Below are 142,344 nucleotides of genomic sequence, written 5' to 3'. Positions count from 1 at the left end.
TGCACACAACAATGAAATATGATGTATAGATTAACTCCCACTGTTTCCTGCACTGTGTCAGGCTTTGTCACTATGGAGTCTATCCCTGTTGCTATGCCGACCCAGTGTTTACCCAATCACAGAGTGCCATGTCAGGAGGCCCCGATTGCTGGTAGCGTGGAACTGGGCTGAAAGCCTTATGCTTTGATATGCAAAGGATAGTGAGGGAGACGCAAAACTGGGCGGAACAGGCCAGCTGCGGCTTGTTATGGCTTGACAATGGACGAGGAACGTTAGCGGGAAGGAATGCAATGCGAGCACCCGCATTGGCTGGGTGTTTAGCAGGTGCTGGTGAAGTCTGCCAGCCAGGAGGAGGTACTGGCATTTTTTAAAGGCGCAGGGTGTGACTCTTCCTGAACAAGCACACAAGGCCCAGCTTCTCAAAAGCCATTACCTTGTCAGAATAATTGTTCATTTCTCCCGAGGCCATTTTAATCTCATAGGCCTGAGAAACCTCATCCTGCTTCCCTGGCAGACGAGCCTCACGTCTGAATGAAATGCTCTTCTCAGGGGACAATTAGGACGGGAAGCTGAGTTTCACAGGTTTTCATGGAGAATGACGACAAGCACAGATTTGTGACTCGCCCTCAGGGTACCACTAGAGATCGCGAGCTCCATGAAAGCGTATCATGTTAGACCCCAACCCAGACCAATTCAGCTATGTCCTAGATTTTTTTAGGTCCTCTGTCACTCAGGATCTTTGGACCACCCCCCCCCCCCCCACCCCCATTGATGATGCTGCTGCTCATCCTTACAAAGTCTGTGCAGTGAGATGCTGGGAATATTGGCACCAGGTTCTACAAGTTATATTCTCCTTGGGCTACTCCACAGGCCCCCCCCCCCCCCCCCCCCCCCCACCGACAGTGTCTCGCCCCCATCCCTGTGCACTTAACCCTTTCTTAATGACGGATTACTCAAGTCCCTATTTAAAATTTATAATTCCTCCAGTTCCATTGCAGCCACCCCTGTGTGAATCCTCGCACCCTCATCCCTCCAACTCCAACCCCCCTCCCCCCGCCTCCATTTCTGTCGTATCTCTGCCAAAACGTTAAAGCGGTGTTTCTTTTTGGTTCTGAGGTACAGTTCACAAAGATATGCTGCACTCCATTTTACCTCAGAGTTGGGCCTGGCATCACACACTCGTTAACCATGTTCCAGTATAACAAGTCAGAAAGCCGTTTAGCAATACCAGCTCTAGCTAGGTTCACTGTTAGCCATTGTTAGCAATACCAGTTGATAAGAACACAATACCCAGTATTTTGCTAATACAAACACCGTAGCAGCATATCCACCAATAGATGTTGGACAGCACTGTGTGTACGACTGATTTAATGAGAGAGATTTCGCTTCTGTTGATGAAGGGTGCAGCTATGTTGAATTCTGAGGTTGGGGTTGCAGTGGTTCCTCCAAATCTCCGAGTTGGAAGCCTGACTTTAGGCGGCATTCTAGTTGAAATTCTCGACTCGGCACTCAGGAATGCCGACTTTGGAGTCGACTTTGGAAACCGTGTCAATACTTGTGCTTTTTTGACACAGAAAGCTCAGTAATACATTTTAACACCATGTAAATTGTTCCGTCTGTGCGCTTAGCAAAAGCATTTAGTGTCTGTGTGTGCATGCGAGACGTATGTTCACATGTCTGCCTTTTTCTCTGCCGTTCTCTCCCTGTCGTGGTGGGGGGCAGGCGGAAATCTCGGGACTCGCCGGGCCAGAGCCGGAGATGCGGGACCCTCCCAGAGCCCTCGACGAGGGGCAGTCCTGAGTGCCTCTCCGTGTTCCAGCCCAGACAGCTGAAGCCTTGTTACAGGATAACAGAAATGACACATGAAGCTCCATCTGGGACTTAAAGCTCCTGTTTTCTCCCTGACATGCTCCTTGCCTAACTTACCTTGACATCCTACCTTGAGCCAATCGTAGTATCATTATTGCTGTTGTCCTCGTCATTGTTGCTTAGCAAACGTCATCATGTAGGGCTGTCAGCCATCTTAACCGCACGCTAAACTCGGTCACATGACGGTGCTGCATTCCAGGCACCCAGAGGTAGTCTGCTGCCGGTTGCAATGGATTTATTTAGGAACAGGGGCGGGCAAACAACCTTGATGTGGATCCTCTTCTAGTTTTCCCTGGTGCTTGTATGGTTTTACATATTTTCGCACACTTTCAATTTCCGATTTTCAGTGTGAATCACAAATTCTCTGCCTGCTTCTCTTTTCAAACCAATAATATAAAAAGACTTTAGGATATTTAATTTCTTATTTCTCATTCGTTTGCTTCGTTTTTGTTTAACAAAACAATGCCTTAAGTCAAACGAAAGTTATGTTTCCATTTGCTGATTGAGCTCTGAACGTAAACGAACTTCGTAGCGATTCGTAGCCACAATCCGTTGAGAGTGTTAATAAAAAGTCTCCATAAACTCGACACCTGCAATGGATTATGGGTAACAATCCCCTCAGCTGTGACACTAAAGGTCTAAAGGTGGGTGGAGAAGTCATTATTTTTTATGCTTGTTTTGTGGAGAAAAGTCACAAAAGAGGGTTTGAAAGAGCAGATGGCAAGTTGTGATCAGAGATCTGGGATAAGCCACTTAAAAGCAAGGTTACGGCCTTCCTGTCTTTACTTGCGTCACCAATATTTTCTGCAGGTTTTACCACATGAAACTGTAGTAGCTCCAGAGGCAATTAAAAAGAATAGAAGCTCTTTATTGCTATTGTACAGGTACAGCTGCAATGAAATTTAATCTTGGCAATCCCATCCTGCTCTTCTGTGGGAGACACGAATATTTAGGTGAGAGAGAGAGTGAAGTCTGGGGTTAGAGCACAGAGTTAGATGTGTTTCCAACACCTCTGGGGCAGTTTTGGGGTTAACATTCACCCTGCTGTTTATGGGATTCGAACCGGAGGTCCACTAGTGCGGACTCCCGACACTCATGCGGTCACAGTTTCTATTCTTATTTATCTGGATGTTGCAAAACTAAACCACTTGAGACACAAAAGGTACATTTTAAGTAATTTGGGACACAGTTTTATTAACTTTGAGGGTGAGCATCATTCGTGGTCTTGCATTTACATCTCTTCTAAACGAGAAAATCTGAGTGCGGAGAAACTTTACGTTAAAGAATTTCCACGCACTGCCGTGTATAACTAGGCAAGATAATTAAAGGAAACCTTTTTAAAACTTGTGCATGTTTATTATTAGGATGTTAACTTCTGACATTCAAATAAACCTTGGAATTGAATCATCTTCTTCCTCTAATGTCGTCTTTCATGACAAGCCCAGGGTAGTGTTGTGGGGTTGGTGGATCTAGCTAACACTCTGTGGGAAATTTAGAGACACCAGCCCACTTAAATGCTTGTCCTTGAGCTATGGAAGGAAACGCAAATACTCAGACGAACGCACCAGCTCCACACACCCAGAATGGGGCAGGATTCTCCCACCCTCTTGCTGTGAGCGCTCCCTGCCCAATATCCAGTCTTCATGACATACTTCTCACCAGTAGGGGCCGATAGTGAGGCCTTGAGTGACGATACAGAAATTCTGTAGCCTTGATTCAGCTCTATTCCACTGTTCGCACGCTATATGTGTAATATTTCACATATTCTGAACAAAACCTGTGAACAATGCAGTAACACGCACGAAGCTTGTTTTAAGTTCTGTTTTCATTGTTATCTGTCTTGTTGATATTATTAGTAGTAATAACAATACAATCCATAGTATTATGGATTGTAAAAGAGCTGTGCTCAGAACTATGGAACCAAATGACACTAGCCTGAGAGAACTAGCACCTGTATATAGGAAATACAGATTTCCAGTTTATTTGTCAAGTTAGAAACGTGTGTTTGTACGGAGCCAGTGTGCTAATTATATCTGCGTCCTCTCGAGACCTGTCACACAGGGTTGTCAACAGCAGCTGATAGCCGGGAGGGTTGGTGTCCCTTGGAGATGAATATCAGAGGAGGAGCCGCGCCATTGCGCTCGGTGAGAAAGGGAAACTTTACGGTCACTGGAATTTAATCAGATTTTGGAAAAAGTTAAATGTCAGAGCTGTTTATTTTTATTTATTTATTTTTTTTACATGAAAATATACATTCAATAAAATATGAAAAACCGAAAGTGGTAGCATGGGGTATTTAACGTAACCTATGCGCAGGATAATGGTAATTCAAATAAATTTATTGATAAGCGTCATCTAGTGCTCATCTAGTAACCCTGAAGTCACTGGAGCTAGAGGTTTGACTCTAGTTCTCCGGGTGGGGTGTTTGATCTCCCGCTCTACTCTCCGTCCCCTACAGGATCTCTACCCACATTGCGGTAAGTTGGTCTCACTTTGAGATTTGTGTGACTTGGGGACACAGTGATCCCAGTCACCATGCGGACATCGTCTCCTTAAATAGATGTGTGGCTTACAAAATATATGGATGGAATAATACAAAAGAAAAAAAGTTTTATGCTTTAGAGAGCAGAAAATCGGAAGGGGATGACTTCTTAATATGTTGCCTATATCTGTTGGAGGTTTTTCTGATGGATGATTCTGTGAATACTGAATACTCGGCTTTTTCTTTTTTAGTATCTTGCAAGTGCAGATGCAAAATGCAGCTGTAATCAGACGGCATTAAGACCCGGCGCTGGTCAGAGGCCGACATTCCGGCACATTGTAAAGAAGCCCGTGTCGTCGGAGCACAGCCTCGGACACCTTTCATAAACGCTTTTCATAAGTCGGGGAGTGGCGAGCAGCGTCAGCCGGGCTTTGCGCTCAGGTGCGCCCGAGCGAAGGTGGGAACCGCACCCGGCGAAGAAGCCCTAAGCTCCTGCGCCCCCCAGCGCGCTCAGCCGCGAATCGGGGGAATGAGTTTCATCGGTGGTTGGAGAGTCAGCCTCAGGAAAAATGACGGTAAAAGGTGATTTATCCGCACCCCTACGATAACCTTCTCCTTTGCTTAATGGCTGTACTGCGTATTTGCACTTTTTACTTTAAAAATCAACTTAATTGTTTATATCTCCCCAGTAGGAGGTGATTTACTTCATTTTATTAAGTAAAACTCTAATAAAATTGCGCGATCTTTTCAGTATTGCCGGGGCAAAAGCGAAAAACATAAACTTATTATTAACTAATCGTCAGCGATTACATAATTAAAAAAAATGTTTCGTGTACTGAAAGCGATGGGATGTTAGTTTTATTTCCAAGTAAGTGAAAAGCAGTGATTTGACAGTGAGGCACAGTGAGGAAATTTTGGATGTATATTTATGTGAGTTTATAACGCGTTCTGGATTTTGTGCTGTGTGTTTTGTTGTATGTGTTGCCTCTACTGCGCCTCGGTCCCAATCTCATTTTTGGAAGCCGTATTACAACGAAATTTACGCTGTAATATGGATACAGTTCAGAGACACGTGACAGATGCTACAATCGTAGTTTTTCAGCATGAATAAATCGCTGTGAACCAGGAGTTTTACCTGAGACTGAATCCTATATTTTAGTTTAGAGTGACACCAGTAACCCGAGAGAGTCCCAAACCAATGGCTGTGTCCCAGGAGGTGTACTGTGATGAGGTATGTTTGCAGGGAAATGTAGTGGTGAAGAGCAGTTCCTGCATCCAGGAAGCCCTTTAGGGCAATTTAAACATCTGTGCTCCCCATCCAACATGCACATCCATCTGAAAAGCCCGTTTGCAGTACATGGATCGATATGGAAGTGTGCTGTGTAGTGCAGGTCTCAGACCCTGGGGAATGTGGAGGGATTATCTGCCTTTTTTCACTACATTCACGCACTTGGTTGATGTGTCTGTGAAGCTCCCTGTTTACGGGAGACACACCTAGCCCATCCTCTCTTATGTGTCCAGGAGTGATTTTTTTTGTGTGTGGCGATACTCTCTAACCAGATTAGGAGTCAGCTGGAATCTCAGAGGTCCAGGAACTGCCAGAAGCTTCCTGAATTGGTTTATGTTGATGGTTTTGGGGGGAGTCTTCATGCATGTGAGTGAGGAGGCCATCGTTTATTGGTGCAAGGCTGTACGGAAATATGGGAAGAGGCTGCAGCCAGACCGGTGGCAAGAACCCACAGGACTTTTCAGAGACAGGCTGTTGCTAGAAGCTCCCAGGTTTGGGTGCCGCTTTTCGTATTTGTCACAAAACATCACGGGAAATGTGCATTTTCTGTATTAGGGTTCATTTTCCTATAAACAAAGCTTAGAGAAACGCTGCGTTTGCAGGACCTTGTGCTGGAGCAGCCGGTCACTGAACGTGGCGTGGGTGCCCGTGAGGTTCGGAGCATGTCTGGGGGGGGGGGGGGGGGGGGGGGCACACTCCCATCCACTTATCTGATGGGTAAACAAGTGGAGGAGGTAAAATGCCTTGGTCCCCCCTCCCTGTGTGTCAAATCTGAGTCATACCTCTCTCTCTCACTGTCTATCTGTCTCTGTATCTGTCTGTCTGTCTCTGTATCTGTCTGTCTGTCTCTATCTGTCTCTGTCTGTCTGTCTCTATTTGTCTGTCTGTCTCTGTATCGGTGTGTCTCTATCTGTCTTTCTGTCTTTCTCTGTATTGGTCTGTATATCTCTGTATCTGTCTGTCTGTCTCTGTATCTGTCTGTCTGTCTCTGTCTGTCTGTCTCTATCTGTCTTTCTGTCTGTCTCTGTATCTGTCTGTCTGTCTCTGTCTGTCTGTCTCTATCTGTCTTTCTGTCTGTCTCTGTATCTGTCTGTCTGTCTCTGTATCTGTCTGTCTCTATGTCTGTTTGCCTGTCTCTGTATCTGTCTGTCTGTCTCTGTATCTGTCTGTCTCTATGTCTGTTTGCCTGTCTCTGTATCTGTCTGTCTCTATGTCTGTTTGCATGTCTCTGTATCTGTCTGTCTCTGACTGTCTGTCTGTCTCTGTATCTGTCTGTCTCTGTATCTGTCTGTCTCTGTCTGTCTGTCTCTATTTGTCTGTCTGTCTCTGTATCGGTGTGTCTCTATCTGTCTTTCTGTCTGTCTCTGTATTGGTCTGTATATCTCTGTATCTGTCTGTCTGTCTCTGTATCTGTCTGTCTGTCTCTGTCTGTCTGTCTGTCTCTATCTGTCTTTCTGTCTGTCTCTGTATCTGTCTGTCTCTCCCTCCTGTCTTGCTCTTCCTCTCTCTGACCCAGTTTCCCTGTGTCTGTCTCACTCTCTCTCGCTCTCCCCGACTTGGTTTTTCTCGGCCTCTCACCTTGTTTCCCTGTGTGTGTTATGCCCCCCCCCCCCCCCCCTCCCCACAGTCACACCTCTCTCTCTTCTTCTTTCAGGAGTCCGGTGCCAGCTGGTAAACCCACCGGCAGTCCCACCCCGCCAGCCAGGTACTCCATCCTTATAGATTTATGTGATTTCCTGCCGCACATTGCCAATGCACTTCCATTTTTGCCTGTGGGAGGTGCTGACTAGTGTGTGAGGAGCACAATGGTCAAGATAAGAGGAAGCAGATATCAAGAGATCTGTGTTTTAGCTGTGATGCCCCCAGCCTGAAATCTCACTGGAGGGGAAGAGGGGGGGTGTCTTCTCATCACAGCACAATCTCACATCCCCATCATCAATTATCAGCCCCCAGATTATCTTCCCCCTCAGCAGGAAGGAAGGAATCCCATGAAATGACATTTTAGTAACGATGGTGCCACCCATTAGATCTGTAGCTTCATAATGGGCTCCATCGCTAACGAGCGACTTACTTTTGGTTTTCAGGTTGTCCGTCATAAACTGCAAAGAACTCGACCCGGTCATACCTGATGTCAAGTAAGCGCCTTTTCTGATGGGGCGAGTTTCCCAGAGGGGCTGGTGTCCCTTGTTTTCCACCTCAGTCCTGCTTTCTCCCCCCTTAATGATGTTAGGAAAGAAAAGGCTTCATTCTGGGTACATGTGGTGTGTTTTTCCAAAACGGGGACCCACTTCAGTCCTGTGTGCCAGTTAACGCGGCCTTGTGCTCCTCCCCCTGCTCTAGGCTCCCATTTGCGGACGGCGGTGATGTTCCCGGCGTCACATCTCCAGCTGAAGGGTAAGTCTGGCTCTGTCAGTTTGTGGTCTTTCCCAGAATTGGAGCCCAGAGAACTGACTCATGGCTAAACCGTTAGCTTTGTAGCTAAATCGGGAACGACCACTTTGGACAGGTGTGTTTGCAAACAGGCCTCAGTCTGGGTTGTTAGAACCTCTGTCTCCCCTCTCATTCAGCCCTTGTGAGTGTGAGGTCCATCTGCAGCGTGTCTTTCCCAACCCAATCGGGTTAATGGGCGACGTGTAAAATCATACACTGAATAATACTGCCTTCATTAAGAATATGTCATCAGCCGTAGCAGAGGGGGGCTAATGAGGATGAACCAGTTGGGGGCTGTTTCTGCTAACCTGGATCCTGGCGTTAAGGGCATAAATAATTCAGACTGGAGTCTAAGTCCATTTCATAGAGTGACGGTGATGTGAGGGGTCTTTGGATGTGGATGTGATCTGTTTTATCACAGTCATCGTGAAATGCAATGAGGGAGGGAACAGCAAGGGAGAACAGTTCACTACTACTCCTCAGAGTTACAGAGGTTTCTCTCCAGAGCGAGGTTGGGGGTTGGTAAATTTCACCCATCGGGGGGTGGGGGGGGGGTCCCTGGTAGATTTCGTAGATCAAGGGGGAGTCTCCTTTGGTAGGGAGGAGGGGAGGGGAGGATTCCTCTATAAATATGAAGCAAATTTCAAGGGCAGTTTAAAATAATTATTTTACTATTTGGCTATATGCCTGATTAGCAACAAAAAAATTTGTCAGAAGGGTTCAAACCCGATTCTGCATTATGTTGCTTTGTGCTTGGCCTGACATCATAATTTTAGATTATCTTCTTAGCTCTTGCTAATCATTTTGCTTTTCTTCACAGTGCTGCTCCGTTAAGTTCATTCATTACGTGTAACATGATATTTTCTGTGGGCATTAATGACAACATGTCACAAGCTTTAGCCTCAGATCCTGCTGGGGGGATGAAGCTAATTAGAGAGGCAGAATATGTAACCTTTCATAATCAAGGTGGTTTAGAGCGAATGTTTGCAGAAAGTGCAGGGAAAGAGCCCCCCCCACTGCCCTCAGCCTGTCCCCCCCCCCACGGGCCCAGAGCGAAGATGGCACCTGCTTTTTCTGGAATTCGCTCAAATCGAGACCAAAAGAACATTTTAAAAACCTCAATAATAGTTTGGTGCAGATGAGAAGCCAAACAGAATCATGATGAAGTCATCATGCTCTTTTATGGTTGGTCACAAGGGCAGTAAACACTAATCAACTGATGGCAGGACTTCTAACTGGTGACAGCGCGGGTTAATGTGTCAGCATGGGTGAGCGGTTTGAGCATCAGCCCGCCTGGGGGAGCCGAGTAACGGGGGGGGGGGGGGGGGGGGGGGGGGCTCGCTTTCAGCCAATGTGCCGTAAAAAGCGGCAGGGGTTTTCTGCCATATGGCTTGATGGTCGTACAGCCCCGTGGGTTCCAGAGCCGCTCGGACGAATAAATAAAAAAAAGGAAATGGAATGAATTGAAATGGCACTTCAATCTCTTCCCTGACTTTCCGGAACATTGTGCCACATTGTATGAACGTCCCAGCAGTCTGGGGAGATATTGATCTATTCATCTCCTGGCTGTCAGGGATGCCATACAAATACATACAAGACTGTAGCCGCTGGGTGAAATGATAACAGTGTAGAAAAAAAGATTCATTCTCTCACAGCTGTGGGGGAAATAAAGACTGTTTATCAGCAGACGTTTGGAGTCGCGCGGTGGGTGAGAGAAGCAGCCTCAGGCCCGGTAACAAAGTCCGGGGTCTCATTTTGCAACATCGCGCTCTGGGTCTGACACAAATCAGGCCTTGAATGGAAGCGTGGGCGATGGGGGTGTCGTAAGGGTGGTGTGTCGTGGAGTCTGTCATTTAGTGGGAGTGCTTCAGGTGTACTGCGGGGGGTGGCTGGGGGGGGTGCCTCAAGTGTCCAGTAGGGGGAGGAGGATCCTGGTGTTTATTATTTAATCATGTATTATATTGTCGTTGACAATTACAAGAATTCAGTTCTGACTTTATGTGTATATATGTTGAGATGTGTATTAGGTAGTGAATTACAGTACATTACTCATCCCGATGTAGAGAATGGTATATGTCTTTTATATCTTGCAATATGATTTTTTTGTTTCATATTACTGGGGAGGTTAATTAGGAAAAGTGGCCGAGCAGAAATGAACTTCACTTTCAAAGGACCTCAATCTGGCAACCCGACAATGCTCACGCAGAACTGTGTTTTGAATTCCAGGAACAGGGGATGGAACTGGGACCTAAGCGATGCATGGTGATATTTTGGAGCAGACTTGAGTAGGCGATTCATGAGTCGTACAGAGGACATTTTAGGATCAGTAGTGTGTGTCAGCTGTTTGAGTCTCTAGGGTCAGCAGATGAAGGCGCCAACATCTGGCAACCCAGCTGGCTGGGGCTGTGCAGAGGAAGTTAGATTTAGTGCAAAAAACACACGTCGTTAGAGCAAGGAGCCAGGTGCTTCTCTTTTTTTAACGAACTACCTTTGTTCCCCTGAGCTCTGGAGACGCAGTCATGACTTTGGAGGTGTGATAGATGTCCCAGGGACTTGAGGTCTTTGGGAGTTTGGGGACAGTTTGGAAGAGGGAGGCTGAAAGGGAGTAGGGGTGGGGCATTGGGAGGCAGACTGCATGTATGTATGATGGATAGAAAGAGGCATTCACACACACACACACACACACGCACACACACACACACACACACACACACACACACACACACACACACACACACACACACACACACACACACACACGCACGCACACACCACATGCGCAGACACAGGGCATGTGCAGTGTGAGTGAGTGAGATCATAGACCTCTGGGTCTCGTTAGCCCCCCCCCCCCCCCCCCCCCCCCACACACACACACACACACACAGCATGTACAGGGAACAGAGAGACATGCTGCACTGGCAGGGCTCAGCCTAAAGGGGGAGCTGCTGCAAAAGCATGAGATGGGAGTCACAGACACACAGAGCTGGAGATCTCCGAGACCCCAGAGATCCCAGTCTCCTTTCTGTTGTGTGATACTGGAGGCACGAGGCTTGCGTGTGGTTTGACTCCATTATTTGCCGATTCGTTTGGCCTGCAAATGTACGCTAATCGTCGTTTCTGGGCCCTGTCTCGAGAAATTGACATACAATCTTCAAAAAGCTAAAAACCTCCTTACCCTAACCCCCCACACTTACCCGCCAGTCAAGCACTCTCCTCCGTTACCTCCAGCCAGACTGCAGTAGGGTGCCTTAAAAGGTTCAGTTGGGGCTTTTCTGGAACGTTCCGAAGAGCGGGCTGTGGCTGAACTTCACCGGTACAAGTCTGGAACTTGGCCAGAAAATCATTACCGGGCACAGGAATGATTGATTTGTACCTTAAAGGTTGTTCCCAAAAGGTTCTCTTGTATGGGGGAAAACGGTAATGAGAGATATCTGTGGAAACATCTCTTGTGTGAAATCGTTACTGATCGCAATAGCAGTCCACTTAATTTAAGTGACTGTAGATGCATATGAACTCTGGAGATAAATATAAAAACTAATTATGCAAAACACAATGATCATCATCCCATGTGAGACGTTTGTCGGGTGTCGGGCTTCAGTGAGCTTCATGATGGCCACTTCTGCTCGCCTTGGTGCCAGTACAAATTGCCTGACTGTGTGTATGACCCGTAACTGCTCTGTATGAGACAGGGGTATTCGTTTTGGCCCAGTACTTTGCCCCGACTTCCTGGTGCGCCGTTCCCTGGCAGTGGACTATGGATGTGACCCCGGTGGCCCGTTGACTTGGGAGATGATGGATCTGCCCCCGAGCAGCTGTGAGGCTCCTATGCCTCTTCAAACTGTTTGGAGGTTACTAGTCTTGCGATCCACCCCACAAGCAGCTGCCCCTTTTGAAGTATTCATGGGTGTCTGATTGGCCCACTGTGGTCACATGACACAGGTTAACATCGTAATGTGATGTTCTTTAGCTTGTGCTGGTCGATGGCAAGGTTTCCGTGTCGAGGTCCATTTGTGTGACATAATTCATTCATACATTCATATCTTAGTCTTTTTAGTGACTTACTGGGCACACAAGTAGACAGTTATGGCTCAGTAATCTAGGTTGTTTAAAAACAAAAACAGGAACTGAAAAATATATATATATATATGGTTCAAGGTGACAGATCTATAAATGTGTCCTGTGGGTACAGATTAACTTTTATATTTCAGTTGGCCGTGTGACTATGAGAAAATCCATGAAACATGTCACATGCAGACGACACAAAGAACAGAACTGAAGCATGCTTACTTTAGCACTGACTGAATCTAAATTATAATACAGAGGTTTACCAAATTGAATAGTTTTAGCTGTGAGTCTGCTGTATCTACTGTAATAACCCCCCCCTTTCGTCACCCCACCCCAGGTTACAGCAGTCAGACCTGTCCGTGGACCTGGGCGACTGCATGGCTGCTCTGGATCTCTTCCTGCAGAACCAGTTTGAGGAAGCTCTTTCCAGGCTGCAGAGCAGGTGAGACACCACAGTCTGTGGTTTCTTGTCAGCTCTGTCTGGGTATTATGTTATTCTAAAGGCCTCGACGCAGTTTGGATCACTGTACAGTGCTGCTAAGTGGCTGACAGCTTGAGCTAACATCTCGATGACAAACATGGACAGCGTCTTTGTGTCCTTTATTGTATTATCGCCCCTTTTGGAGCCTTTGTGTTACACAGCTTCCGATGACCATCGGAAATGTCACTAATTCATTATAATTCATTATTTAATAATTTACTACAGCATTTTTACTCTGTCATAGAAAAAAACATGGATAGCTTTGTGATTTTAATTATTTCTTTTATAGATCATCAGAAAATCAGTTGAAAATTCTGCTGCTTTTGCATTAGTACTGCATCATTTTCACCGCTGCCGTTTTAATCACTTCTTTGTGGGAAATTACTGAGCTCTTTATAAATACCCCCGATATTTATTACAACCAAATCACATAGATAGGACAGTATATTAAACAAAAAAACTTTTAAAATTTCTTTTCATGCCATCCTGATAATTTCGTAGTACTTGTTCTTTCAACCAGATAATTTTTCATTCATTTTTTAACTTTATCGTTGTTTTCTGACGTCGCAACTGTTTTCAAGGCAGCGTTTGTATTGTGTTTCAGCGCCAGGCTATTTGCATATCCAATCCACAAAGAAAGTGTTTCAAATCCCACCCAAGTAACGGGTTGGTTTTGCACTTTTGGTCCTGTAAGTTTGGGTACTGGTACTCAGCTGGAAGTCAGTGGAAAAGGAAAAGTACCAGAAGTACTGTACCAGAAGTACTGTACTAGAAGTACTGTACCAGAAATACTGTACCAGAAGTACGGTACTTGGTGTGGTGGAAAAGCACCCTTAGTGTCTGATCTTTTCAATAACTAGAAACACTTTTGCTGTACAGCCATCGGTAAGATGGTCACCCCAACATGACACTGGCAGCCTTAAGCACTGTGGCTTAGCCGTGAGCTGCTGCTGTCTCCACGATGTGCAAAAGTGGAGGTTTGCATCGCCCCGGGAGAAGCACAGTGAGAAGCTCCATCTTTTGTGTGATCATGTGACCATTACCTCATTTTCTACTCCATATAGCTGAATCTCCACAATGATGAGCTGGCCGCAGGGTCACCTACTCTCACTTTGGCTTAGGAGTCAGGGCAGAAGGTGTGTCAGGTGACTGACCCTGCAGGTGGGAAGAGGATAGCCGGTCGGTTCCCACAAGACCGAAACACCTTACATACCTGCTATTTTCCCATCACATAACTTCCCTCGCAGAATTTTAGATCCCCCACTCCTCCAGGGGTTAGACAGGGGCCTTACTTCTGTCAAGTCTGCTAATGGGTGTCCAGTTCAGGAATGCGAACCCATGAGCTCCTCCCCTAAGAGTTCAGAGAGATCGCCCTCAGGTGGCGGGAGGTGTACACTGCATGACGTACAGAATGCTGTTGTTTTAAGGGTGGGGACCTGGCTGCTAAGTCCCCCAAGCTCCATTGAAGTTCGTGCCCTCAGACAGAGATGGCAAAGAAAACATGGCAATCTCTCATTAATTCATTGGTGTTTTAATGACTGCAGCAGACTGTAAGAGAACATATTCAGGCATAACCAGCTGCAAGAAAAGACTCCTTTAAGCTTGACCTGCCATCTGACATGACCTAGCAAATTTCCATATGGGGCTGAGAGCCCAGAATTGCAGACAGACGAGCTACAACCTTAGCATCTGACACAGTTTGTGTGTCGTGTTTGTTTGTTTTTGTCAACAATGGTAGATGTTGCCTCATTCCAGTCAGTGCTGAGCTGACGTGCGGGTGCGTGATGGCAGTCTGGGAGGGCGGGGCTCCGTCTCAACGCGTGAATGAGGTTCACGAGAGCGTGTCTAGCGTGCGTCTCCTCACCTGCCATGAATAACTCGAGTAGCACGTCAGGAGCTCTTGAGCCTGCCTGAGAAATGTGAAAGGACAGGAGTCGCTGAACTCCAGATGCACGTGGAAGGAAACGGCGCTACATGTGTAAAACTACTCGCCAATTTTAAAGGAACATAATTAGTGTTTTAGGTGTGATGCCATAAGGTACTGCTACATTTACAGAATTAATGATTCAGGAGATTTAAGACACCAAGCCTTTATGTTTGTTGTACTTTCGCTGTGGGACTGTAGAGGGCGTTACTGTGGCTGTCTGAGAAACACTGCCACAAAGCTTGTGCGACACCTTTAGATGTCGTTAGCCGTAGAAATGACTGGCATGTTTTCAGTACAGCTGGAATGTTAATCATGCTGATGATGGGACAGAATGAGCTGCCCTTTCTCTGGTGGAGCTGGCTGAGGACAAACAGAAGGTCACATTCGGTCACGCCGCGTAGGAACGAGATTGGTTGCCTACGAAGGGCAGGACCGTGTTGCTTCAGAGTTACGGTTTATTCTTCTTGAAGTTTCTTCTTTGAATGTGTGAACGATTTCTTACTGCCACCTTTCCCCACGTTTAAACAAGAGTGGTGTGATGTCGGTGTCCCTGTACTGAGTTATGGCGACTTGATTATGGTAAAAATCATAATCATAGTTATTTTGGTCAATATTGAGAATGTGATTATTTAACATGATTACTCATGCATCTATTGAATATCGTGCATTTATTGAACTTTAAAAAAACTTGTCTTTTTAACGGTGGATTTCCTTGAAATATTGTTTAACAGAAATAAAAATGGGCTGGGAAAAGGGTGCACTGAGGTTATAACACAAGATAAAACGGGAGAATCATTGTGAGATGAAATGCGGCCCCATTATTGTTTTATCTCGATTATTTTGTTTTGATAATCGTTGGAAGCCAAAATCTTAACACATACAGATTTTATCAATTGCCCAGCCCAATCCTGAATGCGATTTTTGTGTTGTTTAGGATCAAGGACAGCATGTATCACGCCCTCACCCATGCCACCATCCTGGAGATGCAGGCCATGATGACCTTCAGCCCGGAAGACATACTGGAAGCTGGCAATACCATGAAGGATGCCCAGGCAGTTTGCCAGAGGTGGGATTTCCATTCCTCTTTTAGCCTGGTGTCCCATTTAACTCCTTCACATGGGTTTCTGTTATGCCTGTGTTGGTGTCACAGTTCCTTACCAGAAGGTCCCAGAGGTCGAGTCTGGATCTATGTTTTTTTTTTTTTTTTTGGTCTTGCTAAGTGATTGGTTAGACGAATCTCACAATGCCGGTGTTCCAAGCTTTCACCCAACATTTGTTAGATATGACTCAGTTAGTCCTACTCGTTGAATCGATGGAGTTCGATGGATGGACCCTCTTGAGAACAAAAGCCACAGTGAAAGTCCTGCAAACTCAGACCGCGAATCCCGAGTGACGTATGGGAACGACCTGGATGTGACTTCAGTTGTTCTCTTTTAATTGATAACATTGCAATGGGATTTCACAGCCTGGCACTGCCTCATCACTGGTACCTTGGGGATGCCCCTTGTTCCCATATTACACCCTCAGATAACCGGAATGGTTTTACCTTGCTGGAGGTCCAGCTCATTGACGTTACTGATAGTGCGGCTGCATCACATGCAAGGTGTTTCACACTGTGCTTCTTATAGCTTCTGTACTTTCATATTTCAGAGGTACAGACAGGCGGTAACTGTGCACATGATGTCATTCATCTGCTCTCTGTCTGGTTCATTGCAGAACCTCTCTCACAGAATTTGTTTCCCCACTCCACCCAGAATTAGACAGGCTTATTTCTGTCAAGTCTGCCAATGGGTGTCCAGTTCAGAACTCCCATAAAGGAGTTTAGAGAGATCGCCCTCAGGTGGCAGGAGGAGTAAATTACATGACTTCGGCTATTTAAGGATGCAGACTTGTATTTAGGCATGACCAGCTGCAATATTTTGATTTCCATTGATCTGACTTTTCGGAAAAGCATAGTAAAAATGGTGTGTATTTTGCTAAACAGTGATTTCCATGTTCTTATTTAGGTACCGCAGAAAGTCGTCCTTCAATAGTTTGGGGGGCAAAAACTTCACAGAAGGTAGGTGCTAAGTTTGTGTGATGTAGTTACTGGGAGGGTGATATTTATGACACAAAAATAGGGCATTTACAGGCTCATACGAGTGTCTGGTAATAATGCACAACTTCTCACCTCAGATGAACTGCATGCTGAGTTGTGCTATGCAGAGTGTCTCCTGCAGAGGGCAGCCCTAACCTTTCTTCAGGTAGTACAACCATGGTTGTATCTGGTGATAAAGATGCGTAAAATCTATACAAATTATATATGACATCATATTTACACCTGTACTTTGATTGGTTCATTTTTACAGGATGAAAACATGATTAGTTTCATTAAAGGGGGGATCAAGGTCAGAAACAGCTACCAGACTTACAAGTGAGTCCCGCCTCTTAAAATATATGCCTTGTTTTAGGGATCCGTAAGTGCAGCAGTTACCGTAATTTTTACGTTTTGCACAAATTTACATTGGCTCCCCCATGACGTCAATATATTGGCTTTTACTGAGGTCTTATCCCTAAAACTCATCAAGGAATGGGTTCTTTCTTTTAAAAGAAATCATTCAATAACAATTTTATGTCTTTGCTTATAGTGCAGTGCAACAGTCTTACCACTAGATGCCGCTGTAGCATTAATCCAGCTGTCTGAGTAGTTTTGACACTAATACTCTGTCCTTTGGAAACAGGTGTTCTCTTTGCTACAGAATTAGTTTATTTGTTCATTTTTCTACTTATTTGCTTGTTTTTCATATGTAAAGAAAACGTGGTCACAGTTTTTCGTCAGATTTAACAGAATTCTTTATCAATTCAAGAAATGACTCTGCCGATGTCAGAACTACAGTATTCTATTGTCCATCCATCCATCCATTATCTTCTGCTGAATCCGAGGTCGGGTCGCGAGGGCAGCAGTCTCAGCAGGGAAACCCAGACTTCCCTCTCCCCGGCCACTACATCCAGCTCCTCCAGGAGAATTCAGAGGCGTTCCCAGGCCAGCCAAGAAACATAGTCCCTCCAGCGTGTCCTGGGTCTTCCCCGGGGCCTTCTCCCAGTGGGACATGCCCGGAACACCTCACCAGGGAGGCGTCCAGAAGGCATCCTAAGCAGATGCCCAAGCCACCTCATCTGGCTCCTCTCAATGCGGAGGAGCAGCGGCTCTACTCTGAGTCCCTCCCGAATGACTGAGCTCCTCACCCTATCTCTAAGGGAGAGCCCAGCCACCCTGCAGAGGAAACTCATTTCGGCCGCTTGCACCTCGTTCTTTCGGTCACTACCCATAGCTCATGACCATAGGTGAGGGTAGGAACGTAGATCGACTGGTAAATCAAGAGCTTTGCCTTTTGGCTAAGCTCCTTCTTGACCATGACAGACCGATGCAGCGCCCGCATGACTGCCGACGCCGCACCGATCCGCCTGTCGACCTTCCGCTCCATCCTTCCCTCACTCATGAAGAAGACCGCGAGATATTTAAACTCCTCCACTTGGGGAAGGACCCTCTCCCCGACCTGGAGAGAGCACTCCACCCTTTTCAGGCTGAGGACCATGGTCTCGGATTTGGAGGTGCTGATTTTCATCCCGGCTGCTTCACACTTGGCTGTCGAAGGTCACGGTCCGATGAGGCCAACAGAACCACATCATCTGCAAAAAGCATCTGTAAAAAGCACATAATCCTGAGGTCACCAAACCGGACACCCTCAACGCCCTGGCTGTGCAATAAAAGTTACGAATAGAATCGGTGACAAAGGGCAGCCCTGGCGGAGTCCAACCCTCACCGGGAACGAGTCCGACTTACTGCCGACAATGCGGACCAAGCTCTGGCACCAGTCGTACAGGGACCGAACCGCCCTTATAATGCAGCCCAGTACCCCATACTCCCGGTGCATTCCCCACAGGACTCCCCAAGGGACGCGGTCGAATACCTTCTCCAAGTCCACAAAACACATGTAGACTGGTTGGGCAAACTCCCATGCACCCTCCAGGACCCTGCCGAGAGTATAGAGCTGGTCCACTGTTCCACGGCCAAGGCGAAAACCACGCTCCTCCTGAAACTTTCCGATGGACCTTCCTCTCTAGCACCCCCGAATAAACCTTACCAGGGAGGCTGAGGAGTGTGATCCCCCTATAGTTCTTGAAGAGGGGGACCACCACCCCGGTCTGCCAGTCCAGAGGCACTGCCCCCGATGTCCACGCAATGCTGCAGATGCGTATCAACCAAGACAGCCCCGCAACATCCAGAGCCTTGAGGAACTCCGGCCGAATCTCATCCACCCCCGGGGCCCGGCTACTGAGGAGCTTTTTAACCATCTCAGCAACCTCTGCTCCAGAGATAGGGGAGTCCACCCCCAAGTCCTCAGACTCTTCCTCATTGGAAGGGGATTGCCGTCGCACCGGCCACCTTACAGCCACAGCTCTGGTCAGCCACCTCAACAATGGAAGCACGGAACATGGCCCATTCGGACTCAATGTCCCCCACCTTCCCCGGGACATGGGCGAAGTTCTGCCGGAGGTTGGAGTTGAAGCTCCTCCTGACAGGGGATTCCGGCAGGTGTTCCCAACAGACCCTCACTATATGGTCAGGGCCCGTCCCCCCACCTGAAGGCGAAGGGAGGGTACCCTTTCGTCTACCAAAATCAAATTCAAATTCAAATTTTATTTGTCACATACACAGTCATACACAGTACGATATGTAGTGAAATGCTTACACGACCGCCAGTGACCTTAAAAGAGAATTAAGCTTCTCGTAAGAAATAAATATGAATAAAATACGATAGAAAAATTAAAACTTAACTAGAATAAAAATAGAAATAAAAATATAAATAGAAGTATACTGTACATAAAATAGAAATAAAAATATAAATAGAAGTATACTGTACATAAAATAGAAGTAAAAGTAGAAATAGAAGTATACTGTACATAAAATAGAAATAAAAATAGAAATATACTGTACAATAGAAATTTTCTTTTAAATTGAAATTAGGTGGAGGAAGTATGGTGTGCAAGTATGCATGGAAAAAGTGTCTTAAGATGCCTTATTAAAGTGTCTTTGTGCAAAGGTCCAGAATGTAAACATAACCATGTGAGTTCAGATGTGAGTGTAGATGTGCATGAGAGTGTCCATAGTGTCCATAGTGTCCATTGACGTTAACAGGTTGTATTAGTTCTGTGTTTGTGTGTTGTTGAGAGACCTTATCGCCTGCGGGTAGAAGCTCCTCCTCAGTCTCTCTGTGTTGGCCTTCAGGGAGCGGAAGCGCTTCCCTGACCGCAACAGAGAGATAAACCCTATAAACCATGATAAACCCTAATGTACAGGCGCCCAGCCAAGGGGCAATAAGTATGCCCACACCTGCTCGGCGCCTCTCCCTGCGAGCAACTCCAGAGTGGAAGAGGGTCCAACCCCCTTCGAGGAGACTGGTTCCAGAGCTCAAGCCATGTGTTGAGGAGAGCCCGACTATATCTAATCGGAACCTCACAGCCTTGCACACCAGCTCAGCCTCCTTCCCCACCAGAGAGATCACATTCCATGTCCCTAGAGCTAGCTTCTGTAGCCGAGGATCAGACCGCCAAGGTCCCCACCTTCGGCCACTGCCAAACTCACACTGCACCTGACCCCTTTTGCCCCTCCTACCTGTGGTGAGCCCATTGGAGGGGGGACCCATGTGCCTTCTTCGGGCTGTGCCCGACCAGGCCCCATGGGTGTAGGCCTGGCCACCAGGCACTCGCCATCGAGCCCCACCCCCAGGCCTGGCTCTAGGAGGGGGCCCCGGTGACCCGCGTCCGGGCGAGGGAAAACGTGTGCCCCTGTTTTTCTTCATCATAAGGGGTCTTTTGAGCCGCACTTCGTCTGGTTCCTCACCCAGGACCTGTTTGCCTTGGGTGACCCTACCAGGGGCATAAAGCCCCAGGCAACTTAGCTCCTGGGATCACTGGAACACGCAAACCCCTCCACTACGATAAGGTCTCGGCTCCAGGAGGGGTGTATTCTATTGTGATATTTTTAATAAATAATTTAATATTAGTTTTCTGATTATTGCAAAAGCCAAAAGGCACTGGGAAGTGGGACGCAGTGTGAATTCGCAGCTCAGGCTGGGCTCTCGTGTTGTTTTGCAGGGAGCTTGACGCAGTGCTGCAGTCCCCTGGATACATGCAGGGCAACAGCCACACTCACTTTGAAGCTGGGGTCAAGCTTGGCATGGGATCCTTCAACCTGGTAATGATCCCTTTGTCTTTACTGCCCCACTGGCAGAGTGAGGCAGTCCGTTTTTAATTGCTAGAGCACATTCCCAACATGACACCAAACTCAGCTGCAATTAAGGTGTTGACTGGAAGCAAACTCGGTTTAGATGAGAGGGGGGTCCTTATGGTTAGAACTGGGACCATACTGTCTTAAAGGGGAGGTCTACACCGTCAGAAAAAAGGGTACAACCCTCGTACAGGTCTGTTCCCTAAGATACAAATAACAATAACATAACCCCTGTAGTACAAAATGTTCCTCAGCATCCATTTCTGTACCTTAAACTATACTAAAAGGTACATTTACCTGCGGCTACATCCATCCATTTTCCAAACCGCTTATCCTACTGGGTTGCAGGGGGTCCGGGAAGCAATGGGCACGAGGCAGGGAACAATGGACCAGCCCATCCCAGGGCACACTCATACACCAGTCACTCATACATGCAGACCTATGGGCAATTTAGCAAGTCCAATTAGCCTCAGCATGTTTTTGGACTGTGGGGGGAAACCGGAGTACCCGGAGGAAACCCCACGACGACATGGGGAGAACATGCAGACCCCACACACATGTGACCTAGGCGGAGACTTGAATCCGGGTCCCAGAGGTGTAAGGCAACAGTGCTAACCACTGCACCACCATGCCACCTCCTGAAATTAAGGATATATTACTTGTTTTTTGAAGGAGGTAGGTGTGTTGATATTAATCATTTATAAATGTGTGATTAAATCCTACTTGTGTGTATTCATTTGCAGAGTTTTCTAGAATCTGTTGTATTTAGGGCTAGAAGCTCAAGTTGCCATCAGAGATTACTAGTGGTGACCCCCTCACGGCCTCAGAGCTTCCAGTGTTTCACCTCCTATTTTTCCTCTCCCCACCCCTCTTCTCTTCTCCTACCCTCCCCTCGCCTCTCATCCCCTCTTTTCCTCTCCTTACCCTGTTCCTCCCCTGCCCTTTCCTTTCCTTGCTGCCATTTTCCTCCTATCTCCTCCCCTCTTCTTTTCTCCCTGCACCTCACCTCTCCTCCCTTCTCCTCTTCTCCTCTCCTCACCCCCTCCTCTTTTCTTCTGCACTGCCCTCCTCTCCTCCCCCACTCCTCTCCTCTCTTTTCCTTTCTTCCCTTCTCCTCCTTTTCTCCCCTCACTTCTCCTCTCTTCCTGTCCCCTCCACTCACCACCCTTCTCCTCTCCTCTCCTCTCCTCTCCTCTCTCAGATGCTCTCCCTGCTGCCCAGCAGGATCCTTCGGCTGCTGGAGTTTGTGGGGTTTTCCGGCAACAAGGTTGGTGCATCTGTCTCATCCGCCGCAAAGGATTCTGGGATACATTGGCAGTCCTGTCTGTTTAGACCACATGGGTTTGGTCTTGTTGCAGGAGCTGGGCTTGCAGCAGCTAGAAGAGGGGGCCTCAACAGACACCTTCCGGGCCTTTCTATGTAACATGCTTCTGCTCTGCTACCACACCTTCATGAGCTTCATCTTGGGTGAGACTATGGAGACGTCATGTGCCACCAACACCACGGCAACGACGTGTCATGCACTCGACATTGCAGCAGAACTCCAGGCAAACATTAACATTCGCTGAAACTTTACCAAGTGCACAGTTTCACTAGAGTAGGACTTAGTCCTATAGCCAGGGCTGTAGAGTGAAAGCTAGGGCTGTCTGTGGAGGAGCGAGGAGACCCTTAACAGGAGCCGGGTTTTAACCCCACTTGTCCCCTCAGGAACGGGAGAGGGTGACATGAACGACGCAGAGAGACTGCTGCAGCATTACCTGAATCGCTATCCTAAGGTGAGGCCCCACCCACCATGCCAGGTAGCTTCGAGTCAAAGGCCTCAGGCTCACCACCTGTGCTGTCTTCTCTCCCCAGGGAGCCATTTTCCTGTTTTTCGCTGGTCGAATTGAGGTCATTAAGGGAAACTTAGATGCTGTGAGTATTATGCAAAATACCTGCACATGTTTGAAGAGTAATCCTTTATCCGGTATGAAAGGTAACTGGAGCTGAATCAGTATACAGTAAATAAAATTATTCTGTTAGTTTGAGCACATTACATACATCAGGAGGTATTTGCTAATGATATTTATATTATTTATGTAATATTATTTACTATTATATTTATATATTTGCAGTTTTTATGCTGGACATTCCTGCTTTAAAGCAACGTATATTTTTAGCTACAATGCTGAATTAACGTGCTTTAGCATTATTATCGTGTGTTAGCATGGTTAGCATATATTAGCACGTTAGTATGTACTGCTGCCGGTTAACGTGGCTCGTCGTTCCAGGCCATCAGCCGCTTCCAGGAGTGCTGCGAGGTCCAGCAGCAATGGAAGCATTTTCACCACATGTGCTACTGGGAGCTGATGTGGTGCTTCACCTACAAGCGGCACTGGAAGATGGCCTACTTGTACGCCGACCTCCTGAGCAAGGAGAACAAGTGGTCCAAGGCGAGAAGCCGTCCCTGCATGATGCTGTATTGGCGGCCCATGTTTCGCACTGACCATATGGTGCCGTTTTGCTTTTCACTCAGGCCACGTACGCCTACATGAAGGCTTCCTACCTCAGCATGCTCAGCCAGGAAGAGAGGGCACCGTTTGGGGAGAAGGAGGAGGACCTCTTCAGGTATGACGCTTCACCAGAATCATCTCGTTTCCTGGTCCCTTGTTGTTTCTTAGCCAGTGGCTTCCTCGTTCCAGGCAGGTGCCCCGACTGAAGCAGAAGATTGCCGGGAAATCTCTGCCCACGGAGAAGTTCGCCAGCCGGAAAACCCAGCGGTACCAGGCCGAAAGGCCTCCCCCCCTTCCAGCGCCCCCACTGGTAGGCTCCGTCCCTTCAAAATGGGGGGGTCACCAAAACCCGGGGAGAACAATCGAGGAGCCTCACGTCTTGTTCTCCTGTGTGCACTGCTGGCGTCCTGGGCGGCTGCAGGAGATGATGTACATCTGGAACGGCTACACGGTGATCGGGAAAAGCAGGGATCTGACGGAAGGGATGCTGGACACCCTGAACGAGGCCCAGAGAAGACTGGAAGAGAACCCAAGTAAGATTTAAGTAGAAGGCATGGCAGTATTGCCCCCAGGCTGAAGTCACGGCCTTGTGTCATGTGTTATTATGTGTAAGTTAAGGGGAGAGCAAAGCAAACAGTATCAGCTGCTTAAGTGTTTGTGTGTTCACCCAGTGACTGAATACACCTCCTTTGGGGTATGGCTGCTTCTTCCTGTCCCTAACCACGCTGAGACATCTTCTCACTTGTGTCCGGTATGCTGTTAGCCATATGACCGGCCGTCGACCTTTGACCCCATCCCTCTCTCCCGCAGGGACAGAGTACTCTATAGACGACCAGTGCGTAGTGAGCCTGCTGAAGGGCCTGTGTCTGCGACACCTGGGCCTGCTAGAAGAAGCTGAGCATCACTTCAACCTGGTGCTCTGCAAGTGAGTTCACAGGAATAGAAGGGCCGGGGGGTTGTGGGTTTGCATCCTCATCGTGCCACCATGAAATCCTAAACTGTTTTTTTTTTTTGATAGTGAAAACCAAATCAAATTCGACCATTACTTGGTTCCAACTGTGCTCCTGGAACACGCCCTCCTGTGCATGGAGCAGGGGCGCAAGGAGGAGGCTGTGAAGCTTCTGGAGGCTGCAAAGTAAGACCCTGCGGGGGCCGCTGTTAGCCAGAGGGGAGACGTTTCCCCCACTATCAGACAGTAGAACTTTCCTATGAAACTTTCGGAGGCTAAAATAGCATAAATCAAAGACATCATAGAGTGCATTTAAAAAACCTAGAGGGTACAGCCTGAAAAATGATAAAAAGACAGTTTCGTAAATGCGTAAACCAGTAAGATGTTATTTATTGTCATTATGAAATTGCACATGCTGTACTATACCACTGGCAATGCAGTAGCTATGTTTATAACACCACCACCACAAATACGTGAGTAGTGCTTTGCACTATGACTTCAAGTCACTAGGCAATAGGAATTTATCAGACCTGTTATAATCTTATGGGACCAAACGTCATTATGTGCCCCATGATCATATATCTACAATTTGCTTGCGCATTAACAAAATGCTAAATACTATTTTTGCTTTTCTCTTTTTTTCATAAAAGCAAAAATCCTCTTCAGAATTCTTTCGCTTAGCAGAAGCAGGTGCTAATGTAGGTCTTCCGTAAAAACGAAGTGGCATAAAGCGAACGTTCGTACAGCGGGAAATGCCTGTAAATATATGCTTAAATACATTGGCTGATTAACATTTAGTGCATTTTAGTTCCTTGTGAAGTCTGTAATCCAGTGAAGGATGTGGTTCAGTCACACTTCGAATGCGTGTCAGTGAAGGTGTCAGCTGGCTGTCTGTGCTGGGGGAGCCATCGGATCACTGACTCACCTGCTGTCATGTGTTCTCGCTTTCAGACAGAACTATAAGAATTACTCCATGGAATCTCGGACTCTCTTCCGAATCCAGGCCGCGCTGCAGAAAGCTCGGGCCTCGCAGGAAAACGGACTTCCCTGAACCCTGTCTGTCCTGAGGGGCGGGGCTGCTCACAGGAAGTCAGGAGCCTGGACGCCCACGGCCAGAATCACACCCTGATTGGCTATTAGGAATCCAGCAAGACTCGCATCCTCTTATGTCTAATTTTAGATTTATAACTGTGATTTCATTGCTTTTTATATCAACTCAAAAGAAATGACAAGATTGATGCTTAGAAACAAAACCACACCTCGTCACATAGATACCCCGCGAATGACACTGAGGAAAGTTCTGGAAATGCCATTAATATACACATCCAGTCATTAGTGTTTGGTGACGGCAAGACAAGAGGGTCACCAGCACTTTACTTGCCACTGGGAAACCAGTAAACTGAATATGATGACAGCTTCTCAGGGGCTCGGTCTCATGGACAGTTGGGCCCTGTGTTTGGTTGTGACACTCTCCTTACTTAAAGTTATAAACCAGTCGTATCACATAGTAGCAGTGTAATTTTCTTCCAGGGTCAACTGGAATGCTTATTTTTTGCATACCTCTTTTAAATAGCAAGAAGTATTAATTAAATTACGCTAACCCAAGAGAGATGTTAAATTAGTTAGCACAATTACTTGAAAACTTAAATGCATTTTTTGCGATCTATTTAAAAAATTTTTTTATGGATTTCAAATTACAACAGAGGTACAACGGTTGTTATCATCATTGCTAAGATTTAGCCTGTAGATGGGAGTTCAGCCTGTAGATCAGCGTTAAACGCCCTAACTCGGAAATGCGCAGTTATTAGAAGATTTATGAACATGCGCAATTATTAGAAGACTTGTGTGTAATTGGCGATTGAGTGAGCTGTGTGTGCTGGGGCCAGTGCAGTCACTGTAAATTCTGTGCGGTTTATGTAGGTTTTTAAGTTATGTGGTTTAATTACGGAGATAAGAGAATATGGAGTAATCTGACTCATGTCTGTTATGTGTTTTAAGGGGTTAAGAAATAGTTGTAATTTATTTTGGGTTTTGGATTACACTGTAGAAAGAACTGATTAAAATGTAATTAAAATACAGGTTATATACATGCGTGGTCTCTACTTGCTGTGCATGAGGCTGGTAATGTAATTTAAATGTTACATTTTTAAATAAAGACGGTACTATTACTATTATTATTACTATTGTACCTTTGTCTCCCCGGATACGTAACAAACCCAGGTGCATTTAACCCAGAACGTCTTAAATGATGTAACTTTATGTTTATAAGTCTAGAAGACATTTATTAATTCTACTGTGAACTTTATCCCACTTATCGGTTTATTGTTAATGTGTCATTGCTCTAGTTTTTCCAAACATTCTGAAAACAGACTAAATCGCACCAGTCAAACTGTTTAGCGCAGCGTTGTTGATGTTCGCAAAATAAAACGTGCTTCCGATGCGCATTTTATTAAGGACAGGCGTTTTGAATATAAAGACAACACTTCACCCCTCGTACCTCTTTGTCTTACTTTTTCAAAATGTGGTTGAAAGCATCATTACAAAGTCTTACAGAGATTAAATTTGGGGAGACTCCAAGCCACCTTGATTCCTTCTTGCTCCCACCCTGGAGACCCCTCTCCCGCGATGTTCCCCGGTACTGGACGCGTCCTCTCCTGACGTAGAGCCTTAGTCCCCGGTCGGCTCGGAGGTGGATTGCGCCAGCAATCGGAGCAGCTACATCGGAGCTGTGTCCTTTCATGCATATATACATACAGGCACACACCTGTAACATGTCAAGTTAAGGCAGTTCACCGTGCGCTTATGCAGAGCAGACATGGCCGGCCAGCCTGCGAGGCACATTCCCTGAGCTGGGAATTTGTTTGTTGCTGTTGTTGTTCGTTGAATGAACCGGCAGTCTGTGTTGCAACGAGGCTTATTAGTCACTTTCAGTGGAAGGAGAGCTACATTTAGGGGAAGGCATCCGGATTGTGGGTGGATGAGAGGGGGTAGTTATAAAAACCAGAAAGCCAAGAGGCTAGCTAGACGGGAGTCGGAAAATGGGGAACTGCCTGAAATCCCCAACTTCGGATGATATCACCCTGCTGGCCGAATCCCAGGCGGACAGAGACGGACATGCAGGTGACACGGAGCAGGACCGGGAGCCACTTCCGCCATACCAGGTAACGGCGTCGGATCTGGGATGCGTGAACTAAGTGACAGTCAGACGCTGTCATCCCCATGCATTGGGCAGAGCCATCTGTGCTTTTTGGGATGCAATTGTTGTTTAGTTTGTACGCACTAAAAGTTTGCGGTTATCGATCTGCTTTTCGCGTCCCTGAAAAATCTCGTTGATATCTCTTTTCATTTTCTTTGTCTTACTTGAAAGCTCAAGAAAACCACTTACGATACACAGCCTACATATATAATACCTATATAATTTAATTATATATGCGTTTAGAGTGTATTATAAGAAAACATGCTAGCTAAAACAGAAACCTGAGTACGTGACAGTAGGAAGATTTGTTTTTGAGGAAAAAAAATCCACTTGCTGTCATTTTTTTATTTTAACACGCACAATGATCATGGTAAATCATTACCTACATACAGAGTTTCTATTTTAGATTAGTTTGTAATATTAAGATAAAAATGGAGGAGTCGTCCGGTTTTTAAAGAGATCATTTTTTTTCTGGATTCTTCCGCCATTACTTTAGTATTTTGACGCCTTTAATATGAAGTTTGCTGTAAATCGGCAGAAGGATCCGTTTCATTAGTTGATTTTACAGAATCAGTTGAGTATGCGAATCATTTCCAGAAGATTTTTATTCCTTGTTATTTTTAGCCCTTGTTTTTATCCCTTATAATTTCTCTTTTTTTCTATTCCAATGAAACCTCTAAATGAAGCCGCTACGATCAGTTTTCTCCATGCAATATGCGTCTTTCGTGTCTGTTTTAAGGTAATAACGTGTCAGATAATCTGCATTTCAAATTCTTGTTTTTTTTATAATTTTTTTTTGCTAAATGAAATATTTCATTAAAACTGATGGATAATTAATTTCACTTAATAAATATTCATAATCAATAAAATCATGCACATTCATGGAGCCTGGAAACTCTTTTGTAAAACATGCAACATCAGTAAGTGCGACAGGAAGAGTAAAATAACAAAATAATAAGCAAAATCAAAGTTCAATTATAACTTTTATTAAAGTTTCGGCATAGATGTCCGTAAGTAATTCCCGTGTTTCATTACATTGGTTGGTGCCGTCCTTTGTCTGGTGAGTCATACACGACTCTAGAAACTCTATAATAGAACTATAATAGAAACTGTATTTATATATTTTTCTCATTGGAAAACAGGAAAACTAGTCTTTTTGTTACGATTTTCCGTAAATCGCTGGAACAGTTGTGTGCTTGGGTTTCATAATGTCCATTGTGGCCTTTTGCAAGTGATTCGTGGACTTTGCAACAGGAACAGCTGAACGCATTAAACGGGATGAATACCACTGTCAAGAGTCCTTTTATAATTAATACAACAATGCTGCTACCAGTGTTACGGGTTAGTTGCTTGGAATGACGCTACTTTCTGATGTTTATGAGGATTGTTAAAACTGATGGATAATTAATTTCACTTAATAAATATTCATAATCAATAAAATCATGCACATTCATGGAGCCTGGAAACTCTTTTGTAAAACATGCAAACTCCAGCCACACCATCGATCTGGATGTCCATGATGAAGATGAAGATGATGATGAGATGCTATGTGACAGCAGAAAGATAGACATGTCTCTTGAAAAGTTTTTTTCTGTGTGCTCATTATTGGTGGTATTTTATGATGGGTCGTAACAACCTCATAATTTTTATTTCAAATGGATTATGTATTTTGATTTTGGAGTCACGAATTAATTATCCAGAATGGCTCGTTGAGAAGGGTCAGCTGGTGACTCATCCCAAAGCCCGGGAAGAGACCAGTGCCGTCTCACTGCTAAGAACAGACTAGCGACCAGCCCCCGATCTGTTGCTTTGGAGATCACAGATGGCCCTCTTCTAACGGGGGGTCTTTCCGGCATTTAGCGTTCAGCTGGCGTGGGCAGATGGATGACGGGATGTCGGTACGCATGGTGATCCAGGTACCACTCACAGCGCTGGAATCTGATACGTTTTGCACTTTTTTAAAGCCCCTATTCCGTAGTTCTTGGGCGGCTGTGATCCCCTTTTATTTTCTGCGAGTTTCCTCATGGTTCAGTTGTTTCCAGCTTCGGTGTCTTAGCTGGTCAGCTGGTCGACTGTGTACCTGCTTCAATCTGGGGAGCGTCACCATTTTCCGAACTCCTCCCGATTCCCAGACGGCATCCTACTGCCTCCCAATCTGTGCTGGGAAAGCTTATGTCCAAGGCACTATGGGTGAGCGATCCTGTGTGTGTGTATGTGTGTGTGGTCACAGCACTGAGGCTTGGCCTGGCCTGACAGGATGCCTTCCTGTGTGTAGTGGTGTAAGCCTCTCTGTGTGGGTATCTATGGCTAGCTGGTACAAATGAATATGGATCAGCCAGCTTTCATACAGTGCTGGCAGCCATGATCCCTCCTGTGTGCTACAGGTGTAACAGTCCATACAAAATGGCTACACAGAGCATCCCCAAGATGGGGTGCCTTCTTCCACGGAGTACAGAATGGGTGAATCTTAATACCAAGAATGCAAAGACCATACTTGTGGTCTTGGCAGGACTGGGCTTGTTAACTTGTTTCCAAGAATTTGGAGCACAATGAATCATGGGATTGATCTCATTTGGCGAGGATGCAACCAATATATCCTAGATATTTGTGGCGGAGCAATGGGGATTTTTACCCTCCTCTGTACTGTATGCGGTTAAGTTCGCATACGAAGCTTCACCCAATGTCTGCTGCTTTTAGTTTACCTTTCAGTTAGAGATCAGAGTATTAGGTAAACTAATAAAACCCAAGTAATTAGGAACTGAGCTAGTACATAATACACGCTTGTAAAACTCAAGGGGGTTGTGACCCGCTGTGATTGGCTGAGAATATCGTGAAATAATCGATGAAATTCCCCGCCTAAGCTGCCGGCGTCAGGTGTAAAGGTGCCAATGCTTCTCCCCCAGGTGCCTGTGTTCTACCCCATGACTGGCCAGACGCTGCTGGCCAGCCAGCTGACGGAGGACGAGCAGGTGCGGATCGCCAAGTGGATCGGCCTCCTCCAGCACCTGCCCCGGGGGGTGTACAACGTCTCCGGGGACAGCTCCCAGAGGATCAGAGAGTGAGTGCAGCCTGTTAACGCCGGGAAGATGGGGATTTTGCCACTTGGTGGCACATCCTCTCTTAATTTGTTCCTGTCATACCCTGGGTTTGCTAATCGATGACACCACTCCCCCCCCCCATCTGGCTGTGCAGGTGTGTGATCTGCATGATAGACTTTACTTATGGAGACCCGATCCGCTTGCTGCCCTGCATGCACATCTACCACGTGGACTGCATCGACGACTGGCTGACACGCTCCTTCACCTGTCCGTCCTGCATGGAGCCTGTGGACGTGGCGCTGCTCACCTCCTATGAGAACAGCTGACACCCTCCCTCGCTCTTGTGTAACCATGCCCCCCCCGAGGAATACCCAATCCCCCATGTCCTAAGGAGGCGGTTTCAAATGTAGCTTTCGGAATCCTCCAAGACCCCGCCTTCCTGGAGAGAAGCGGGGCTTTGTGATGTCACTCTCCCACAGACCTGCTGCTCAGGATGTCCTGCTAGGAAGGGGAGGAGCCAGTGTCCATGACTGACAGATGCAGCCACAATTAGTAGCACTACTGATGATCTCTGAATAAGGGGGAGTGTCGGCGCTTCTTAGCTTCTCGCTTGGTCTGGCTGTGTCCAGTGTTGGGGGGGATGTTCGATTAGCTTCCCAGCACAGCTGACTTCTCCAGAGGGTCTGTTGTGAAAAAGGGCTCGAATTGTTTACAAACTAAATATGCATCTGTGTCTCAGACGATGAGTATTAGCACATTCATTTGTATTATATAGAGAAACATGCACTTTTGTCTGGACACTAAAGCCACATTTGTATTAAGAAGATTTGTTTGTAAAACGAATACTTGTCACATTGTGGTATGAGGGTTTTAATGGTGCTTATCACTGTGTTACCTAAAATTGTTGTTGGACTGGTGTGTGTGTGTGTGTGTGTCTGTGTGGGGGGGGTGTGGACAGAGTCCTTTTCACTGTAATCTTTGACTACCCGTCACACCGCAATAGCAATAATGTCTGAATTTACTTCAAATGCATTTAGTGACGTACGACAGGGGATGGGAGAGCAGGGTCAGGGTTAGGGTTAGGGTTAGGGTTAGCCAGTCCCTGAACCGGATGTGATATTACTCCTGCCAGCTACAGAATTCAAACCAACAGCCTTCTGGGATTGGGCACCAATCCCTCTCTACACGAGCTACAGGCCACCCTTCACTTGTGAACATTTAAAAAATTTTTTTTTTTTCAATTTCATATTTCAAGTACAATTATTGTTGAAATCCAGAACTGTCATGCACCATTTGCACAAAATTTACATTTTAAAAAGAAAATAATTTTTCTGTTGGCCTCGTGACCTTCAGCTCTCACTGGAGCAGTTCGTAGCCGAGTGTGAAGCGGCTGGGATGAGAATCAACACCTCCAAACCCGAGACCATGGTTCTCAGCCGGAAAAGGGTAGAATGCTCTCTCGGGGTTTGGGATGGGGTCCTCCCCCGAAGTGGAGGAGTTTAAGTATCTCGGGATCTTGTTCACGAGTGGGGGAACGATGGAGCGGGAGGTCGACAGGCGGATCGGTGCGGCGTCAGCAGTCATGCGGGCGCTGCATCGGTCTGTCATGGTGAAGAGAGAGCTGAGCCAAAAGGCAAAGCTCTCGATTTACCAGTCGATCTACGTTCCTACCCTCACCTATGGTCATGAGCTATGGGTAGTGACCGAAAGAACGAGATCGCGGGTACAAGCGGCCGAAATGAGTTTCCTCCGCAGGGTGGCTGGGCTCTCCCTTAGAGATAGGGTGAGGAGCTCAGTCATTCGGGAGGGACTCAGAGTAGAGCCGCTGCTCCTCCGCATCGAGAGGAGCCAGATGAGGTGGCTCGGGCATCTGATCAGGATGCCTCCGGGACGCCTCCCTGGTGAGGTGTTCCGGGCATGTCCCACTGGGAGGAGACCCCGGGGAAGACCCAGGACACGCTGGAGAGACTATGTCTCCCGGCTGACCTGGGAACGCCTCGGGATCCCCCCAGAGGAGCTGGATGAAGTGGCCGGGGAGAGGGAAGTCTGGGCTTCCCTCCTGAGACTGCTGCCCCCACGACCCGACCCCGGATTAAGCGGAAGATGATGGATGGATGGATGGATGGATAATTTTTCTGAGAATAAAATGATTCACCCTTTTTATAATTTAGCAACGAATATATATTAATTGGACCAAATACAACCAGAGAAGACCTTCTCTTGCTTATTTTTGTCTAAATTTGACAATGTCCTATACATGTCCTGTTAGGAAATGTCCACCTTTCATCGTTATGTATTTATATACATGCCGTACCATATGAAAAAGTGAAACAAATATTCGTCATTTTATCGTGATATAAGCGCATTTTCTCGGTTAGTCCCTTTCATGCTCTCTCTACTCGTATATAGATATGAATTTCTTATCAGCATTGGTTAGACAAATGTATTGCAGCTGGTTATGGTACCACCATAAAGGAAAGAGCACTTTGTTCATTGTCGATGAATGAAAGTCCTTCTATATGTCCAGGTTTTCTGTCCCTTTTGGACACGTTTTCAGTCGCAGGAGATCTCTGTTGGCCTTGTTTATCAAGCTTAGGGATTTTTTATGGAGTACTGGAACAACAGCAGGCTGATGGTAGCCCCACCCAAGATATGCAGTCCATCCATCCATTTTCCAAACCGCTTCTCCTACTGGGTCGCGGGGGGTCCGGAGCCTATCCCGGAAGCAATGGGCACGAGGCAGGGAACATCCCAGGATGGGGGGCCAGCCCATCGCAGGGCACACTCACACATCATCCACTCACACATGCACACTTAGCAAGTCCAAATAGCCTCAGCATGTCTTTGGACTGTGGGGGGAAACCGGAGTACCCGGAGGAAACCCCACGACGACATGGGGAGAACATGCAAACTCCACACACATGTGACCCAGGCGGAGACTCGAACCCGGGTCCCAGAGGTGTAAGGCAACAGTGCTAACCACTGCACCACCATGCCACCTCCTGAAATTAAGGATATATTACTTGTTTTTTGAAGGAGGTAGGTGTGTTGATATTAATCATTTATAAATGTGTGATTAAATCCTACTTGTGTGTATTCATTTGCAGAGTTTTCTAGAATCTGTTGTATTTAGGGCTAGAAGCTCAAGTTGCCATCAGAGATTACTAGTGGTGACCCCCTCACGGCCTCAGACCTTCCAGTGTTTCACCTCCTATTTTTCCTCTCCCCACCCCTCCTCTTCTCCTACCCTCCCCTCGCCTCTCATCCCCTCTTTTCCTCTCCTTACCCTGCTCCATCCATCCCTCCGCGCCCCCCCAAGATAAAATCTTGTATCAAACACGTAACTCGCCCGATTATTTTCTTTGTAGAAGTAATATATAAATAAGATTGGTGAGCTGTTGTATAAATCATAATTTATATTCAAAAATCACTTTCAAACAAGCCAGTCTATTAAAAACCAGGCAGCTCAGCAATCCATCATTAGAATTTAAGGCCAATGCTCATTTAACAAATTTCCCAGGTTTACAAAGTTACTGTTTCCTTTATTATTTTGTGCCAGATAGATTTTGTGATGCTGATCATAGGAATAGCTTCAAAATTTTCACAAAAGTTTTTTGTGAAATGGCCAATTCGGTTATAATTATTGTAAAATGTGTGAAACACGGTATTTCGCATAACACTGGTCAGCAAAAACTATAAAACAGTATAAAACAACTAAGGGTTGCCTGTTATGAACTTTTAAATTCTGATTTAAGAAATGCACTCAGAATACTGCTCTCTCCCATATTTGTTTAGGCTGCATTGACAGTACATAAGGGGATATGTACAGTACACGGTTGTGCAGTGGTTAGTGCTATAGCCTCACACCCGAGTTTGTTTACTCTCCCCATGTCGTCGTGGGGATTCCCTCCAGGTGCTCCTGTTGGTGCCCCATCCTGGGTTGTTCCTTGTATTGTGCCCATAGGCTCCAAACCGTCATAACCCTGCATAAGATAAGCAGTTTTAGAGAATGGATGGTTGGATGATAGTATATAATTCCTTATCCATCCATCCATCCATCCATTTTCCAAACCGCTTATCCTATTGGGTCGCGGGGGGTCCGGAGCCTATCCCGGAATCAATGGGCACGAGGCAGGGAACAACCCAGGATGGGGGGCCAGCCCATCGCAGGGCACACTCACACACCATTCACTCACACATGCACACCTACGGGCAATTCAGCAACTCCAATTAGCCTCAGCATGTTTTTGGACTGTGGGGGGAAACCGGAGTACCCGGAGGAAACCCCACGACGACACGGGGAGAACATGCAAACTCCACACACATGTGACCCAGGCGGAGACTCGAACCCGGGTCCCAGAGGTGTGAGGCGACAGTGCTAACCACTGCACCACCATGCCGCCCCCTAATTCCTTATAAAGACTGTATATTTCAGAATCTTTAAGGAAACTTTTGAATTTCATTTCTGAACATTTTTAGGACTTTCAAGAATGGCGCAAAGTATTATAGTGTGTATTTGCCGGAGTGTATAGGCTGAACCATAATTCAACAAGGTCATGCTATCTCTCTGATATGGAAAAATAATATCAATGCAAGTGGACTCCCAGTATGCTGGCTGCCTTCTGCTGGACACGTAGGAGGCATGCTCCTGAGGCCAAGTACAGCAGAAAATCATACACATCTACCTTTTACATGAATCACTGCAACATGCACATATACTGTAATTATATGGGTAGCATAAAGTTTAATTGTGTGTCACTCAAAATCTTTACACGACGGGTAAATTCTGTTCAGATATTTGAATTCAGCACAAACAATACCTATTTTGATTTGTGAAACAAAAAGTATGAATATAACTTGTATAAAGTTTAAAGTATAAATTGTTGACCAGTGTTTTCACTCTTGCAATTGGGAGTATATTTCAAAGAAATTCTAAATTAAAATACAAATACAATGCAATACCAAAACCATTTTAAACCATTTTATTCCATTTTAAACCTAAAATTAGCTACATCAAAAGCACTGGGCTAGTTTATAAACCCTACAGACTATTTACAAGGTAATAAAACTATTACATACATGTATATGCGTGTGCAGTCTCTACTCCAATTGAATATCCGACTCCAGCCAACTGACCAGAGTTGGCAACCCTGATGTTTCCTGTCATTTAGTTTTATTACTGAGCATAAAATGTGCGTGCGCCTACTAAATCTACAGAACCAGTTAGGTTTAAAATGTGTCACGTCAGTTTTAACTACCCCTTTCAGGTGTCAATGCCTTTAGTCACTTGTTTGCAAACAAAACAATCCAACATTCAAGTCATCAACATTTTTTTCAGAGCTGCACTAAGGACAGATCAGCATGAAAAAGTTAACATAAACCTCAAAAGCAACACGGATGTCAAAAAATATACACCTTTCTTTCGTGCTAAAGTACAACCATATCACGAAACTTTGCATCTTAATAATAGTTTTTAGAGTGCTAATTTAATAGTGTTGCTTTTCATTGTAAGCCGGTATCCCCACTGCCGTAAGTAGTCGCTGCAAAGCTCTGTCGTAACGACATGCCGTAAAGCGGCCATGAACCTGCTGGGAACACAAATAAAAAAAGTGTCGGTTCATCGGGGACTGTGACCCGCACGAACCCAAGCCGGGTGGCTGGCTATCAAAGTGCGCGAGTACCCTCGCTTTATGCACTGACTCTAACAGCATTTTCCAGTCAAGCTTTCCCCGGTTATTATTTATTTATTTATTTTGTAGATTTTCGTCGATTTATAGTTATAATTTGATGTGAAGCCGAGCCCCTCTTTGCTTCATAGCTGTTCCCCAGCCATTGCGATGGCCTCCGATAACGGTAACACGGACAGAGAGATCATCCTGGCTGACTTTCAGGTGTGTCCAATCGGTTTATCTCTTCGGATCATTTTCTGTGTGTATATAATCCTACATTTTTCAATGCAGTGTGGGCGGAGGTCGGGGTGCTGGTCGCTTTCTGGACTGAGACATCAAAACGGATCGGCAATAAAGTGGACGCAACCGCTGGATAGAGAGCCGTTAACCGCGTGGGGGCAAAAAAGTTACGAGGAAAAAGTGCTGGATTCATAAAAAAAAAACAAAAAAGTAAATTAGGATAGGATTTGTTTTCAGGGATGTAAAACGAATGAAATCCACTCATCCTAATTAATGTGGTTAATGTGATAATAATGATAATAATTGTATTGGCACTTATGAATGTAGCAACGCACCCACGTGTATATTTACATAGTATACAGCGTGACAGCGTAGAAAACCTCATTTAACTGACATGAGTCATTGCATAATTTCTAATACAAGGTTGTTGAGAGAAAAGAGATCAGAAACATCGCCAATAATGACTGTTTTAGATTTGACACTTTGCTTTACCACCTGTCACTTTACTACCATTTGCACATTATGTATGTTACTTACGATTGTCTATGTTTAATATTTTTCCTCTTTTGTACTTATGGTCATATTAACAGTATTGGAGCCAAGCATTTCACTACACATTGTACCTAGGATAAATTTACATGTAATAAATCAAACTTTGATTTCCGTGATCATTTGCAAGTACTGTGGTGATAATGTATACATTACGGTAATTTATGTTAATTCCTTAAAACCTTGCTGTATATTACAGACAGGTACTTCTGTCTTGAAGAATTACGCAATCGAGCACTAGCAAAGATTGGCTGAACGCAGATGCACATGATTCACCGTTGTCAGGACGGTAACTGGATATATTGTGGAAGAGCAACGTGTGTTTACTTGCACGGGTACCCGGTTTGATGTAATACGCAGGTCTTTCCAACAGGCGGCAGTAGCGTGTTTTTTGCCTGAGATTTTAATTGCTATCTCTGTGCTGTCATAAAAACGGTGACATAAATTAAGTAAATCGTCAAGAGACAATGAAGTGCTTATTTTATGTGTTGAATGAAAGCTAAAACCTTAATACCATTCACAGTGTGGCTGTCAGTGAAGAGATGGACTTGCTTGCTCTATGACTGATACATATTTAAGTGATACGACGACTGGGTACTTTTTTGTTTTATTTATTCCCTGTGTTTTTTATTCCTGGGACTAAATTCCATGTGGCTTGTCCCATCTTTTTCACAGGCTTGCACCGGCATAGACAACATTGCAGAAGCAATTGCTCTCCTTGAACTGAATAACTGGGATTTGGTGGTGAGTTTTGGGCGGATATAAAATCATACAGAAAATTTTAATAAAAAAAAAATGTACATTACTGAGTTGCAACTTTGGAGTCTGATTGCCGGTAAATATCTCTCTTCCCGCAGGCAGCAATCAATGTTGTGATTCCACAGGAAAACGGTATTTTGCAGAGGTGAGCGGCATGGGGCCAAAATGGGCTGTCGGTGTGAATGTCATCTCAAAATGAGCCGAGTGTCAGTGACAGAACAGAAAGAGTATCAGTGTGACCCAGATGTCCCTGAGCGAAATGGATGTCAGTGTAACTACGATGTCTCTAAGCAACCCAGCTGTCCGTGCCGTGTCGTGTGACCAAGACCTCCCTAAACAATACGGCCGTCACGGTGACCGAGACGTCTCTGAACAATACGGCCGTTGGTGTGACTGACACGTCACTGACTGATATGGGTATCAGTGTGACCTGACATCTCTGAACGATATGGCTGTCAGTGTGACCAAGATGTCACTGAATGATATGGGTATCAGTGTGACCGATACTAGAACAATTCTGCTGTTTGTGTGACCGATGCGTCTCTGAATGATACGGGTATCAGTGTAACTGAGACGTCTCTGAATGATACGGGTATCAGTGTAACTGAGACGTCTCTGAATGATACGGGTATCAGTGTAACTGAGACGTCTCTGAATGATACGGGTATCAGTGTGTCCGAGATGTCTCTGAACAGTTTGGCTGTTTCTGTGACCGATGCGTCTCTGAATGATACGGGTATCAGTGTAACTGAGACGTCTCTGAATGATACGGGTATCAGTGTAACTGAGACGTCTCTGAACAATATGGCTGTTTATGTGACTGATGCGTCTCTGAATGATACGGGTATCAGTGTGTCCGAGATGTCTCTGAACAGTTTGGCTGTTTCTGTGACCGAGACGTCTCTGAATGATATGGGTATCAGTGTGACCGATACTAGAACAATTCTGCTGTTTGTGTGACCGATGCGTCTCTGAATGATATGGGTATCAGTGTAACTGAGATGTCTCTGAACAATATGGCTGTTTATGTGACTGATGCATCTCTGAATGATACGGGTATCAGTGTGTCTGAGATGTCTCTGAACAATTTGGCCATTTCTGTGACCGATGCGTCTCTGAATGATACGGGTATCAGTGTGACCGAGACGTCCCTGAATGATACGGGTATCAGTGTGACCGAGAAGTCCCTGAATGATACGGGTATCAGTGTGACCGAGAAGTCCCTGAATGATACGGGTATCGGTTTGGCAGAGATGAGTGTCAGCTGTCACAGGAGGACTTTGAACGGCTTTGAAAGGTAAATGTAAAGCATTATTTTTGTACCTGTTAATTGAGTATTTACTGAGTTCTCTTGTTCTCCCCCTCACAGTAATTTACCAAGCGAGGCCAGCGAGTCGGGGTCTCTATTCCGCCCATTAGAGCCCATGCCGCCCTCTGTGTCCACCTCCACATCACCGCCGTCGCCCTCCTGCCCTGTCCGGGCCGCCCGGCATGCACCGGAACACCCTCACGAGCCACGCATGCTCAGCTTCCGCGTGGAGTACCGGCAGCGCTCAGTTGAGGTGGTGCTGGATGAAGCGAGCACAGTAGGTAAGGTGATCTTTAAGGCCTGTTATCGGTTTGACGTCACCAGAGGAAGGTTAACACTGTTTTGTGTACACTGGTTCATTTTAATAAGCAAGCAGAAATATACTGTGGTTGCCTCACTTTAGGCTGATCGTGAAACTTTTCAGTGAACGAAAATTCATGATTTGTAACATTTTTTTACTTATATGTGATAAACTTTGCAGTGGAAATCATTTTTTTTCTTGTGTGCATCTGTGGCTTTGATGTGAACTGTGCTTCCACCTGCTGGTGAAACCGTGAATTACACCTCTCCCCGTCGCTGGCGCGCTCCCGTCCTCAGGTGAAATCAAGCAGGTTTTGGAGACGGAGCTGCAGATCCCCGCATCACAGCTGCAGTTGAGGGGCTGGAAGATGGGAGACGTGTCTGATTCTGTAGGTTTGTGTGTTGGAGAAGCTCAAGAAAGCCGATTTACTGACGGCTGTGATCTATACAAGCCTCTCTCATCTTAAATAAAACCCACTAAAGTAAATCTGGACTTGAGTAAAAAAAAAAAATGTATACATAGTTTATGGAAGTACTAACACATAAAGGTGTCATATGTCTGTAATTTGCACTTAATTTTATATGTCCTGTACAGTTCATATTGGTACTGAATTTTTGGTTTGTGGCTTTAATATAAGGTGTATTAAATGGTTACAGGAAGGTGAATTTGTGTAAAATCTGACTTGCAAGTGGGTTTGTGAGCTGGAACTGCCTGTATATCATTTACTGTCTGTTTCACTATCATTACTTTCTCTCTCTCGCTCTCTTCATGGGCAGACTGTTCTGTCTAGTCTTCACTTACCTAAAAATAACAGCCTGTACGTCCTGACCCCCGATGTCGCCCAGCCCGCCTCCACCAGCGAGGCCCGGTGAGTCTGTAATCCTTGGGATCTATATCGGAAAGCTTGGAAAACAAGCCTCAGTCTTCTATAAGTCACAACGTTAGCCTGCATCATATACGGCTGTTTTGTTCTGATACGCCTCCCCTCCAGAGCTTCAGAAGAGGCATTAAGTCAGAACTTTGTGCTAGTCGTGAATCACCAGGAGACTGGGAGGGACTACAGCCTTAACTTTCCTGGAGACAGGACCATCCAGGAGGTGAGGATGAGAACCGTCCTGGGTCGGTCCTCACCTGGAGTTTGGTGGGAATGTGGCCTGCTCCCTGCCCTGAAGCCGTCCCGTTGATGTCAGGGAGGTGTAGATAGCCATGCAGTGTTTGGTTCTTGGTTAATTGCTTTTAAGGGCTGTTTCCTCACCAGGTAAAGAGGAATATCTCTGACGTCACCAACATCCCAGTGAGGCACCAGCGGTGGGAGGGCTGGCCTGTCACTGCCACTGATGACCAGGTGAGGAATGGAGAGGGACGCGCTCACACAGAGGCCGAAAGACACCAACAGGCATAAAAACTGAGGCCAACCACGCAAGCTTGGGATTTGAATGCTGCTGCTGTCATTTTCACTTTCATTTGAGATTGTTTACTGAAACTGACATTTCACTGTGCAGCTTCACCACCACCATGGGCTTCCCTGGACAAAATTTCACTCCGTGATCTTGCTCTAACTTCCCAGGGTCAAAGTTAAACTCTGAAGCCTAGATCTCATGAGTGTTAAACATCCTGCACTTCTTTGCCAGATCTAACGTGATGTTTCCGTATCACTCAGGTGACGCTAGCATCGTCGGGGATCAGCTACCCCTGCCACCGTCTGCGTGTTCGCCGGAGGTCCCCCACGCCCACCACTGCGCAGGCCGAGCAGGTACAACATTTGTGGGAAGTCCCCACACGTGCTGTTCAGTGTTGCCGCTAACGAGGCCTGCCTGACGCCAGTGCAGATGGGCTGAGCCGTGTGTTTGGGAGCAGGTCTCTGACGTCCACATGGCGAGCGACAGCGAGGGCGACGACTTCGAGGATGCATCGGAGTTCGGCGTGGACGAGTCGGAGATCTTCGGGATGGGAATCTCGGGGAGCCGGAAATCTCCGATGAGTGAGTTTTGGAGGAGCTCGATTGGAAGGCTGCTCGATAGGTGCCAAGCTGTCCGTCCATCACGAACTGTTGCTGTTTCCCCGCAGTGCCAGATGACGCCGAGAACGAAGAAGAGGCCCTGCTGCACTTCACATCCGAGTTTAGGAGCAGGTGTGTGTGTGGCACAGGGACCATGTGTGAACTGGTTTATCCATCTTCCCAGCATTTGATTGGGTATCATGTTGACTCCGCCCACTTCTTCCTCCCCCTCTTCCCATGAAAGATATGGAGACCTCCAACCTGTTTTTTTTATTGGCTCTTTGGAGTCTGCGCTACAGGATGCTTTCTACGGCAAGGCCCGAGACGTAAGTCTACTATGTTTGTTTGACTATTTAATTTGTTTTATTCAAAGCAATGTACATTTGAGAAACAGGGTAAGATAGTCCCTGGAGCAACTGGAGTAAAGGGCCTTGCTCAAGGACCCAATAGTGAAAATACTTTGCTAGCCCTGGGACCTGAACCAGTAACCTTCTGGTTATAAGCATACAAACAGTACCCCAAAAACGCACCCAGATGTGGCTGGACATGAACTTCCCAAAATTCCTCACCTACCATTCAGTGAAAAACCTTGCTGTCACGTCTGTGCCGCAGAGGAAGCTGCTGTCCATCTACCTGCACCACGACGAGAGCGTGCTCGCCAACGTCTTCTGCTCCCAGATGCTGTGCGCCGAGTCCGTGGTCTCCTACCTCAGCCAGAACTTCGTCACCTGGGCCTGGGACGTCACCAAAGAGGCAAACAAGTCCAGGTGACGCCAAGAAATGGAGATCTGAACCTCACCCCCAGCGGGTCATTTCCGTTAGATGTAATGTTTGTGCAAGACCTTTATGTAGATGGAGCTATTTGTGCTCATAATGGGAGGCTGAAGTTTTAGTTAGTTTCTGTAAATTTAGCAGTTATCCTTGACTTAAATCCGGTATTTCTGAACATCTCTCTCTCTGTCTCTCAGACTCCTCACCATGTGCACCAGGCACTTTGGCAGCACCGTGACACAGGCCATCCGGACCCACAAGACGGACAACTTCCCGCTCTTCCTGATCGTCATGGGAAAGCGGGCGTCCAATGAAGTTCTGAACGTCATTCAAGGTGAGGAAGGACCCCCGTAAGGAGCTGGGCCACCCTTTGCCTTCAGAAGAGCTGCAGTGGCTTTTTGATCAGTCCTGGACTGTGCGGTACACTGGAAAAGCCTCCAGTTATTTATGGTTATCTATCTCGCACTCTCTGCTTCAGAAACGTGCAGTGATGTTTAGGTCTGGAGTTTGGGGAACCCATGGGAGATATGTGATTTAATTCTGGTGTTCATGAAACTGCTCTTGAATTGTTTAGAGGCGTGTGGATGTGCTTTATTGTCTAGGAATATGGAAGCCTCCTGAGGATGGCCCCCGGTCCTGTAACGTGGTCAGATATTCATTAATCATCATAGCACTGTGCAGGGGAGTCACTGGACCCAGTTTCCTTCTTGTGTTTTTCTATCTCCTGTCCTTCTGATTCTGCAGGTGTTTTATTTGCATGGAACTACACGGTAGATGAGCTGCATGTGGGTCGGTTGCTAGGCAATGCGACAGTAGGTAAGCTGCGCGTGTGTTTGTCGCTAGGCAACACAACGGTGGATGAGCTGATGATGAGGCTGATGGGCGCCATGGAGATTTTCACAGCCCAGCAGCAAGAGGACATCAAGGACGAGGTCAGGCAGGGAAAATGACACGGCGGAGGCTGTTGTCATGGAAACAGCTGACACCTCCGGCTGTGTCTTTACATTTATATGGATTTTCAGATAGTTCTAGCAGTCTTGAGGTATTGGTTACTGCTAGTAACAAGGCTTTTAACAACCGTGCCCCATCTTATCTTTCTGAACTGCTTCTCCCCTACCAGCCTCCTCGCCTCTTAGATCCTCCCCTTCCAGCTCTCTCCTCCCCCCATCCAAACTCCATGGCTATGCTGACTGTGCATTTTCCTGTTTAGCTCCCCCACTTTGGAACTCCCTCCTCAGTGACGTTCGTCTGTCGGTCTCAGTCTCAGATTTCAAAACCAAGCTAAAAACCATTTTGTTTGCTCAAGCCTATGATTTTCCTGATCCATAATATGTTTTGTCATTTTCTTATCGGTTTACTTTAATTCTATGTAAGCGTCTTTGTGAACTTGAAAAGAACTATATGAATAAAATGTGTGTTAAATGTAAGATGATGGCAGAATGTCCAGTTTGGTCAGTTAATCTCTCTGTGTTGGATAAAGCCTGTGTTTATGGTGGCCTCCTCTCCATGTTAGGCTGAGCGTGAAGCTCGCGAGATGGTTAAGAGGGAACAGGACGAAGCGTACCGCGTGTCTCTGGAAGCCGACCGCAGAAAGGTTTGCATCTTCACCGGAAACCTTTAACCGCTTATCTCGTTAACGAGTCTTCCTGACGGCCTGGGGGTGCACACCCCCCCCTAATGTCGTTACAGAGGAAGGCTCAGGAGAAGGAGGAGGCAGAGCTGAGTCGCCTGGAGCAAATGCGGAGGGAGCAGGAGCAGGAACGCGAGGTGAGGCTGTCGTTTGCAAACCCTCAGGCTTCCACGGCCGCAGCCTTAAACCAGAGCTACTCTCACTAACAGTCTGTTTACCGAGACCCCTGGAGAGCCCGGTGCTCACCTTTAGCATTGCCCTAGTCCTGCCAGTCAGTGTGATGGCTTGGCTACAGTCAGTAGGTTTATGTTGCCACGCAGGCAGAGGTTAGTCGGGGTGGGTCACTTTCAGGATGTCGTGTGCCGGGTGTAGTTCCGTCTTGCTGCTGGGTTTGTAGCGTTTCATAACGGTCATTGAAAGTGTTCTAGAAGAAATGTGCAAAGGTTTTTAAGGAGTATTGCACTTTGTTTAATAGTTATTTGAAGGCGCAATGTTTAATGGAGTCTGATGTGTTCGTCAGCAGATCATTTTAACCCTCGACGAGTCGACGGCATCTTTCTCGTGTATTTTGGTTCATAAGTCGCCGAAATCTTATTGTAGGAATATGAAAAAAGCGCTGAATAAATCCATAGTCTGTCTTCTTTTCAAAACGTCAATTGTCAGAAGTATTCAAGTTTTTAAAATTAGGTTAAATGGGCAACTGAATGTTGCAACTACACCATTTAAACATCTTCATGTAGCCAAGACGTTGGTGATCAGATGTCTGGGATCAAAACAAACTGCCACCATTGCTTACTATGTACTTTTATTATGTTTCTGCAAGTGAAACTGCATTTTGCAATGTCTATAATTTGATGTCAAATTACAAACCTCACATAAATCTGACATTAACAAAGTACACTAAGATTAAGATTAGTTTAATGCCAAAACACATATATAACAAATAATTTATTTTCCAAGAATTAAGAATGTGACCATGCCCCAGTCAGTGAAAGCCTGTTCCCTACCCCTAGACCCCGGAGGGTTAAATTCTCCTGTGGACTTGTGTAAATGAGCGGGAAGGGTGGAGGTGTTGCCAAATGCCACTCTGATGTGTGACCCCCCTCCCCCCGCTGCCTTATTGGTACGGTCTGCCTGCTGAATTGCAGTTTTTAGCACTCAATGTTTATAGAGGAGGTGTGCAAAGACCCCCCTACATTGCGAAAAAGGAAAAACAATGATTATTGGTCCTTGTCCCCGGCCTGCAGGGGAATTCTGGGTGAACATCCATCTCTTGTACTCCAGCTGCCCCTTTTGGCATCCCAACCCCTCTTGTCACAGGCGGTTGGTGATGGGGGGCCTGAGGTTTGTATTAATGAGCCGGTTTTCACTGCCCCCCCCCCCCCCTAAGGCCATACGCCTGTCGCTGGAGCATGCTCTCCCGCCCGAGCCCGAGGAGGAGGACGACCAGCCAATCAGCAAGCTGCGCATCCGCACGCCCAGCGGAGACTTCCTGGAGCGCCGCTTCCTGGCCAGCTGCCGGCTGCAGGCGCTCTTCGACTTCGTGGCCTCCAAGGGCTACCCGTGCGATGAGTTCAAGGTTATCACCACCTACCCCCGCAGAAACGTGAGTGTGCCACCCCCCATCCCCCCCCCACCTGGGGCACAATCTGTGGGTTTAAGAGCCCGTAGCTGTTCTCATTATCGCTGTCCTTCCCGGGTTTGTCTCAGATCACAGATTTGGATCCTTCCTGGACCCTGCTGGACGCGAAGCTCTTTCCTCAGGAGACATTATTCTTGGAGGCCAAGGAGTAGGACGTATGTGGGGACAGAGGGCTGGGGGCATGTCGTCAGATAGCGCCGCCCTGCTGGCGTGCGCATGGCACTCATACGGGGCAGGGACCGCAACCTCTGAGGCTCGTGAAGAGATGTCCTCGCCATCAATAAAAATAAATGAATAAAGAGTTTGCTATGGCAAGGGTGCTGAAAGATGTGTTTTATGTGCTTAAAAAAAACAAAAGAAACAAAAAGTATATTTCCCGATGAAGGCTAGATTCTGGACTCGCCCAGCCCCCCAGGTGAGCTAACAGTGTCCTCCAGGGGCTTCTCACCTTCCTGTCTGAGATGGCCTGACTGCACGCACCCAGGCTGCCTCTGTACGTTAGTGTGTGCTGCAGAACACGTTCTGTTATTGCTTTGGAAAATCATTTTCTGATTTATGCGTCAGCATGCTGAATCTTCCTGGAATTTAGCGTGAAATCCCAAACCAGCTCTGTGATGTTCATGCTTGCGATGTTATTCCTTTTGTTGCAGTATTATTATACATTTGCAAACATATTTATTATGATTTTTGATCCCCTAACCCTAGAATTTTCATTTACTGATGATGAGGTGAATGATTCTGTTTCCTGTTTTATACTTTATAGGTGTGTGTGTCTGTGAGAGAGAGAGCGCCTTCATATTCAGCTTGTTCTTTGCCTTTTGTACTTGTTAGGTTACCTGTAGGGGGCGCACTTCGGCCTTGCTGCAGCCGTTAAACTCAACTCAGGGGTCTCAGGTGCTGGGCCTCGGTGGGTGGGCAGAGGCCCAGGTTGACATTGTCAGTTTGCTGACACGGCAGGCTGTAGGCTGGGTGGGAATTCCATTAACCAGAAGGGACGGTGAATTTGGTTTGTTTTAAGCCAGTTCAGTTCTTGGGCCAATTCTGTCATGACTGACCCAAACTTTTTTTTGTTCTTTGCAGTCCTTAATGTCATTCACATCTATGCTACCCAAGGTAACTCAGAGAGGCTGTTGTATTTATTATTGCCGTGCTCCACATGCACTGTTTTGGTCCTTAAGGAAGCAGCCTGACTTTTCTTTTCATCCTCTGTCTTGGTTTTGAGGGGATCTCCTGTTGCTCTGTTCCCTGTCTTCCTGAGAGCGGATAGGAGATTCCAAGCTGAGTTTCATGCTAGACATACCTTCGTAAACAAAGCCCACTAGGGGCATCATGCGTAATTCAAATAAACCAATAAAAGCAAACACCCGTCATGCCTGATTTAATTAAACCCTCCCCAGTATGTCATAAGTGATTTAAATAAACCACAGAGTCTCCTACCATTATGAGGACTGTACAGGTTGGGTTTATTTAATGTATTTTTTTTTTGCTGTTCAAAAATGACCTTTTACGTTTTCACTAATTTACTTTTTTTTTTAACAATTTGTGTTCAGTCCAGTGAAGAGGGAGTCCAGCTATAAAGTAAACATATACACGGCTTTATGGGAAATGGGCCTGGTGAAACACACAAGTAAATCACAAATATACACCCACTGGCCACTTTATTAGGTACACCTTGTTAGTATTGGGTTGGACCCCCTTTTGCCTTCAGAACTGCCTTAATTCTTTGTAGCATAGATTCGACAAGGTGCCTGAGAAGTTCCTCAAAGACTCTGGTACACGTTGACATGACAGAGTCACGCAGCTGCTGCAGATTCATCAGCTGCACCTTCATGATTCAATGTTTATAGCTGTTCAATAGGGGGGCAGCGTGTGCCTGTAATCACAAGGTCGCCAGTTCATACCCTTAACCCCCAGGCACCCCCAACAGGTGGCTGCCCTTCACAGACAGCTTGAGGGAGGCGTAAAGAAGAATTTCCCCATGGGGACAATGAAGGATTGATGATTATTATTATGATGCGAATCCCGTTCCACCACATTCCATAGCTGCTCTGTTGGATTGAGATCTGGTGACTGTGGAGGCCATTTGACTACATTGAACTCATTATCATGTTCAAGAAACCACTTTGAGCTTTGTGACCTGGCACTTTATCCCACTGGAAGTATCCGTTAAAAGCTGTATACACTGAGGTCATAAAGGGATGGACATGATCAGTAATAATACTCAGGTAGGCTGCGGCATTTAAACGATGCTCGATTGGTACGAAGGGGAACAGAGTGCGCCAAGAAAATATCCCCAACACCATTACCACCAGCAGCCAGAACTGCTGATACAAGGCAGGATGGATCCATACTTTCAAATGGTTTGAACCAAATTCTGACCCTACCAACTGAATGTCGCAGCAGAAATCGAGACTCATCTGACCGGCCAACATTTTTTCCCGTCTTCCTTTGTCCGATTTTGGTGAGCCCATGCACACTGTAGCCTCACTTTCCTGTTTTTAACTAACAGGAGTAGCACTCGATCAGAGTCGCTCTGCGTACTTTGGTTGTAAAAGTGGTTATTTGACTTACTGTGGCCTCTCCATCAGCTTGAACCAGTCCGGTCATTTTTCTCTGACCTCTGCCATCAGCAAGGCATTTTCAGCCCATTTGCTGTAAACCCTAAATATGGCTATGTGTGAAAATCCCAATAGGTCAGCAGTTTCTGAAATACTCATACCAGCCTGTCTGACACCAACAACCATGTCAAAGTCACATAAATCACCTTTCTTCCCCATTCTGGTGTTTTATGTGTACATTAAAAGAAGCTCCTGACCTATATCATCATAATTCTATACATCATGCAGCTGACATATGATTGCCTGATTAGATATTTGCTTCAAGAAGCATTTTAACAGGTATACCCAATAATTTGGGTAGTTCTAGTACATGGACATAGGCTCCAGTAGAGGGCACTGTCAGTGGATTAACATTTAAGGAAGAATCAGCTGTCAATTTATCGTACTGTATTGCTCGCTGTTAATGTTGAATGGCTGGGGTTGAGTTCCTTCTGGGGGCCCCAAGACCATCTGGACCCACTTAGGACACCGCAGTCGGCCCGTAGTAATAATTATTGTTAATTGACTGATTATTCTTTATTTCTGGAGACCCTCGAATGTATGGAGAAGATTATCCCCGTTTATTAGTCCGTCAGTTTCTTATTTTCCTGTCATTCGTTGTTATTGAGAAGCAAACCCAACAGCCTAGAATCGATGTATGCATAATTATTTTGCTTTTAAAATCACATTCTATTGTATTTAATTAACAACATCATGCCGTTAAAAAGCCACCAACCAATTACACTACTGAACAGATATTCCGAACAAGGTACATTAGTTAGGCCTATAAACATGGTAATTTTTTTAAATTACAGTCGTCGTGAAGGGATTTATTTACCCTGTAACTGTTTACAGCAGACTGTCTAATTGATTTAGGCCACTACATTCCCTTAGTATTCCATAGTGCCTTACTGGATTCATTTTAAGCCTAATTATTTTGCGGAATTGCATATATTTATTTCTGCTTATGATGTATCTGGCAGATTTTTTTTCTGTGAGCTCTAAAATATGATGCAACCGCACACTGAGTAAAACAGTAAACTAACCGTAAACGTAAACAGTTTAAAAACATTAATTGTGACAGTAGAACTGTGATGAACGTGTTTGTAATGGAGCCATCGATATGTGTAGGAGTTACGATTTATCCAGACCATGAATATAATTAATTCTGAAGTGAAAAGCAACCCAGCAATTAATGATGCCCTTAAAGTTAAAGGTGGTCCTAGTGACTTTTTGGTCTTGTGTATAATTATATAAAAACCACATGAAATGATGGTGGGTATGATGTATTGGCACTGTTTAATACACTGCACCAGTAGGTAGCGATATTTTATCGACGTTAGCGGTCTTGGGTATGACATTAAACTGCATCCTGGCCTTGCAAGCGATCCAGGGAAACCATTTCTTTGGGGGTTGGTGGTGGGATTGGCACTGCAGCCACCATAAAACAACTCACAACTGCTCGATTCAAACAAATACGATACTCTTCTGCTCTGGACTGGAGTAGCTCTGCTGCAGCTGCCTGCAGGAAGGCTGCACGCACCATGAAGGGGATGGGGGAAAACCTTCAGGAGCCTCATCCCCGGACGAGTTGAAACCGTCAGAGAGCTAACAGGGTAAGGCCTGTTGGCGATCGGGGCTGGTGTGGTGCTGAGGTGTTGCCTGCTGCATGGCAGCACTTGGGTCTGTGTGTGCTCCGACCACGGTGAGTGATCTCTCATTGAGGGAGACATTTTACTCACAACTTCGCTCGGTGGTTGAAGGGTCCCCACAAGGTGACACTATTCTGGTTATGGGTAACTTCAGTGCAACCACTGGCACTGATAGGGTTGGCTAATAGGGTTGTATCATTCTGCATAGGTCTGGAGACTGGGGTAAAAAAAAAAAAACATAAGAACTATACAAACGAGAGGAGGCCATTCGGCCCATCAAGCTCGCTTGGGGAGAACTAAACTAATAGCTCAGAGTCGTTAAAATCTTATCTAGCTCTGATTTAAAGGAACCCAAGGATTCAGCTTGCACTACATTATCAGGAAGGCTATTCCATACTCTGACTACGCGCTGTGTAAAGAAGTGCTTCCTTAAATCCAGCTTGAAATGTTTTCCCGCTAATTTCCACCTATGGCCACGAGTTCGTGTATTTAAACTAATGCTGAAGTAACTATTTGGTTGAACAGCATCCAAACCTGTTAGAATCTTATATACCTGGATCATGTCCCCCCTCAGTCTCCTTTGCTTGAGACTGAACAGATTTAGCTCAAGTAACCGTTCCTCGTATGACATTCCTCTAAGACCAGGAATGATTTTTGTGGCCCTACGCTGCACCTTTTCTAAGGCCACAATGTCCTTTTTAAGATATGGTGACCAAACCTGCACACAATATTCTAGGTGAGGTCTCACCAAGGAATTGTATAATCTTAGCATTTCCTCCCTTGACTTAAACTCCACACACCTGGAGATATACCCCAACATCCTATTGGCCTTTTTTATTGCTTCCCCACACTGGCAAGAATGGGACATGGAAGCATCAACATACACACCAAGGTCTTTCTCGTGATCAGCTACCTTTATTTCAGTGACACCCGTGAAATACCTGTACTTTATATTTCTGCTCCCTAGATGGAGTACCTTACATTTATCGACGTTAAATTTCATCTGCCAGGTATCGGCCCAGTCACTAATTAAATCAAAATCCCGCTGTAGTTGCTGAGCCGCTAATTCAGTATCTGCTACACCACCCACCTTGGTGTCATCTGCAAATTTCACCAGTTTACTGTATATATTGGTATCCATATCATTTATGTAAACTAGGAACAATAGTGGTCCTAAAATCGAACCCTGCGGTACCCCACTATGAACGCAAGCCCACTGTGACATTGTGCCTCTTATAACTACTCGCTGTTTCCTATCTGTTAACCAGTTATCAATCCAGGTCGCTACGGTACCTAAAATACCTGTCGCTTTGAGTTTAAGCAGGAGCCTCTTGTGGGGGACAACATCAAAAGCCTTTTGGAAATCTAAGTAGATGACATCATAGGCCTTCTTATCATCAACTTCCTGAGTAGCTTCCTCAAAAAACTCCAACAGATTTGTTAAACAGGATCTACCCTTCAGGTAATGGAAAGACCTTCAGGTAAAAGGTCAGAGGCTGCAGGTTGCTGAATCCTGGTTCCAAAGCCCTGAGCCACATCGTTGGCCTTGTTACTCTAATACTGGAGATCGATCACATCCTCGTGGGCAGACGCTGGAGGCTCCTGCAGAACTGCAGGGTCTACAGAAGTGCCCAGTTTGTGAATTCTGATCACAGACTTGTTGCTACTCTGAAGATTCAGCTTAGATCCAGTAGGTTACACCTACTAGGACTATGAGGGTGGATTTAGCTAGACTCCAAGATCAGACTGTTGAGTTTATGCGCAGTTTGTGTGAGGAACCTGCAGACCAGGTGCGACTGCTGACTCTAATGTGATGTGGCAGACGTGATAAGACTCTGAAGGTTGCCAGGGGTTGTGTTGGTGTTGCAATCTCATAGGACACCTTGGATATGATCGAGATGAGTTGCAGCGCACTACTTGGTGGCAACTCCAGTCTGTCCAGGGAACTGAGAAGGATGGCTGTGATGGCTCTGAGGACAGACAAGGAGGCGTTTGTTAGACGAATCTGTGAGCAAGTGACATACCATCTGTGGTCTAGTGACCCACGTCCTGCTTACGGAGGAATCAAAGCATTACGCGCATCTGAATCTGTTCCTCAGAGACTTGCAATCAGGGCGAGTGATGGAACGGTCTATATGGATGGCATTGTAGTTGTGATCCGCTGGGACAGCTACTTTGAGAAGTAGTTTAAAGCTGACCGTCCAGGGATGTTGGACATGTCTGGGTCCACGCTTCTCAAAGCTGATCCTCCGATCAGCTGTGAACCACCCAATCTCACTGAGATTGCATGAGTGGTGAATCAGCAGGGGAGGCCACAGGGATCTGTGGCATTCAGGGTGAACTTCTCCAGGCTGGTGGTCAGGCTGTCCTCCTGCCATTGCAGGCAATCTTTACTTCCATTTGGGAGTCAGGTGTCATCCCAACTGACTGGAAAACAGGACTTGTAGTCCCTATCTGGAAAGGGAAGGGTGATCGCCTGGATAGCGGTAACACTGCTTTCAGTGCTGAGCAAGGTCCTTGCTAGGATCATCCTTAACAGGATCCGTGATCACTTGCTTGTCTGTCAGCGACCGGCGCAGTCTGGTTTTATGCCTTAGAAGTCTACTATTGACCGTATCCTTGCACTGAGGGTTCTCATTGAGCGCAAGCGCGAATATTGGCATAGGTTCTTTGCAGCCTTTGTCGATTTTCTTAAAGCATTTGACACAGTTGATGAAGTTGCCCTGTGGGACATCCTGAGACTTTGTGGTATCTCCCCGGCACATTACCTGCATTGTAAGGGAGCGTCAATTACAGCACTAAGGCCATGTGGCGCGTTTCCCTGAGGGTGATCCATCTCACAGGATCCTCATTTCTGTGGTCCCAAGTGGCTGGACCAGGCCAAGGGGACACCCACGTAACACCTGGCTGCGGCAGATGGATGGCCATTTCCAGAGGGTGGGACTGGACTGTGTATCTGCCTGGGGGATCGCCAACTGGGAGACCAAGTAGTTTCACCGTGTGGTGGCAATGCACTGCATCATCTTCCCCAACCTGACCTGACCTGACATGTTAGCAGTGAATACCGTCTGCTTCAAGAAAATAAACGAGTTTGATAATGCCTCTGCCAATAATGTATATTTGCTAGACCTGGTTTCAGGTGACTGCAAATGCAATAATTTGACCCCCGTATTGGAGAAGGTGAAGCAATCCTGCACAATGTCCAGCTTTTGGCTACAGAAACAGGCGTGGATCCTGTTCCAGTGATGTGTTTGCTGATCATTGTATATTTTTGTATTGACAGTTGTGTGATACCTGGGCATCTGGTATACAGGTTATAATTTCCCACGTCTGTCACATGTGCTCAGGGTGAACCTGCTCTCATCTGTGAAAAGCACAGGGTGCCAGTGGCGGACCTGCCGATTCTGGTATTCTATGGCAAATGCCAATCGAGCTCCATGGTGCTGGGCAGTGAGCACAGGGCCTATTAGAGGACGTCAGGCCCTCAGGTCACCCTCATGAAGTCTGTTTCTGATTGTTCTGTCACAGACATTCACACCAGTGGCCTGCTGGAGGTCATGTTGTAGGGCTCTGGCAGTGCTCATCCTGCTCCTCCTTGCACAACGGAGCAGATACCGGTCCTGCTGATGGGTTAAGGACCTTCTACGGCCCTGTCCAGCTCTCCTTGAGTATCTGCACTGGTCTCCTGCAATCTCCTCCATGCCCTTGACTGGTAACACTGTGCTGGGAGACACAGCAAACCTTCTGGCAAAGGCACGTATTGATGCGCCATCCTGGAGGAGTTGGACTACCTGTGCAACCTCTGTAGGGTCCAGGTATCGCCTCATGCTAACAGTAGTGACACTGACCGTTGCCAAATGCAAAACTAGTGAAAAACAATCAGAAAAAATGAGGGGAGAATGTCAGTGGCCTCCACCTGTTAAACCATTCCTGTTTTGGGGGTCGTCTCATTGTTGCCCCTCTAGTGAACCTGTTGTTCATTTCATTAACACCAAAGCAGCTGAAACTGATTAACAACCCCCTCTCCTACTTAACTGACCAGATCAATATCCCAGAAGTTTAATAGACTTGATGCTGTACTCTGATTTAAAAATGTTCCTTTAATATTTTTGAGCACTTTATATACTGGAATTGGACAATGAAATTGAAACACCTGGTCAATAGTATTTTAGCTTTCACACCTATATATGCCAGTATTTCACACCTGGTGGACAATCTTCACTTATTGCACATTCCATCAGTAAGACCAGAGTGTGAATATTGAATTAGCAGAGCAATAGCACAGCTGTACATAAAACATTGTAATCCATAATGGGAGACATATCAGAGTTCAAAAAAGGGCAGGTTGTTGGTGCGTGTCTCAATGGCACATCTGTGACCAGGACAGCAAGTCTTTGTGGTGTCAAGAATGACGGTATCCAGGGTGATGTCAGCATACCGCCACAAAGGAAGGACCACATCCACCAGGAGTAACTGTGGATGATAGTGGAAGCTGTCTGAAAGGAATGTCCAGGTACTAACCAGGATTGTATCCAAAAACATAAAACCACAGCTGCCCACCTCACTGCGGAATTAAATGTGCATCTCAACTTTCCCGTTTCCACCAAAACTGTTCGTCAGGAGCTCCACAGGGTCAATATTCTTGATCAGGCTGCTATAGCCAAACCTTTGGTCACTCGTCCCAATGACAAATGTTGGCATCAATGGTGTCAGTAGTGCAAGTCTTGGACTGTGGACTATGTGAAACGTGTATTGTTCTCTGATGAGTCCACCTTTTCTGACTTTACCACATCCAGGAGATTTACGGTGTGGAGAAACCCCAAAGAGGCTTTACCACTAAGACTGCTGCGTACCCAGAGTGCAGCAGCGGGTGGATCAGTCATGGTTTGGGCTGCAATATCATGGCATTCATTAGGCCCACTACTTGATCCAGATGGGTATATCATTGCCAAGGACTACCAAACCACTCTGGAGGACCATGTTTACCCAGTGGTTCAAGCATTGTATTCTAAAGGTGGTACCACATATCAGGACGATAACACATTAATACAAACAGCAAGACTGGTAACAGTGGTTTGATGAACATGCAAGTGAAGTTTAACATATCCCCATGGCCTGCACAATCACCAGATCTAAACATTACTGAGCCACTTTCGGGTGCTTTGGAGGAGAAAATCAGGAAACATTTCCCTCCACCAGCATCACGTAGCGTCCTGGCCGCTGTTCTGCAAGAGGAATGTGTCAAAATCCCTCTGGCCACTGTGCAGGACTTGTATCTGTCATTCCCAAGATGACCTGATGCTATATTGACTGCAAAAGGAGGCCCTACAGGTACACCATGCTAATAAGTTATTGTGGTGTAAAACCAGGTGTTTAGGTTTCCTTTTCCAACCCCTCAGTGTGTGTGTGTGTGTGTGTGTGTGTGTGCAGGTATGTATGTGGATATAAGCATTTATATCAAAATGGTTATTTTTTCAAAACTAATGTCTAATGATTTCTAAAGCATGTTGTAGGAAAATTGTGCTACATACAAACAATGGAAGGAGCAACTTCTCCAAGCTGACCTCACGCCCTTTGGCTCTGGGCATTGCTGGAGACTTGCCTGTCATGTGTGGTAAATATACGTCATCGGCACCTGGCACCGGGTCACTCGTGTTTATGGCCTGATAAGCATATTGATGAATAATATAGAAACTATTGCAGTAATACGCATTGTAGTCGTAACGAGGTAAACACGTGGTAAATCCCTAAATAAGGAAATCAAGGCTTAACAGTATCAGATACATTGGCCTAACATTTGGTCCTTCAATATGTTTATAACTTGGGGGGGGGCAGATCTAGGAATAGGCAAACTAGACAGCGGCCTAGGGCCCCATTGGAGAGATCTACAGATGGGAACCCCCCTTCGTGACCCCTCACCGAAATCTACTGAGGGGGCTTCAGGCACGCCTCGGGCCCCTGATCATCAGATTCCCATGATAAGTAAGTAATCATCAGCCTCATTTAGGTTAATTAATGTTTTTTCTATATAACTGCCCTGAATGACGTTGTGAAGCAGGTTTGTAGTTTTAACTAGTGTGTTTGTTTTGCTGTGTTGGGGGCTGGAGGATTAGCATGCTGTGTAAATCGTTGCTGTGTAAATAGTCTTAATCTGGCTTTTATTTAATTAGATTTTTATTTTTTTAAATTGTCACAAATTTTCAGCTGCTCTGTGTTCGTTTATTGTTTAATTGCATTTATTGCTTGCTCTGCTCCCCACATTTAATTTCTACCTAATTAAAAGCTGGTTATAAATCCCCCTTAACTTATCATGTTGAACTTTTCATCTTTGGGATGAATGAGAATTTGAGTGAGCTGATGCCTAGACAGGGCAGAGATTTTCCATTAGCATGATGCTGAAGAATTAGTAATATGTAGCCAAGCATCTTTAGGTTGTGAGTCGTGCAGAAATCATTTTTTAACATGGTCAGAGATCCCTCTACAATTTGCAATAATGTAGTTTTAGAGTTTAAGTAGGAGTCCCTCATGATTAAATTTGGTGAGCGGGGGGGCCCTGGGCAGCCCCTTCCTTCAATGCCCCCTGCTGCCCTGGGGGGCTGTCCATGTCACCCATAAGAAAGGCTGGCTGAGGCCCCATTTTGCAGAGATCCCTAGACTTCAGCCCGGGTGACCCCATACATTAAAGCACCCCTTACCCAATACGACATGTTAGTCCTACAGAGAAAGCTTTTAATTTGGGGGCAGTACCTGAATTTATGGTGTTAGTTTGGTCAGCCAACAGACCATTCCTCATGGTTTCGGTGCATCTTTATTTTGAGTGCGTACAGGATAAGATACTTAGTTTTACTAAAACTAGTTTTACTTAAAACTAAGATATGGTTTAGTTTTGTGCAGGTTATTTTTTTGAGCCAAATCTATGTGATGTACCACCACGGAATTATATGAAGTAATATTCTGAGCAGAACATGTTCCAGCAAGCAGCATGATGAAGCCAAATGATGCTCTGGAGGCATTCAGTGATCCAAAAGATCATCCATGCAGTGATTTGGTTCAAGGGTGGAGGCCCGGTCACCTACAGCAGAAGGCTTCAGCTTTCTGCTGATTTTTAACTTTAGACTCTTTCCCCTGGAAATTACAGGGAGAATACTTAAATACAGAGCCCTCCCCGTAATGCAGAAGGGTTTCCGAGGGTCTTCCTTAAAGGGCTGTCGTTTGGATTCCTGCGGCTTTTCAGTGTGTCTGTTTGTGCTGATAAGGGGAGGCTGGCCGAGTTGTCAGCATGTTCTGAATGCCACTCTGGGAGTCTGCTAAAGGGAAAGGCCTCTGAGGTCCTAACCTTGGATCATCTTGTCTACTGATCATTTATTAGGCCAGTTAAAGGTTGTTTCCACGGATCAGCTCCTGTAGCCCCCCCCTTCTCTTACATCTTCCTATTTCAGTTTTATTTGCACGTTGATGTAATTTCATTGCAATTTCCTAGAAAATACTGCCAGTTTCTTTTTCTGTCTGTATGTAATAAATGTTAGTGAAACCTGGATTCATCAAGCAAGCAAAATAAGCTTGTAATGATATAATTTACCATATCTAGCTTCAGACCACTTCTGCTGATGAGAGTTAAGGTGCAATTTAACATATAAATTACAAGTTATATCAGTATTAACATGTGCAAGGAAAAGCACTTTAGTAGCCAGCACACCTGCTTAAACGCTCAATAACACACAGGCAGGTTTCTGTAAGGACCCACTGTAAGTAACTGAGCACTGCTTTTGCACTGGCAACATTTATGTGCAGTAAGACAGAAGGAACAAGATTGTATTATGACGACTGGCAGTTTTCCCCAATAATTCCTTTATTTATAGGTTGTGAATAGTACTTTAAATGCAAACAGAAACAGGCAATGGTAATAAGGAAAACACCTGCAGTGATCAGCTTTTAATGAGAAACTCTCATTTTAGTTTTTTGATTCTAGTTTAATTTATTACAGAAATAGAAGCTTCATTTAGTTTGGTTAAATCTATAAGGATAGTGCTGTTTAAGGCAACATCTCTTTCCATCATAAAATAATTTACATATAAAACACTCTGGAGACTGATTTTTAAAATGTCTTGACACCAGCTGTATATGATTTACATTTTAGGCTTTAAACACATCGACAACTTGGCCCAAGTCGTCCTTTTCAGTGCCAACACTCCTGCATTACAGACACACCACACGCCAGCCCAAATTATTATATAAGCCCGAATGACATCATTACAGTCCTCAAAACCCAGAGATGTGTTTTGTGAAAATTTCACAAGATGCTTGCCGTCTCTGCTGAATGAGTCCACAATGAAGAGAAGCCCACCACTTTGAAAGTATCTATTGATATGGCTGCATGATACCCCCTGGTGGCCATTAACCAGTATTGTACCTTCAGCCCTAAATAATTACCAAAGTGGGAACAACTTGGAAGCTTATCTAAGTATCAGTTACGTAAAGGCGGTGAAGTAATGAGGCACCTGGCATTCCCAGCTCATGCCAAGTACAGCAGCAACTCAGTCCATGGATTCAGTATGAGACAAATTATCTGTGTGGTTTAAATCACGATTTATAGAAGGATATTGATATTGTGTTATTTGCAAAGGTAAGGCTTGCAGAGTTGCCCAGGTGACCTTGATGTGCCATTCCATAGTCATCTCCATCTCCTTCCTGCTTCTGAATTGTCCTGCTCTCCTGTGTGGCTCCACAAAGCTCACAGCAGTAATTATTGACTGAGAAGGGCAAGATGTGGAAGGTTATAAAGCCCTGTGTTACTGAGACCTTTGACAGCGTGGCATATGGAGCTGTTTGTTGAATTAATAATATTATGGAATGCCAGTTTTCAAATGGGATGGAAGGATGCCAATGACAGATAATGTCAATGCAGAAGAGTCTTATCCTACACCTAACACTTCTCAAAATGGCATGTATTGTCCATCAACACTGCTCTGGAAGTGAGGCGTCTGGGCGTCCAGTTCACTCAGGCACCTGTTATCCAGGGAAAGAGACAGGAATATTAATGTCAATAATGTTTTTAGACACAGCTTATGACTGATATGCTTTCGTTTCCCTGGTTCCAGTAAAATGAAGCCTTTTTACAAAAAAAGACAGTATAAAAAATGAAACAGGTTCGTGAGCTGCTCCAGAGGGAGTGCACCCCAGAAAAAAGCATTACTAAGCACTGAATCAGCCTGCTGGCGCCCGAACATAATGACGAGCCAAGAGAGTGAACGACCCGGTTAGTCAGGATTTCTTTGCGTCATTGGTTCTTAACGGGGGAGGTTTACCAGAGCTTGCACTGCACAGTTATACAAACAGTAAAACAATAAATTTATTCATTCAGTCGCCTACTCGCAAAGATAAAACAACTAGCAATACTCATGTTTGATATGGTTTATTTACAGTTCAAGTGATACATGCAAAAATTTTGACCATCCCAATTTTATGGTTATGCTTAACATTTCGTACCTGCTTAATAACACTTAACGGATGGTAAGCCGAACAAATACACGTGCTTTCCATGACTAGACTCATCATGACTGTGTCAAAGCCAAATGCCGATTGGTTGATTGATTCCTATAATGATTAATGATTGGTTGATTGATTCCTATGATGATCAATGATTGGTTGATTGATTTCAAACACACTTATAGCTCAGACTTGAATCAGTCCCACCTGTGCTCTCCAGGTATGACGTAGGCACATAGCCCGCCTTGCCTCTCTGGTTGCGCACACGCGTCCAGCCATCACCGTTGTCCTTCTCAATGATGTTCAGTACCTCATTTGCATGTATGACCAGTGAACCTTCATCCTTCCCTATAGGGAAAGGAGAGGGACAGTGACGTAGGGTTGTGATCACCGGTATACTGGCGAGCAGGGTGTTCATATATACTGCTAGGCACCGTGACCATTATTACAGGTTTCAGGTATGGTTCCTACCCACAATCCATTGGGCTACTCAACAGCTGCTAATTATGATATATAAACCCTCTGTAAACTCTGGGTCATTTGCATATTTGTCATCACCACCCTCATTGCCGTTTGTTTTTTTTTTTTATACATTTCTTAGAAATCTGTTCATTTTGTTAATAATGTATTCCGAGAGTTTGAATATCGGACAGCTACGCCTCACATTACCGTCAAAAGGGTAGAGAGCTTTGACGCAGCCATAGGACAGCGAATGACTGGGGACGTCATCGTCGTTTTCAAACTCGTCGTCATCAAATTCCTGGGAGACACCTGCCAGGTCCTCATACATGGCGTCTTCAGGACTGGGTGCAGAGAGGGAAGTGTGATGATCACAACAGTGATTCTGCAGGAAATATGTGCACATCAGGGGCGCAGCTAGAGATGAATGGATGGGGAGGCCGAGTCTTTACTGGGGGGCTAAAGCCCCCCTAAAATATGCCTAATGACGCCCCTGCTGCAAACTCCTACAGAGCAGAGAATTTCATGCTGCGGGTCATTGACCTTCATGAGACTCCTCACTGAAAGGAATCTGAGGTATATTTCAGTCTTAGGACTGACCACAATTGGTTATATTGATTTGATCCACCTTTCCTTTGAAATAGGGGGTTTTCCCAGATACAAACACAATCCAACACATGCAGGTCAACAGTAATACAAAAATTCACAATAATGAAACAATAATTCCTTCTGTTCTCCAAAATGTTGCTGATATCGTGCTGGATGGCGAGATGAACACCGCTTCAGTTCCCAAACCTCTCCGCAGGGGCACCCCAGCCATTCCGTGTGCTTAATAAATTTCAGCACTAGCTCAATTATTTAATGAATTTATTTAGTTGACAAAAGTCAATGAAGTATTGATCAGCCATACCTTAATCGCAACATTTTTGTAGGGGGGTGGTAGTGATCAAGTCAAAAAAGTACATGGGTGTTTTGGATGGTTGCTGCAATGACTAGGACAGGTGTCAAAATGGCTAAGCTGAATGTAATATTATAATTTTACACCAACAGGAAGATCATTCTGAACATTATTTCTGTGACTGCCTAAGACTTTCACACTGTGCTGTATATTTGTGTGTTCTGTCCTCTGATGAAGCATGGAGTCAGGTTCACACCCCCACTGGCGTGGCCCCCGTGACCCTCTCACCTCCCTACTGGGTGGCAGTCGTCTGAATTGTGGTTTGTTCCCCCTGGACTGCTCTGCCCCCCCTTCGTCTCCAGCAGCAAGCTCTGACACAGACATGCAAAAATATTCACCAGTATCGTCATCAGCTTCCACTTGCAGTGATTTCACACTGAAATTCACACTGAAATTCATAAAAATTCATTACAAAAAATGGTTTAAATGGTTTTAAAAAATGGCATCAGTGTCACAGGCATGCCGCAAAACCATGTCGTTACAGCTTATCACATCCTCCATGTCACCCGTGGTAACTGCCACAACATGACTGCAAAAAACAGGCACCAAACTGTTTCCAGCTAAAATATTTATTTAGGTCTCACACCCAGCCAACTTTAAGAAGATACAAGAGCTCTAGGTGTTTCAGAATGTCAGAAATCAGAAGGACCATAGTCATGTTCTTCTTGCCAGTACCGGCATGCCAACATACCCTAGACCAGTGTCTCCTAACCCGGTCCTCAGGGATCCCTAGCTGGTCCATGTTTTTGCTCCCTCACAGCTCCAAGAGGAGAAACGTGTACTTGACTGTTTCGGAGGCCTGAGGACCAGTTTGGGAAACACTGCTCTAGAATGAACATTAGACCTTACATGCATATGTAGTAGACGAGGTACCTCTATCCTGGCAAGCTCGGTCTGCAGCCGTTCGATGGTGGCTGAATTCTCGGACATGCTTGTCTGTATTAATGTACTGTCTCCGAGATGCGGGTTCTTCTCATACAAGTCTTTCATCTTGATCATACCATCCCTGCAGACAAGATAAGCATTCATTTAAGAAGAAAAAGAACGAACATGGAAGAATATTATATTTGCAAGGAGAACCATATGAAGGCCTTTATCTATAGCCATGTAATGCTTTTCAAAACACATTTATTCAACTGGAAAATCTGTGCTTTGCCTGTGCTTTAAAGACACTTTAAAACCTGCCACTTATGTGTGGCTCCCTTGACTAGACCAATCGTAACTTATGTCTGTACCAAAGCCGATCCTGATTGGTTGGTTGATTCCAAACAAACTTATAACTCAGATTAGCATCAGCTTCTGTCACAAGCTACCTCTGGTCCAGCTCTTTTTGAAGCTCCTTCTTTAGCTCGCAGACCCTCTGCTGGAGCTTCCTACGTCTTTGCTCTGGAGGAAGGTTGTTATAGTCTTCTGTCTGTGAAGTAAAGGGAAATTATGTAACTGTACGCTTGACTTAATATTTAAAGATTGATTGTACAGAGATTCTGCCATGCATGTCTGTTTTGTGTGTCGAGATCGCAGGGATTCTCTGGCGCGAGTTTTTCTGTGTTACTCATACCGAGTTCTTCATTGGTTTCTTCCCGAAGAGCCACAGTTTGTTCTTGGTCTTGCCCATTATCTGTTTGCCATCTGATGTCACACCGTCCATCTTGGGGACTGCTGGGCTGCAGTCAGAGCCCGTCCATCCCCGGGGCCGTGTTGTGCCCTGAGTGAAGTCTTCAAACGGGTAGTCTCCTGGAGCCTCCAAGCCAGACTTGTACATTTCCACCACCACGGCTGAATCCTACAGTTGGTGAGTAAGACCATTCGGAACCAGGCCTATCTAAAACATCGTAATTTCTAAGTATTGTGCTGCGTTCTTTCACCATGTCATGTATTACTAAACCTCTCACGCCATTGTGATTCGAATTTCCCACCTGTGTGGTCTTCAGGACACCAGCTGTCCATGCTCACCTTCTTTACGTCCACTGAATTTCCGGCGTCCACCATGCCTTCTAGGCATTTGGAGATAATGGGGGAGATCTGTTGTTCCACTCCTGCCAGAGCTTTGTAGCTCTCCCCAATAGTCAGCGAACGCTTCTCATCCAGATCCTGCAGGCCCTTCAATCACAGATGGACGCTTGCTCAGCCGCTATGTCTTCTTCACATCGGTTTGATGTCAAAGGCATGTTACCTCAACAGGGATTCGTCTTACCTTGTAGATCTGAGGGAGCGACACGGTGAAGTGCTTCCTCTGCTCTTGGTTGAAGTTCTGGAGCTGGGAGGCATACTCATTCTTGCTCTCCTCCACCACATGGAGGCGCGCGTTGAGCTGAGTCTTCGCCTTCAAAGGGTAAAGGGCAAAGTTAATATCCACATCAGTGGCTGACTGGTTTCTGTTCCAGGTGCAGACGAGAGGCAGACAGACAGGTGATCAGGGCAGCCTTGGGTGTGACTTGGAATGTTTTGTAAGATCAATTTAAATTAATCGATGTAACATATCAGGCAAATCAGTCATCAGTGAATTAAAGCTAAAAATAACTTAGTATATTAACAAGCTTAGTTTGACTACTGTAAATTGTTTGTTCCTACTAAGTTTCATTTGTCCACATTAGCTGAATTTGTTTACACTTATTTGAGTTTGACCACACTAACTTGCTTTTGACCACACTAAACTGAATTTGTCAACACTAAGCTGAAGTTGACCACAATATGCTGCATTTGACCACACTAAGATGAACTAACACGAAGCTGAGGTTGACTACAATAAGTTGCATTTGACCACCATAAGTTGAGCTTGACCACAATAGGCTAAGTTTGACCACAATAGGCTAAGTTTGACCACAATTAGCCCATGGCCCGACCTTGTCCACATCCAGCTTGGTGGTGTTGCTATCATGTTCCAGTTTCTCCAAGTTCATCTGTAACTTCTCTGCTTCCTTCCACTCCCGCTCAAACCTCTTCTTGCTCTGTAAAATAACCAGAAGCAAACATCCTGAACCAGAAGGAAAACCCCGTCTAGCCTTAGTACTAGAGAGAGACACCACAGCAGGAATCCAGTGACCTGTCCTGATCAGTTAGACAGCGTTAGTTTATACTTAATTATTAGTGGTTATTATTTTTACATTTACATTTACAGGATTTGGCAGACGCCCTTAGCCAGAGCGACTTACATAAGTGCTTTGAGACTCTGCGATGAATTTCCGATGCTAGCTCAATAAGGACCCAAGCTATGAATACCATCTGTCTGAGAACTCCGTTGAGAAGTGCAGAATTTTTTATTTTTTTTTAATCACACACACACACACACACACCAGAAAAGAGCCGAGTAAGAATACAGAAGTACTACGTCAGGTATTTCTGAAAAGGGAGTTTTTTTGATTGTGGAAATTGACGTAGAGTGAAAACCCCCAGCTATACAAATCAAGACACTTATGGGAGTTGATGTAGAGGAGGTGGGACCAAGTGGGATCAATTGGTTGGTCCCGCCTCCTCTAGTTGCTCGGACCCACCTCCTCTACAATCTGATTGGTTATCTCTCTCAACCAATCATTTTCCTTCTGCTCTCAGAATATTTCTGTGTAAGAAAACTCCCATGAGCAATCATCACAGTGTGATAAATTCCTCTAAATCAGTGTCTCCCAAGCCATTCCTTGGGTCCACAACTTTGCCGCTTCCCAGCTCTCTGCCAGACAGTTCACAAGGACTGTCTGGGGGTCGCCGAGGTCCTGGTTGGGAAACACTGCTCTAAATGGTACAGGGGTATGCAGGGAACTGGAAGGTCAGCAGGGCGGAGCCGTTGGGCCACAGAATGTGCTTACGTTGTCCATAATTTTCAGGTACTGCTCGAGGTGCTGCGTTGCCTTCCGTACGTCTTGGAAGTGCTGCAAAGGAATAAAATAGGATTAAGAGAAGATGGACGAGGTAATGGATCATGGTTTGTGGGAACCAGCTTGGCCACAAATGCGGACAGAACCATGTGATACGGGGGGGGCGGTGAAATCACTTGGATGAAGATGCAGGAATAGACCAAATAGTTCAGATTTAATATATCCACCCCCTGGTTCAGTACCCATTCTTCCACTTTAGCACGATACCTAATTTAGTTGATTCTGCCTGTGTTTAGGAGATAAAATACCCGTAATAATACTAGGTTAAAGAGAGCCTGGTAATAATACTTTCATCAAAATAAATATATAAAAATAATTAAGTCACTGGCTCTTCAAAATAACATCGCATGTGATTCATGGTGCAGCGTGAGTGTGAGTGGGAAACTCACGCGCTTCCTCTCCGATCTCAGCTCCTGAGAGAACTTCAGCAGCTCCCCTTGCACCTTCTCGCTCATCTCCTCGACCATGACCTCCCGCTGCATACCGTAGCTGTTCAGCTCGTTCAGGACCGTGTTAAACGACAGGCAGACTGAAAACCTGCCAGGGTGGGCGTTCAGTTGGGGGGGGTGAAGGAGAGATTAGCAGGATGACCAAGGCTCTGGGGCCTGGTTTCTGAATAATGACCTATAGATGAGTGGCCTTTCAAGATGGCCTCTGGGCAAGACTAACATGGAACTTAGTAAAAAAATCCTGTTTCTTCTTTGCAAGACTGCAGACTTTTTGACACCCTCTGGAAAGACGGAAATCACAAAGGGATAGCCTGTGTCCAGTCATGCCATAGCAAATTTATTCAGCTGTTTCATTGCTTGATAGTGCTGCAATGTAATCCAATGGATTCAGTGTATACTTTGAGATTTAACTACCCAAAGTCACACATGTATAGTTTACATGGCTGTCAGCACATTAGCGTCTTTCAGCAGTGCACATTAATTGCCCAGCTGAAAGACACAAGTGCATTTCCCCTTTCAGTCACACCACAAGCTTCTCTTAGACTCCAGATGGACCTTGTAGTACCTGGACTCTTCCTCTTTGCCACGTTTGGGAGAGTACTTCCTCGCCAGGTTCCTGAGAGCAGAACCAGAACATATCTTAGCATGGTTGGAAGGAATGAGGCATCATTAAGACCCAGTGTCAGTAACTGAGAGGCCTGATTAAGTGTAATGTGATGCATACAAAGGACCACCGGATATTACATTACGCCGAGTCTGCTTATGGAAAAATACAGAATTTATGTCTGGCAGAAAAGTCTGGATACGCAGTGCAATAAAAATGTTAGAAAGCTGGTGAGGACCTTAGGAACAGAGAGAAATATGTGCAATTAATTATAAATTCCTACATTCGTTTCTTATTAGATTTGGTTATCAATTTAGCTTTTATTTACTGAAACCAGGGAGGAGGATCCGGAAGCTTCTGATGTTGTGTTGGTGTATGATTTGACCCAGATGGCGAGTTACCTGAGGAGTTTGGCGTACGTCTGTTCCACCTCTATCCGCTCCTTCACAAACTTTGAATACTTCTCCAGGAACTCGATGCCCCATTGTGTGTGCTTTTCCAAATTGTCAAATTGGTCCTGAGGAATGCCAAAATAAGACAGGTCAAACTCGGCGTTCTGCTTCTGCCTTCCTGAAAGAGAAGCCTGAACATTATCAGTTTATGCAAATGAGTAGTAATAGCTCTTTCTGATAACAGTTGCTAAAAATGGTTAGATATCTGGTCTGCTCTCAGACCCTCATATTCACAAGGGGTTTCAGTTTCAGTCAGTTGTCATGACTGGCTTTCACTCCCGGTCAGCGTGGTCAGTCTCAGCGGATTTCCTCATTCTGCTCAGACCACAGTCATCTTTATTAGCTCCACCTCAAATAGTCAGAGGCTCTGTGTGTCCTTGCGAGAGGATGCTCTGTTTCCTGTCTCGTCCCTGGAGGGATTGTAGTTGCTGGCGTGAGCGACACCCCTCAGGGGACACGGAAAACCAGTGGGAACAGGTGGGGATAAGGAGGTGGAGGGGAAGCTAGCCAACACAGCAAGAACTGTGAGATACTGGTGGTCTTCACCAAAATAAATAGGCCAGTGCGGAAAAACCCCCCCTTGTCTTATTTCCATAGCACTAACAAACTAAATTTAACATTATATGGACTTGGTGTAGTGTTTGTTGTCTGAGCTACATTAATCACATTTAATGTTTAACGTTCTGCCATTTTGGGGAGAGGCTAATGTGCTAACCAGTCAGGTAAAGCCAAAACATGTTTGAATAGCACACAGACCCATCAGACACGTGACAGCTCTACGTTTGCCAGCAGGATGCCTGCTGGGGGGAGAGTGACACTTCTTCTGGCACGTCTCTCTCAGTAGGCGTGTTTCCTCTGTCTGCCACAAACTGCCGCCACAGAGTTGTTAGTAGTGATGACGGAAGCAGGTGCTAACGTTAGCCATGGTCCCGTCAAGGTCCCTTGTAGCACTAGCTGAGGTAGCTGGGATAGGTAACGCACGGCTGGTTCTTCCGTGGCCGAAACATAGAGTGAGCGTCTTCTGAACGGCCGGTCGATAGCAGGTGCCCTCATCCACGCTTCAGTTCCGCTTTGAGCTTCTCGCTATCAGATCTTCTTTCAATGCAGACCGGTCAGAAGCGGTGAGACTTGTAGATGCGCTAAGAACATCTGAGAACATGGTCAGAGGACGGCGGAGGAAATACGCTGTCCTACCAGGAAGAGCACTCAGCCGCGATGGGCACTTACAGATCATCATTACAGCCGCCAGAATGGCATGATAAACTTGGTACACACCCTATAGACGTCCCCCCCATCCTGTTTTACACTGCCTTGATTCCTTGTCTTTTATCTAAACCAAACATAAATATACCCGACATAAATAATGTTAGGTATTGGTTGGGCATTTTGACCATAAGGAACTCGAGCTGGTCCACGACTGGGTTCTTAAGCCACAATGGATATGATCCATGTGTGAACAATCATCAGGCTGAATGCCATAATTAAGGAACCTGAACCCAAAAATTGGTTTATATCTTAAGAAAGAGAACCTTTCTTTACGTTAAGAGGTTCTGCGGGGTCTAATAGACCTGGTATTCTTGGGGTTGGCAACCTTTTTAATTTAGCTAGTATTTGTATTTATTGTAAATTTCAAAATAAGCAAGATGGTGTTCAGTGTGTGGCCCTCAGGCAGCTTCCCTGCTGATAATTAATGCATCAACTGGAGACGCCCTTGCCGTGCTGCCTGGAGCATAGCGTGTGGGTCTGTAACCTGCATGTGCAAAACTGTTCTCTCTATCACCCCACACTCCCTGCAGAATGTGCAGGTAGCAAAAAACTGTGTGGCAGATGGTGGAAAGACCTTGCATTTGATCCCAGGAGCCAAACAGCTCCTGTTCCCTTGTTCAGCTGAACGCCAGTATGCTTACGTCTTTATAAGGTTGCATAATTTGGATAAAGGTGCCGATTTGAATTCGACTGCCGTTGTGTTTAAGAGCTGTAACTAAATCTAGACTTTGCTGCAAACATTGTGTTAGTCTATCATGTCAAGGCTCTGATAATCATAAAGGTCTCGATCATCTTGAAGTGGAATTTCCCGACACAGTGTAAAAATCTGACAAGTTAGTATGTCTGGAATGCTGTCGTCTTAGAGATATCGAGCAGTGACTTCGTCATGCAGTGTCGTAGTGCCTCAGTTATGCGTGAAAGGAGAGCTCTGCTCTGACGGCATGCTGAAGGCGACTCTGAAGAACCCAGTGCACCACACTCTCTTTCCACGACACTGACAGACAATCTAGGTCACTGGGGGTCAACCCGGCCTATCTCTTACATCCAGCACTCAAATAGTGCATCAGAACTCCGCATTCCCTACTACGCTGTTAAATCACCAATGACACCCAGCAGTTCCTTTCCCAGCAGAAACTGCTTCATGACATTACCCTGTGTGTGGACATTACCACGCCCCTTTCTGGGTAAGCCACCGAGTGGCCTTTGTAGATCGACGAGGCAGTATCAGCCAATCAGCGAGATAAGCAGTGTTTGTACAAAGGGTTCATTGCTCTCGCCATTATGACTCAAACGCTACATACATGTGGATACGTGCACAAATCAGGAAACATCTCTAGTTTCATTAAAAGCAATAATGTAGGAGAGCAGGATTATGGTCAGGGATTCCTCTGCAGCATAAGGATTTCACCAATAGGCCTGATCACGGCATGTAGTTCACCTACACACTTAGTGCAGCATAGACCTAAGACTCAGATAAAGAGTGAGTAGGAGCTTAGGGCATAACTGCCATCGCCTACGGGCATATGCCATGCTTTGGTATGTGACCGTCTGCCACAATGTGGAGTTTCCCAAAAAAACTGGAGGCAGTATTTCAGCTCTGGGATGTCCATCAGCCTTCAGAAGTACCTGCTGGACCCTCCAGTAGTCAGCCAAGACTGGGCCAAGCCTGGGGGCGGGGCCAGGGAGTGGCTTGGGGGGGCTCCAGCTCCACCAACAATGACCATAGCAGGACCCACGAAAATAGTTTCTTGTTTTCTTCTTTTAAAATGTCTGTAAATCATATAATGCCTTGTCTACTACATATATTTAATTCTTAAAGAAATTATCTATTAAAATTCATTTTAAAAGGGCTGCGTCGCTCATCACCTCTGACCTTGGCTGAGTCTTCCTCGCAAGTTTGCCTCTTACCAGCTTATTTTCTAGCTGTTCTGTTAGTCACAGAAGTGTCCCTGTTATGGACTGATTCCTAATTCCAAAATCGTCTCATCTAGAGGCTCAAACTGAACGACACAGCAGAAAAAAATAGTAACTTTGAATATGAGGAATTTCTACTGTTTTTCCTGTTATGGTTTTGTACTCTTTCACATAAGCCGTCACGTCGCCTAATTTATTAAATTCTGCCGTAGAGTAAATTGTATTTTTAAATTAGGCGTGGGCCTATAACTTGAAAATATGTTCTTTTAATGTAATATGTTCTTTTATGTTCTTTTAACTGTATTGGAAATTGGCGTTAAGACTTGCTGTTTTTATACATTTTTATACAGCATTTTTTTTTTTACCAAAATTCACACGGAGCTTAAGTGAACCAGAATTCGAAATTTATTTAGTGTCGTATTAGTCCACGTAGCTTATCGTGGCTTGTGCTTCCATGCATGCATCTTGCAGCTTAAAAGTTGAAGCACCTGTTCTAAATAAACTAGCCCTCCCCCCTTCAGTTATCTGCACGATCATTTTGAAACAGGGAAAGGAACCAACCGACCAGACTAGCAGAAATTCAGCGAAACCGGACAACTTTTCGTTAATTTTTAAAACACATTAATGCGTTGAGCAATTATGAAAATGTTACCAATTACAAATAATATAATGCAAACTGATGATGACTTTATTAAGAAAAGCCTGAATTTTAAAGAAAAATATTATTTTTAGGCGAGACAATTGATACTGATTACTCGCTGAGTGTTGCGATTTGATATATACAAATCAACTGTATTTTTAGACTACGTCGGTGTTTAGCTTTACGTCATCGGAAACGTTAGCCAAATCTCAACACGCATCGCAAGGCAGAAAGTGTACTGTGTGAGTTGAGCAGGCTTCGACAATTTAGAAAGAATTGAAGAAGGAGAATGTTATATTTGATTTTTTTTCATGAAGACCTCAGAGTGTTACAAACTCTTAAGTAATTATGGAATTTGGAGGTTCGGATAAAAACATTCAGTTATTTTTTAGTTAGTAGACTAATATATCCTTGTTGACCACATGGAAAGGGGCCCATAGGCCTACATGTCTTCTAGGTTCCTGGCATACAGGAAAAATTTCATTAACCTGACACTGCCCAGTGCAGTACGCTAACTTTAGTAGGTACTCTTAACACAGCCAAGCTTCTTACCAGGGTCAGAACTTTTAGGCAGACTTGCCACTTTGGGGGTGTAGGCGCATAAAATCTACACACAACATACTTTTTGACAGCACTAAAAATAACTTTGCGGCTTTTCCCAAATAGGGGTATTATGTGCTTGCAAAGGACCTCAAATGTAATGCAAACGGGTGTCTCAAATACAGGATTAGGAGTCATGGCATCGGCAAAACACAGGCGACTTCGGAAAAGCTTGATCCATCAAGTAAATCGAAGATAAAAGAGCAGATTGGACCCTGAACTCACTCCTTGTTTTGTGTCTCTGATACGACCTACAATCATATAATATAAATAGGCTACAGTATTGTGCTTTCTTTGGGATCGATTAATCTGCACGTTGTGTTGCTATAAAGTATAAATCTGGAAAAACTGATATTTTCCCATATAAAATATCGAGAAGTAAAAGCGAAAGTATCTTTAAAAACCCTTGGTACTATAAGAAACCTACTTCGGGTATTTTAAGTAGGCTGCTCATTAAATAGTACAGAATATTGTATTTAAAACATTACTTCATTACTTGACGTATTAATTTACCATTTAAAGCCAAAAATAATTTTTTGTAATGTCATGTTTGTTGTATGAGAAAATACACAATGCATTCTTTCTTACAAGAAATAATTCCCAAATGGTACTATACAGGATTTACATAAGACGATTTTTAAAAGACAGCTGTCGAGCAAACCAAAAGGCGCGTCTCATTTAATTAAGTGTAGGCTATGTTTCACACAACGAAGACAAGAACAGAGGCTTTCTGTCACAGTTTCGGGTGCTGCAGGTAGACACCTGTCCATGTGCCTGGTTATGATTGTCGTGTTAGTGCATAATTATCACATATGGGAATAGGAACAGTAGCTGACATGCAGGTAACTGGCTCTACCATAGTAACGAAAAAGAAAACACCAGTTCTCGGTTGAACTCACCCAAAGCTCCGTTCCCCAGCTCATTGTCCACTAAAGCTGCTCCGGGCTGCAAACTAGCCCCCGCTCCGTATGTCCCAGCTCAGCGCCCAGCTCAAGGCTTTACAAGGAAGTCTGGCTGTTGCAACACAATAAGAAACGGGAGGTTCAAGTTTTTCAACGAATAGCAGCGTAGCCAAAACTTTCCGAGAGACGATTTGAACTCTCACATCAGAACAAATACATTAATTCGCCACGGATATTAAGATTTTGCAGTGATTTTCGCCCTAACGGAGCTAAGGACAAATTCAAGTATCTACATCTTGCGATTAACTTACACTCAGTTTCGGTTAAACATGACTGACCCTACCACCGCCCCTTTCTGGATACTACGGCAGCGTACAATACTTGTATAATAATAATAAAATAATCTACAGTTTTCAGATGAACACCTATTTAACATGCATTCTAGTAAACATTAGAAATGACAACGAGGCCAGTACTTTAACGTAATGTATAATTTCAAAATGTCATACTATTAATTAAAGAAGTCAAACTGAATTTCATGCTCCATACTGTATTACACGCCGTTTGTGGGTGTAGACGCAAGGGAGCTATTGCACAAACTGTGACAAATGTTAATGTCAAACAAAGCAACTTTACCACCATGTTATAGCCTACAGACAACACTTGAAGCTGCAATACGTAGGGAAACTAATGTTTTCTCCGCAACCTATAGGCGGCGGTATTGTTTGGTTAATACAGGCACAGCTATTGGAAAGTGGATGTAAAGACGAGACGACAGCGTCAGGAATGTGACAAGGCTAATTGCACTGGCGCAGTGCTGTGGAAATTTGGTCAAGTATGTGCAAGAATTCGAGGAAAAACTGTGTTTAATCAATTTCACTTGTTTAGGAGCAATTATTAGTCCGTTATCCTTTTCGCTAATTTTACTAATTGATTGTTTCTCTGCCTTAAACTTTTCCACGTTGATGTGTTTGTAGAAGCACAATAACAGGGTTTAAAAGTTGATGTAATGTTTGATGACACAGGCAGGGCTTGGATTTTACAGCCCTGCAATACAACGTGTCCTTTGTTCTCGCTGGTATAATCAGATTAGCGCATTGCAGTTGTCTGACCAATCAGGTGCTTCTGTGGTTGGATTACTGCCTGTGTAAAAAATCTTTATAATACTTCGTTAATCTAATTGGGTGATGTTGAAAACAATTTATACGACCAGAAAGTAAGAACGTGGTCATAAGTGAAATCATTTACATTGTAACATTGAGAAAATGGTTTCAGAGAAATTATAAGTACCATCTATTAAAAATATGAGCTCGCTGCTGTTTTTGCACCATTTATAGAAAACGTTTTGAGCGGTTATGGCTGAACACAGTTATAGGGAACAAATAGCAGTTAGCAGTATTATATTGTAATAGTCTGAAAGCACTAGTTGATTAACTGGTTGATTAACGATGTTATGTCGTGATACTGTGCTATACAAAAATAAATTTGTTGTTGTTGTTGTGTTGATGTTACTTTGGAAGTTAGTGTTACATCGGGTGCAGGGAAGCAGGCGAAGGGAGTCGTGAATACTATAAAATGGGGTTTATTCGGGGTAAACATGCAACGTTAATAACAGACCTGGGGAAACAGACTTGAACAAGGAGTTAAATACAGGACATGACATCAGAATAAACGCAAGACAGCTGGTATGCTGGTAATTCACACGAGGGTGGGCGTGGCACACACGAGGACTGGACGCGCAGGTCATGACAGAACCCCCCCCCCCCCCCCCCCCAAAGGCATGCACTCCGGGCATGACCCAAGGGGAGCGGCGGACAGGACGAGACCGGGAACAAGATGAACCTGGAAAACAAGACAAGACCGTTACAGGGGCACAGGGAACAGGACCGAAACACAGAACAGACACAAGGGCAGAAACCACAACAAAACTTGACAGAGCACAGGGAACGCGGACAGGCAGACCAGGAAGGGAGACACAGGGGAACACCAATGGAAGGGACAAAAGGACCGGGAGCGAATGGAGGAACCACAGGGGGATGAGGAGCCAAGACAAGAGGATGAGGAGCAAACACGGGAGGCCAGACGGGAAAGGTCGGGGGGCAACGGGGAACAGAGGGAATCACAGCGGGCGACGGGCAGCAGCCGGAGGAGCTGCAGGCGACTGAAAGGTCGATGCGATGCCACAGGGGCCCTGGGTGGCTGCGAGGAAGGAGCCGGAGGGGATCACGAAGGGGCAGAGGAAAAAGCCGGAGGGACCAACAGTGGGGGTGAAGAGGAAGACGAAGGGGGCACCAGCGGAGGCGAGGAGGGAGCAGAAGGGGACCACGGCAAAGGCTACTTCGCTACCTACCGCTACCTACTCTCCCTCCATCAAGGGAGGAGGGGTGATGATCTGAAGTCCGGGACCTCCTCGGGGACTGGAGCTGGAGCCGGGGGAACTGGAGCTGGAGCCGAAGCCTCTTTGGGTGGAGCTGGCCCATTAGGAGCAGGCGGGACAGGAGGCGGAGACAGAGGAACCTTGGGCGGAGTAGGAGCCATGGCTGGAGCAGCAGGTGCAGGCGGAGCCAGGGCCTCAGGCATAGCAGCAGGAGCCGCGGGCGAAGTAGCAGGTGGGGGCGGTGCCGTAGAAGGAGCCTCAAGCGGTACAGCTGAGAGTGCAGCAGCCCAGCAGGGGCCTCGGGCGTAGCAGCAGCCGCAGCTGGAGCCTCTGTGGGCGGCAGGTCAGGCACAACAGGCAGAACAGGAACCTCCGGGGGCGTAGTCGGGACGAGTGGAGCAGGAACCACAGGGGGCGCTTCATCAGCCACCAGCCTGGCTGGGGTTTGCGCCTTGACAGCGGGCGTTGCCCCTTTTAGGAGTTTGGGAGGCATCTCAGGAACTGCCGGCACAGGAACCATGGGGGTTGGAGCCAGGGTCGGTGTCCAGGTAGCCGGCGTTGTCCCTTTAAGAGACTTGGGCATTCGGGGGATGTCATCCCATACTGACCTGGCCCCTTGAAGAGCCAGGCGCATCCTAGTGAATGGGCGTGTTGCAGGTACCGGCAGGGAAACTGCAGGAAAGCACTCCAGGGCAGTGGAGGTGGTTTCCTGCGTAAACACTGCAGGGTTTAAAATTGGGAAGGGCTCTTCCCGAGACCCGGTGGGGAAAGAACCGGCGGAGATGGAGACGGCCCCCAGGAAGATCATTGGCATCTCCGTATGTCTCTCCCTTCGGGCAGTTCAGCTGGCAGATATATAGGCAATCCACTGTCTAAGGCTACCTGCTGCCTTAGACATGCTTCTGAGCTGCTGCAAGTTCAGCCGCACTTCTTCCACCAAGAAGGCGCCCGTGGTCGGCGATATCCTTGTTAGGATATCCCCTGTGTCAGCAGTAAGGGCGCTAGCTGCGGGATCCTCCCGAATCTCGGGCTGCTGAAGCCAGCTGTAGTAAGCTGAGGCGTCTTCTTCATGAGGTCTGTCATTCTGTTACATCGGGTGCAGGGAAGCAGGCGAAGGGAGCCGTGAATACTAGAAAAAAGGGTTTATTCGGGGTAAACATACAGCGTTAATGACAGACCTGGGGAAACAGACTTGAACGCGGACTTAAATGCAGGACATGACATCAGAATAAACGCAAGCCATGAGGGTACCGAGGTGGGTGTGGCACACATGAGGACTGGACGCGCAGGTCATGACAGTAAGTGGTTGATGAAGTTATCAGACTATTTTAAGGTTTTGAAAGCTACTAGTGCCAGTTCTGTTACCAGTGTGGAGAGTGTTTATTATTATTTAATAAACTACTAAGCTGTTAGCATGATCAACTTTTTTATGAATTAAATAGTGTCTCCTTGCGTAGGTGAGCCTAAATAATTTAGTCTAGCAGCTAAATGTTTTAGTTTAGGCCTAATTCACTGCTAAGTACTAAGTTGATCACAGTTGTTCACTTCATTGAAATTGTGTGATCAAAACAGAATGATCCTTGGCGTTAAACTAAATCATTTGGGTATTTTTGCACATTTTTGACTTAAATGCACATTTTCCACTACGTTTTTTTTGACAAAGAGCAAAGGCACAAGGGCAGCATGTTTGGTTTTTCTGTAGAGATAAACACCAGGAAACAGTAGGATTAACATGTGAAACGTTTTAATAAGCTCAGTCCTGTACGACTGATTGTGGACAATAAAAACATGTAAAATATGTAGAATATAAGAGAATATAAAGTAGCTTTATATAATGTTATATATTTCTGTAGTATCATTCCACATATCCCAGGCATATCTAAAAACGAATATCATATGCTTGAATAATTAAAAAGAATTGCATTATAACTGGTATCCAGTGTTATTGGTGGGAAAGTTAAATTAATCTGATGACATCATTGGTATGGCTACTGTATAGTTGCATGGAAACAAGGTCTATGACAATTAACAAATGACATTGGTATGGCTTTCTTTGGACAATTCTAAGGCTTGTATGTTCCATGGAAGGTCACTGGAATTATTATCTCCACTTCTGCCCGGGCAATCTCCGTCAGGTCCTTGGCGTTCAGTATTAGGAGGTAGGCCGGTCTCTGAGCTCCTGGACTCACCACGATGGTCAGCAAGACCCCTGGGGAAAGCAGCCCCCCCCAAAAACTTCTTAGTGTACTCACACATTCTGATGCAACAAACTAATGGCAAGACAAACAAGCTCCATGCCGAGCTCACGTTTTCTAGAATCTTCTACCAAAGGTAAGACCCCCGCCTACCGTCGTCTTCCTCTACACTGTTTGGGGTCTGCACAAACAGGGGCTCTGAAGGATAAGAGTCTGGCTCCTGCCAAACCCACATCTCCTTGGTCTTCACGTTCAACTTGCAGATCTTGGAACAAACCAGCATGAGTTTGAATTGACTTGTAAAACAGCATAGCTGTTCATTTCATGGTGCTAGATAATACAGGCAGTCCCTGGGTTATGAATGAGAAGCCTGACTTTAAGTCAAATTTGTAGGTTAATAATAATAATAATAATGCAGGTAACTATGTACAGTACTGTACTGTGTCTCAAGCCAACAGGTCGTTAATGCCACACATTTTTTTTCATGAGCATCACAAAATAGTGTGTGCATTCCTTATTATGAACCATTGTATTTAGCTAAAAAATTTTATATAATGGGGTGGCATGGTGGTGCAGTGGTTAACACTGTTGCCTCACACCTCTGAGACCCGGGTTCGAGTCTCCGCCTGGGTTACATGTGTGTGGAGTTCGCATGTCCTCCCCATGTCATCGTGGGGTTTCTTCCAGGTACTCCGGTTTCCCCCCCACAGTCCAAAGACATGCTGAGGCTGATTGGACTTGCTAAATTGCCCATAGGTGTGCATGTGTGAGTGAATGGTGTGTGAGTGTGCCCTGCGATGGGCTGCCCCCCCATCGCTCGTGCCCATTGCTTCCGGGATAGGCTCCAGACCCCCCACGACCCAGTAGGATAAGCAGTTTGGAAAATGGATGGACGGATGGCAGTCCATTCATAAGTACAAGTTGTCCATAAGTCAGACATTCTTAATCTGGGGACTGCCTGTACACCATAGTGTTTGAATTGATTAATTTTAATATTGTTTTATCGTTTGAATATTGTTGAGGTGGCAGTATATATTGAAAGAAAACGTTAATAAAACAAACAATCCACTTTCAAATAGCATTTAAAAGATGTATTTCAGATTTCATAAAAAGTGTTAAGATTAAACTAATTATGCAAATAAATTTACTGTGGTCTAGGAGAATTGGTTAGGAACTATAAAGTATGAAACTGTTAAACTTGAATAAAGATATTTGATGTCACTACCCACCCTATCAGGAATGAAATGGTTTAGTCCAAGCCCATAAACGTATGTGTAGTTCTTTCCACAAAACCTTTTATAGTTGATTTGGGGAAACTCAAAAGCTACGCAAAGTAACAAAAGCAAAATTCAGGAATCCATTCAGAGTGACTCATCTACATAAGCTTTAAACATAAAGGATACAGACAACTGTACATGATTAATAAAGAATCATTAGAAAAATATTCCCCAAAGAGGTGCTATTAGTCAAGAAACTGAGCTTAAAATGAGACAGAATATATTATAAGAACATAAGAAATTTTCAAACGAGAGGAGGCCATTCGGCCCATCAAGCTCGTTTGGGGAGAACTTAACTAATAGGTCAGAGCTGTTAAAATCTTATCTAGCTCTGATTTAAAGGAACCCAGGGTTTTAGCTTGCGCTACACTAGCAGGAAGACTATTCCATACTCCAACTACACGCTGTGTAAAGAAGTCCTTCCTCAAAATCATTTTAAAATGTTTTCCCCCTACATCATTATTGTAAATAACGTTGGATGTAAAATGAAAAAACCACAACATAACCTTTACTAATAAACAAAAATATACATTTTTTTGCTGATCTCTTCTCCTCACCTTGGCGTGGAGCGGAGAACAGAACTTCAGGTTCCAGCCAAATGGTTCCATCATTGCGCATCACAGCGGTGGCTGTCGTGTAAGGAAGGGAAATGAGGTTCTTACCTTGCTCCTCCTGTAGGGCGGCGAAAAGAGAACAGGTCATCTTGTTGGAATGAGCAGCACTTCTCAGGAAACAGGAGAGAGCTGGCGAGGTGGACGTCTTACCCTGCATACGTCTAGCGGAACGACGTATCGCCGGACTTCCGGCTGAGGGGCCAACATAGCCGCCTGTTTCACCTCCTCCCAGTTTTGCCGCATGTTGGCCAGGTACAAGTAGTTGTAGACAAACTCAAATCTACATGTAGCCATCCAAGATGAGAACTTGTGAGTGCATGTTTCCATGGAGAGCCGAGCTAACTATGGCTCCCAGATCACCATCCTACCTACCCTTTCCAGGCACAGAGGTCAATCACGACAAAACCCTGGTCTTCATAGCAATTAATGTGATGGAAGAGGTTAATCGCAGATGTTCTGAATTTGATGTCTAAATATTTGGCAGGATTTCTAGAGGCCAGATGGATCCACGTCTAAATAAATTTAATGCAGGTTTAGTGAAAGCATATATTTTGAAACATCAAACTTCAATCAAATAAAAGACGATTAAAAATGGACTTTGAAAGTCCAGCTAGGTGAACTGAAAACTAACCCCCATGGTCTCATTGCTCTCAAAGCAGTCCATGTAGTTAGTGCCCCTTATGCTCCAGGCACTCAAGAACTTCAGCATGTTGATCTTCACAGGCGTCTCCACAAAGACAAAGTGGTTCGGCGTCATGCCAAAACTGTGAAAGGAAATGTCCATCACCGATCTACATCTATATCTACATCAACAGTCTTGATTTCCTGGGCATAACTCCATCGAAGGTCTGAATATATCATTGCACAGTTCCTGAGAATGAGGAAAACTTTGTAAATTCTAGTACATTTCTTTAACTCTTCTATATTATCTAGATGTAAAAAATTGTTCAAATACAAATAAGTCTATGAGATTGAGGAGCATGAGTCCTGTCTCACACTTATGCAGAGATGCCCAGGTTATCAGACGAGGTAGGGAATAAGAGCAACAGAAGGTCTCCATAAATTCAGTACATTAGCAAACTTCACATCGAGTGTTGCAAGATCAGTAGTAATAAAGTTGGATATATTACGCTACAGAAGCTCTACATTGTCACCCAGTCATGTGACCAACCTGTGAACATAGGATGGTTTGAATCGCTCACTGCTGGGAAACTGGACCACCACTCTGGACTTCTCGATGGGGTCTGATTTGTCTGAAAACAAATTTCGCCGTGGTCAGAGGCCTGGAGGTCTCATTCAGAAAATGGGGAGACGCTTGGGATGTGGAGAATCCCTTAGTACTGAATTCATCGTCATCTTCAAAAATACTGACCTTTCTGAGCAGGAGGAATGCTTATAATATTGTAGGCCAGTGAAGCACCTTTCCCCATGCAATTTCCAATGTTATACACGGTCCCATCTGTGTCAATATGAGGGTGGGCTGTTATCCCGTTGATCGACACATACTTGCACATGTCCACCTGAGGAGGAGGTAATCGTAGATGTATTATACAACAGTATTGCTTGGCTGAATAAATACCTGAAAAACAGAGGCGAGTTTCTAGCCTGAGAGCAACTTAAGAGCGCCACTCATTTCAAGGTGGTGCAGAGAACATCAGAAATTAAGGGTACAAGGAGCACCTGGAGGCAGTACCTTTTTCAGAGTTGCCAGGGTCTCAGGGTTGACTTTAGTGATATAGTTGGTTTCTGTGCAGGCGTAGAAGTCCTCGCCAATGGGGTACACGTTCACCAGGCAGTTGTCCGTCACTTCTACGCCTTTAAAGTAGGAGAAAAACCTAAAAACGTAAAATCAAGCACAATGGGATGTCTGGGAGGTGCCACCAATGGCCCGCTCAGCTGTCATCAGTCCTTCCTAACTGATGCCAGGCGGCCTTCTGGGTTCTAGAATAAGGAGGAAAAGGAAGATGGGGTGGGACTGGCCTAGAGAAGATGTTTTTGCAGGGGTCGGGGTAGGCGAAGGTGCCGAATTCGGTGATGACGATGCGTTTCTCTGTCATGGCCCTCACATACGCGTCGGTCTTTAGAAACCTGTGGGGATAGGCGACACTACCATGTCACACATTAGCGAATCCCAGGCCTCTATAGGCTACATTATATCTATACAGTATAGATTCAGGTGCCTAGTTATAGCTTTATTTCTAGATTAATTCTATTGCCATTTTATTACCAGTTAACTCTATTAATCTTTATAATTAATTAATTATGTAGTTAATTTGGCTGTGTTCATTATTTTATAAATTTTTACATTCATTTTATTTCTCTAGGAAAATCATTTAAAATAGCCATGTTAAAAACAAAAGAAAGGTATGTGATATCGGTTAATCTGGTAAATTTTTCACAAATGCGGAAACATTTTGTTTCTGGTGGGTGATGTTATGGACGCTGAGATGGCCTGTAATGGCGGCACTGGGACAGCAGGTGGCGCGTTACCTGCGGAAGTAGGTGACTTTGCCGTCTTTGAAGTCGAACTTGTGCATGATGGCCAGTCCATCAAAGAGGTGGTAGAAGGCCTCGGAGCCCACCTCAAACAAACCGGGCCCCAGCCGGAGGAGGCTGCCCCTCAGCCATGGGGGAATCCTGCCTAGAAGCAGACGGGGAACCTGGAAGCCTGCTTCTCCACCAAGTAGCACCATTTTGTTACTATGTAAAGGGAAGCTTTAAGACTCTGGATAGCATGCCAGTCTGGGCGCACATACTTATGCACACTACACTAGATACACTAGTTAACGTAACTGCATCCTTTTGGATTGCAGGGGGAAACCAGATTACCCAGAAAAAACATACAAAGGTTTGCTTAACACTGTATCTATCATATTGCACCAATTGTACCCCACATAAAATTAAATGATACTGTATTGTTACAGCTCTGGAAAAGAATTAAAAGAGCACAGTAATATTTTAAGCTTCCCTGATTTCTCAGTTTATGAGTAGACCTATATGCCTGTGCAAAATATACATGCATACATATATACATATATATATATATATACACGCAAACTCCAGCCTGGCTCTTCCCTGCTTCTCATTGATGAAGGCGTAGCTTTCTGCCAGCAGAACCAGCATTAAACCAGGCTGATTTTTAAAAAATATAGAGAGGTCTCGTAATTTTTTCCACAGCTGTATATTTGGAAATGTAGCTAATGTATTTATATTCAAAGTATTACAATTTAATTTTCTATTTTATAACATGCACACAGGCTTACGCGGATATTTAACTTTTCACCCCCCGGAGGGGGCGAAACACCAGCGCACCTGTCACCTGGGCCGCGATGGGCTCGGCCAGCTCCTCGCAGGTCTCAAAGATCTTCTTGTACCCTCCGGCGGGATGCTCTACTCTGCTGACAGGACATTACAGTCAGAACAGGCGGAAAAAGAGAGTTATATACAAATGTGCTTCAGTGTATTCATGAGACCTCAGAGCTCCTTAGAACATGCATATTACCCCATGTTATACAATGGTAGATAGTTCAGGTCCAGAAAATAAAAATCCTGACCAAATCAACCAGTTGAGCATAAAGAGTCATAGTCACAGAGTATCCAACTGGTTGGTTGAAACAAAATCTTGGTCTGGATTGTTATTTCCTAGACCTGAACTTTCCACCTCTAATGTCATATATTATGCAGAAATATTTGTTTGCACCTTTGGATTCACGCCGAGCCCAGATCTTACTATAAATGAACGTGGAGGGCAAACACTCACCGGCTAACCATGGTCTGCTTGGAGAGATCAGCTACGGCCGACTCCGGTCCAAAGCGAAAGCCTGAGCAGCCTAACGGAGGCTATTTATACTTCTTCGTGTCTTGGCTTCCACGATCCTGGTGGGAACAGAATGCCAGCCAATCCAAATGCCTCCGAAACAATAATTCTTTTGTCCTACAACCCGGAGCTTTCCATTGATAATCAGACTGAAAGCACAGGGTTGCACTTAAACGGATTTACCTGACCCTAATTATGCCCAATATTGGCTCTGTGCTCGTTCGCCTTTAATGGCCTAAAACAAATACTTTCTCACCAACCTACGTAACATTTGGCTTGGCTATCAAGTGAAATAAGAAAGGAAACTGATTATATGTTAAGTTCTCGGGCTAATCGATAAATAAAAACGGGATTCTTATTTGGAGCGACATTTGCGAAGGTTAGTGTTAGTATCACCACTCTCATTTGATCCATTAGATTACGCTTATATTAAGGTATATTGATGCTGTAGCACCATATTGTGCCAACATGCCCCGCGTGCAATTGTAAATAGCTGGTGTTGGTTTCGCTGTGTGGCTGGGGGGAGGCATGCCGTGCCCTGGAAACCCAGCTGGCCCAGGAGCGCAGCCAGCTGGTGGCTCAACCGGAGCTGGGCAAATGGCTGCTGCTGTGCAGGGCTGCCCAACCCAGCGAGCAGGAGACCCCGTGGCAGGACCAGCCTGCCCCACAACACCAGGGCCCTACTAAGCAGGGTAGGAAGAAGGGCTGGGGCCAGAAGTCTCCAGCAGCCTCATGCCATGGCTGTCCCCGGAAAAGGGAATCTGGCTGTGGGAGTCACTGGGTGTGGGGTGCCCCAGCTAGGTGGACCCCCTGGTAGCTGAATTAGGTCCCTTTAGGCTCCGGGGGAGATCTGACATGCCAACACCGGCCAGCAGCTAAGCCACACCAGCGCTCAGGCAGCTATCTACCGCGTCATTAGAGGCGACGCACCGTTGGCTGTCAGCACACCCCTGGGATTTGCTTCGAAACTGAGGTGCGGATTGGGGACAGTGTAGCGCCAGCAGGGTGCATGTCCCAGCATGCATTGCATGCAGTTGTAAATAGCTGTTGTTGTTGCGGTTGTTAATGGTTACATTTTCCTAATGTTGTGCATTTGTTGGCACCCTGTCGGATCCTGACGTATATTTAGCTTGTGTAAATCTCCCAGCATGTGTGCATCGTACAGTTTCGTGTCTGACAACTTTGTGCATTTGGTTCCGGGCTTGTTGGGTGCCGTTTATAGTCCTTTTAAGGACTGCGATAAAAGAGCTCATCTTCCCCGGCAAGCAAGACTCCTCCTTCTTCTCAGCTCCCGCGATGCCTCAGTGAATTTACCTTCAATGGGTACTTTAATTTCAATGGGTAGCTGTATCAAACAAAATATCAAGTGATAATAGATAACATTAGGTCTGTTTGCAAAATTGTACAATAATATTTGTAGAATATCGTAACTGGACTCTGATGAAATAGGGATTCCCAATCTTTTGATGGTCAAGGACTGGTCTACTTCAGACAAAAGATTTCACACACCAGAGGTGGTTGGGGGTTGCCGGTGGATCGTGAGTTTAACTGTTTCCATTTTTCTTCAGATATGAACAGAACACACAAATGCGAGGGGTCCTAAAAATTTAAAATATGTAGCCCATTTTCAGAAATTACCCAACTAACTAACCCCTCCGTCCTGTCGTCTGGTGGACCAGGGATTGGGATTGTAGAACATAACATAAAAGACAATATTTGTATAAAATCAAATACTATGAAGAATACTGGATTATTGTGGGAATAAAACTTGCAGAATGAAGGTTTGGAGTTTTATGTTGGCCTGCTTGATCTGAAGCGGCAAAGAGTTGGAAATAGTCTAGTCAGATAATCTGTTAACCAAATTGACAACATGGTATAATTCGACCAATGACGTTAATAATGATATTGTGTCTACAGTTCCAAAGCACACCATTCGGTTTTGAATATCGGGTACAGCGTTAGGTACCTAATCCACCGTGTCTTTCGAATTACACCACACACGTGCCTGAACTAACATACTTTTGTTCTAATTCGGGTGGAAAACGGGCTGAATACAGCATTGACAGAGACGTGAAACAATCAGCTTTCAGCCAAATACCTTTCTTAGTTTCTAGATTTGCATACAAATTACATAGCGTTTTCACAGTCCCCCCCTGACTTCTGAAAAAAACGCGTTAATGTTTGCGGGATTTAGAACCCGGCACAAACCTTGCCCTTAGGGTGACAATACCCAAGGCAACCTTTTACCCAATGTTGCCAGGCAATGGTGTTCACCAATGTTACTTGGACACTTTGCTATTGATATTCGTTTCACAATCACCCAGATCTAGATGAGTTGCCTTTTGTCTCACCCGGTTGGCAATTCAAAAATAGGAGTCTTTCAACGTGAACCGTAGATTTTGGCTGAATTAAGCGAGTGAGTTGCCTAGGTCTGTGTTGCACACATTGTCCCAAAAAGAGCCCATGGAATCCAAAACATTGCTGTTCTTTGCTGTTGATTTTTTTTGTTGTTGTTGTTTTATTTATATGATTTATTTTAACACAGCTACGGTAGAAACACAACTCCTTTTGAAGACGTCGTAAAACCACGTTCTTTGAGAGCTTTGCATTCCTAACAGATTTTTCGAGGCACTGGAGACCCGCAGAAAGCCAGCTACGTTCATTTGTGCGGATAAGAGCCTGAGAAAAAAGCTTAAATCCTCTAAAGGCGTAACAAGCTTATAATACACCCCTAGTACTAATTGAACCGATTTCAGAATCACTGTATTCACGTGTTTCACTGTATACAAGCAGAGCTGTGTGTGCCAAATAAGATCAAATTATAAATAATTATAATTATAAATTAAGTCAAACTAGAATTGCTGTAAAGGAAAACACATGGCTGACATTTTTTTTGTACATTTAAGTATTAGTAAATGATCGGTTTAGCCTTTGCACTGACATTCCAGTTTAAAGTGGTTTGTGTGAGTGATAGCATTGCTAAAGTCTTCAAGCTTCGCCTATAGTTTAGCACAAACGTACGAAAGTAATGTTAAAATAAGAAAAAAAAGTTTGTAGCAAAAAGGAGAAACTCAACCAGAGACGGACAGTGTGCCCAACACGTATTTCGAAATGCAAAAGAACTGGCTATATCATTGGATGCTTTGAAAAAACGTTGATGTACGTAATATAAAGATACAATCCCGTTTCACAAAAAAATAGCATACGGTGTAAACTGTAAACAAAAAACAGAATGTAATGATTTACAAATCATGTAAATCCACATTTCATTGAAAATAGAACAAACATATCAAGTGTTGAAACTGAGAATTTAATGTTTTATGACAAATATTTGCTGAATTAGAATTTGATGCCCGCAGAAAATTTCTAAAAAGTTGGGACTTGCCAAAAAAAAAAAGAGTGCATGGAAAAGTTGTGTGATGCCAAAACAAAACACCCGCTTGAATATCTCACAACTAATTAGGCTAATTGGTAACAGGCGAATAAGATAATTGGGTGTAAAAAGAGTCTGCAGAGTCTCTGTGCAGTGAAGGTGGGGAAAGGTTCATCACTCGGTGAAAGACTGCATGGGTAAACGGTGTGACGATTTAAGAATAATGTTGCGCACCGTAATATTGTAAAGAATTTGAGAATTTCATCATCCATCCATCCATCCATCCATCCATCCATCCATCCATCCATCCATCCATCCATCCATTTCCCAAACCGCTTGCCCTACTTGGCCGCGGGGGGTCCGGAGCCTATCCCGGAAGCAATGGGAGAATTTCATCATCTGCAGCACATAATATCACCAGAATCAAATATGGCTTTATATGTTTTGCATATCATTGCATTTTGCTCAAATTTACATTTTACACAGCGTCCCAACTTTTTTGGAACGAGGGTTGTACTTCAGAAATATTTTGTGTTTTAACCTCCCCCCACACACACACGTGAGAAAAGAGTGCAGGGATCTTGTGATTGATGTCGGAAAAGACGTGTAATTCAATGGCTTATTATGCGATGCAAAGCGATTAATGGGGAGACTTCTGCGTTAATATTGTTCTTCTCTTCATGCGGCTTTAATAAGAGGTGTACACCTAAACTGATAAATGTAAACTCCGATATGTAGTAGCACACTGGATACCACTCTCTGAAATTCTTTAGTAGAGGGCTGTCCTCATTTGTTCCTTATGGCTTCCTGTTATGTCCCTCATTTACCACGGTATTTGCTTTTAAATCATTATATTTTCTTGCGTTTTTAATATGCTTTTGACCAGCTAACACGAGCCTGTAAAATGTATTTAGAAATCTAATTTTTTTGTAACTTAATTCCACGTATTTAAAATTTGCTAGTATTTAGAGTTCCATGGTGGCATTTCAACTTATTTTTGGTACTTTTTATTTTGCGATTTTTTTTTCTGCCGTGAATCATTTCGCCTACTGTGGCCTCCTTTGGTGTGAAGGTTTTGAGGCTCAATAGCGACACCTGGTGTCAGAAAGTAAGAAGGCAGGCAAACACTTCCTGAAGTCGAGAAGACTTGAATACGGTTTTCAAACGGCAAGTCAAAATACTTTGGACATATTAACTATCCCTTTGGGAATGTATCAAAATAACTACCTTGTTCAGTGGCTTTCTGTATTTACCATGAATTCTTATTTGTAGTCCTGAGTGCACTGTCTGCCAATATCCTCCTAAATTGCCATTTTGGCGATGTGTTCCGTCCAGGGGCGCCGTAAAAAAGGGGGCAGTTAGGACGATTCAAAGGCAGGGGCTCTAAAAAAATGGAACATAATTGGATTGGTCTCGGTTGGGAGCCCGTATGATGCTTCATTGGCTACCAAAAGCTCTAGTGATGCACTTGCATATATCCATCAGTTGTACAATTTAAACCTTCCCCTGTAACTAATCAACATAACGAGTTCCTTGGAAGAAACAAGGTAGCAATGATAGTAATGGTCAGCACGCAGACAGTATTCGGACAGGAGTCAGCGGTGTACCGTGAATGAGAAGCCATTGCAGTACACGTACTTGCACACGCTCCTTGCAATTTAATGATCACAAATACCCTAACTGCACGTCTTCAAATTGCTGGAACAACTGCAGCAGACATAAGATCGCCACGGGATACCGGAAAAGCATGCAAACTCCCTCCCCCCACATTCACACACACGCGAGCACACACACACAAAACGGGGGCGAGAGTTGAGCCTACAGCACTGGCGGTGTGAGTCACTGTACCACCCTGGGTTACTTTTATTTACGTGAAATTTATTCATAACCCGAAATCTAAAGTAATTCTGTTGACATCTGCCCAAGATCAGACGCCAGTGAGTTTCCCACCAACATCCTCAACTGGACCTTCTGGAGTTCCGTTGCTTAGCAACTGTAAAATGAAGAAGCGTTCGCAGTCAGCTTATAGACGGGGGGTGAACGAAACAAACAACGTAGCGTAACGAACCCTATGTGAAAATATTTTTAACTAAGAAAATAACTCATGTCTAACTTATGTTTATTTAATGAACACGAACCTTATTAATCCGGATTTACAATAAATAAATAAATAAATAAATAATAAAAAAATCGTATTCCATTAAATAGCCGATTAACCATTCACGGCATGAGAAATTAACGTCAGTCATACATTTTAAAGTGTCCGTTTTGCATTTCTGTGAACTGGTGTGCATTTGTTTTTACTACACGGTAGAATTAAAACGTGATTTCACAAAACTGACGAGTGATCAACTTTAAATCAACTTTCTCATTGTTCCTAAAGGTTACCGGTGTGGGAGGGGTTGGGGCACCTTACTGTGATAGCTTCAGTACTGCGCTTTCGGTTTATTCTTCCTAACTAGCCTACTTCCACACCTCCCGATAATTTGATTATTGTGAAAACGTAAGGGACAGTTCCACGGCCGAGCGACAGCAGGACGTCCCGTTGAATGGAGAAGCAATAATGCATCTGACTGTCGAAATCCATGTGCATTGCCCGATCCTATATAGTTGCCGTGTGATCGTTGTATAAGGTCAACTTTCCGTAATGTGGGAGGCAGCAATGCGTCTATCCTACTCTACCGTTGGAGCAGCAATCAGCCTGTATGATTGACGCTGTATGTCTGCCTCCATGCACGAAGCCTTAGAGGTCGGTGTAATGCCAACGAAATAGCGAAGGCGGTCATAAACAGACCAGCAACCAGAGGAGACAAGCATCGATCAAAATTCCCCTATAGCTGGATGCCATTGGTTCTACTTCTGCGTCTTTGAGGACGGAGACGCGTTTAGGCGTAACGACCTTGGAGGACCGCACCGAAATGTGAGTAGTGGAATTGCAATGCGTGAAGGGTTTTGCGTTTAATTGCTGCTGGATCTGTGCTTTTACAGCGTGTACGCCGTGTGTTTTGGTATAATTCTTTTTACATTGGCTTCAGGTATTACGTTGATGTATGAGCACGCTTCATATTGCGGGTAGAAAGGCGAGCCAGAAACCTCCCCAAATGTGATGAGCTTAGCGCTTCATGTGTAAAATTTAAATTACATACTCGACCGCTGGTTCCGATTAGGGATTTTAAGTTGCGTATGATGTATCCCAGTTGGTGTAACGGGTTCACAATTTTAGGTGGAAAAAATATGTTCAGGTAATATAATTAAGGCGTGCTTCAAGGCTACAGGTTATTTCTATTGAACTTAATAACTGAACGAATGGACACCAACTAAAACCAATATTTCAAAATACATCTTTAAAATACAGTTTAACAAGTACTAAAATCCGCGAAGAACATGCAAAGAAAATCCCTTCTGCAAACAGCCAACAGATTACTCCGTTGGTGTCTGTGCTGTCCGCAGGGTACCGGCTGAGGTGCAGCCCGTCTGTTCGTACAGCAATAGAGATCAACGCTTACAACTTATTTATAACTGAGTAATAATGGGACTGCCTGAACTGACAAGAGATTTAAATGCCGAACAACTTAATGCTAATATCGGACTTATTTAAATTTATTGTGGAACATCTTCTAACGTCCACTTCTTCTAATAAAAAATTCTAAGGTCCCTTCCCGCCACTGTGATGTGACTGTCCGGTGTATATATTCATTATATTCTCATATTCTCATAACTTTCGTGATTTCTATTACTCCTGGTGCAGTACGAATGTAGTCTAAACTAGTAATCATAAATTTGCACAACAGTTAACAATTATGAGATAATATGAGTGGTTGTTTAAAACTGGCACTTCCTTGACTCGTAGAGAAACATTCGTTTCCCTTTTATCATTTGCTATTTTAAAACATGTTATAGTTACTTAATACCCCTATCTTATGTCTTGGTCAGTCCCATATACCTCTCTCTATCTCTCTCTCTCTCTCTCTCTCTCTATCTGAAACACCCAAGCACACCCTAGGCTTCAGACATTGTATGCCACCGTCTGGACGGTCAAAGTATTACAATTGCGTGTGCTGCGCTGCTCCACAGTGCAGATCGTGTTGATGAAAGTTGCTGGTTCTTGCTTTAATGGATCGTTACATGGCTTTCATTGTCACCACAAATCAGAGGTGAGTCCAAAATGTTCAATCATCACTGGAGTCAATATAGATATTTTCTGTGTTTTACTGATATGGATATTATTAGTAACTTAGTCGAACTGAGTTCGACTTCTTCCCGACATACACCTTATACACGGTTCCATTATATAAATGCAGTTCTCCATCTATTAAACCCTTCGATTAATAGTATTTCGCAACCTATATGTCGTTTAAGTCTACTTATCTTTCCATCTTAGGTTTTATTCAGTGAAAAAAAAACAATCTTTTGCCTCTTGTTTTTTTTGTTTTACATTTTGAGTATGAAGCTTTATTACTGAATAGTAGTGTATTGGGATATTTAGTATGGTGTGTCAGTGATATTCCTGGTGTTGGCGCTTTATAATACAGGTAGCATTAATATGCAGTGTTTCTCTTTTGTCATCGGCTTTGCCACCCGCCTACATCCTTAAAAATTCATATAAAATATGTAAACTCTGTTTATGCATTTAATTTCAATATATTGCATTGTATTTTTTCCCTCACAGTTATGCGGTTTTGTAAAAGCAATCGCACTTTGCCAGCCCGCAAATTCAGGGGACGTCAACCGAGGGGAACTGTTAGCCTCCAGCCTCGAAGTGACTCAGACCCACGATTCTTTTAGAGCAGCCCACCAGTTAATATTATACCGCGCTCTTCTTCGTTTGTCTGTTGGAAAAAAATCGCTTACGCCGAGTAACTCTTAACAGTGACCCTGGAGGCATGTGTGGACTGCCCAGATTATTCAAGCGTCGGCGGGATGGCTGGAAACAGTTAAGCTTATAACACTGGGAACTGCCTGTAATAAGCGTTTAAAATACCAACGTGCTATCAACGTGTTTTACGTAATATATTTTATTTGTACAACTTTGTTTTATGTAGCTTACACGTGAAATAATTCAGGCTATTTTTTCTCTTATACATATATACTGCTGATTTACGTTATGTAAAAATTCAACGCACTACGCTTTCTGAGGCATTCTGAAATTCGCTTATTCGTAAGTACTCTGTAATATTAACGTTAACGAGTTGCTTGATTTTATGTTGGTCACTTTCAAAGTATCTGTTGACGGGTATTTAAAACAGTGGTGTACCTTGACCAGGGTCGCGTTCTGCATCTGCGTTAGTCGTGTTCATTCGCCACAGCAATTTATAGTCCGTAAACCTCTATGAATCAGGTTATTCGGACTGTTGTGCTACCACAGACAGACAGAAATCCCAAAGATACAGTAAAAGGCCGCTGTGATTTGGCTGTCAGCGAGTGTGTGTGTGTGTGTGTGTGTGTGTGTTTTATAGCAAGAAAGCAGCTCAGCTTGTATTAGTGACCGGTTGTATATAATTACCATAGAAGGCAGGGTTTGGATAGAACGGCGATTTTTGCGATTTTTGCCCATTTATACAGCTCTGGGAAAAATCAAGAGAGCACAGCAAAAAAATTCAGCCTCTCTGATTTCTCAGTTTATGAGTAGCCCTATGTGCCTGCGTAATATGTACATATACAAACTCTCCAGCCAGGCTTTTCCCTGCTTCTCATTAATGAAGGGCTTCTTTCTTGCTTTATAGACCTTCAGTCCTGCTTGTAGGAGCCCGGTAAGAACTGTCCTAGCAGTGCCCTTCAGACCCATTCTTTAAGGTCACCTGAGGTCATCCTCTGTTTTATGAGGCACTGCGGGATTAGTTGATGGCTGGTCATCTCTGGCATTAGAAAGTCACTTCCACCCTTTACCTGGCCAGTTTCTGGTCATTCCCAATGTCTTATTCTTGTGTACTGCTGTCTTAGAAACTTTTAGCCTGGAAGTAGCCTGCCTCGCTGTGCAGCCTTCTGCCAGCAGAACCAGCATTAAACCAGGATTTTAAAATGCAGATTTTTTTAAAAATATAGAGTGGTCTCTTAATTTTTGCCAGAGCTGTATATAGGGCACGTCAATAGGTTGCCCTTTTTTGATCTAATTCGTCCGTGGCCTGGCCCAGCTGTTGACTTAATTCCGTTCTGGTGCTTGTACTGTATCTGTCAGTGAGTCACATAATTAGCCGGAGAGGTTACCATGGCACTAACACGACTCTGCGTGACAGCTGAGCCGCAGGCACTTCTCTGAGCGACGAAATGGTCCCTCGCAGACTAATCTAACATTGCTACTTATCTCTCCTTACCAGTTGTCTTTCCTTTTGCTTAATTAGCCGGTGCCGTTCACACTTCCGAATTGTTAAAATGAATCCAGGTTCGGCATTGTCTGCGGAGCTCCGCGGATTAATTATGACTTTTCACAGCCTCAGGTTTGATTTTCACATACTGTTCTCCTAGCCATTATGTCATCGTCGCGAAAAGACACATACTTAATGTCTGGTCAACAGGGAAAAGTGACCGTTAACTTTTTTTTCCTCCCACCCACGCCGGTTTTACACATCCTACATTTGTCCCGTGAAATCCCTGTTCAAACACATACCGCTTTAGTTCGGCTTTTTCTTTTCACAAGCTGGTGAATAATTGATGCGTCACTCCGTCAAACGCATACTTACATGCTGTTTTTCCTGTACACTTTCCCTTCCACACTCATAAATGTAAACGTCTACAATAATAATGAAATAAATACACCAGGAAGAGAATTAATTTAAATATAATTTCGTTTAAAATAAAAAAAAAAAATCTAGTGCATTTCATTTTACACACTGCACTGGCATTTAGCCTAACATAATTGCCTTCCGTTGTATAACCTCTTTGCATATCATATTTCTGAATAGCACCGGTCTATTTCGAAACAACTCTTATAATATCTTTTTGAAATCGAGAAACTTGTTTGGGTTCATCTGATAGGTGATATTTGTCCACAGACTGATACTGGCAGCATTATAATGTTTTTTTCTGTGGTTAGATCATGGGCTGTGGACAGAGGCCTCGCAGCGTCATTGATGGGCTGATATACGGTTTCGGGAATGCTCTACAATACTCACACAGGAATTCACCTACATGGGCAACTGCACCGTTTATTCTGTAAATGGCCACTAGGAGGCATCCGCCAACAGGTGCGTGTTTACAACATGTACGTCATGAATGAAAGTAATTCGTGAATCGAGTCCGATTGTTGTGTTAGTTTCTAAGCAACCGGTTCGCCATTCCGTGGAAGGACACCGATTGTTCCGCCTGAAAGGGCTGGTGGCGGGGGGAAACGACGCTCCCCACCTCCACAGCTTCCAGTTTGCTTGATTGGTAAATAAGAATGATGCAGCGAAGCTCCGTGACCACTTAATGTAGCCCCTGTCCATCACAGCCTTCGCTGCAGCGCGGTGATTATTCATTTAGTCTGGTTTTAGCTATGCTTCTATCGTCCCCGCACGTTTTATCAAGCTACCGGCTCGCCAGGAACGCCTTTTTGTTCTGTTCCTTCCACAGATATTTTAAGTAGTGTTCAATTAATCAAGAATGCCAAATCTACTGCTTATTCGGCCAAGTACTTGGCTGTCGGGTTACAGTAGTTACAGGATCATGGCAGCGGCTGTACAGTTTGAGTACTCACTGAGTACTAACGACTTATTCTTAATCTAATTCAAGACGAAAGGAGATCACTCAGGGCGCTTTAATAACATTAATTTGTCTTAAACTCACACATTTTTACTAACCTGTAGCTCAAGCAGTGGAAAACATACTTCAATCATTAATGAAAAGTCCGGTGGCTGAAAATAAGGCACGTGAAAAGGCAGAAAAGTTGTGAGAACACTGTTCAAAAATGTAATTATGTAACATGACTTTCGGTGACACGTGGCTGTTAAAAAAAGAAACGCCATTAACATGCAGCGCCTGGCTTGGCTGAAGGTTATCCAACGAGATTTACGGTCATTTACTCTCTATAAGATACGACTGGATGTTGTGCTGACGCGACCGAGGTTAAACACGCCGCGTTTGTCAAGGGCGCCAGTCTATAACCGCCACATCACCCCGCTGCCCAGCTTATGAAACAAAATACAGTAAAAATAAGTCTCACAATAATATGATTCATTTACTGTCTTTCTCGATTTTAGTTCTGCAAGACTTTTATTGTGCAAAAGCCAGTCTAGTCCTGAAAGAAAACGCACTCGCGCATTTGACATATTAGGAAGAGGTTTTACATTATTGTTACGAATAACATATTGACCGTGTTTCCGCGGTGGCCCTGTCTGTCAGTGATTGCGTACTTTCCTGTCTCGCCCCTAATTCCCCACGGAGTGTCTTGAACTATAGCCTATAACTCCCCGCTCGGACATATCTGCGGTTTGCCCGCGCAGTCAGTATAGATATCCATTCTGGCAGTATGGTGAGACTGCATGAATAATTATACCAAAATTGTTACTTGCTATGTACGGCTCTGTATTAGCTTCCAGAATGTAAAATCTTAAGCATTCGATCGTAGTAGTGTCGACAATTCTTTCGCAAAGACCTCATTAATACTCCCACTGCAATGCTTTTGAAGGCCGGCTCTGCAAGCTGGTTCTGTTAGAAAAACAGAAGCCTGTAAGCAAAAGGCAATCGACTTTTTTTGAGAGGCACTGTAAGAAATGCGCAGAGCATTCAAATAATTATTAGGGATGATTTTAGCCATTTAGCTCCATTCAGCCACATTCAGCGAGCTCTCATTTACTGAAAGCTTTCTGTCTTCACTTTCCTCATAATGGGATTAATGGGTAGTGGGACAAATGCTCATTATAGGTCTGCTCCCTCTCCTCATTCCTGCACCTCCTGGTATACTCTTCACCTGTTGCTCCTTCTCTGATCCTCCCCAGGGTCTCTGTGTCCCTAGATGTGGCCCCCTTCTCAAACTTCCCCCAAATCCTTAGGCTCCTCATGCCTCCTCACTCATTTGAACCCTGGGACAGCCGCGTGGCACTCCTCCACCTCCTCCATTCTTCTGCCTGTGGATCTTACTCGGTACTGGGTCCGTCTTCCTTACTGAGCTGCCGGCTCTTGCATCCCTCTGGTTTTCTGGTCGGCGGATTCTGCTTTAGATATGGCATTTGGGCTGCAATCGTCGGCCATTATTTGACATTCTCTATTCATGGTTTTTTACATTCCTGTGTGCGGCGATGGGCTCTGGCTGATGTTCTTCAGCGTCCGGTGTGCTGCCCACCTTTCCGCCTCCATCCCCGTATGCTTATCGGCTGGAGCCCAAAAACATTTGGCCCGCAAACCACTCCCCAGACACTTTTCTGTGTCTCCTGCAGTCCTTTTGCTGAACTATGAGCCTGAGGCGCCGCCCTGGTGTTACAGCCAAGGCCGTCTATCAACATCTATCCAGATAAAACAAAATTTTCCATTAAGATTTAATGGAGAGGTTTCTTTTTTAATCATCCCAAACATGTTTTATTAGGTATCATAAGCTTCTGGGCCCCATGTCACTTCTCCTCGCCTCCACCGCTCCTCCACCCTACCTCCTACCTCTATTTTACAACATTGTGCAGAGAGCCAGGCATGAGACCTTCATCTGTCTCCAAGCCAACAGGGTGAGGTTTATAATCTTATCATAATCAACATCCTCAATAGTAATTCCACCAAAGGACAAAATTGCAGGTTTGATATATAACCACTCTGCAGAATTTTTCAGTTGGACACACTACATTCTGCGGCTAGAAAAGAACGTCAATTTGTCACAACAGGCATGGTTTCAAAGGCAGACTGAATGAAAGTCACCAATCTTAGGCCCAGATGCTCAATCGGCACATCTGAGGCATCAAGGGGAATAACTCAACGTTTTTCAGCTGCTAATAGTCTGAAAACGGAGCACAGCTAGGAGATAGTCGCGTTCGATTTATTTGCATAAATATTCCTAGCACATTGGTCTTGCAGCTTTCATGTCGTAATTAGAGCAACTGAATAAGAACTACAGGGGGTGTGCAGAATAACCTACAAGACCCGCGCAGACCCATCTCCACCAGGGATGCCGCACAGCAGGGTGACATACATTATCTGACCTTGTTTTTATTGCCGTCGAAACGATCGGATTGAAATACGGTCCCTGTCAAGCCGCAAACGACATCATCGCGACATCGCCGTAAAGGCCCATGGTTCGCCCGCCCTCCGTAAAGGTTCACTGTCTCCCCCAGGCTCTCCCCAGTTACGAGAGCGGTACGTAAATGATTCGGAGAAGGCGCCCTTTCACCTTCCCCCGATACTTAATGAAACACGGAATCCTGGCGCTGTGAAGCGCTAATTAATATCTGCTAATTACACAACCGATTACACGCATTTCGAGTAAGCAGATAAACACGATAATAATAAAGAGGAAAGAGAAATGGTAAAACTGCGGTAGCCCAAGTACTTAATTGCCTTTACCTCTGGCACCCTTAAACTAAAGAAATTGAACTGCCGTAATGAGTCACGTTATACTTAAATGACTATAGTTTTTGAGCGATAACAGGTTTTATCATTATTTCACAGAAAAAAACATGCCATTGTGAAATTCATTAGCTAGGTATCGATTTCCAAGTCGAGATCTATCCACGAAGACTAGATCGTTGGAGATCAAGGAATGGCACAATGGATATGACAGCTAGCAGTTTACTCGGTAATGGTAGGTGAGTCACGCTGTCAGACGTTGCCCCGATCAGACTGTCCCTCTGGAGGACACGGCAAAGAGATGCTACTATGGGGTTAATGATAGCTTTGAAAGACCCGTAGACTTTAATGGCTTGATAATGGCTATCAGTCATCATTCAATATCCTGATAGCTTCATGAAAGGGGCAGTGTGGAGGACAGGATCCTCGAAAACCCGACATGGACTCACCCCTTTGGGCCGCACTGCCGAGCATTATACAAGGAGGCAGACTCACATCATGTCTCACATCAAACACCCTTGAACCTCAGAGGGAGGAAAGCGGCATAACACTCAGCAAATAACAGTTCGATGAAATGGGACCAAGTTGTGGGACTGGGGTAGCACCGAGGAGATGCCGTATAGGATGAGGGAATGAGCCAGAATTGCTTTGAGGAATCTGTGAGAAGTGTGCGGTCCATGTGCGGTGCTGGTGTGAAAGCTAAAGCGGGTCATCAAGATCGGACGTGTTGGTACAGATGTTTCCTACGTAAAATACGTTTAAATATAATCACGACATTTTAGTGTGCCGACATATACACCACAGCTCACAGAATTCGATCATTCGCTCTGGGATAAAATGTTAAGTTATTTAACAAATTGTAATTATGTAATTATGTAAAAAACGTTAACGCGTCATACGGGAGACCGCAGGAAGAGTCTCGATGCCCTGCCGGGCAGCTTACAGAAGCCGCATACAAATTCTCATTTTGACGGTCTGCTTCTCATCAAAAGTGACTCACGCAGCTTAACGGATTTAAACCGGACACGCTCATATAGCTGGACGTAGATGCTGGCATCGTTCAGCGGCAGAAAGGAAAGGTGGCTTATGAGGATCGAAATGGCAACCCTTTACTTCCAGCTTTCTTAGTCACCACGCAAGTGAAATTCATTAAGTACGTGTTACATACACCCACATACCTGAAACGGTGCAAATAAATATCGGATAACAAAATACTCCCCGTACATTAAACAGCAGTGTTCTAGTTTGGCGGATTCATGTCTTCATCCTTATATTATATTGATAACATGACTTCTCGGTTTGGAATTCTAAAATAGTTTTTAAATTGTATTATTTCAGAACTAGAGGTAAAGTTTCTAAAAACCTCTTAACCGTTTTAAGGTTTTCGTAATTCATTCTCAAAAACGTCATGCGGTGTACAATAATATCTTCTGTCAAAACCTATAAACAACAACAACAATCATAATCCTGTCAAATACATATTTATTAGTCTAAAAGGTGATTATATAATTATGGATGCTTTTCCAATCAAAGACACCCGTTGGCGCTTATTTTTCAAAAACGAAACAAAAGAAAAATCTCCCCCAAGGACAGATTTAAGAGATGCAGTCTCAGAAACAACTTATACCTTTGCTTGTTACCGGGGCTGTACCCTCAAGAGTCTGCCAGTTGTACCCCATTGCTGTAGGTAATTGTGCCTTTTAATATACAAAGACTTTGAGGAACATTCTTGTACCATTGATGGTACATAAATGAAGGTTGTACCTTTGGGATGTTCCTCAGAGTCCATTTCTGTACCTTAAAATGTACAATTACAAGAGTACCGCCCCAGTGACAAGCAAAGGTGCACATTTTTACACGTTATTTTTTGACGGGGTGGTGACTAAAATCACCCCTAGTACATACGTAGTCACCCCACATAATATAATAAAATAATAAAAATGAAATATGGATTATTTTATTTTCTAAGCGGAACTGTAGAAGAGACACGGTGCGGCCCGGCCACCCCCCCTTAAATATAAATGGCCCAGGAATGTCACCCCAATGAAAATTTTCTGCAGGCACCACTGAAGATCACCCCTAAATGAAACCAAAGGAGACATTACCGTTTCACACAAACGCCAGAGATTTCATCCTAATGTTTCATCCTAAAATTTCAACACATTAAAAAAGATCGTCATACTGCCCTGAAAAGTATTTTAATTGATTTAATTGCGTTTACCGATTTCAAGTACCGATTTATATATCTCTGGCGTGCCAGGGCAGCTCAGAGAGGTGAGAAACTGTGAGTGTTGTATTTGCTCTGGTCACACAGCGTGTGTCCGCGGTGTATAACTGTTTTTCCTGCCTCTCTTAGCATTTTGCTCAACGGCACGAAGGAAAAGCTACAGTGGACATAAAAAGCCTACACACCCCTGGCAAAGTGGTGGGTTTTTTGTGTGATAAAAAACAATGAAACCAGGACAAATCGTATCAGAACTCAATCCACCTTTACTGAAAAATTGCAACCTGTACAAAGAACGTAAAAACAAATCAGAAAGGGGGGGGGGATACAAAAACATGGTTGCATTAGCGTGCACGCCCCTAAATTAATGCTTTGTTGAAGCACCCTGTGATTATATTACAGCACTATGTCTTTTCGGGTAAGAGTCTATCAGTTCGGCATATCTGCAATATTTGTCCGCTGTTTTTGGCAAAAATGTTCCATTGCTGTCAGATTGTGGGGGCATCTCTCATGCATAGCCCCCTTCAGGTCATCCCACAGATTTTCGACCAGACTACGGTCTGGGCTCTGGCTGGACCATTCCACACCATTGATCTTCATTTTTTGAAGCCATTCTTTCGTTGATTTAGATGTACGCTTTGGGTCGTTGTCATGCTGAAAGGTGAAATTCATCTTCATCTTCAGCTTCCTAGCAGATGCTTGAAGATTTTGTGACAAAACAGACAGATATTTGTAGCTATTCACGATTCCAAGCACCATGACTAAAGCTCCAGTTTCAGCTGAAGGGAATCAGCTCCAAAGCATGATGCTGTCTCACCCGTGCTTCACCCTGGGTATGGTGTTCTTTTGATGATGTGCTGTGTTATTTTTGCACCAACAAATCTTTTGAATAGTTCAACCTTGGTCTCATCAGACCATAATGGATTTTTCCACATGGCTGTGAGGGACTGGATATATGTTTTTGCAAAGTTTAGTGGACTTGGATTTTTTTCTTTGTGAGTAAAGGCTTTCATCTTGCTACCTTACCTCACAACCCAGACTTATGAATAATACAAGAGATTGTTGTCATATGTATGGAGTGGCCGGTACTTGCCAGGAAATCCTGCAGCTCTGTTCCTGTTGCTGTAGGCCTCTTGGCAGCCTCCCTGACTAGTTTTCTCCTGGTCTTCTCATCAATCCTGGAGGGACGTCCTGATCCTGGTAGAGTCACTTTTGAGTAGTGGTGGACAAAACAATACTCCGTGAACCATTTGCTGTATTTTGTGATCCCACTAGATGGCGCCCTTGGCTTGCTTTTGGGCATGCTCTGGGCTTTTCTTGGAGAGCGCTTCATCTCCTGGGATCAAAAAATACAGAAAATGTTTCCTGAAGCTTTGTTTTGTCCATCACTATTGTTGAGCCATATTTTCTCCATTTAGGGATGACTGTCTTCTCTGGGCTCTGTTTAATGTTTTGAATATTTTTTTGTGCTACTCTCCTGCTACCCATCAATGATGAGATCCCGTTCATGTTCTGAAAGCTGTTTTGTGGACCATGGGCTTCAACAGGACATGAGAATAATCCTACAGGAACAGCCAAACGTTATCTGAGGTCAGTCAGTAACTTTAATTGATGATAGGAGTATACTAATTACTTTTTAAGATGAGATTGAATGTGATCAGTTGACTCTGGACAAAGCCACATCTTTGATTATTAAAGGATGTGCACAATTATGCAGCCAGATTTTTTGTATGTTTTTTTATTTCATTTTTACCCTAAACAGTTTCTGATTTGTTTTCACCTTCTTTGTATAGATTGCAGTTTTGAGATAAAAGCGGAATAAGTTCTGACATGATTTATGTCGGTTTTATTTTTTTTTATTACACAAAACCAGGCATTTTAGCTGGGATGTGGAGACTTTTTACATCTACTCTATGCATGGACAGCGAAATAAGCTCCGTACATGAAAAGATGATGGTTTGATTACTAAGATTCGGGGGGAAAACTTGATAGGAGCTTGATTGCATATTTGAAACTGCAATCAGTTTCATCTTCCTTTTGCTTCTGTTTTTCTACTATCCCTTGTTTTCAATTCTGGGCTAATGAAGATTCCCACTAAAATTCAGGACCTGCAGAATATGTAATCCAGGACAGATGGAAGAAAATATTTAAAACACTAGTACACACTGTAATTAAAATGCTTTTATTACCTGATGGTGATGTATTGCTTGTGTTTCCTGTGACTGGAATACTTCAAAATTGGTATCCCTTAAGTAACTGGTTGCAGTAAATTGCATTCTCTTCATCCTGGTCAGGGTCATTAGAGTCTATTGCAAGTATCTCAGAGCTAAAGGCTGAGGTATTCACCTGTACCATCACAAGGCACACGCTTCATCTCCAGCTGCTAATTAGCTTAGCTGCATGTCTTTGGGGGGCAGGAGGAAGCACAGGCCATATGGGGAGAACATGGGATTTGAACTTACAACCTGGGAAGTGTGAGTCAACAGTGGTACACCAATATTATAAAGTATGTCATCACTGTTTAATTGATAATGGCTAACAGAAATGATTATTTTATTTGAACTGGATTTCAGAGGATGATTCTCAACTCAGAAATGATTAGGTTTTCCAGTCTGAATTTCTAGAACTGCTGTGAGATCAGACGGAGCCTAACAAAACTATCAAAAAGCACATTCATTTCTCCAAGTTAGGAGAATTTGCTCGGGGGTCATGACACACACGTGGTCTTGCCTGTTTCCCTCCTCGGTGATGGCTCTGTGAGTTGGGGGTCCCTTTGGGCTACGGGTGTGAGGATGGGGGCGGGTAGCGTTAGGAGCTTGACATGAGATGATGAGGCCCCCCTAGCGGCGGACCCAAGCACAAAGTAACGCAGGGGTGTCGCTGGTGCTGTGTGGGGAAATTACCCTCTTTCGCATCCGTCCTCCTGCACTTTCTCTCCATTCAGGTCGTTCCCATGGCAACCCAGCGCACCGCACGGCTGGCTCTCAGCCTGCTCAGACGGGGCAGGGCTCGGCCAATCGGAGTCCACCTCTCGTGTGATGTCATCAATAAAAAAAGTCTCTCCCAGTTGCTTGCTTCCTTAGCGTTTACTGCATTCTTCGCGGTGCTGCAAGAAGGTGTGCCCTGCCCAGGAGGCGCTCTTCTGTATCATTTGACACCCCCTTTTCCCCCAGATAACCCATAGATCAGCCGGCCTGTTCTTTAAAGGGCCCCTGCCTATTATAAGGTGTTTATTAGGCAAAGGGTGCATCGACTTTGGAAGTGGCAAAAATCAGTCGCTAGCAAGAACCGCGCTGTTGCGGTTCTGGCTCTTGGAGCAGCCGGACATCCACCTCGTTTTCCGAGCATCTGCTCTAGATAACCATGTATAGCATACATCTTTAATCGCTCAGCGAGAAGATGAGCAGAAATACCGAAGTAGGTCAGCGCCGGGCAATCTGGGACGTCTGGACACCCCTGGGCCCCTCCCAAAGACACTCGCTACATATAACTTTCCGCTCCTGCCAGGCTGGTTAATCCGTAAAGAGGTTCTGGAGGCAGGGAGATGCGCTAGAACCGCGCGGGATGCTGGCGTCTCGTCTGTGGGAGTGGGGCTTGCTTGCACCGAACAGCGACGACTTGGGACCCCACCTGGGTGGGAGGCCGGGGGGGTCGACACAGGTCCCAGTGACGGGACATTCCCCAGAGGGGCACGCTGAGTCGGAATCTACGTGCAAGGAGAAGGTGGGACGATCAGGAGGCCCTAGCCTGACAGCCTCGGCTGGCGTGGTGGTAAAAGCCTGCGGTCCTGTTGCAGTCCGCCTACTGCTCTGCTCGTCAGGGGGAGTCACACACCAGCGGGCAGGTTAGCAAACTCCGCGTTTTGTCCCACATAGGAGAGACCTAAGGGACCACTGCTCCACTTTTTACATCTGCCCCCCCCCCCAAAAAAAAATATATTCCCTATTTATCTTATTAATTTAAATACTGCTTCATTCAGATGAGATTACAAACGATATGCGATGCAGATCGCCAGGAAGCCTCAGTTCCGCACCCAGTCTCGCTTTATGAGAGTCTGTCTGAGGAGCTTTCGCGGTCTCCTTTTCACCTAGAAACCCCCACGTTCCTGATATGGCCACCCTATAAACCGCTTTCCCCTCTCTTGCTCTCTCTTCCCAAAGTGTCTGCATCCTGAGGAGTGCTTCCCCATGGAGGACAGGAAACACCCCCGGAAAGCTATCATGGATGGTCTGACCATAGACGCCCCCTAAGGCCAGAAGCGCAGTGGGGATTTTTTTTCAAGGGGCGTGAGACCCGCGATGAGCTGGGGGCACTGGGACTGGAGCAGGGAGACGCCGAGGCTGCTGGGAGCAGCGAGACGCAGGATGGCGTGAGGATCTCGGGCCCCCGGCGCATAGATCACCTGGCAGCAACACCTTCGTGCTGAGGTGAGTACGCCTTGGAGTTTCGCTTACTCTGATTGGCTACGGGGAAGAGCCTGAGGAACCTTGAGTGGGCTGCACTGACCGGCACGAGGCCGTCGCACTGGCGTTTCCACTGGCGTTTCATCCATCCCCGCTCTGGTGCTTCATCGCCGTTATGACTCACGTCTTCAGGCTCAGCCAATCATATTACGGCAAAGCTGAGTCTATGAACGGGAAGTCAGTCTAATCCAAGTCAAGGTCCCGACTTTAATCGCCTGGGGCGAGAGATGTTATTTTGCTTGAAGTTGAGGATCACAGCAGATGTCTCTCAGTCTGTAGTTGCACAGAAAAGAACGATGACAGCAAAGATCGGGCTTCATTTTTACAATATGGGCGGCACTGTGCCTCAGTGAGTAACACAGCTGCCTCAACACCTCCAACACTGGGGGTTGACTGGTGGAGTTTGCATGCTTACCCCATATAGTCTAAACAAATGTGCAGTTAGGCTAACTAGCTACTATAAATTGCTAGCAGTATGCAACTGTGTATGTGCCCTGCAATGGACTGGCACGCCATCCAGGGTGTGTCCCGTATCCCAGACCCCCCCCCCCCCCCCCCCCATTTCCAGGATAAGGGGATGGAAGGTGCCTGGATGAGTATCATGGAGGTCAACAGGGTTTTTGTTGTTTCCATTCGGAATGTTCATGTCGAAGATCTCATCAGCAGTTTGGGAACCAATGTCGTTGACAGGGGCGTCCAGGAAGAGTGTGACACTGTTTAAAGTTCGTCCACTCGCTCGTGTGTGGCAAAGGGAGGCCGGCCGGCCGGCCGTATCACCGGGTTCTCCATTACTGTGCCTCTGTTATTCAGGCTGCCATATTGCTGTTAACTAATTCATCAAGCACAGAAGGTCTCGGGCTTGTATGGAGAAATCATGGTGATCTTAGGCCGGTCACAGAAGGACTCCATGGTAAGACTCGCATATTGCTGATCAGAACTCCGAAGTGTCGACTTTGCCTCAACAAGGTTAGATTATTCGAATGGAGATGTTTGCTTAGTTTTCCCGTCATTGACATTTCCACACCTGAAGGAGCAGGACATCATAACCATCACTGACTATAACTGCCATTGTATCGTCTGTTTGTAGGAGAACATACTTCTCAATATGTTCTGCCCTGATCTTCGTTGAGGTGGCCGGACATGCTGAGCCTACCCGGCTTTCAGGGGTATGGGGTGGGGGCTCTTTCCTTTAAGAGCATACCTTCTGAGAGCATTCCAGGGGAGTGAAATAACGACTGCAATAATTACTTTACTGGGAAATTAAATCATATTTAATCTATGAGGCAAATCCACATTATGTTTTATGTTTTCAACTCAGCAAAGATTTTCTGTGTTATCGGTGAATAATGGAGCCCATACTTCTGTGTTTGTTTTACATGGTGAAGGAGGTACCTTGCTGTGTTTTACTATGGTGCACTTTGGAGGTGACTGAAATCGAAACAGGTCCCTGATTTTTCAGTCTGGGTGGGTGATCTGCGGAGCCTCTAGCATGATCATTAACAGAGACGGACACACTGCAAGCGACCACATGGAGTTTGCAGGCATCTGAGGAAGGTCTACTAGCTGGTCATTCGAAATCCTACTTTCTGTTTAACTGCTGTGTTTTGCGGATATAAACATCTCAATTATTCACAAATTACGTATAACCTCAACAGTTCCCCGCTCTCTGCCTTCAAACATGTTCCCCTCTATTTTTAACGCAGATATAGGTGTCATGTTTAATAATCTTTCCTGCTTGTGAAATACTGCTACCGAATTGCCCAGCCCGTTTGGCTGATGACGTTTAGCCCACCAAGACGGGCTCATCCGGTACAACAGCCCTTGCTACCTACTAGGTAGCCCAGTGATGCCGGTCTCCATGGTAACACCAGCAGATGGATTGCAACTCCTGCGATGCTCAGCAGAGAGCAGCTACGGTCCCCCGCAAAACCAGAGTGCTCCGGATGGTTCCGTGTCTCGCTATCCGCACTCCTGTCCCAATCACCCGTAGCGTCCACGTTAGCTTGTCAAGAGGACAGAGACGCATCTGAATCCCACCTGCGCGCCTTTGGTGTCCTGTCTTGCTTTTTATCAGGGAGACAACCAACTTTCTAACAAGTGGCAGGCTGTTCCTAAATCAGTTTCCTTGAGATTTATCACCGGTGGGGGGGGTGGGGGTTGAAGGTGCCTCACAGCCGCTGGATGTTGGATTTGCGTGGCAGATGACCTGAGCATGACTGACAGGCATCTATACAGTCAGCCCTTCGTGTGGCACCTGTGAAATATATGCACACAGTCTCCTCCGTAGGCTGGCCTGGCGTTGGTAGGCAGAGCTGGCATCCCGCCTCAGATCAGCGGGATCCTCTTTCACACGCGCTTGGCTCCACTGATGCCCCTTTCGGACGTCCCCTTTGTCTAAAAACCCCATAAAACAAACTTTCACACCTGTGAATATTTCACCCCCCCTGCATTGCAATATGCCTTTTTAAAATGTCCTGTTCTTGCATTATTCATTCCGGACTGACGCACTTTGTGGGCCACTTCATACTCATCTGGGTAGCTTTTTTATTCTCATGGTGCTTGATCATTGCTGACAGCTGTGTGAAGCATCCAGAAATATTTTATTATAAGCAGAAATTACTGCATGCCTTGGCACTGATTCTGAATGGGATAATGGACCCACATTTTTGCCCATTGATTGGGGGATCAGAGGCTTTACTAACAGAGGTCTAAACAGTCTAAACGCCATGAATCTTTATCAGGCAACACAAACGACGTAACGTCAAGAGGAAGCGGTCTTCGGTGTGAAAGTAGAGGCGGATGCCATGAGCAGATTGGCCTGGAGTGCCATCTTTGCGCCTGTGCTTAGGAGAATAATTCTGCTTTATTACTCTTTTAATTGCACAGCAAGCACAAGGCACCTCAAGGGCAAGGAGAGCAGGAAACAGCACAGCCAGTTTCTGATGTAATAGTGCTGGTGATGAATGAGCTGGGGAGACTTGGCGTCCTTAATCCGCAGGACGACAGCAGCCTTGTAACAGGCGGTCGGGACGCAGTGGGGATTCCACTTTCTGGACTCTCACCATATGTCCGCTCAGTGCCTGTGAAGCCCCGGACGCAGGCACCCCCCCTCCCCCCCCAATCCCGGCGGGCCATGCGCTTCCATCAACACGAAACACGGGCGTCGCCGTGGCGGCATGGCGAGCTAAGGTGGAGACATCCGCCTCGTCTTCGGCTTGAGCATTTGTAGGAGAGCGGTGCTGCGTTTCTGTGGAGATTTATAATGGAAGTATGGTGCAATTTAGGCCGTGGGAACGCGCACAGAAAGAGGACACTGGGAAACTCGAGGAACTGCGGCCTCAGGGCCCACGGATTTGGAAAAGGGCAGGATGAAGAACAGGAAGTCAAAACAGAGAGGGAAAGCGGGAGATGTGAGAACATGTGGGATTTTGGTGTGTTTTTATCAGCGTTCTTCGGGACCATCCCGGGAAGGCGAGAGTGTGAGGTGGGGTGCATGCTGACTGGGATGCCAACCCGCTGGTGGGTAACTCGCACACACCCACACGGGCAAAACGCTGGGGGAGCCTCCAGGACACGGGAATGAGCTGACGTAGCTGGAGGAAGCTGGCGGGAAGCACGGGGAGAACATGTGAGGGGCCGCAGTCTGCAGTGATGCAGCCCAGCCAGATCATCAGCATGCAGGACTTACAGCAGCATCCAGTCCAGAATTACTGTGTGAACGGTTTATTTTCATAAACTTGCTTTATTAGGTTTCACTCCTTTTAGTGTCTATATGTTGTTCATCGTCTTTTACTCTGACTTGCCTATCTTGATGAAAAATGGAGTCTATAGCCTGTAGGATATAAGAATAAAAAAATCAAATTAGTATATTTTCTATGTGGTTTTTATTAAAATCATTCATCCAATTTCAAATGACATACAGACTTACAATGGTAAATAAAATTATTCATGGCCTTTCTTTATGTTTGATAAGTTCTTTAAACAGTAAGTGAAGACAACTGAATCTGAACGTATTTCATATAGCTCGGAGACAAATTCATATTCCATACATGTGATTTAAGATTAAGATTAACTTATTAACTTATTATTATAACTGTATATAATTATTACTATTTGCCGAAAAAAATGACCAGCAGGTTATTTTCCTGTAACATTTGCAGTGCTGCGGCTCATGTGAAAACAGGACAGTTCATCCACTGTGGAGACCGAATCAAAAGCATTTGACTTCAGAACGTAGCACTTAGATGGCAGAACTCTGAAAGCAGCCTGGACCTAGAGGTGATGTGCATATGTGTGTGTGTTTGTGTGTGTGTGTGTGTGTGTGTGGTGGTGGTGGGGGGGGGGGGGGGTTGTATAGATCACATTTGAGGACCAAATGGTCCCCAAATGGTAGTAAAACCTGAAATTTCCCTACTTTTGGGGACATCTTTTGAGCCCCCCATTTGGATAACCTCAGTTTTATAAAAAATCTGTGAATGCAATTTAAAAAGTAAAAATGCCAAAAGTCCTGTATTTGGGCTGGCTACTTATGGTTAAGGTTAGGGATGGGTGGGGGTTAAGGGTATCCTGACTGGGATTAGGGTTTTTCCCATAGAAATGAATGGACGGTCCCCATTTAGATAGATACACTAACTTTTTTTTTGTGTGTGTGTGTGTGTGTGTGTGTGAGAGAGAGAGAGAGAGAGAGAGAGAGAGAGAGAGAGAGAGAGAGAGAGAGAGAGAGAGAGAGAGAGAGAGAGAGAGAGAGAGAGAGCAGTCCGTTACATAAAACGGCGTGCTGAAGCAGCGGGCTGTACACAAAGTTGCGCTTCTCGGATCCGGCCTGCATGACAAGTGACGCAGGCTTCCCTGCAACAGATCAGTGATGTCACCACTCTGCTGCACGGCTTCTCCCACAGTTCATTCCACTTCTCAACTCTGAGGAGCAGATGTGGCAGTTCTTATCAGAGAACCTTTACTAGCTCCCATCGTCACGCGCATTTCTCTGCCTATACACATTTTGCTAAACATATTCTGATGGTCTTTGCTGCTTAAGTTTTCGTAAGGCAGTTAACTCCCCCTCCGTTGGCCAAATCTGTCACTGTTGTTACCTGCTAAACCAGATCACCGGCATATTCTCAGGAAATCCTTCATCGCGTTAACCATAGATTTCACATCATGCCTACAGACTGACTGTGCTGGGTTTGGCCAATCTCTGCCCGCTAAACCGCGTTCGTACACCTGTGAGGCTGTCCCGTAACAAACGAATCATTTAATGAAATATCACATTTTGGAAGTATTTCGGAGGGACACGCAGCGGCGGGGCAGCGGATCACCGAGTAGTGTCTCCCCAAGCGGTTTCTGGCATATAATTAGCTTTCAGTATCCTTCGTGCTTTATTTCTATGTCTTAATCGTGCGCATCCTCCCACGTAGACCATTGCCCCTGCGTCCCATTTTTTGTCTACATCCCCTCCTCCCTCTTATCGCGCTCACCTCATCTGTCATCGCAATGCAGCCAAAAGAGACGCTCGTCGCATCCGAGAGAAGCTTATTGTCCCTATTATACAGTTATTGCCATACGGTGTTTTTTCCTCAGTTATGCATGGAATGGGTGTCCTGCCAGGCGGTCTTCAGGGCTTTGCTCCTGTCGTGAGCAACTGGAAGGTAAACCGCATCGCTGCCTGATGGTGCTTCAGGTCTAGGTTCGGACTGGCAAGGGCACGGTCTTGGAATTGCGTTTGGGATTTTGATTTTTTTCAGCGATCGTACACCCATGGACAATCAGTCGACCCTTCAACGTAAGTACGATATAATGAATCATGGCTTTGCTTATAAATTCGCTTAGATCGGACTCCAGCCCGCGGCTGAAGCCTGGCTTTTCGAGGCGCTGTTTGTGCATGGCTTGTCAGACCGTTCAGATGGTCCTTCCAAGGATCTCCGGTCGCTCAGATGAACCAGTTTAAAGGGATCGATTTTACATCCGAATGTACCCCCACCCCCTCAGTCCAGGCGCCGTGCTTCTCGCTTGTAGGATATCAGCCTCCGGTGGTTAAGTTCTGCATCTCTTGGCTACGAATGGGGGCGAAATGCATATTGTTCGCATGGATAAATGGTTTTGGCCGCAGAAGTATATGTGAAATGGTCCTTTAAACCCCACGGGTTAGGATGAGCGAACTGGGCTGAGCGTCAGAGGCAGCCGATCGCTGCAATAGAGGGCGAACATGTTTCCTTTATAAAAAAAAAAGACTGTAATGGGAATGACAGTTTAACACGGCTATTCTGCCTGCCTTTTAAAACCGTTCTTACGCCTGAATTATTTCAGCAGGGCGAGAATATGAACATCACAGCTGTTGCCAGCGCGACCAGTTATGCGTTTTTATTATTAATTTATTTACCCAGCTACCTAAATTTATCCGGGTACGTTAATCGTAAGTAGGTTAAGCAGCATTTCGGATACAGTATGAATACCCACACTTCAAGGTTACATTCCGGCTACTGTAGCTTCCGGGTTTTAATTGTAACGATAGTCTCCTCGAAGCCGGTTAGGGCTGAAAGTGTAAAGAACTTAGTAGAGTTGATGGTCTTTCTGATTTCAGCACCTCTATACGCAGAGACCCGTATGGTTTGGTGGACATGCATTGGATGGATTAGGCAGTCCTTTAACATGCAGGACACGACATAAAGGGGGATTAATATTATCCAAATTAATACATTCATCTGCTGTTCCAGGAAATCAGTGCATTGCATGTGTGTGTGTGTTTCTTTTTCTAAAACCCGAACTACATATCGGCAGTCCTGTTCTTAAGTGAAAGGGGAACGCCGTATTGGGGATGCCCAAAAACTGTCCAACATTTGCAATCTTACACTACATTTATTGATAGGGTGATTCTGGGTTTTTTAAAGACTTTGACGGTCGATTATAAAACAACTGCAAACCTTCCTTGGTCTCTCCTCTCTCATCCACAGAATCACAACAAATAGGCTAACCCGGGGTACAATGGAAAAAGTGGTGTCGTCCAAGTCTTGCTGCTATTAATACGCCACTATTCTTAGCTTATTTTAAAGTACTCTCTACTGTCAGCTATACAGCCTTTAGGGGTGATATGGGCAGAAAAGACAGGTTCCGCCAAGCCTCATACAGACCGACATAAAGTACATGTGTATGTACACAAAGAGAAGAAATAAAGGAATGAGTTTACATAGATTTTTCATGATAGGCCTACAAAGGACCAGTATGTACAGGAAGCCTGTAGTCTTTCCATATAGGGCCAGCTATCTTCATTTAACTTTTTGAAAATAGACGCTTGGACTTCCGGTTAACATTAGGTGGTGTAATACTATGTCTGAAGTATACTGGGATCCAGCATTTTGAAGAATCTTGCATGTTTTAAACGCAGCATCTTCTTAGATTAAAATTGCAGAGTTTACAGTCTGACAGGCACCTTAATGTCTTTTTTTTTTTTACTTTAGTTGATTGTTATTCTGCGGTGGGTGGTAACAGTGGATCAGTAGGGGATTACTTTCAGGAGTGTCAAATGGGGGATTTTAAAATTCATCATAATGTGAAAAGAAGGATCTGGCAACCCCGCAGGCTGACACTGTGAGAGATGGATATGCATAGGCCTACATGCTTCTAATCTGTCTCATCAAACTAAATGTATACAGTATGCTGACACATGGGATTCTTGGTCTCATATGTTTGTTTTTCCACAAAGACTTTGTTTTGAATGAAACTACGCATCTCAAACACGATGCAAAGTGGACGCCTTTCATACACCTTGGTGAGCTTCGTTTATTAGCAAACTGTCAGGTTTTAGAAATTAGAGCAATAACTCTTTGGCGGACCAGCTTGTCAGACTTTAACATGCTGTCCAGATGTTGCAGAAAACATAAAAGTCATGTTGTGATTTGGCTCTGTGTCTCGTTTATACCAAAAAGGCACACCTGTAATTTATTTACGAAATGAATCGTGTTTTCTGGTATTAGTATTTTATAATACCATTATTATTACATCACTTCTTCCAACCACTTATCCGGGACAGTGTCACTATTTTACTTAAGTTTCCTATATTCAACCTGCAAAAGAGTTTCTTGAAGGCAATTTACTAGATTAAAGTTTTCCTGTGCCTGTATTCGCGGTAACCACCAATTTTACTCTGCTGTGGACAAACAAGTCATCCATCAGCGTGACCTCCTCTCAGGCGTGTGTTGTCTTTCAAAATGCCGGTAGAGGGCCCCCATTACCTATCTTACACACCGATACATAATCTGAATGAAGCATGAAAAATCCCCTTATCACCCACCGGAATTAAATCGCATCATATAACGACAATTTGTCTTGTCCTCCCCATACAATCCATAAGGGACCCCCATAAGAAAAAAACTCATGCTATACTGGTTTATGTGATTTTTGGGGACTCCCCCCCCCCCCCCCCGAAAAAAAGTAATTAGTCACTTAAAATTCATCTCTTGTCGTACGCTTGTTGTAGTTCTCAGCTTCAATTGGTTAAGATCTTTTAATGGCCACTGAACTGCTGTGTTATAAATTTAACTTTATTACATTCACGATTAATTTACTTTGTATAATGACGGCGAACCGAGATGTTTCTGTTCTGGCTGAACAAAAGCAGATCATGAAACAGGTATGAGAACAGCAGGTCGGGATTAAAAAACTCGTTTGTAACTTAGAGATCAATACAAATCACGTTTGTATCGATGGCAGTCTGAAATTTTAGCTATACTGCCTCCCCCTAGCTTTTAAATTGACATTTCGGTATTTTATGTTTTTACAGAGAAATGTTAAATGTGAAACTGGGCCTTTTTAGTACCGATCTGATTTCAGAGAGGACAGTAGGGTTTTTGAGTTTAATAGAAAGATTTGTGGATTGGTTTATAAGTAAAACAAAGCGTTGAGACGCCATTGCACTTTATTTCAAATGTTACCCAAAATTATCAAAACTGAAGCTGGAACTGGCTCAATTTCTGAATCTCTGTAACATCTGTAAGAAATGCGTATATTTTCAACAGTCTTCCAGTACAATGTTTAACTTTAAAATAGGCCTATTGCTGAAATTTGAACGACCACTCAATGACTAAAATGCACAAAAACTGAAACCACGCTATGCTTCGGGTGTGGATCTTACGCGTCACGGTGCCACACTCTGCCCTACACAATTCAAATTGTGTAATGTGGGGAATTATGGAAGTGGTTGGTATCGATTCCCTGGCATTATTATTAATAGGGATCATTGAACTTGTACTTCCTCTTGCGATGATACAAAATCAAAATTTACGACTCGAGCATTCCTTAAATCGTTTTTTTCTGGTATTCGGTATGCCATAGTCAGAATTTAATCTATTGTGGAGATTTAATCTGTTATTTGTCTCATTACAAAAGTAATCTACCGTGAAAAGATTCTACAGGCAAACTTCTCGAAAGGTGATTCTTTTAACTTAACGGCATCCCTTTAAACGGTTTGTTACGCGATTATTAGCTAAGTAACCAGTGTTTGTGCCATGATTTCATTAGCTTAAAGGTCGTTGTACTTTTTTCCTCCTACATGCTCCATGTACCTCAATTGCCGTATTGGGCTCGGAGCTCGGAGTTTTATTACCAAATAAATACTTCAGAGACATTTATAGCCGTGCTTTCTATAAGGCTTGAGAGACTGGCATTAAATGACGGGGAGTAACATTAAGTTACTTAAGTAACGCCTTGGATATTCAGCTGTAACATAGTTGGATTGATAAAGTTCTGACGGAAAGCTCGCTGTAGGTCCACGTTTTCCCTTGACCTTGCGCTTCCATTTCTGACGCCATTCTACTATGTGGTATTCCAGCATTCTCTTTGTCTCTTTGGGATGAGCCACGTGTCGCAGACCATCGACGTGCGACCTGCTTCCAGGCCCAAGGTGACACGCAAAGATGTCTGCTAGTACACGAGTGTGGAGTTCTCAGAAACTCGGCAATGAAGCTTTCATATGGTAACATCAGTCACCATCCGCCTGTTTTAGTATCTGCGCAAGGCGACCGTGATCGGGGGAACCTTCCCCCGGAAGACATACCGCACCGTACACCCACAGGCTCCATCCCGTCTTAGGTTACTCACTCACAAGCGCTTTCACCTTCTCCACTCCTATCAGCCGTCGATTCACCTGAGGTGTGGGAGGGGACCGGAACACCTGCGGGAAAGTGGGAGACATCATGCAAATTCTGCGCTGGTGGATCCGAGGAAGGATTCAAACCCGCATCCTCTGAAAAGAGAGCTCTGCTGAGTCATTCTGCTGTCCTATTAGTATTTTAAACGCATTACTAGCCATAACAGTGGTATGAGCGCTATGGAAATGCTATGGAATTTAATGCAACGTTTTAAACGTAATAAATATCATGTGTTGCATTATTAATTAGTGATTCTATAAGTCTCGATACTGGAGAGATAGTTTCAAAGACGTCATTTTGCATTTATAAATATTCATTAAGTCCTGCCAGTAAAGTAAAATGTTAATTTCCTGGTAGTATTTATGCAAAAAAAAGTTTCTTTACGGAAGGGTTTATTATCCGACATGGATTTTAAGAGTACCTCACTAATGGTGTTGCTAGGTAACCAGCTGCCTGCTTGGTTGAACTAGCTAAATCTTACACGTTTCGACTTCCAAAAACCCCAGAAAATTATAGTTTTTTGCGTATGTGTGTATTTTTTCTTTTTTGTATTTTCATTTTATATAGTTTATTTATCTTCTGTTCTCTGGCGTATGAGTAGATTTTTTTAAGAATATCGGTAAATAGGCTTTATAATTTTTTTTTTTTGGAATAAATTTTAGACGAGGTGCATGCATGCTTGTTCGCAGTTGTGCTTCGGGCTGCATGGTCGTTTTTAACATTTCGCCCCTCCTTCTCCATACAAACGGTATTTCTGAGGCTCAAACCCTGAGCTCCCACACTTAAGAAGACAGCGGTCTTTTCAGTGCCTGTCGAAATGAAGGGCGCAGACGGGGAGACACGCTTACTGGGTGGCTGCCCGCCACTAGGGTTGCCATGTGTAGGTGGTTATCCCGCTTCTGACACGGATGTAGCAGCTGTGCCAGGGGCAGACCGTGCTATGAGTCACTCTGCAGTCCCCCCTGCTGACGGCAAGTGCGTCATCGATAGGAAGGCTATAGAATCACTACAAGCGGTTTTATTAAGCCACATACATAAGCGTTTAATCTTAGATTTTTGTCGAAAATTCACATATAAACTGTTCACGTTGCGTTATTAATATTAACAGTATTGCCGTCTAATCCATCAGATATTTGGTTGTGAATAAAGCAAAGATTTTCCTCCTAGTGAGAAAGAAAGTAGCATTAAGTAGTAGTTTATTTTAATGAGGCATGGTTCGTGTTTGCGTTCATGGACCTCTTCAGTCCCTGACGCACGTTAATAAAGATCGTGAACATCAGGCCTATTGTCGTTTCTGCTCAGTATGACATTTTAAAATGACATCTCCGTTTTCCAATAAGCCGCCGGACTGCGATTAGAAGTCCACGCCACGGATTACGCGTGTACTGTGAAATGGACAGCAGTGGAGCTGGGAAACCACTCATTAAAAAGAATGGCCGCGGTACCGTAAGGGTTCCGTAATGATTTGAAATGGGCCACTAATTGAGAGTGCGTATTTATACGACGGCTGACGGATTGAGTTCAGCCCATTTTCTTTTTTAAGGATGGAGTGCAGGGGCTGTGCCTGCTGCTGCCTGTAACACAAGGTTCCTCTGTAGTATATTCAGCTGACTGTTAAACGTGGACCGATGTTATTTGTTGTAAAGTATCTGCTCCAGGATACGGTTAATCCGATTCTCCCAGGCAGAGAAATGTACAAATTGTATTCCTTTGGCAAGGTAGCAGGTGTCAGAATTTCCGAAAAAAAAAAAAAACGTATTGCCCGTTTCCCATCAGATCCATCAAGATATTTGGTTGTGAATATCTCACAGATTTCCGTCCGAATAAGAAAAAAATATTTAGAAACTGATTAAAACTTTGTTTCTTTCCAATGCAAATGCATTTTTGGCGATTCTGTATCATGAGTCACTTTAAGGGGCTTGTAGAGGTTTCACATCTTATCAGATTTGCGTGACACATTGAATGTGTCTATGACGTTCCGCAGCAGCAGATTCATTACGGCCGGTTCGCGGAACTGCACCTGTACTTTTAAGCGGGGAACGGGGCTTTACCTGACCTGTTTCAGTATTGATATCCAGTTCACAACAGCTGAATAAGACTAAATGTTGCTTAAGTTGTTCTCGAAAAGAAAACCGAATTTGATTTGATAACAGCTTTATATTTTCACAGCTGTGATGAATAACAGGGGAAATTATTTAAAATAACAATTTCAGCTTTATAAATAAAATTGTAAAATTCCATGTAAAATTGGGGTTATAATTAGTAATGGCCAGGGGCGAGGATAGAAATCCTTTATCCCCCAACCCCAGACAGCTGGAATGTTACAATGCCCTTGTCCACGCGTCTTGCCCCCCTGAATCATCAAGGGTTTCCATCCCATTTACCTCCCTCCGTAACCTCTTTGGTAACAGCCACAGATTTTAACCTTAAAGTTTCATGATCCTGATAGGTGGTTGATAGATGAATGGGTGACAATACAAACGCGTGACATATGGTTTGACCACTGCTTATCAGTAATACTGTTTTTTTCCAACCTCGGCCGGGAATTCCCATCCCAGTGACCCGAATATCAGGCCACGGGTGAATAAACAAAATGTGATGGAGGTTCCCGCTGGTTTTCCGCTTGGTGAGCTTGTAACAAGATCTCAGATGGGTCAAAGTCAGCCGTTGAAACGGATCTTTCGGGACATAAAACCGCGTTTCAATCCTGCAGGTCATTATTATTTATTGCATATATATGGGTATATAATTATTGTGCTCACACCGGGCGCTCGCGTTACCACCTTTCTGGGGTGTCCTGTTTGAATCAGACACTCTCTATCTCTGCGTGTATCTGGCTTCCTATGCGTCGAGGCGATAATGAGAGCAGTCAATGAAGTGGCGCTTGAGAATCAATGCGCCTCTCTCGGCACAGGAACCTTCCGGATCGGTTTTTTAATAACACACAATGCAATGTGTATTTTCACAGATTCTTGAAAGCCGTAAGTTTCCAGTAGATGTCGTCAGGACATAAGACTGTTAAACTGGCTACCCAGACTTGCCTAATAACTTATTTAATGAATCCGGTGCCATGCGCACGCGTTTTAAATTTAGTTTCCATTGCTTGAGCTGGATGTTTACGCCCCTGGTTTGTTTCCGTTTTGATATTATAGCTTCTACAAAGGCAGGGAAGTCAAGGTAAAACCACACTGTACTGTTATAATATCCCTGCTACTTGTTTTTAATGATATTGTCGTCTCTTTATTGGTTTCTTGTTTGTTTGCATTGAAGCGCGTGCCCTGGGGGATTCCAGGGCAGTGGGCGGATTGGAGCTAGATGCGCTCTCCTCCAAGATGGGGAAGACACTCATCTGACGCTTGGGTGTATGTGTAACCTTTCTCCCTCATCCAGAGCTGGCAGCGGAGTCTCATAAGGGACATTTTGTTTGGATTAACTGGCCATTCAAAATTGGATGAAAATTGAGGAAAAGTGTGTGTTTTGAATAATGAATTGGCAGAATATAGGAGTCTCCTTTATTGGTGATTTTGTTTTGGCTGGAACTTTGAATATGGGATGGCGTAGTGGCTCGCTGTTTCCTCTTACCTCCAGGGCGTGGGGTTCGAATCCCACCTCTATTCTGTGTGGAGTTTGCATGTCCCCTCTGTGTTTAATGTGTTTTTCCCCAGCTACTTGTTTCCTTTTGCAGTCCAAAGACGTGTACTTAGGTTAACTAGCATCTCAGATTGTATGCATCTGTCCCACAACGGGCCGGCATCCTTTACCGCAGCCTGGCGCCCTCTGCTGGTTGTGGTAGACTTCAGGCCTTGCCCCTGACCAAGATATATAGTTGTAAAATACATGGAATTTCCCGCATGTTTAACAGTGTGCAGAGAATAAAATGATAGTGGCTGCAAAAAGTCCTCCTCCGTGTGCCTCAGTAGACTGGGTGAAGTCATCTGATTCCAGTCACTTTTGGATCGTAAACACTTTCACATACAAATATGCCCTTAGCCACTGACAATGAAGCTAATAAGTCATGTGACCCAAAAGAAGCTAGAGATTGGTGGTAAATCCCTCTTCCGTGATTCAAATATTCTATATGCGTCAACTACTTATCCCATACAGGATTGCGGTGATCCTGGTGACCATTCCGGGCAGCACAGGGCAGGTAATACACTGGATGAAAACACTGAAATATACCTGGCGTGTTACATATCTTCAGGGTCTTACCGTCGGACGCCTGAACATTCCATAATGAATATAATGTTTCATTTTGTGGAGTAACAGCAATAAGGGTGAGCATATGCTCCTTTGTCTTTGAATTTATGGCGTTTGCATCTCTGTGCCAAACGTTCGCAGCCATTAGTTATCAGGCTTCCCAGATGACGGATAACAGCGCAGTAGCGGCTGCTCCTGCTGACCTGCAGGTGCTAGAGGTGTATCTCACTTGAGATTAAGCTAAACTGCTTTAGCGTGTCGTCACTCAGCTTGGTACTAATCTGCAGGGAATTCTGTCTCATGCTGCTGATCTGAGTCCAGAACCTTTGTTTTATAATTTCCCTGCTTATGTTATCATGAGATGTATTTTTGGCCTGAAGTTGCGCAAACGGTCAATATTGCTCAGATCTTGATACAAACAACTGGCTGCTACAGTTTGAGGTATTAAAACTTCCTGACATTCCTATGTCATGTTATTCACGTGTTCCCTTCTGTAGATCCTCATGTCTGCTCTTGTGAAGAGCGGCATGGCCAGAAATGATGTTTGTTCGATGTTACTTAGTGACTTGAGACTGATGACTAGCTTTGACTCATGGGAGTTTTACTCACACAAAAATGTTCTGCTGGCAGAAGGAAAAATGATTGGTTCAGGGAGATAACCAATCAGATTGGAGAGGAGGTGGGTCCAAGCAACTAAAGAAGGTGGGGCCAACCAATCAGATGTCAGGCAGGGTTGTCCATGATGGGGAAGCCAGCAAGTAAAGGAGAAGGTGCGTGGGTTTTATAAAGTGAGCTCTCAGTGGATGTCAATACATGTAAAGCTTCAGGTCCTGGAAGTCATAGACAATGGACGTGTTTTTTGACAGCTAGACGTCAAAGTTTATAAGCAAGGGGCATTGACCCAGATCTCAGATTACGTGTGTAGCTGGTAGGATGAGCGGAGAGGGCTATGGATGGGGTTTAGAGGCATCGTTGTGAGGAAAATCAGTGTGTCGATAGTTTATGCCCCTTTAGTATGAGAAACCCCTAACTCTTCATCCGCCCTCCTCTTCCTCAGTGCAGTGTCTGGAGATGACGACCAAGAGGAAGATCATTGGCCGCCTGGTGCCGTGCCGGTGCTTTCGGGGGGAGGAGCAGGAGGTGATCTCCGTGCTGGACTACTCCCACTGCAGCCTGCAGCAGGTGCCCAAGGAGATCTTCAGCTTCGAGCGAACGCTGGAGGAGCTCTACCTGGATGCCAACCAGATAGAGGAGCTGCCCAAGGTGGGCCAGATGTTGCTGACGGGGGTGGGCTGGACATGTGGAGCGAGAGAGACCATTCTGATATTTCTTTACCTCTGGAAAACCAGCAGGTGTCACAGCGGTTAAGGAACGTACATCCTGATTTTCCCAAGTTCAATGCATCCCTGGGTCTAGAAGAGAGGGGCTCACCTTTCATTCTTTAACCAATAACATTAATTGAAAGTATTTTTTTCTGTTAAGCGGTAAGGTGCACAGATTTGTAAAGTACCCATTTTATTGTGTAGGCTGTTTGTTAAGCATGTTCCTATGTTTTATATTTTATCTGCAAAAGGCTGTAGGGAACAATGTAAGTTGCATATTTATTTCGTGATGATGATAATAATAATAAGCTGGGGGTTAAGGACCTTGCTCAAGACCCATATTATTCTGAGCCCAAGCTTGAACCAGTTACCTTCTGATCACAGGCACAGAGGTGAAATGCAAGCCTCTCCCTTGCTGATCCAGGGACAGGTTGAACTTCGGAAAATCAGGATGTCTGTTAAGGCAGTGTTCCCCAACCCGGTCCTCGGGGACCCCTAGACAGGGAACCAGGAAGGGTCAAAGAGCTGTCCTGTCTGGGGGGGGGGGTCCCTGAGGACTGGGTTGGCAAAGACTGGCACTAGACCTGAGACCAAAGTATCATCAATTCAGAGCAGAGGGACCTCTGGAGGTTCTGCTGCATGGAGTTTGCAGGTTCTTTCACGGTTCCTGGGCTTTCCTTGGTTCTTCGACAGTTTCTGAGTTTTCTCACGGTGCTCGACTTTCCTCCCACCATCCAATGGCACGTGGTCTGAGTCGATAGACACCTCACGACCGCCCGCGCGTGCGAGACTGGCTGTGAGTCTGGTTGTTCCAGAATGCTCCGGGATCTCGGCCAAGGTGCCATCCCAAGGCTGCTGGCACCAGCTCCGCCCCATCCTGACCGCTCGTGGATAAAACGTTCGGTGACAGTGAGAGGGTGAAATATCTAGCTGTGCATCAGCGATTCGGCAGAAACCTCGCAGTAACTATGCATCTTGTGGTCTGAAGCTGGGTACAGACTGGGCAGGATGGTCTACAATAAGTACAAATAAATGGAATCTTCAGCAGCTCAAGAAATTCGCCTGATATGATTCTTTTTTACCCAGTTGACTAGTTTACACTCTGGTTGTACCAAACCTCCTGTTTAGTTGAATTCTAGGTTTAATCTAACTAAATACGTTTGATTCTTATGAGTAGTATATGAGTAGTTTTGATTTTGTTTATTTTTTTTGTAAAAACTGTATTGATTCATGATGTAGCATTAAGATGACAGGCTGTATAAGCTTAAAGATGCAGAGGAAGCCTGCCTACCAGTGCTCCCTCCATACGTCCATGTTTCCTGCAGAGATGTTTCAATCCTTCCAGTCGAGGAGCTCAATTAATCTCTCCCTGAAAAGTCATTTTCAGTAGGACACTCTACCCGGTTGGCGAATGTGTCTATGGATGTATGTGTGTGTTTTTTTTGTGAGGTGTGATCTCACACCTGCTCCGTGGTTTGGGATTGCAGAAATCATCACCCTTCGCACAGAGGCAGCCTAAAGTTGTGTTTTTGTTGCAAAAACTTGATGGAAATGCGATCGTCGTTTTGAGACACCCTCTAAATCTGCTCCCCTAACCTGTGACTCAGCAACTGTTCAGCTGTCAAGCTCTGAAGAAGTTGAGCCTTCCTGACAATGACCTCACCACCCTGCCGACCACCATAGCGAGCCTCGTCAACCTGAAGGAGCTGGACATCAGTAAAAACGGTACAGGGATCCGCGATCACAGTCCCAAATGCCCTCCGAAATGCATTTAAACAGAATTACATAACAGAAAACCGAATAAACAATCTTTTACAAGGGCGGGGGGATATGTTTCAGCATCAATCTGTCGCTTTCAATGTACACCTCGCTTTTTCAATAAGTTTGAGCTGGGACAGTTTTTGGGAAAGTACAAATTGCACCTACAGCTACAGCTGTCTAACGCTGAGGTCTTATTTCTTTCAGGCATTCAAGAATTCCCTGATAACATTAAGGGCTGTAAATGTCTGACGATCGTGGAAGCAAGCGTCAATCCCATTTCCAAGTAAGCTGCGGTTTACGGCACAGAAGGATGGCATCCCAATTCAAGACACAATGGGGTGGGGGGGGTGGGTAGGGCACAATAGGGTGGGGGCACCATGGGGTAGGGAGGGAGGGCCACATGGGGTGGGGGGCGAACCATGGTCCAACTAAATTTGATTACTTATAATAGATTAATCTGAAATAGGGAAACAAAACAAAATAAATAATCCTCTGTAGAGAATAATAGTGTTAGTAGTACTGTACTCTATAGACGAGTGTTTCTGAAATCGCTCCTCGTGGTCCCACAGATAGTCCATGTTTTTGCTCCCTCTCAGCTCATCTCCAAACCGTGGACTGTCTGAGAAACTTGGTCTATAGGGTCATTCAGTGTGACAAGGCCTGACTCACTGAGGCTGGTCCTCATTAGAGAGGTCTTCCTTTGTAGCAGATTTGAGGCAGGCACTTCCGTTTAGCCTCCGTATTCTGAGTTTTGGGGCTCCCTTCAGGGGGATCTCACCTCCTACCGTGTCCTTCAGGCTCCCGGATGGATTCACGCACCTCCTGAATCTCTCCCAGCTGTTCTTAAACGACGCCTTCCTGGAGCAGCTTCCTGCCAACTTCGGGAAGTGAGTACGACGTGTTTCTGTCCTTATGCTCAAAGACACAAAACTACAAATACCAAGCAGCAAGTAAATAAAACAAAATCTTAGTCGCTGACATGTTTGTAGTTCTTTTACCCAATATACTTTCACTGTCTTTCAGACTATCCAAATTGCGCATTCTGGAGCTTCGAGAAAACCACCTGAAAACGTTGCCAAAGTGAGCATGTTAGCATGTTCTTAGCATCTCCATAATAAACATTGCTGTGGCAATTATGGTAATGTCCTAAAGTATAATGTATAACTTTATATTCTGTTTTGCATAATTAGTTTAAATCATAATAATTCACAATTTGCTAAGGGATGGCAACCGCTGGGGAGTTTATTTAAATTCGATATCTCCTTTTGCACTGTGTTACAATATGGCATTGTTAGATTTTATGACATTACTGCGGTGATGGTGGCGGGAATCCCCGCTTCACCTGAATGTCCCAGAAAGTCTGTTGATTAAAAGATCCAACATATCAATCGGGTCTTCACCCCTCCTATTTTTTGTCTCACCTGCTAGGGTGGCAATCCTACTTGGGGAGAAGCCCCCCCCCAAGGATCAAATCCCTCAATTGCCCTCGCTTAAACTAAGTCAAATTGAATGGAGTTGTTTATAAATATTCCAGCGCCTCCCCAGCAGAAAGTAATTGCTGGGTTTGTGGGTAAATCCTGATGCTGCCGCTGATTCCCTGGCAGGTCACTGCAGAAGCTCTCCCAGCTGGAGAGACTGGACCTGGGCAGCAATGAATTCAACGAGCTGGTAAGACTGGAGGTTGCGCCACATCCGTCCCCATCAGGGGATCCTGGGCATCGCTCACCCACAGCCGCTGCTCGCTTCAGCTCCCCTGCCAGGGACCCTTTGCTCATTATTTCAGATTCACTGCCTCGTTTCCTAAAGATTTATAACCCGCCTTCGGTGCTTAAACACTTCCTGAAAATACAGAGCCGGGCCCCTTGTCTGTGCGTACCGCTGGATAGATGGATGGGTATGACTGGATGGGGGAAATCACAGAGAGATTGAAATCATACTTCTTTTTTGTTACAGTCCTTTGCTTTCAGCTAAAAATATTCCTAACGTGATTTTCATTCTCAAGTTTGGCGTTTCCCCCGTGTGTGGCCCTCTTCCAGGTGCGCATCAGGCGGAGCGTGGCCGGAATTTTTCCGGAAAGTTTCGTAATCAGAAAATGCAGAAGATGCATATGGTTGTGGAGATAGTGCAGCTATCGTCCGGCGTTGACGGTGGAATGGCATGCCGGTGCAGCCAGACTCACTTTGGCGCAGAACGCCGAGAAACAAATAGCCGAGTCTTAAATCTCTTTTCAGAAAGAAGACAAGGCATAGGTGCCAAGGATGGAAAGTGGCTGGCAAAGAGAATGAAGCCATGTTTTAACCCCATGTTTGATCAGCGGGTGTTTGTTCCAGTTAATATTAAGTTCTCCTAAAGAACTGCCTCCTTTATCTTTGTTGCATGTTCATTCGGAGGTGACTGGTTGGCTCAGACACCATCATATATCAGATGTTTGACCCTGGAAGCTATTCTGAGGACATTGTTGTATTCAATAAAAAAACACTCAGTGTTTTACCTGTTTTACTTTCCAATTCCTGAAGAGGGCACTAGCTGAGCTGGGTGTGGTTGATTGGTTGTCCACTATCTTCATCCACATTAAAGTCTGCTTTTACTAGTCCTGTTGATAGTCTTTTAATTAAATCATGTACCGTTTTAGGGTCAAATTAAACTGGTCAGCTGTAATTATGGGATACTCTCTGTACTCGACCAGCTGTCCTCGTTATAGACTGACTAGCTGTAGCCAACAATGTGCCCGTGTGGGCGGGACCTCCGAGATGCGGAGCTCATCAGACTTGTGAGGGCGATAGCGAGAAGCTGGTTAAGCTGCGGGAGACCTGGTCCTCATCATTTTGGGAAGGATGGATTTCTGGCTCATGGCACGGGGTGGCGTCAGTGACTCAGGTGTCATTGTGTGTTTCAGCCGGAGGTCCTGGAGCAGATACACAACCTGAAGGAGCTTTGGATGGACAACAACTCCCTCCAGACGCTACCTGGGGTAGGAAGATCAAAGATCATTACCTAGAGACCCACCAGTGACACAACTCAATTTTTAAGGATTTTTAAGAATTCCAGCAGTTTAAATATTTGTGCAGAACAATCTCTGGGTCTGTGACATTCAGCCCCTGACTGCTCTTTTCTCCCCTTTGTTTTCTTCTGACATCCATCACTTCCACACCCTTTTGTTTGGCAAACATTCGTTGCCATCGCGTGTGTCGTCCTCCTTGTTATCGAAGTATATAGGGAAGCTGAAGCATTTGACGTACCTGGATCTGTCCAAGAACAGGCTCGAGTCCCTGGACGCAAGTATTTCTGGATGTGAGGCGCTAGAAGACCTCCTTCTGTCCTCAAACATGCTTCAGCAACTGCCTGACTCCATTGGTGAGCCTAGGAGGGAGCTGTGCTGCCCCCTAGGGGTCATTTTTTTGAAAACACAATTCATTCGACAAAAAGAACTCGGCTTTTGTCCTGATCCACAGCAGGACCTGCGGGTTTGGCAGAATCGTTTTTAATTCACCCAACTGGTTCTCTGAACACCATGGAACAGTGGGGTGCATTTAAGCAGGACAGTGTGGGTAATTTCCAGGCACTGCAATTTTGCATTTTTTTGCTGTATTTAGTAGGAGTGATTATGTAAATGATCACAGGTGCAACCTGATTTGAATATCACTGGAGCAACTCAAGATGTGTGTTCCTTCTATGATTCTCCACAGCACAGCATGCTGTGCTCAGTGACAGTCTGATTAAAGCATGTTCATTTTTGATCAAAAAAGGTTGGATTGCAAATATAATGCAGACTTGGAGTTATTGTTCATTACGTTGTAATATAGAACAAGTTTGGTATCGCGTGAAGCATGATACCAATAAGCTGCTGGCATAAAATTGTATAATTAAGCATTTTATTGATGAATACAAGTACAGTAATTGGTCAAAATCTGAAAAGACAATTATATAGGCCTAATAAGGGTCACAAATAATTGTAATAAAGATGAATGTCAGAATGTTAATTGCTGCATATAACTCAGAGATAAGTAAACAATGAACATTTAGACACCTGTGGAGTCTTATCTAATGGGAGTGAAAGATGAGATTACTAGCGATGAGTAACTAAAATAAGCCTGGAGATTTCACATGCTTTTAAGTGGAATTGATTTTCTTTGCTGTTAAACATTTTAAATTAAAAATACATTTAAATGATTTTAAACGCTGGGGTCCTTTACTAGATAGGAATCTACTTATATACATCGTCACAGCAATATGCACATGCTGAATGCAGTTGTATCGTGTTTGTGTCTCCATGAATGGTAAATAAAAAATCCCCACTGTGAAGTTACTGAATACACCTAAAATACTTTTTAAGATATTAAATCTGAGGTTGAAAACTATTTTTAATCAAGCTCCTGTCAAAAATAAATATGCACATTCGTTAATTCAATAAGCTTTTTTTTGTTTTTTGCAGGAATGCTGAAAAAACTGTCAACTCTTAAAGTAGATGAAAACCAGATCTCCTCGCTGCCCAACACCATGGGGAGGTCAGTTCTTCAAGAAATCCATTCACACTATGGATTCATGATAAGAAATCCATCAAAATGTTTGTACGGATGCTGACAGATACTGATGGTAATTCATTGTTGACTATAGAAGTAAATGGCCCCCAGAAGTCCAATGTGTTTGCGGAAAATGTATATAAATATCTTATTTCATGACATTAATATTTGCGCATTTGTGTTTAACATCGCAAACACATATTCTGAAAGATGGATGTGTTGTAAAGTCTATTCAGAAGCCATTACTGCTCATTCTCCCTCTGTTTTGATCGTTAGATTTTATGGACTCGCAGCTTAATTGATCCCATTACTGTGCCCATAGAATTAAACAAAAAAAGTGGGGAATACCATGCTTTACAAATGCATTCGTAATGTTAGAGCCACACTTAGGGGGGAAAATAACAATGAAGAACGGAGGGAGAGGGTGAGATGCGTGTGAAATGTCTTTCTGTAATTTGTCCATGTCCAGTTTGTAGGTAGACGTGAGGTAATGGAAGAGCGTAAGACGTTCACTCTAAAGAAACCAAAACACTTCAGAAGACGTGGCTTTTGATCTCTTCCGTTTCCTACTATTCCTTTACTTCCACAGTTTATCGCAGCTGGAAGAGTTTGACTGCAGCTGCAATGAGCTGCAGTGTCTCCCTCCTGCTATCGGCTACCTGCACAACCTGCGGACATTTGCCGCAGACGAGAACTTCCTCCTGGACCTGCCTAGAGAGGTGAAGGGGGAAAATACAATCTAATCCTTCCTATAATATCCACCTTCGGCTGTCGAAAAAGGAGCTTAGTTCAGCGATCGTCTTCCTTTGTCGATGAGGAAGAGGCGCCATAGCGTGAACCGAGTGCAATACTGGCGTTTTGCTGAAAGTAATGCAGCGTGTTCAGCGTCTTGCCAGCCTTCCTGTGCAGACTAGGGGACGTTCAGTCAGTGGTGACGATGGGATCCATGTCTGATCATGACAGCTTCCACTGGGTCTGCCTACACAACCACAGAAGCTCCATATGTAAATTACCACATGCCCATTTTCACTTTTTGTTAATCGATCTGACGTTCTGCTGTGAAGTACCTATTCCTAAAGCATGACAATAAAAGTTATAAAAACAGCAATTATTGTTTGTTAGAAAAAATGACCAGCTTTACTGATACGTATGGGAGCACTAGACCTACCTGTTTTTTTTTAGCAGTCTCAGCAAAACATAAAATGACTCATTGTTCCAGATATAATTTAGTTATTGTTTTGCATGAGTAGATTATACGGACCTTGGTGGCTTATACTGTAATGAGGTCAGAGACCGTTCTTTCATTTTCCGTTCTGGTGAAATCAGACAGATTTGGTTCGGAAATGAAAGGCGCTCTTGTGTCTCTGCAGATCGGGAACTGTAGGAACGTTACTGTCATGTCGCTACGCTCCAACAAGCTGGAGTTCCTTCCCGACGAGATCGGACAGATGACCAAGCTGAGGGTCCTCAACCTGAGCGATAACAGGTGGCTACATGAGTTTTTGCTCTCGCTGAACACGCGTCTCGAAGCGGAAGGACATATCCGTCAGCTGACCTGTGTGCCGATAGCACCGTTAAACCACATTAGTAAGCTTGGGCTTATGAAACAGAGCCTGTAATGTTTGTGACTGTCCTCCTCTTCTCCAAATCAGGTTAAGGAACTTGCCTTTGACGTTCACCAAACTAAAAGACCTGGCAGCCCTCTGGTTATCAGACAATCAGGTGAATAGCGATACTTGTCCCGTTTACAGTCTGTAGATCAGTGAAAGCTGTGAAACTAAACACCCATTTGGATTGAGAGGAGACCCGGGTCCATTGTTGAACAGGGTCAGTTGCAGTAATATTCCGGCGTAACGCAGATTCATCCAAACACCATTGTTGTTCTAGTACAGAGTGCCTAACCATTGTTACAGTGAGAGCTACTTTTACAAAGGAAATACTCTGGCAAGCTAGGAATTCATGATGGTAAATTTGGCCAACCAGAGTTGGGAGGGTCCCAATGAAATATAGCATTATCCATTAATCATCTCGAGATCAACCTCAAAACACACTGCAATCGAAGGGTTGAGCGCCCTGTTCTAGTACAACATTTTTCTTTGCAAGGAAAAAGAATGTTCTTTTTCTCAATGTGTTGTTTTTCTACATTTTATAAAAATGAAATCAATAATTGTCCCTGGTCTCCACTACTTTGACTTAGAAATGAGCTTTCCTGAAATGGTGTGAATTGTATGCATGGACCATTTTGAGCAATGAGGTCTTATTGCGCAGTTGACGTAAACCTATAAACAAAGAGATTTGATTTAAAAAATAAAGTAATGTACCGTCTCTTGTGTAATGCTAATTGCATAGCTGCAGTGCAGAGCTGTTAACGCTGAAATCACAGGAACTAGATTGCTCCCGTAAACAGTCCCTGGGCATTTGTCGGGAATTGTAATTATACAACGTTACTGCTAAGCAGATAAAATAGTGAACACACAGCTTCCTGCTGGGTACTTTCAATCAGAACAAGATTCCTCCCGTCCCACGAGTGAACATGTTACATCTATATGTACACCTTCTGTAGGTCTGGGATCACACCAATGGTGTAACGCCTCTGGGAGTAAGTAATGTAATATAGGAGAGATTTGTGGGTAATGATTATGGTTGTGTGCTCCTGCAGTCCAAGGCCCTTATTCCACTGCAGTCAGAGGCCAACCCAGAGACCAACCAGAGGGTCCTCACCAACTACATGTTCCCTCAACAGCCACGGCATGAAGAAGGTAAGTTGTGGTGCTGAGGGAGGAGTGGGGGGGAGGGGGGGCAGTGATTTGGAAAGTGAGCTGCCGACTTTGGTTCTGTGAGCAAAACTCATCAGGGAACTTGATGAAGAAGATTTTTAAAACATTATAATATTTCTGCAGACCTGGAAATATATTTACCTTGTTTAGTATTTCTGTTCAATTTTACGGTTACTTGGAGATACTGGATGCTGTGTGGTGGGTCACATGTCTTCGGATACCCAAGATGAGCTTTGTCATTGGGTTTGAGCAGAATGTCGTTGCGGGGGGCACGGGTGTCAGCACGCTCCTCACACGGGCCGGCTGCTTCGCTCTTATGCCTCCTGCAGATTACCAGTCTGACACCGACAGCTTCAACCCCACCCTCTGGGAGGAGGAGCGACAGAAGCGTATGACTGTGGCCTTCGAGTGTGACGACAAGAAGGAAGACGATGACGGCACTGGGAAAGTCAAGGTTCTGCTGTTTTAATCCAAGTCTAGAACTTAAAATCGGTGTCTGTTAGCATCATACTTGTGATCGAAATGCAATGTTGGGCCATAGTGTGACTAGTGTGATGTTCCAGATCGTAGTTCGCGGGAAAGTAATGAATGATGCAGTGGACATTTTTCCCACTTATGTCATATTATTTTTCCTACTTTGGATCCATGTACCAAAGAGTTAACCCCACTTACCTGCTCATGTCCCGCAAGGTCGAGATCAATCTGAAGCGCTACCCAACCCCATACCCAGAGGACCTGAAGAACATCGTCAAGTCAGTGCAGAACCTGAGAGGCGGCATGGAGAAGTGCCCCCCTGGCATGGTTGTCGCGGAGCACCAGGGAAAGGACAAGTACGAGAGAGGGTGGCCAATGGCGATGAAGGAGGGCATTGCTGAGGTAGCATCCCAGATGGAGGCAACCGCCAAAGGTCTCAATGCGGGGACAGACGCTGTAGGGTATGGCTTCCAGGTGAGAGCTCCTTCTCAGTTGCCTTGGGTTTTACAATTTTCTTTGTATTTATGTGAGTAAATTTCTGGATCCACCAAACCAGTTCTTCCCTATTTGTTTCACTCACATAAAACTGTGCTGATGGCAAAACGAAAAATGATTGGTTTAGAGAACTAACCAAACACATTGTAGAAGAGGTGGGTCCAAGCAACTAGATGAGGCGGAACCAACCAATCAGATGTCTTGGTCCTGCCTCATCTATTGCTTGGATCCACCTCCTCCACAGTCTGATTAAATAGCTCTCTGAACCAATAATTTTTTGTTCTATATCATTTTTGTGCAAGTATAACTCCCATGAGCTTTGAAACATCATGGACAACTGAAGTCACAGCTGTTGCTCCGTCTGCTGAGACTCATTGCAATCAAAACATGAATCTCACATATAGAAACAAGTAAAATCGTTCTTCCTTTTAGCTGATGCATGTTGCTCCATAAGTACCGTTGTTAGCTTGCCGTAATGTGCTCACTGTTCCTGGGGCACAAAAGATGGAAGTGAGGTGATCGCATGTGTCTTGTGTGCTAGATGGCAGACAGGGATGTTCAAGAATACGCCAAAATCCAGATGATGCAACGGGGAACCAGCCAGAACTCGTCTATCGAGATTCCAAACCACAAGGACAGGGAGGATTTGACTGAGAGCTCAGAGGTAAGGAGCCAGGCTCTGTATGACTATGGGGCAAACATGTTAGTTCAGCAGATTGTGAGGAAATTACAGTGTACTGCCCCCCCCCCAGGACTCTCCCAACGACATCCGTATCTCTGACATGAGATCCACCTCAGCCGAACCGCCAATGTTCAAGACCAAGGTTGTCCTGCTGAACAAAAACAAACCAGGTATGTCTGAAGGATCCCTGCTGCGGAGTCTCAGGCCTGACAATCCTCATGCCTCTGGCTGCTTCTCACGTGATGCGTGATGCTCAGATTCACCCTGTTTTCCGCTCCTTCAGACTCCATCGATGAACACGGTGCTGAGAAACTGCACGGCCTGAACCCCGGTGGGCCCTCAGCCGCCTACTCAGACTACGTGCCTCCGCAGGCGTCCTCCAATGCCTTGAAAGGCAAGGTTCCCCAACAGCAGGGGGTGCAGACAGGCGAGCCCCCCACCCACTGGACAGAGAGGTGGGAGGCACTCAGGGTTTCCTGTTAATGTAATGCCAAGTCTAATAACGACCCAGCCAAGCGTCACGGGTGTCCAGTTTTTGCGGACCGGACTATTGCCTTTGTGGTTGGTGCAGAAATTTTGTTAGGTGACTGAAATCTATGAATATAGATTAGGTGTTTACTAGGAAGAAATATAACAATACCATCAATTGACTTTGTTCAAAAACTTTGTGGGGGGGGAGGGGTTGTTCACAAAGATGGGGCAGAGGCACCAAGGGAACAGGATTGTCAAAAAGGATCTTGTAGTAGAACAAAAGACGGAAATGAGTCTGCAGCCAGTTAGACCCCATATTCCAAGCAGAGAGAAGCCCGCTGTGTGCTGAGGTCCTAGCAGATGTCAGGGTAGGAGCCCGAAAAAAAATTATAAACAATCCAAGCTGTTCAGGATAGCGAGCACATCCCACACGCATCTGAAATCCCCCCCCCCATGCACCCAGCTGGCCGGCTTTTACGCCCAGCGAGCTGGATCGGTCTTACTGGGTCCTTAGTTTCTGTGAACACAAAGTAAGTCCTTCCTGAGGAGGCCGCTACCACACAAGATGTGCATGTCGCGTCAGAATTTATGCCATAAATTAACTATAACCCCTTTAATTTCTTAACACAATCATAAACACACTTATGAGTGCTTCATGATTTATTGATGAAAATGACCACCTCCCTTGCTGTGGGAGGAATGTGTTTTATCGATCTTTTTTGAAACTGCCACTGAGAGTCGAACCACTGTGGGCTGCAGGGGGGATTAGCTGCTCCCAAGTAAAAGTGAAAGAAGGAATCGTGTGTGAAGAAAATTGAATATAACACAGATATAAACATCTGTCTATCAGCTGCAATAAGCTACCTGTTCTGACTTTGATAAGATGCTTTCCTGATCTCCCTACAGACTAGCCCAATCTATCCCCACCAGCATGGAGAAACAGTACCTGAACCAGAGGCTGGCCAGCAACATGCAGCAGCATGCAGAGAGACGTCCCCTCAGCACCAATTTCAACAACTGGGGCGATGGCACCCAGTATGACAATGCAGATTTTGGGAGCATGGAGCCATCTGTGGAGACCCCTGGAGCAAAAGCGGCATTGGGGCCCCGAAGCGCTTTGGCCCAGGGCCGGAGGGCCCTCCTGAGGCAGGACCGTATTGTGGCTGTCTCCCAGGAGACGGAGCAAGCCGCCAAGCCCTTTCACGGGCAGGACACCGAAGTGCCTCCTCCGGCGAACCCGTGGCAGAACTGGACCAGGACGCCCAGCCCACTTGAAGAGAGGACAGCCTTCCATTCCAAGATGGAACTGACCCCCATTAGCAGTCCTAAGCCGAATCACAAAGACTTCCCACAGATGGGAGAGCAGCCCGGAACCTTCTCCCCTCCAGGGGCGAGGGGGACGCCCATGGACCCCAAGGACACAGTAAGACAGGCCAATGTTCATGGGCACCCACAAGGCAGCCATAATCCCCCCAGGAATGTCGTCACCATCAGCAAGAGCGCCGAGAGGCTCTATCCCATGATGAAGGAGGTGAAGGCCAAGTTCAAGAAGTCGCAGAGTACGGACGAGCTGGACATCAGCTCCATCAAGGGGCATGGCGCCGCGCTCGACAGCTACGGCTCGGCAATGGAGAACCAGGGCAGCGTGGACAGAGCGGATGTCCCTGTGCCGTACGAGCATAGTATGTCCCGCAGCCTGTCGGCCCCCATGCTGGATGATGACACTGACGACTTTGGCGGCACGCAGGGTCCCGAGGAGTCCAAAGGCATCGGTCCCAAGAAGGTTTTCCACTTCGACCAAAGCTACAACCCTCAGGGTCCCATGGAGATGATGAATCACGAAAGGAGGTCTATGCCACCTTTCCCGAGCACGACCATGTACATCAACCAAGCGGGAAAGACCCTACCCAAGGAGCTGGTGAGCCCCAGGGTGTACAAGGGCTATCAGCCTGCAGAGCAGATGTTTACCTTCTCACCAAATCAGATCAGCAAGGAGCCAGTCCCTCAGCAGTACTCGGGGCAGAGGTCACGGCCGGGTTGCCTCCGAAGGGCGGATTCCTTGGTTAGCTCCACAGACCTGGCACTCTTCCGTCGCATGGTGGAGGCCCAGGAGATGCAGGCCTGTGGGCGTCCTCACCCAAAGGCTATGCTGGAGCACCAAGCCAGGCTTCCTGTCAAGGGAGAGCCCCAGTTCCACAAGGGTCCTGGAAGGTACGATGGTGAGTATGCATCCTACCAGGAGCCTAAGGCTCCTCCTGTAGGCTACCCAACCAAAAGCCTAGCTCCACGGCGGCCCCTCTCAGCCAGGAGTTACAGCATCGAGAGCTACGGTGCTTCTCAGGCGCGGCCAGTGTCGGCAAGGCCAACTATGGCTGCCTTGATGGAAAAGATTCCCTCGGATTACAACCTGGCTGCATGCATGGAGAAGAATGCCGATGGGGGTGATGAGCTTTGGATGGAGCACAACAAAATGCCGCCTGACTGGAGACAGCAGCTGCTGAGGCATATAGATACTAAACGGCCAGACTGGGTAAGTCCAGGACCAGGCCTCTGTCTTAGCAGAGAGAAATGGAAAAATATCAAAAATAGATGATGCCTCAAACATATAGACTGATTTGTTTCTCTGAGCCAAATTGGGGGGAAAAAACAGAACTACAGAAATAGCTACATGGGCTATTGCCTAAAACTTCAATTAAATTGATGAAAAATGTGTTACCGCTAACAGTAAACTGTCTGGCATCCCTGCTGTGGTCTTCTGAACGGTGCACAACACTGTGTAAATGGAAACAGCATCATTGCTGAAATTAGCACCATAGACAGGACAGGCCAGCCGGGTCCGGGTCAAAGTGAATTTCCACCACAAAAGAATATAATTGTTAAATATCACTAAATTCTTCTTTTTCATTCAGCATTTTAAATTCCTCGCTGACTATTTTGTTTTGCAAATTTTAGCAGAATTTGGTTCAGAAAGACAAGGTTTCTCAGAGATTCAGATTAATGAAACGAAAATGAAATTAAGACCACTGGAAAAACAGGAAACTCCCCCATTGAATCTGCAAACGCTCTTCCTTTGCCTGTCTGACAGCAAAGCAATATTCAGGACAACCGCAAGGGGGACCCATCAGGTGGTGGGCCCTGGGCCCCATACTCGCTTAGTAGGAGAGATGTACCTCCAGATAACATGAAGAAGGTAAGGAACCCGAGGGTGTTTCCGAGAATGGGAGAGCCTGCAGTAGAGGTGGGGGGGGGGGCTCTTGAGCTGCTGTAATTACTGTGTTCCCGGAGTGCTGTGATTTGCCCTTTTGCTAACGAACGCACGGCCGTAATGTGAAGCACACTGCTTCTGACTCATTAGAATTTTTAATCAGGCTGGTTGTTCTCGTGAAAACTGTTATGGAGAAGCAGCGGATTTTGCCGACGTCCTTCAGAACATTTCAGGGTGATTATCCTACGGTATGCCTGGTATTTGAAATCTGTGACAGGTTTGCGAAACACATCTACAGCAGGACAGAAAGCGGCAATGAAGGGGGGGGGGAGGTGGGTGGTAATGAGAGGCATCCTCCTGGATCAGACTTGAACGAAACGGGTGGGAACCCGAATCCGATGACATCGCTGGAACACGGCAGGAACAGAGACCAGAATAAACCGGTTCCTCTCTCTGAGGTTCCCCTGGCCTTTCCAGCCTGGTTGCATGACCTCAAAAGCAGGATCTGAGCAGATGCGAGTGGCAGATACTGTGTTTAGGAAGCAGAGCTGATGTGCACGGACCATCAGCGCAATTCCCCCCCGAGTGTTTATCGTGGCAGGCCATAGACTCACGGTCTTAAAGGAAAATTGCCACCTTGCACCGATTATTATATATATTTATGAAGGCTGTTCTAACATTTACGGGGCTTTTTAAATATAGTTTTGCCGGCCTTTTAAATGTCAGAGTAGATTACCAACGCTGGTGACTCAGCCAGCATTGGATACCCCAGCAATCCCCCCTCGCCGTCGTTACCCTACCGCCACCTCCTTTTTTCTGCATCAAAAACCGTCGCAATCGCGTGCGTCACCAGGACGGAAGCATCGGCCTCATATTCCAGCCCAGTTTGCTTTTCCTCTACCGATATGCATCATTTCAGCGGCAGTGTTTATTTCTTCGCAGATGAAGCGCTTGTTTTGGTTTCTCCTCCTGGAGAGCGTTCTCCTCCATATTCCGCCTGGGCCCGTGTTCCGCCACGCGTGAGTGCCACACCCGCTGCTTCTCTCCTTCCTGACTCTGCCCTCTGTCGTTCCGCTACCTGCAGCCAGGAAGCCACACCCACCAAAACCAGACGATGAATGTGACCTCGGCCGCAGCGCACCACCGCCCCCTGCAGGACCAGCTGCACGAAGGTGCCATCAACAAGATCCCCATCCAGCAGTACCAGAACCCCCAGTCCAGACCCATCTCTGCCACATGCCCCCGACCGCAGAGCGCCCACTGCCTCAGCCAGACCAAAGGGCATAAGAACATTGAGGGACACAAGGAGCAGGTGGGGCCGTTCGTGTCCCACCGCGATCAGCGCGCACTGGTGCCGCCGTTCCACGCATCCGTGCAGCCTCAGACCGTCCTCTGGAACTACATCTCCTAATTGCACCCAGCAGAACTTCAGGGCTTTAGGAGAGTTGAACGGCAATCATGAGAAAGCAGAACGAATTACAATTTTGTAAAACTTACAGAGTGTCCGCATTTACTATACCGGCTATGAGCCCAGCACAAAAACTGAAACAAATCATTTTATATCTTGGAACTGAGGACTGGTTGGAGAAGTGTCTCCATTTAATACGTGCTGATTCTGACTTGTACAGCCCCACCTTTCCGTTCTGTCTGTATGTCCACTGTCTTTTCCTGTCTCCTGGCCCTCTGCGGGCCCTGCTTGTTACCTGCCCTTTTCCCACGCCGTTTTGTATGCACTCAGAGGAATCCTGGCCTCGGTTTCAGTCTCTCAGGGGAGTTTATGTGGACGAGGGAACCCAGTTTGAGCCTTCAGATATGGTAAGATCTCCTCCCATACTGCACTGGGGGTTAGGCCAAGGAAATGGCGTTAATCTTTTTTTTTTTTTTTTTGGGGGGGGGGTTGCTGACAAAATTAGAAGATTCTCCCTCACTGGAGTTGTTTACCTCATGGTGAAGTGATCAAGGGGATTTTTTTTTCTACAATTTACGTATAACAGAATATGAAATTGGTTTTCAAGGACATAAAATTGCGTTCGCGTTTGTATAGGCCTACTAATGGACTTGAAAGTTATTTTTCAGTGCCGTTAAAGATTACAGAAAAACAATATACCATACGGGATTATTGACTCGTATTCATTTTTCTAGAAGAAAACCGGACGGTAAACATTCAAAGTATCCTGACTAAAAAAGCCTAAAAATGGCTTCTTTTAATATTTGTTTCTAGGTTACAACGTGATACCCACCCCCAATGTCATTTGTGAAATTATGGAGGTAGCCTCTTACATTACTTACATGCTCGATTCTGTGCCACAGCCATGCCCCACTCACCCAAAATAATCTTAGAAAATGGAAATCAATGCCAATCCCACATAAGCCTTAACATTTAGCTTGATTTTAGACAAGTTTCGTTTCTCTTCATTTTTCTCTCTCACGTAACATCCCCTATCAAAATATCTAAGGATGAAGACTCCCCCCTAAGAGCGGTCTTCCTGTCTGCGTGTTAGCTCCACTTTGCCCCCCAATCCGCGTCTCTTCCTCGGCCGCTTCACGGTGCACCGATCTCCATGTTTTTCCTACCGCAAATGTTGTCTTTTTGCGTCACTTTTTTGCGCTTTTTGCTGATGAACGGACGTCGTCCTTCACGCACGAAAGTGCTGTAATTCAGCTGTGGGATGTCCAGGACACTGTGGACTTGGTGGTGCCGAGGGAGCAGACAGCTCGATTATTTTAATGCAGCCTCTTGTGAAGAGGGGATGCTGAAATGTGCTCTTAGAACACGTTTTTATCTAAGAAAATTTACATTTGCCATTTGCTGGACAAGTGACAAATTTCTGTTGACAGAAACGTCAAAAGAAATACTAAAATATTACAAATATACAGGGAAAATGTATGTAAATATGGTGCCATTTTTACCTATAGCCCAAAGCTTTTAATGGGCGTGGATGTTATTCTTCTTTTTCTGGATGTATCATCACTGTGTTTCTCTGCATCTGTTCTTGTTTTCTTTGTTTATATCGCCTACATATAGGCCTAATTAATTCCTAAGCAGACCGACCCATTAGTAGTCAACATAAACACTGCCTCAGATTTGTATCTATCATTGAAGAACTGTCTGATAAAGTATTCAAGAAGAAAATACGGATAGGACACTTTGCCTTGAATTTGTCTCTGTCAAACATTAAGGGAATCGAACCGCAATCGTGGATGCTGTCATTGTTTTCAGCGTAGTCTATAATGATTTATTTTTCCTCACATGAAAGAAAATCTCCGAGTCCCAACATGTGAATCTTACGGACGCGAGAATGCCAAAGCAATATTCTACTCTGTAGCGCCATCCTCCTGTTGTGGAATACCGGTTAATGTGATCTAGAACCTGCCCTAGAGTGCCATCTACCGGTGGACGTGTGGTCTTGCTCTGGTTTTGTAAGACGTGCAACCAAAGGGAGTACTGCGGCAATAGACGCCTGGTATACTTTCCTAAAATACAAGAATTGTGGAAGTAAGAGCAGCTGTGTTCAAAGGGTTTCTCAGTAGGCCAACCAATTCCTTACCAGAGAAAACATACTTTGGAAAGTGCATTCGTTTCAGTCTACTTACATATGGCCGTCACATTGCTTCAGCGTAGGGCTACCTATTCCCGATCTGTGACTTCATTCTTAATATTATAAATGGCAGTCATTCTTATGCCTTCTTATGACTTAAGAAAATTAACATCTATACAAGAACATAAAACACAGCGATTCCCAATTGGTTAATAACCTAATAACTAGTTTATTCTCTAAATTTGGGGATACTTGTTGGGATTTCAAACCTTGCATAAGTATTGCAAAGAAAAGAAGGATCTTACCTAAAATAAACGCTAAAACAAAAGCAAATTAATTACTGATAATGACACTGGGTATTCAGTTTTTCGCTTTTTATGACTTTATTGAAAGCCACTCCTGGCGAACCTCTTACGGAGCAGAGACTGTGGTGCGAGCGCGGGATCTGGGCGTGTGAATGGCGTTCTGTTGCCTTCGCGTGCTACCCCCTGTTCTTTGCCACGCTTTTCCATCGCCAAATGTAGCAGTTTCTTTGACTTTTTTTAAAGCGGAATATGGCGATCTGAACGTTATACCCTGTTTGAAAACGAGCGAGACCGGAAGACGGAATGGATAATTAAATCGCACTTAAGTTCAAACATTGTAACATAAATATATTAAATATAAATGGTATTTTTTATACTAATTGTGTTCAGGTTTTATTTGTAATTTATTACTGTACTTGCTTATAGTGTGAAATTTTATAATAACTGTGTAAGAAATTAATAAAATAATCAGGACAAAAATGTATCAGACCTGTAAGATATATTTCTACAGTACATGTGCATTTGCGTAACACAATTGTGTATATATAAATGTATATGTAAAAAAGATGATCATATTTGTATGTTAGTTATAGCTAACTTGAAAGCCAATATTCTGTACTTTTCAAAGATAATTGATGTAAATGAAAACACATTTAGGAAATCCTTATAGATTGTGAATGTACGAGCTTCTGCAATATGGGAGTATATTGGAATTAACTGCTGCTTAATTTTGTGCAAAAAAAAGTAATTTTAAAGGACATAATTATTCTCTTAATTAAGTTTAGTGAGAATGTATCATCCAGTTTATTGATTTGCACATGGGAGTTAAACCTTTCCACTTCTTGATTGACATAATGATTGATCTATAACTGGTGGAATATATTCTCTGTGTAGAAATCCTTTGCCAAAGGCCTTTCGTTTTATTGAAATGTATTTTAAAAGATATATATATATATATATATATATATATATATATATATATATATATATATATATATATAATTAACAAAGGGGAGGGTAATAAGCGCTGTGCAGAAAATAAAACTCTTGGCTTTGGAAAAACGGCTTCGTAGCGTTTGTAGCATGATGTCACATGTTGTAGGTCACAAAAGGGGTTCAGCCAAACTGGGATTTTATAATGCGAACGGAATCCGAACTGATCTAAGCTTCATATTTCGTTATATACGTTCTGTAGCCTCAATGGAAATTCAGGATATATTCATTGTAAATGCAACACACCTGAGATCAGGTGACGGCAATACGCAGTATTTAATCAGATTAGGTATTATAACTGACAGGGGAGACAGCGCTGAGCTATGCGGCGGTCCTGGTTGCTTTGGCGTCATTGTCGCGCATGCGCACTTGCGGCACGCGTCTTTATATTGACCTACCGGTTCAGACTCCGCTGTTAAGGTGGGCTGGTAAAATGTATGTCTGGGCTATCGGCGTGGGACATAGCTCGTTGTGTTAAGGAGTCCACCGTTATTGCCGTCATTATGGTGTTTCGCTGCTTCGCCGAGCTCGTTTGCTCTGCGGTGAGTAGTTTACTTGAGCATCGGGCGTCTCCATCATCCTGCGGACGCCCAGAGTTTCCGAGTCGATTAACGGCATGTCAGTAAAACCTAGCTGATCACGCATCGCACCCGGTACATGTAGTAGGGTGGAAGCTGGTTGAGATGAACTTGATCTCGATCACTCGGTTTGTAGTTGAGTGAGGGAGTATCTCGTATACACTTACTGTGTGTGAGCACCTGACTACGGCTGTAGGATTGGGCAACCTGTGAAGCATGATTTGCAGTGAATGCATGTAATCACCACGTCTCCTTTATTGAAACAAAATCGAGTTTTTTTTCCGTTTTGTATTCATTTTCATCGCATTATTGGTTTGATTTATCAATACTGACAGTTCGTCGGGTCCCGACTCACTACAATATGCTGAGCTTGGTTTGTGGCGTGAGTGAAGGTTTAATGCAATGGTTGGGGAAAAAAATGTGTAGTTTGAGTGCAAGGCTGTTTTACAAGTAATGCGTTTAACTGGTAAATGGTGCCTTTGCCTTAAGGGGAATGGTCTTAGTGTTAATGTGCCATTTAAGACAGGATGTCATTACAACACTGATGATGGATTTCATGGTCGTTCTACTTAAGATGCATCTTCCTAGGGGCTGGTGACGTCATACTTGTATAAGATGGAGAGTTTGGTGGAGATTCCCAACCAGAGCGGGCATTTCTAGGCATGTCCAAACTACATAAATGTAGTTACCATTAACTGCATGTCTCTGGTTGGCAAAGTTTCACTTTTGTCAATATGTAGTCGGCATGAATTGGTTTAAATGGCACAGTTGTCTCCATTGAATACATATTGTTGCAAGTTTGTCACATTTCTCCAGGATGGTGTCCTGTTATTTGCCCTCGGATCCCAAAGTCTTGACCCCCTACCTGGCTGCATGGCAACTGCCGGGACCCGCGTGCGCTCTCAGGAGTGTGAGGATGCTGTGGAAATCCAGGTGAACCATGTTTTGCTTCCAAGCTGAACAGGTTTCAGCTTCTGAAAACTGTGACCATCCATCCCAGTGTGTGCATCAGATGTGCTGCTTGCTTAAAATTCAGTGCCTCTTGATTTTGGCACGGCTGCAATATGTAGCATCGCGCTTTCATTATGTTACCAGCTGTCTGCTAGCTGTGAATTGGAAGGCTTTAAACTGGGAGCCAGGATGACCTGGATGTTCTGGCCCTTCCCACAGGAGCAGCAGACTGGTTTAAGAGCAGATTGAATCTGGGATGGTGACCTTAAATTGTCCATCATAAGCCAATTATGGGGCTTGGCCTTTTAAAATGTTCTCATCTCTTCTATAGGGATAGAGAAAACATCCCTGAACAACTGACTGCAGCAGCTACAGCAGGTGGCAGTGAAATGCAGCTGATCAGAACCTTCCCTCTTATCTTGCATGTTACATTAAGTGCTTCTTTCACAGTTCAGGTTACCTCAAACCTGGTGACCCCAAACTAATCAATCAGTCAAACTTTAGTTGCAGTTTGGACACACCTACCCATAGAATGGTTTATTTGTGCTATTCTTTATATAAAGATATTAAAACCTATAAAATAACATGTGCTGAGGCTTGGTGTGTTGAGACCATTGGCTGGTACTGTACAGAGCACCTTTAAAATAACTCATAGAATTCAGAATGCTTTTATTAAAAATATGTAAACTTAATTTATACATGTTAAAGAAATAAAATGATGCAGCTGGATTCTCTCTGAACAGGAGGTACGGAAGTAGCAGTATGGTTCTTTCTCTCTGAAGAGGAAGGGGTGCAGGTGCCCCCCCCCATCCCAGAAGGTGGGTCCAGTAGAAGTGTTTCCCTACTCAGTCCTCAGGCACCCCCAGACAGTCCATATTTTCTCTCCCAGGTCCCAACACGTTAAAGGTTTCAAGTCCTTGATTGGCTGGAAGCTGGGAGGGAGCAGAAACACGTACATTTGGGGTCCCTAAGGACCGAGTTGGGAAACGTCGCAACATAAAACTTCCAGCTGCCCCGTTAGGACCAGAACCAGGTATCTTCCTATTTCTTTTTGGCTAAACGCCTATTTAATTGTAATTAAATAAATCTAGGAAGATGTGAAACGGCGCGTCTGCTGATCTGTCTTAAATCTAATCTACACTTTGGCGTTTGAGACCTGCTGTATGAATGGGCCAGTGATGCAGCTGTTAGATTAATGAAACGGTCTGGCCTGTAATCATGGTTCTGAGTCTCATCATTAAGCAGAGTGGCAGATGGTGCTGAGTGTAGAGGCACAGAAGGCCCTGCAGAAAGGCACCTTTCCGTAATGTGGGGTCACAGTGCTGATTCATGCTTATTTCGGGATGAATATCAGTAATCTAATCTGTAGACAATCTGAATTTGATTTCCATGTACTTCTCTGTAGTGAGTGCCGGCTGAATTGAGTTAATTTGGTCGTCTGTCTAACAGCACTAACTGATATTGCTGATGCTGGCTTTTACTCTTCCTGCAAACTTGAACTTCGATGTGAGGGTCTTTTTCAGGTGTAGATGTTTGTATGCAGAGACTATTGCACTGTTTGAAGTGTCATTTAAAAACCAGACATGCAGTCTCTGTGTCATTCTGTTGGCTTTAATTAACGTGTGATGGAGCTAGAAGCTAATGTACTATATGCAGTTATGTAAAATATTGGAGATTCAAAAGGACATCATGGTTGAAGAGGTGGCTCCAATCACCACTTGCTTCGGGGGGGGGGGACAAAAACTAGGGGGAGTAAATGCTCCTGTAGCCTGGGCTGGATGCCACACCCAGCTGTAACCACCGGTTTCGCAGCTTCATCTCCCCTTGAGTTCTCCATCCCTGCGTACAAGTTCAATCTTCTGCTTGGATTGACGGCTGATTGAAATTCCTGGCCGTGATTGGGTCCTTTCTGTAACGAGCAGCTGATGACTAGTGGCATCGATCCTTCGTAAAGGTGTCATTCAGCGAGTGGGATGTTTGTTTACCACAGGCGTAACACGGATGGTGGGGTGGACCTGGACAGATTCCCCAAAAGAGAGCGAAGATGTCAGGGACGGCCGAGACGCCGCTGAGTCAGTGTGGAGGTGTGTTCTGTTGAGCACAGAGCTGGCGCCCTCACTGTCCCGGATTAACCAGCTAATCTTCAAAACCGCTAAACAGCTTTATGCTTTGACTTGTGTGCTGATCCAAACGAGATCACATCCTGATCACCATCTGCAGTCCACTTTAATCTTATGAATCTTAACTCCTTACGGGAAAGACAAGCTAGGATGTCAGTGGTATGATGGGTTTAATTTCCAGTTCTCACAGTCCAGTGACTTATTCATCACGAATCACACTCCTAGATCAAACTAATGATCCTCTCCCTGGCAGGTGCCCAGACTGAGAAGCGAGAGGAAAAGATCCAACCAGGTCCATCATCCTGGTTCAGACCTTCGATCAGACATGGTGGCAGGGAGCTCAAAGGAGGAGACTCCGATTAGGGATGTCAGCATTGCTGAATATTCAAAAACATGTATAAATTGAAAAAATATTAACTGTAAACGCGCTCTTAAATATTATTCAGCAGCAATATATTTATTCTGACATTTTTCTACTGCTTTTGTGCGAGCTCTACACGTGCTGAAGCCAATCACCATCATTTCTGTCCATGCTCACTCAGCATGGCATGTTTGTGAAATTAAGAAATACGCAAACGAGAACTGGCCGCCGGAAGACATGGCTTCTGCTGTACCGAAATATTTTTGATTCCGTAGAGCCGATATTGAGCAAAATCAAGTGATCTGTCAGCACTGATGTCGCTGTTAATTTTATATGTACATTTTGTCATAGTTGTAGTTTAAAATGTCAATTTATGTTCTGTGAAATTTAGGTCTATATGTTGAATTGTGAACTACTGACTTGCCTTTCCCAGTAAAAACAGACTTCAGTAGTAGATAATTCTGTTTGGCTATAGTTTATCAGGTAACTTTCCAACTCCTATTTTGTTTTAAATATAATTATTGCCTTTTGAACTTTAATCCAATGTCGCTTAACCCTAGTTGCAAGGATACATTAATATTGTCATTCTTTTGAAGCAGTGAATGTCGTCTAATTTTGTATGGAAATTAACTGAGAAGCCTGTAAGCCAGAAAAGTTAGTATCGTGTCAAAAATAAAGAAATCACTATTTGGTGCAACTGCCCAGAGAATAAGCTATTATACATTATTGTTTGCTACTGTACTTAACTATGCTCTCTGCAGTTTAGTTTGTTTCAGTTTCATACAAAGTCAGCCCTTCACTTTGGTGAGGGTTTGAGGCAGAGGTGGTTTACTAGTGGTAGGATTGTACTATGCATGAAATTGTCAGATTGTACCCAAATGTGATTTTGGTTTAGTAAGATATTAGAGGGCCCCTGGGCTTGGCTGCAGGCATTTTGTGGGCATTGAGCTTCATGTAGGCACAAGGTGGGAATGGAAGTGGAATGTGTGGCAGAACTTCAAAGCGTTATGCTAAAAACATGCCATTAAGTTCACAGCAGCTATCTGCAGCACCAATTTAGGGTCTCCTCAGTAGCAATATAACATGGATGCAGGTCCAACAGACCATATGTAGGACCTTTTTGAATCAACATGTGTATATGTATGAAAAATATTTATATGTAAATGACTTCATAGCTGAAGAAATTATCCAGTGCAATTCATTAAGCCTGCTAAACAACAACTGGAAAATATTTATGCACAATTTTGGGTTCAGTCAGCCGCAGGTGCATCAAGGCCAGGAGCAGCCTCGAATGGGATACCTGTTCAGCGGGTGTGCTTACACAATCAACCAATCAACAATCAGCACACCATAGGCAGCAGATGCACCTGACTGACCACACTTCCAAGCTACAATCCTATTGGGTTCTTTAATGTGTAGATGTATCTGCTGCTTACATGTGTATCTGG

General features: G+C 44.9%; 8 protein-coding genes across 13 annotated transcripts in view; 6 read left to right on the top strand and 2 right to left on the bottom strand.

Moving 5' to 3' along the window:
* The window catches only part of LOC125717139 (epidermal growth factor receptor substrate 15-like), a 16,005-nt gene extending 12,729 nt beyond the window's left edge, over positions 1-3,276 (top strand). The window contains exon 12 of the mRNA XM_048990113.1: positions 1,723-3,276. Coding sequence (XP_048846070.1) covers positions 1,723-1,800 — 78 coding nt within the window. The 3' untranslated portion in view covers positions 1,801-3,276. The remainder of the gene's footprint in view (positions 1-1,722) is intronic.
* Positions 3,277-4,065: 789 nt separating this feature from the next.
* On the top strand, positions 4,066-26,428 carry LOC125716954 (tetratricopeptide repeat protein 39A-like). Its single transcript, XM_048989834.1, has 22 exons — positions 4,066-4,346; positions 4,603-4,933; positions 7,294-7,344; positions 7,724-7,774; positions 7,980-8,033; positions 12,472-12,576; positions 15,477-15,608; positions 16,549-16,601; positions 16,718-16,785; positions 16,891-16,955; positions 20,681-20,780; positions 22,015-22,080; positions 22,172-22,280; positions 22,521-22,588; positions 22,668-22,727; positions 23,084-23,245; positions 23,329-23,420; positions 23,495-23,615; positions 23,727-23,838; positions 24,116-24,230; positions 24,324-24,440; positions 25,206-26,428. The coding sequence occupies exons 2-22, from the start codon at positions 4,881-4,883 to the stop codon at positions 25,303-25,305; spliced, it is 1,854 nt and encodes a 617-aa protein (XP_048845791.1). The 5' UTR covers positions 4,066-4,346; positions 4,603-4,880; the 3' UTR covers positions 25,306-26,428.
* Positions 26,429-27,020: 592 nt separating this feature from the next.
* LOC125716984 (RING finger protein 11-like) lies at positions 27,021-31,400 on the top strand. Its single transcript, XM_048989882.1, has 3 exons — positions 27,021-27,415; positions 30,354-30,508; positions 30,643-31,400. The coding sequence occupies exons 1-3, from the start codon at positions 27,293-27,295 to the stop codon at positions 30,812-30,814; spliced, it is 450 nt and encodes a 149-aa protein (XP_048845839.1). The 5' UTR covers positions 27,021-27,292; the 3' UTR covers positions 30,815-31,400.
* A 4,669-nt stretch (positions 31,401-36,069) lies between these two features.
* LOC125716882 (FAS-associated factor 1-like) lies at positions 36,070-46,718 on the top strand. Its single transcript, XM_048989692.1, has 19 exons — positions 36,070-36,379; positions 37,622-37,690; positions 37,804-37,850; positions 39,075-39,295; positions 39,612-39,703; positions 40,092-40,183; positions 40,307-40,412; positions 40,574-40,660; positions 40,976-41,068; positions 41,173-41,296; positions 41,383-41,446; positions 41,559-41,640; positions 41,927-42,081; positions 42,283-42,419; positions 42,929-43,017; positions 43,599-43,679; positions 43,775-43,852; positions 45,106-45,321; positions 45,426-46,718. The coding sequence occupies exons 1-19, from the start codon at positions 36,326-36,328 to the stop codon at positions 45,507-45,509; spliced, it is 1,971 nt and encodes a 656-aa protein (XP_048845649.1). The 5' UTR covers positions 36,070-36,325; the 3' UTR covers positions 45,510-46,718.
* Positions 46,719-57,435: 10,717 nt separating this feature from the next.
* On the bottom strand, positions 57,436-71,496 carry LOC125716337 (formin-binding protein 1-like). Its single transcript, XM_048988513.1, has 15 exons — positions 71,203-71,496; positions 65,833-65,948; positions 65,393-65,443; positions 64,768-64,915; positions 64,310-64,372; positions 63,353-63,457; positions 62,704-62,832; positions 62,463-62,609; positions 62,068-62,292; positions 61,823-61,923; positions 61,383-61,515; positions 60,738-60,820; positions 59,762-59,895; positions 59,300-59,440; positions 57,436-58,612 (listed from the first exon to the last, which is right to left on the bottom strand). Exons 1-15 carry the CDS (start codon positions 71,224-71,226, stop codon positions 58,605-58,607), a joined length of 1,608 nt encoding a protein of 535 aa, XP_048844470.1. The 5' UTR covers positions 71,227-71,496; the 3' UTR covers positions 57,436-58,604.
* Positions 71,497-73,222: 1,726 nt separating this feature from the next.
* LOC125717138 (PE-PGRS family protein PE_PGRS26-like) lies at positions 73,223-73,891 on the top strand. Its single transcript, XM_048990112.1, has one exon. The coding sequence runs from the start codon at positions 73,223-73,225 to the stop codon at positions 73,889-73,891; it is 669 nt and encodes a 222-aa protein (XP_048846069.1).
* A 1,418-nt stretch (positions 73,892-75,309) lies between these two features.
* On the bottom strand, positions 75,310-81,582 carry LOC125716338 (retinoid isomerohydrolase). Of its 2 annotated transcripts, none has more exons than XM_048988514.1 (14): positions 81,429-81,582; positions 80,981-81,066; positions 80,159-80,309; positions 79,649-79,756; positions 79,362-79,503; positions 79,041-79,188; positions 78,840-78,921; positions 78,300-78,432; positions 78,041-78,180; positions 77,819-77,948; positions 77,612-77,726; positions 77,007-77,101; positions 75,931-76,042; positions 75,310-75,791 (listed from the first exon to the last, which is right to left on the bottom strand). In XM_048988514.1, the coding sequence occupies exons 1-14, from the start codon at positions 81,437-81,439 to the stop codon at positions 75,646-75,648; spliced, it is 1,599 nt and encodes a 532-aa protein (XP_048844471.1). In that variant the 5' UTR covers positions 81,440-81,582; the 3' UTR covers positions 75,310-75,645. The 2 variants fall into 2 exon arrangements, with proteins under 2 accessions (XP_048844471.1, XP_048844472.1); XM_048988515.1 differs by having other exon boundaries at positions 80,981-81,063.
* A 5,859-nt stretch (positions 81,583-87,441) lies between these two features.
* LOC125716336 (leucine-rich repeat-containing protein 7-like) lies at positions 87,442-136,824 on the top strand. Of its 5 annotated transcripts, none has more exons than XM_048988511.1 (23): positions 87,442-87,778; positions 101,704-101,970; positions 117,405-117,605; positions 119,272-119,389; positions 119,630-119,708; positions 120,223-120,312; positions 120,449-120,505; positions 121,030-121,093; positions 122,322-122,396; positions 122,635-122,779; positions 123,858-123,930; positions 124,535-124,664; positions 125,316-125,431; positions 125,598-125,667; positions 126,605-126,704; positions 127,052-127,176; positions 127,413-127,670; positions 128,233-128,355; positions 128,444-128,543; positions 128,657-128,828; positions 129,751-131,374; positions 131,930-132,034; positions 133,134-136,824. In XM_048988511.1, the coding sequence occupies exons 3-23, from the start codon at positions 117,414-117,416 to the stop codon at positions 133,458-133,460; spliced, it is 4,143 nt and encodes a 1,380-aa protein (XP_048844468.1). In that variant the 5' UTR covers positions 87,442-87,778; positions 101,704-101,970; positions 117,405-117,413; the 3' UTR covers positions 133,461-136,824. The 5 variants fall into 5 exon arrangements, with proteins under 5 accessions (XP_048844468.1, XP_048844465.1, XP_048844469.1 ...); XM_048988508.1 differs by having other exon boundaries at positions 117,400-117,605; XM_048988512.1 differs by lacking the exon at positions 87,442-87,778 and adding an exon at positions 88,953-89,012 and having other exon boundaries at positions 117,400-117,605.
* The last annotated feature ends 5,520 nt before the right edge of the window (positions 136,825-142,344 follow it).

The sequence above is a fragment of the Brienomyrus brachyistius genome, chromosome 21 (assembly GCF_023856365.1).
Source record: "Brienomyrus brachyistius isolate T26 chromosome 21, BBRACH_0.4, whole genome shotgun sequence".
In the NCBI taxonomy this organism is placed as follows: domain Eukaryota; kingdom Metazoa; phylum Chordata; class Actinopteri; order Osteoglossiformes; family Mormyridae; genus Brienomyrus; species Brienomyrus brachyistius.
Note: the sequence above shows the minus strand (reverse complement) of the source record. Positions and strands in the feature narration are given on the sequence as shown.

Coding starts and splice junctions, on each gene's coding strand:
- LOC125716882 (XM_048989692.1), top strand. CDS start 36,326: ATGGCCTCCGATAACGGTAACACGGACAGAGAGATCATCCTGGCTGAC. Junction 37,851..39,074: donor GAAAACGGTATTTTGCAGAG/GTGAGCGGCATG, acceptor TCCCCCTCACAG/TAATTTACCAAGCGAGGCCA. Junction 45,322..45,425: donor CCACCTACCCCCGCAGAAAC/GTGAGTGTGCCA, acceptor GGTTTGTCTCAG/ATCACAGATTTGGATCCTTC.
- LOC125716984 (XM_048989882.1), top strand. CDS start 27,293: ATGGGGAACTGCCTGAAATCCCCAACTTCGGATGATATCACCCTGCTG. Junction 27,416..30,353: donor AGCCACTTCCGCCATACCAG/GTAACGGCGTCG, acceptor CTTCTCCCCCAG/GTGCCTGTGTTCTACCCCAT. Junction 30,509..30,642: donor AGCTCCCAGAGGATCAGAGA/GTGAGTGCAGCC, acceptor CTGGCTGTGCAG/GTGTGTGATCTGCATGATAG.
- LOC125717138 (XM_048990112.1), top strand. CDS start 73,223: ATGGAGGAACCACAGGGGGATGAGGAGCCAAGACAAGAGGATGAGGAG.
- LOC125716338 (XM_048988514.1), bottom strand. Junction 78,181..78,299: donor AGAGCAATGAGACCATGGGG/GTTAGTTTTCAG, acceptor AAATTTATTTAG/ACGTGGATCCATCTGGCCTC. Junction 77,949..78,040: donor GACCTCTGTGCCTGGAAAGG/GTAGGTAGGATG, acceptor GGCTACATGTAG/ATTTGAGTTTGTCTACAACT.
- LOC125716337 (XM_048988513.1), bottom strand. CDS start 71,226: ATGAGCTGGGGAACGGAGCTTTGG. Junction 62,610..62,703: donor CGCTCCCTCAGATCTACAAG/GTAAGACGAATC, acceptor CTGTGATTGAAG/GGCCTGCAGGATCTGGATGA. Junction 61,516..61,822: donor CAAAAAGAGCTGGACCAGAG/GTAGCTTGTGAC, acceptor TCTTGTCTGCAG/GGATGGTATGATCAAGATGA.
- LOC125716954 (XM_048989834.1), top strand. CDS start 4,881: ATGAGTTTCATCGGTGGTTGGAGAGTCAGCCTCAGGAAAAATGACGGT. Junction 22,281..22,520: donor CTTCATGAGCTTCATCTTGG/GTGAGACTATGG, acceptor TTGTCCCCTCAG/GAACGGGAGAGGGTGACATG. Junction 24,231..24,323: donor TTCAACCTGGTGCTCTGCAA/GTGAGTTCACAG, acceptor TTTTTTTGATAG/TGAAAACCAAATCAAATTCG.
- LOC125716336 (XM_048988507.1), top strand. CDS start 107,761: ATGGACAATCAGTCGACCCTTCAAC. Junction 120,313..120,448: donor CTTCCTGCCAACTTCGGGAA/GTGAGTACGACG, acceptor ACTGTCTTTCAG/ACTATCCAAATTGCGCATTC. Junction 121,094..122,321: donor GCAATGAATTCAACGAGCTG/GTAAGACTGGAG, acceptor TGTGTGTTTCAG/CCGGAGGTCCTGGAGCAGAT.